The sequence below is a fragment of the Xenopus laevis genome, chromosome 1S (assembly GCF_017654675.1).
Source record: "Xenopus laevis strain J_2021 chromosome 1S, Xenopus_laevis_v10.1, whole genome shotgun sequence".
Classification (NCBI taxonomy): Eukaryota; Metazoa; Chordata; class Amphibia; order Anura; family Pipidae; genus Xenopus; species Xenopus laevis.
Genome location: NC_054372.1, coordinates 90,672,003 through 90,816,181, shown reverse-complemented (window position 1 = coordinate 90,816,181; position 144,179 = coordinate 90,672,003). Strand labels below are relative to the sequence as shown.

General features: G+C 40.0%; 5 protein-coding genes across 15 annotated transcripts; 2 read left to right on the top strand and 3 right to left on the bottom strand.

Moving 5' to 3' along the window:
* The first annotated feature begins 6,975 nt into the window (after nt 1-6,975).
* On the top strand, nt 6,976-10,231 carry LOC121398852 (protein FAM135A-like). Its single transcript, XM_041578298.1, has 5 exons — nt 6,976-7,003; nt 7,260-7,312; nt 7,657-7,809; nt 9,076-9,149; nt 9,974-10,231. The coding sequence occupies exons 1-5, from the start codon at nt 6,976-6,978 to the stop codon at nt 10,137-10,139; spliced, it is 474 nt and encodes a 157-aa protein (XP_041434232.1). The 3' UTR covers nt 10,140-10,231.
* Nucleotides 10,232-25,145: 14,914 nt separating this feature from the next.
* gpx4.S (glutathione peroxidase 4 S homeolog) lies at nt 25,146-36,333 on the bottom strand. 3 transcript variants are annotated; one of them, NR_144456.1, is made up of 8 exons: nt 36,281-36,333; nt 34,915-34,969; nt 33,913-34,007; nt 27,920-28,064; nt 27,279-27,430; nt 26,781-26,805; nt 26,638-26,697; nt 25,146-25,392 (listed from the first exon to the last, which is right to left on the bottom strand). NR_144456.1 is itself a non-coding variant. In NM_001171742.2 (7 exons), exons 1-7 carry the CDS (start codon nt 36,281-36,283, stop codon nt 25,360-25,362), a joined length of 513 nt encoding a protein of 170 aa, NP_001165213.1. In that variant the 5' UTR covers nt 36,284-36,333; the 3' UTR covers nt 25,146-25,359. The 3 variants fall into 3 exon arrangements, 1 of the variants encoding a protein (NP_001165213.1); NM_001171742.2 differs by lacking the exon at nt 34,915-34,969; NR_144457.1 differs by lacking the exons at nt 26,781-26,805; nt 34,915-34,969.
* A 12,584-nt stretch (nt 36,334-48,917) lies between these two features.
* On the bottom strand, nt 48,918-62,675 carry LOC108704674 (THAP domain-containing protein 1; the record flags this gene model as incomplete). Its single annotated transcript, XM_041578289.1, has 5 exons — nt 48,918-49,393; nt 50,418-50,749; nt 53,911-53,987; nt 61,094-61,361; nt 62,617-62,675. Coding segments are annotated over 5 exons (888 nt in total), but the record flags the coding sequence as incomplete, so codon positions are not given.
* Nucleotides 62,676-63,342: 667 nt separating this feature from the next.
* polr2e.S (polymerase (RNA) II (DNA directed) polypeptide E, 25kDa S homeolog) lies at nt 63,343-70,526 on the top strand. Of its 2 annotated transcripts, NM_001090047.1 has the most exons (7): nt 63,591-63,685; nt 64,926-65,100; nt 65,194-65,309; nt 65,972-66,052; nt 67,869-67,927; nt 68,246-68,324; nt 69,851-70,526. In NM_001090047.1, the coding sequence occupies exons 1-7, from the start codon at nt 63,629-63,631 to the stop codon at nt 69,914-69,916; spliced, it is 633 nt and encodes a 210-aa protein (NP_001083516.1). In that variant the 5' UTR covers nt 63,591-63,628; the 3' UTR covers nt 69,917-70,526. The 2 variants fall into 2 exon arrangements, with proteins under 2 accessions (XP_018090122.1, NP_001083516.1); XM_018234633.2 differs by lacking the exon at nt 64,926-65,100 and having other exon boundaries at nt 63,343-63,685.
* arhgap45.S (Rho GTPase activating protein 45 S homeolog) lies at nt 70,525-130,479 on the bottom strand. Of its 8 annotated transcripts, none has more exons than XM_041579902.1 (23): nt 130,182-130,479; nt 129,087-129,390; nt 91,569-91,712; nt 91,234-91,318; nt 91,047-91,119; nt 90,681-90,756; nt 90,426-90,563; nt 88,793-88,857; nt 85,232-85,342; nt 83,204-83,284; nt 82,907-83,074; nt 81,123-81,260; nt 80,714-80,904; nt 80,527-80,630; nt 80,346-80,426; nt 80,181-80,261; nt 77,714-77,883; nt 77,238-77,426; nt 75,168-75,305; nt 73,589-73,812; nt 71,939-72,167; nt 71,735-71,831; nt 70,525-71,270 (listed from the first exon to the last, which is right to left on the bottom strand). In XM_041579902.1, the coding sequence occupies exons 1-23, from the start codon at nt 130,263-130,265 to the stop codon at nt 70,921-70,923; spliced, it is 3,321 nt and encodes a 1,106-aa protein (XP_041435836.1). In that variant the 5' UTR covers nt 130,266-130,479; the 3' UTR covers nt 70,525-70,920. The 8 variants fall into 8 exon arrangements, with proteins under 8 accessions (XP_041435836.1, XP_041435835.1, XP_041435837.1 ...); XM_041579901.1 differs by having other exon boundaries at nt 90,681-90,759; nt 130,182-130,478; XM_041579903.1 differs by lacking the exon at nt 90,426-90,563 and having other exon boundaries at nt 90,681-90,759.
* Between the last annotated feature and the right edge of the window lie 13,700 nt (nt 130,480-144,179).

Sequence of the window (144,179 nt, the reverse complement as noted above, 5' to 3'; positions counted from 1 at the left end):
AACTTAATTTTACTGGACTGGATTTTATTGAGGTTCATAACATGAGTTTAGCAATTCCAAATGAACCTAAAAGCAATTATTCCCAACTGCCCTGGGCCTTTAATCAATATACCGCTTGAGGTGGGAAGAGGGATGTATAATGCACCTTCCCTTATATTTGTCATTGCAGCTGTGTAATCTACACACAAATACATTAAGCTAATTCATTTCACATAAACTGTATGCAGCTTGTTTCTAGCAGTGTAATTTAGTGCTGCATTTATTCCCACCAGTGGTATTGTAATATGACATACATAGTAACATAGTAAGTTAGGTTGAAAAAAGACACATGTCCATCAAGTTCAACCTTTTCACTCTTTTTTTTAACCTGCCTAACTGCTAGTTGATCCAGAGGAAGAAATGACCACAATGTTTTACTCCAATATACACCTGTGATGCTTGTATAGGTTAAAAAGCCTTTCTTGTGTAGGGATGTGAAAATCTTAGACACCCTTACACTTTACAGACAGGCACATCCCTAGTAATATGGACACCTCAGTGGGTCCTTATGGGGACCTTGTGCTTATGTAACCCCTGCAGTTCACACAGTGTACACCAGATGGCACTGTGCCAGAGTATAAAAGGTTTAGGAACCATGTGCTCTGGGTCCATTGCTTTAGCCCAACCAAGCAGGCTGGAAGGGAATGGGTAGTGCTGACCCTATGCGCCTTGGCCCTAGTAATTAGACAGCTATACTAATTTTATAGATCGCTCTAGGAGTGATAGAGAGGTTATTTAGTTGAGCAGCTCAAGGCTCCACCGAGGAGATTAGAGGGATTAAGATCCCAGGGTATTACTGACCCAGAGTAAGGAACCAAGTGTTGAGATAGGGATGTCAGGAGTTCCCCTAGTCTGCCACTGGAAGATATCCTGAAAACTGGGCAATACCCATCACATGCTGTCAATTTACTCTCGGCTGTATATTCCCTAGCCTGTGGGGATTCAGCCTATACGTGCTGTGAGTATATGTTTCCTTTATGCTGCTGTGTATGTTCTATACTCCATTGTGGATCAATGTGCTAAATGATCTATGTGCTATTGTTCAATAAATACTGTTCTTTGTTCAACTGTTAAAGAACTACTGGCGCCCATCATTGTGCTATCGCACCAGGTTACAGTAACACTACACCCTTGCCTCCACACCGTTGCGAGGGCTTACCCCTGAGAAAGAGAGCTCATCTGTGGTCTCAGCCCACAAAAGAAAGTAGCTAAAACTGCCCTAGCACAAGTCAGTTTACTATAGCGCTACATTTTGGTGCCCAACGTAGGTTAAAAAGCCTTGCTTGTGTAGCGCTATAGTAAATTGAGTGCACCTTACTCTACTATGGGCTTCACTCCTAGTACATATGCTCCGGATGAGACCTTAAATCTTAGGGAGTGAGCCTTCGCATCGAGGTGGAAGCAGGGTGTAGTGCAACTGTAACTGTAATCAGGGTGCAAAGAATTGGGCTCCAGTGGTTCTTATAACTTAACCAAATAACAGATTTATTGAGCACAGTATACAATCCTCAGTGGAGTGTACATAAATCAGAACATTGCAGGTTCATACAGTACATTGAATAGGCAGTACTCACAACACCTTTGGTCAGTATGATTCTCCTCAGAGATAGGAAAAATACATGCAGCTTTGAGGAGGTACACCCAGCTTTCAGCCTTTTCCCTAAGTGGAACCTGAGGGGAATCTATCTACCCTAGGTCTGTACACTTAGTCCCTACTTCTGGGCAATGAGTACCCTGGGATCTTAATCCCACTACAATCCTCATAGGAGCCTCAAGATGCTCAACTAAATAATCTAACTGTCTGTCACTCCTAGAGCGACCTATTAAAGATACAAACTATACTGACTAGACTCTATTTAAGTTTAGGTTCCACAGGGGTCCTGTCTGCTTACTCAGACCAGGACTAACACAAAATGGACGACTCAAAGCATGGCTTCAGAGCCTTTTATATCCCAGCACAGTGCCATCTGCTGGTCACTGTTAGAAGTAGCAGGGGCCTAGCGTAGAGCAGAAAGAGCAAACGTACCCCTCCCAACTGTATTTTAGGACCCAATTAGGTGTCCATAACATGGAGGGACTGCCTGACAATAATACTAGGGGTGGCTATTCTACACATCCCTACACTTGTATTGTAATTAATTTGTTTTTATTGTAGACAGATAAAGCAGTTTATAAGAATAATGTGTAGCTGTATCACATATACAAATAGGAAGTAATAATAATTCCATGCAATTTCCCCCTTTTAATCCAGTAATACTGCTTTCTACAAAATATCCAGGTATAATATGATATAAGAAACTAGAGGTTTCAAAAACCTCTAAAACCACTAAAATGAGACTGTTGATAAATAGGCCATCACGTTTAATTAAATTGTAGGATTGTTTATGCTAATAAGCTATCATTTGTCAAGAAAAAAGTTATACAATTATACATGCTGTTAGATTTTGTTCTTTAATTTTTTCATATTCTTATTTTTTGCTTTTAGTTACTAACATCAGTTAAAATTGTTGAAGAACAATGAAAAACATCCAAGCCACATTTGAATTTTCCTTGGAACTTCAAAAATTCCAAAGTTATTTTTATTGTCAAAAAGGGTAAGTAAGTCTTATAACTTGTTACATAGTAACATAGTAAGTTAGGTTAAAAAAAGACACGTTCATCAAGTTCAACCTTTTCACTTTTTTTTACCTGCCTAACTGCAAGTTGATCCAGAGGAAGGTAAAAAAAAAACATCTGAAGCCACCAATTTGACTCAGAGGGGGGAAAAATAACTTTCTGACTCCAAAATGACAATCGGACTAGTCCCTGGATCAACTTGTACTGTGAGCTATCTTTCATAAAACTGTATTCACTCCATTGCTTAAAAGCCATCCAACCCCTACTTAAAGCTATCTAATGTATCAGTCAGTACTAATGATTTAATTGGTATAGGTACTTTAACACACGAACACCCCAAAAATTAGCATGCTTCACAATAATTAAAATATAATGTACTGTTGCCCCACACTGGTAAAACTGTGTGTTAGCTTCAGAAAGACTACTATACTATACTGTATATACTATACTAGGAAAGCACTGACTGCATTATTTTTCTATTTGGCTTGCTCATAGCTTTAAAGTCGCATGACTTTTGCAGACCTTATTTATTAATACTCGATTTGGGGCAAAACACTAAAAGCATAAAAAAATGCACAAACTAAATAGGAAATTATAGGGATGCACCGAATCCACTATTTTTTTGCATATGCTAATTAGGGGTGGGAACGAGAAAACACTTTTTACTTCCTTGTTTTGTGACAAAAAGTCACTCGATTTCCCTCCCTGCCCCTAATTTGCATATGCAAATTAGGATTCGGATTCGGTTCGGCTGGGCAGAAGGATTCGGAATCCGAATCCTGCTGAAAAAGGCCGAATCCTGGCCGAATCCCGAACCGAATCCTGGATTCGGTGCATTCCCAGTTTTTGTAAAGTTGTAAAATAAATCAATACATTTGTTAGAGAATATTCTCATTAACTTCTATACAACCTTACTTTTACTTGGCAAGCTTTTGCTGGTGACTTTTTTCTTTGATGAATTCTGACTTTTCAAGGTTTCACATTTTTTGCCTCTGGGTTTTTTCTGCATTTTTCTTCAATTGACAAAAATACACCAACTCAACTTTTGATAAATGATGCCCTAAGGTTTTGGATAATAGTTTGGCTAAACACATCCCAGATTCATCTTAAAATAAAATCCTGCAAAGAGTGCTAACCCTGGCTTTGTTACATCCCTAATATATTCCTTTTGAGAAGTGGAAATTCTGAAAACATAGCATTTATTATTGTCATTTATCATAAGTTCTTTCGAACCATCTTCTCCAAATCCCTTTTTATCAGTAATGTTGTGCCATTAAATAAGTGTATTACATAGTCTAGAGAAAGTATATTAAATTCAGATTTATGGATACCTCAAAAATACTGTGGCAGTTGCAATTACTGGGCACTTTAGGATTAGTCAGTTTTCTACAGACAGTGACAATGTTTGTTTTAACAATAAATGTTTCTGCCGAATTGTGCAACTTGTTTGAATTTAATGGTATATTTCTAATCTAATTAATATCAAAAATTTGTTTCAGGTATTACAATATTAAGACATCTATTACAATTCCAAAAAGGATCCCACACACAGTTGAAGCAAGACTTTTCCATAGCAAAGGTATGCATTTCTAATAATAATTTGTATTTATTATTTAATACTAATACTAATTCTCCCCTATGAAATTGAATCTCTATGCACTGAAAATTCTTTATTTGGTTCTGTTATTTTTTGTGTATTGTTTGGTTTAAACTAAATTGTCTGCATCAAGAGCCTATCCCTTGCATTGTACCTGCCCTATGTCTAGTGTGTGTGTGGTCTCGTTAGAATCATGTTTACAACAAAATAATGAGTAATATTGAGTAACATTTTATGTTATATTACATTATAGCTAATTTGGAATATCCAGCTAAAGTTAATGAAAGTGTTTTCACCAGTAAGACGTTTAAAATAAGTCACAAGAAACAAGATGTCTTCCTTGATGATTTTATGATCTTCAAAATTAATATGCTCCTTAAAGAAGATGAGGTAACTATTAAAATTGAATTTATTTTATGTCTATTATATCACCTGTCTACCATGTGTTATATATGTACTTTGTAATTTTGACAGATTGAAGATACCCTTAATGCACTGGATTGCAAAATGTCCGTTGGCCTCTATTTCATTAAAAAAGTCGATGAATTGTAAGTACAATATGATCACATATCTTTAAATCATTTCATGTTAAATTATGTTTAATAGAGAAGTAACTATAACGTCTTCCTCCTCTACTGTTTATGCTTTATTGCAAGGCTGCCTTACAGGCAAATACCCAGGGGAAATCTCTTGCTGATTCAGCCATCTTAGTGATAGCTATATTAAGCCTACCAACTGATGTCTCTAAATATATATTTGGGGGAAATTATCATTTTGGAACCCTAGACGGATGCTATGCCCTTTCCATATATAATGCCCAGTTATTCTAGAAATACTAGCTTGTGTACTGGCACTTTGATAAATCCATGAAGACATATCAATATAGAATGAAATAAATACCATGTTCACCCTGTAACAAGCACCACCTATCATAGGTTTCTAGTATACAATGTAGACCCTAGGATATATTATGATGGTCATAATGTTAAGAAGACTGGTGTTAGTGAAGCCCTGGAAAATAATTTCTGAATGTTTAAGAAATTGATCAACTGTTTCTTTACTTTAACAGACAGAAAAGGTTTACGGACATGCAACTAGTAAAAAGTCATACTGTGACATTGCATTTCAACCTGCATAAAGGAATTCACGATCACCTGAATATAAATTTTAATTTATGCCACTGTTCCACATTATCCATGATAGTTCATGGGTTGTTGGTTGCATTGGATAAACCAGTGATTAGGTAAGTATAGGCAGTATTACTGGCAAATGCCGATTTCTTATAAGAGTAAATCCATTACTGTTATTTATAGCGCATTACTGGCTAGACACAATGGTGCATTGATGCTTAACTGGACAAAGTCACTGACATAGATAACACACCCTCTAGATTATTTTTTTTGGAAATAAGGTTCATGACACGCTAAGATTCCAGGGTGATTAGTCGCCCATTGATAAATCTCCTTTTCTTCCGGCGACTAATTGCTCGTGGGGCAAATTCCAAAAATGAAGCACTCCGAGTGACATCCTACCGACAAACTTTTTTGCCGGGAGGAAGGCTTTTTGGGAAGATTAGTCACCCGAAGAAGAGGAGATTTGTCGCTGGGCAACTAATCTCCCCTGAATCTTAACCTGTGTCACTACCCTAAAACTCATAGCAGCTCCTTAACAAGAGAGCAATAGGTTGCCATAGAAATTGCTAACTAATTGGCTTGGTGTCAATTAGGGCCACAGTCCACATATATATTTATATATATTGTGAGCAGGTTCAGATGAACAGACAGTTTTTTAACAGGGTAAAGTCCATTTATTGCTCACATGTACAGACTCTGAGAAAACAGGCATAAAACTAAATACAACAAAACAAAATCCTTGCCACACTTGGGCTCTGTCTACTACACAGGGTATTTCCCTCTCTACTACCAGTTCCCTACTGGGATTTCTGGCCAAAACCAAAATGTACAGCTCCACAGAGTCACAGTACATTCACAGAATCCTTTTCCTTTGGGGAAAACAAACAGCAACACTCCAAACTGTTTTCACGCAGATCCCAGGCCTCAACCCTTTCAGCATATAGCTCAATGTCTCTCTGGGCACACTCTCTCTCTCTCTCTCTCTCTCTCTGGCTGCTAGCAGATCTAGCCTGCTAACTGTACCCCAGTTGAGACTTTCTAGGAGAATTAACCCAGTATATATATAAGATTACATAAGATATTTGTTTTGAACTGAAAGTCCCACAAATGTTTGTCTTCCACATTCTTCTTTTGTCCTTATTTATTTTTATTGACAACAAAATAACTCTTATCTCTTACTGCCATTGTCTAAACAACAGAGTCTTCTACACAACAGAGTCTCCCACACTTTACCCAATGTAGTTTATGAGCGTTGCCAGCTGTCGAAAAAATTGTAATGTTTGTCATTTTAATAGCTTTCCAGACAAAAGCAAGTGGTATAAGAGAATCCTTCCAGATCGGTGGACAAAAACAAAAATACCAACACTGCAAAGTGCTGTATTTGGCAAAACATTCAAAAAGAAGTTGTCAGAAGATGTAAGTAAACTTAAACCTATCTCCTGAACTTTCAGACTGTAAAAAATAAACCCAAATGGTATGTTTGGTCCTCTATATTTGCCTGTATGTATTTGGTATAAAATCCATAAAAAAAGATTCACATATATAGGTATAAAAAATATAAATGCATTTAAAGATTTTATTTCTTGCTTCATGCCTCTATGTGCTTCTCTATTTCAGGGTAATAGGTCTGTGATAAAAGACAGCTACTTACAACATGCATACAGATTGCATTACAAGTTGTGTTCCTGCTTACTACGTTCTTTAGATGGACTGTACAGCTATTATGATAAGTCATCAAAATCACTCCCTAAATCAACTAAAGTCCAGTTTCAACTTAGTATGTGCAATTTTTTTGTTGTCAAAATATTATTTATTATAGATTTCAATACATCACATTGTTTTCTAAATACTTTCTAATTTGATTTTTCCTTCAGAAAAAATACCTGATGTCAAAGACCAACTCACTAAATTATGTGAGAAAGTTAAGGTATGTATACCCACTTTTGATAACACGTCATTCAAAAATAATGTTCTGTTTTTGTTTTGTTTTATTTCCTTCCATTGTATCAACTAGATTTGGGTAGAATTTACTGTACAAAAGGTTAAATTTAATGGATGTGTGAACTTTTATAAATGTAGTTACTATACCTATGGACTAGTTTCATAGAGTAGCTTTAAACTTCAATTAATTATACTATCATGCCCTGCCAAGTCCAACAGCAGATGCACACATTCATATATCAGTTTCAGCACGGGCTTCTATTGCACTCAGATAGCCTACACATGTATTTACAATAAAGAAACTTGACTATAAACTTTTTTTCACCATAGGAGGTAAAAGATTCTGAGTCTCTAGCAGAACAAATAGATACTGACCTAAAACAGCTATGTGCAGACCTTTCCAGTTCGTGGAAACAATTTCTCAAGTTTTGCGTAAAAAATAGACTTGAAGCCTTTGTTGAAGGAGAACATCAAAAAATAAAGGTAAGCAGTAAATTTGTTAGAACTTGCTGTTTTTATAACAATTTACTAGGGATGCACCGAATCCACTATTTTGGATTTGGCCGAACTCCCAAATCCTTTGCGAAAGATTCGGCCGAACACCGAACCAAATCCAAACCCTAATTTGCATATGCAAATTAGAGGTTGGAAGGGGAAAACATTCTTTACTTTCTTGTTTTCTGACAAAAAGTCACGCAATTTCCCTCCCCGCCCCTAATTAACATATGCAAATCAGGATTCGGTTTCGGCTGGGCAGAAGGATTCAGCCGAATCCTGCTGAAAAAGGCCAAATCCTGCTGAAAAAGGCCAAATCCTGCTGAAAAAGGCCAAATCCTGCTGAAAAAGGCCAAATCCTGCTGAAAAAGGCCGAATCCCGAACCGAATCCTGGATTCGGTGCATCCCTACAATTTAAGTGTACGCAAATAACATTATGGGCAGATTTGAACTCGAATAGTAAATTTGGATTTTCGAGTGTCAGAATTCACAAATTACAATTTAATCCCCTATGCGAATGTAAATTAGAATGTGAGATTTATCACACCTCGACCATAGACCAGTCCTAATTCAAATATTTGCCACCTAATAGCTGCCGAGTTCATTTACAAGTCAATGGCAGAGGTCCGTTGAGCCATTAGGAGATGTTAATAGCCTTCTTGACATCTTTTCGGGAGAAAAACTAGATTTGTATGAATCAAATACGATTCCAATTTTGAGGTTGGAACTATTAGATCAAATATTAGACATTCACATTTTTTTCTTAAATAACCTCCCAGTCGAATTGTGAGTATATTTGAATTTAAAAAAATCACATGAATTAGAAATTCAACCTTTTATAAATGGGCCTCCCTGTGTTATGGCACAACATGACATTCTTTTAATCCCTAATATAATCACTTGAAAACACAAGCACCAGTGCTTAAAGACAATTCTCATAACATCCAATGAATGGCAAGATTGGGTATTTTGGGATAATGCTGAAATCTTCCAGTGTCCCATTGCCCTAAAGACTTGTCATTATTTAATAACAATTCAAAATTCTATTTATTATGCTTTCTTAAAATAACATGATGGCTAAATCTATTAATTAGGGATTGCTGTGCACCGGTCCTCTGAAGACAAAGACTTTAGCATGGCAAATAAAGCAAGGTTTTAGCATTAACAAGTGGTGCCAAATATCAATGTGCAGTTCTACTTTGCATGTATTTCACATGTTTCAGTTGCCAATTCTTTTTATATTTACTTTATAGGAGCGCATTTTTGGTGAATCCTTCTTTTCTACAGAGCATCCCCAGAAGGCAGCTCTAACATATCCAGAAAATTTGTGAGTACAAACTATCACAGTATTTACTGTATACTCATATGCGCAACCGTACACAAATTAGTATTGATTAACATATTTTGACATTTAGATATGTCCAGAATAGTTTACATGAGACACATATGTAGTTATAAGTACAGGTATATGATCCATTATTTGGAGACCTAGGGGCAGATTTATCAAGAGTCGAAGTGAATTCGAGGGAATTTTCGAATTAAGAAAATTTGAAGTAATTTTTTTGGATACTTTGACCATGGAATAGGCTACTATGACTTTGACTCGAAGTAAAAATAGTTAGAATATTCGACCATTCGATAATCAAAGTACTGTCTTTTTAAAAGAACTTCAACTTCAATACTTCACCAAATTGAACCTGCCGAAGTGCTAGGTTAGCCTATGGGGACCTTCTAGAGCATTTTTCTAAGTTTTTTGAAGTCAAAGAAAAATCGTTCGATCGATGATTCGAAGGATTTCATCGTTCGATCGCGCATTTTACTTCGACCGCAAAACAGTCAAATTCAGTGAAAAAAACTTCGAATTCAATATTCGAAATCAAAGTAAAGCCATGGTCGAATTTCGAAGTATTTATCACTTCGAAAATCGACCCTTGATAAATCTGCCCCCTACTATCCAGAAAATCATTTCTTCTGTAATAAGAGAAACCCTTCTGTGGAAAACCCCAGGTCCTGACCATAAACATCCTTGAATTAATAATACTCTTTTAAAACAACACTGACACCTACTTGATCTAAGAAAGGACATGGGATAGTATATCGTTTTTCCTGTGGATACTGTGACAATACATTTAAATGATTCTTTCTTTGCAGTGCCCAAAATCGTCTGAAGATTTGTCAAGAACTACAAAAATCGAACATCATGTCTAATCCTAAACATGCTCTCGAGTGCCCTGACATGGACCGCATTATGAGTTCTTCACCTGTGATCTTTGAAGATCGATATGTCGATCCTGTCACAGAAGGTAATATATGGTAGAACAGTCACAGTCTCATGGTGATACTAATGTTTAACACTGAAATCCCAAGTGGATATATAAATGCAAACCTATGATTGTCAATCAGTCAATGCTTCCAAATCTCAAAAACTTTTTGGAGCTCACACACTAATTTGTATTGGTGAGTGATCTGTAAAAATGTTTGCAACTATAGTTGGTTTGCATTATGCATGTCAGTTTTATATGTCAGTGTGTGTAAATTATTTGTTAATGTTGTCAAGAGCCAGTCAGGCTCGAAACATGTTGTGTGGCAATAAACACTTTTTGAGCAGTTAAATTCTGCCAAGAGTACCTTTTTCTTGCATCCTCTATTTTCTGGTTCTTATGCACCCACGGCAGAGGTGTACACAAGAATATTGGCAAAAAGAAATTCCTTGTAGGAATTTAAGAATAAACAGTCAATTTTATTCTGAGTTATGGAAACAAAACATTTTGTGCAGCAAAACCTGAACCTGAAATGCCCTAGTCTATACAGTGCTTTTTACAGAAATGAACTCCTAGTTCTTCTCTTCTATAACTTAGAATCAGATATCTATTTTTCTTTTTATTATCAGTCCTGTGTATTTATTTTATAGAGGTTTGTTCAGAAGAATTAGAAGATGAATGTTTATCAGCTACAACTTGTACTAAAGGTACAAGCAAGAGACTTCTACTAAGAGACCATGGGTCATTTGACTTACCAGACGGAGCAACTTCCCAGCGTGACCGTTCTCTGAAATTTTTGATGCAAGTGTAACTGTTCTGCACCATAAATAATTTATGCAGACAGGTTGCCCAGTCTAAAAATGTATGTACTTATTATAATTTTTCTTCTAATTTTCAGGTTACATCAGGCCAAAGATGAACTGAAAAAAATGATATTTTGGTTCCTCTACAAATTTCCTCATCTGGCCTACGATAACCTGAACTTCACTGTGGTGTTAGAGGACAACACCCATAAAGGGATTACTGTGCTTTTCAACATGAAAGTTTTTGGTGGTAACTATTTTTTTTTCTTTTTTGCATTATCTTCCCCCCCCCTAAGAAATATGATTATTAGATACATTTTACTTGAACTTATTTAACCACAGTGGACTTATTTTTACCCTAGGTAACTACCTACAGATAGTAACAACTTCCTTTAAATTTGGACTTCTTGATGAAAGCACAAAGTACCTGACGTATGTCGGAAACAAGGTGTGTATTGGTACAATGCAAAATCTTCCTATTGACTTATATAGAAATTACAATTGCAATTACATTTCCCCCCACATTTTATCTTGAATCTGGCCCTTGAACATCCTGAGGTGTCCTGTATATTACTGTCTTATATACTGTATGCTTACGTACATCTGTAGTCACAGTTAAAAGCCTCTAAATGAACATATTTAGGATGAGCTATATATATTCATATAGATCTGTTGTAAAGCAGCAGCTTTCATACAAGCAAGTTTGCTGTGTACATACTTTGCTTTGCATTTCCTACAGCTTGATTTTTATACTTTACTTTTCTAATATCCTTGGGCCAGAAATTAAATTAGCAGAAGATCCAATTTCTACGTAGATATGGATCTATCTATCTATCTATCTATCTATCAATCTATCTATCTATCTATCCATGAGTATTTGAACTTCCTACTTTTTATTTTGTCTTCACATTTCTAGGTCATTCCAAGGCAAAATAAGTCGCAAGGCGATATATAAAAAACAAACACTGTTAAACCAATATTGAAAGATTATTAAGCATGCTACTATCAGTCATATATGTACAATATCCAATGTTTCAGTCTCCGACTGGAACCTATTTGCTATTGGTGTAAATATATTCTCGTTTGCTTGCAGAAAGAAACGGTTGCTGAATTTGACTCTCTGGTTGATAATCTCCTACATCAAATTGTTCAGCTCATCCAAGACAACAATCTGACAATGTCCAGGATCAGGTAAAACATTCTATACGGTTTATGTAGATACAACAGAACCCCCATTTTAAAAAAATTTCAGGGGACTGGGAAAAAAATGCTTTAAAATCTGGAAAAAAATCTGCTTACAGCCCTCCCTCCCAGCAATAATGGCAAAGTACATGCACAGAAACCCATAAATATACATAAAAAAGCAAACTCCTTATTTGATATAGCCCTGAATTTACACAGATAATTCATCATTCCCCTCAGTCTGTTACAGGATTCATTGTCAGAATATTTTTTTTGTATAATCACTTTTAGATATTGACCTGATTGTTTTTCCTTTTTTTGTGTAGGTTCTTTCAGAACAATATAAGAACCAGACAAAGGGAACTCATTGCTTTGCGACACATTGATCTTTCTGAAAGATTCCTTCAGAATAAAGCAAATACAATAACCAAGCTATGGAAACAGGATGATCTTCCTGAAGATTCCGCCAAAGTCCGCACCTGTTCTAGGAAAAATGATTTCATTCAGGTTCCCAGAAATGAACAAAAGTTCAATGGGAAGCCAAGTTCTACTTTAAATGAAGGAATTCATCTGGTTATTTTTGTGCATGGTCTTGGAGGTAAGAACATATATTTTTTTAATTAATTCAATTAGGAGGACAGTGCCATCTTAATTAATCCGATTGGTAACACCATTTTTCTTCCCTAGGATCTTCATTTGATCTTCTGAAAGCAAAACAATACATTAGCACTGGACTGCCTGACAATAATGTCGAATTTTTAAGGTCTAGCAGTAACGAGGTACGTAAGCTTTAGTGTATGTACAATACATGTAGGTTTGATGTATAAAGCAAATAAGTTATCCACAACATCACACCCATCTGAGTTTGAAATATAGTAATATGAAATGCTGGCAATTATTAGCACTTGGAAAGGCTATAAACTGAGTCTTTTTTGGGTCTAAACTGAAATGACCTTGAAAAGAATAGATTATTGATGATAAATGGTGAAACATATATTAAAATACATATCAGGGATCATTATGTGGTGTGTGTGTGTAATTTGCTTTGTGATGCAATGCAAATGTTGTGATTCAATATTTACTGGGTTTTTTTAATCATAGGACCACACCTTTGGTGATATAGACTTTATGGGCAAACGACTTCTTGAAGAAATTCTACAGTATATCAAAAATGAACATCTAAATATTTCCAGGATCAGGTAAAGGCTGCACTGCTGTGTTGAGATACATGTTCTCATAAACATTTCTCAATACTCCCAACTGAATAAGCTCATATCATTAATTGAGGTATATATTCCTAACCATGGGGATGATTCTAACAGACACGTATCAAATTTGACTAAAACATTTTTAATGAACGGACTTCATACTGGACCTTTATATAATATAGTTGAATACAGAATAGCACTGCCATTCGCATGAATCAGTAATAATAAAGTGGCAAAAAATTTGATGGCATACCATACATCAATATGTATGTATTGTAAAGGACAAAGAAAGCCTTGATACTTGGGGAGTGTCAATATTTTAGGCACCCCACCAGTGAATTGATGAATTTATTTACTGGCCCAGTGTCTGGGGAAAGTAAGCTAAACTGAGCATGAGCAAGTCTGCGAGCCTCAGCCCAGGATAAAAAGTTGACGGGACTCACTGGGTATCCTAACATATTGGCACCCAACCAGTGAATAATGATTTCTTTGTCCTTATAAAGGCTCAATTGTTCTGTATTAATGATTTCTATTTTCTTCCCACAGTTTTGTAGGATTTTCATTAGGAAATCTAATAATACGCTCAGTTCTTTGGAGACCTGAATTTCAAACCTACCTTAGCAAGCTGCACACCTATCTTTCCTTAGCTGGCCCACATTTGGGTAACCTCTACAACAGCAGCTCTCTGGTTAATATAGGTAAGGTCTTACTGATTAAACATTATCCATTTAATTTTTGATTTATACTTCAAATTCTTAGCACCAACTTTAACAGGAAAAAACATGTGCTTGCTTTCATTTTTATAATTTCCCTGGATATATATAAACTAACAACTAATTGGCTGCTTGTTACTGGATCAGGCCTAAGATTCATTATACATTATTCTATATATTTTAACTATTTCATAGATAACATATATGTCAATTAACTACGTCCATTTCCTATGTCATAGGTTTATTGTTTGAACAGAGGAGGCAAAGATCAGTCTCCCTATTACAGATTGCAGGCGGAGATCACAGTGACCCACGACAAACCTTCCTGTACAAACTTAGCAAGAAACCAGGTAAGAAATATGTTCCAGCACTCTGAAATTTGTCATGCAATCTTTTATCTATATATATTAAATCAGAGAGAGATATACAAAAGGGTAATAACACCCCAGAAAAAAATAATATAAACTTGCTAAAATTGATTTAGGGGCAGATTCACTAAGGGTCGAATTTCGAAGTAAAAAATACTTCGAAATTCGACCCTCGAATTGAAATCCTTCGACTTCGAATATCGAAGTCGAAGGATTTAGCGCTAAACGTTCGTTCGATCGATCGAAGGATTTTTCGTTCGATCGAACGATTAAATCCTTCTAATCGAACGATTCGAAGGATTTTAATCCAACGATCGAAGGAAAATCCTTCGATCAAAAAAAGTTTAGCAAGCCTATGGGGACCTTCCCCATAGGCTAACATTGACTTCGGTAGGTTTTATCTGCCGAAGTAGGGGGTCGAAGTTTTTTTTAAAGGGAAAGTACTTCGACTATCGAATGGTCGAATAGTCGAACGATTTTTACTTCGAATCGTTCGAATCGAAGGTCGTAGTCGAAGGTCGAAGTAGCCCATTCGATGGTCGAAGTACCCAAAAAATACTTCGAAATTCGAAGTATTTTTCATTCGAATCCTTCACTCGAGCTTAGTGAATCGGCCCCTTAATGTCTATGCAATACACACTGCAATCTACCTAATATACTTAATATTTGGCAGCATTTTAAGATTTATTGTGGCCTATCTGAGGACAGGACTTTCAGTAATTCAGCAACATGCAGAAATCTGACCAACTTACAACAAAACATTTTAGTAGTCCCTACAGAGAAATCCATATTCACGATATCATAAATAGTATATCCTAATTACACAGATGCCATAATGAAACCCAACTTAATCATTGTGTTACTAGCCTAAAATAAACCAGAATTCATGCTTTTATTCATTTATTTGAATGTTAAATATTGTTTTCGTGTCTTTTGCTTGAGTCCTGATGAATATCTTTCTATTACAGGTTTACAGTACTTCAAGAATGTCGTACTTGTGGGTTCATTACAGGATTACTTTACAACATATCACTCGGCACGGATTGAAATGTGCAAACCTGCTTTAAAGAAAAATGAGCCAGGTAAGTGCAGGTCTGTCATTAATAAGAATTAGGGGCAGATTTATCAAAGGTCAGAGGTGAATTTTTGAATTGAAAAAAAATAGAATTTCGAGCTATTTTTGTGTACTTCGACAAGGGAATAGTCCAAATTCAATTTGAATTTGCAGAAAATTCAAATATCGAAATTTATCATGTACTGTCTCTCCGACCATTCGCCATCTAAAACCTGCCAAATTGCTGTTTTAGCCTATGGGGGACCTCCTAGAACCCATTTGGAGTCAATTGGTGGACTTTGAAAAATTCTTTGAATCAAATTATTTTTCTTTGATTTAATTGTAGTAACCGCCTTACCAAATAATGCTTTCAAATGCTAGTGTAATTTAAAGAAATTTCTCAGCCCTTTAACTAGGTTATTAAGACGTTAGTGAATCACTGAATAGGTAGAAGCTAAACCAATCTGTTTGCTTTACTGTGTTTGACATTGTATTGTTTTCTTTTTAAGCAATTGTTTATAATGAGATGATCCAAAACATCATTTTTCCTGTTCTGGAGAATAAGGATTGCAGTTTAGTGAGATATGATGTTGCGTTTGCTCTGCCCAGAACAATAGCTTCTTTCATTGGAAGAACAGCCCATATTGCATTTATCGATTCTCATCGGTTTTTGGAGAAATTCTTTCAGAGTGCTGGTCTCAAGTATTTCCAGTAGATAAAAGCTCTAGCAGAAAAATATCATCTTCAAAGTACATTTCTAAAGGAAATGCTATCAGAGTACCAGAGAATGTTGTCTACAATGAATTACTGAAGGGTGGTGGGAGGCTTGCATTTCCACTTGTAACAGAAATAAATAAATTTAAATAAATGGACTTGCACAGAATGAATTCTTGTTTGGGCATATTCTTCAAGTTTTCAGTTTCTTAACTATTTAACTCAGTGTTCACCAAGAGCAGTAAAGCAACTTGGGGTTCACATGCTCCCGGTGATTCACACCAGTGTAAGTAATGAGGAGTGTCAGGGATGGAATATTGGGGTACAGGGATAGGGGCTACCTGAATAAAAATTCACAAATGGTACATTTAAACCTTTACTGCCAGGCAATACTTCATTTGCACAATAAGTACTGCCTTTTATTATCATGCATTTGTATGGTTTTATTTTAGGGGGCATCTGGCTGTTTTCAGGACATCAGCTTTGTATATATGCCTCAATATGCAAGTAAAATACACTTCTGTAGCAAAAGATACATGGCTTCAAGTAGCTAAAAATGATATAGGTTTTTTAATATACAGAGAATACAAATATACCTTACATGAATGGAAACCTTGATTTTGCACAATACCCAGGTGTGGCAATAACAAATGTTTAATAATGGGCATTCTTGACTGTAGATCAAAAACCCATTGCACTACAAAAACAGGATTTTTTATACTTAACATTAAATCTGTTTCTCTGTGATCAATAGGGGGACACAGGGACGATGGGGTTAAGCTCCACCCTCCAGGAGGCAGGACACTTACTAATAAAATTGTGGGCATGCCTAACCGGCTTAACCCCCACACTCCAGCTTATCCAATCAGTTTGTCACAAAAGATGCTGTAACAAGATAACGTAATAATCAAAATAACAACCCACGTAGAAGGTAAATCAGGGAATTATCCCGTAATGACCAAATGGTCAACAAAAAAAATCTTTAGGGCGGGACGCCCTGTGTCCCCCTATTGATCACAGAGAAACAGATTTAACGGTAAGTATAAAAAATCCTGTTTTCTCTGTCATCATAGGGGGACACAGGGACGATGGGGACTTAACAAAGCAGCCCCCAAAAACAGCAGGGCGGGAAAAAGAATTAAACATTACTTCAGCACGGAATGAAGCACCTTGCGCCCAAAGGATGCTTCAGCTGAAGAAAAAATATCAACTTTATAGAATTTTGTAAAAGTATGTACAGAGGACCAGGTAGCCGCCCTGCAGATCTGGTCCAATGAGGCCGAATTGCGCCAAGCCCAGGAAGCTCCGATTGCTCTTGTGGAATGAGCTCGAATTCCCTCCGGTGGAGTCTTCCCTTTGGACATGTATGCTTGTCTGATGGTCTCCTTGATCCATCTAGAAATGGTAGCTTTAGATGCAGGATGACCTTTTCTGGGCCCTGATGGTAATACAAAGAGAGTTTGAGACCGTCGAAAAGACTTTGACTTTTCAATATACCAACGTAAGGCTCTAACTACATCTATGTTGTGTAGCCGACGTTCTTTATCATTCTTCGGTTCTGGACAGAGAGAGGGAACGACAATGTCTTGGTTGATGTGAAATGACGAAACCACCTTAGGAAGGAAAGATGGAACTGTGCGTAGGACTGCCTTATCCTTGTGAAACACTAGAAAACATGGATCTGCACTCAGTTCTGACACTCTTCTAGTGGATGTAATTGCCATTAAGAACACTACTTTCCAGGTAAGCCAAGTATCTGAAATAGATCCCATCGGTTCGAACGGTGGGTCAAGAAGGGCCTCGAGAACAACGTTTAAATCCCATGCTGGAACTGGCGGCTGATATGGAGGAACTATATGTGCCACTCCTTGCAGAAATGTACGTACTGTATCATCCAAGGCTAGTTTGGACTGAAATAGGATTGACAGAGCTGATACTTGCACTTTCAGAGAGCTGAGTTTTAGACCTCGCCAGAGCCCGCGCTGCAGGAAAGACAGGACTCTCGGGATGCTAAGTTCGTGAAAGGATAGATTGAACTCCTCGCACCAACTCCGGTAGGACTGCCAGACTCTGTAGTATGACTTTGAAGATGAAGACTTACGAGCTCTCAACAATGTGGCAATAACTTCTTCTGTTAACCCTTGTTTTCGCCAGATGTCTGCCTCAACAGCCATCCCGTCAAAGCGAACAGCCCTGGGTTGTGATGAACAACTGGCCCTTGGAACAGAAGGTCCGGCCTGTTCTCGAGACGTATCGGTTGTGCTATCGACATTTCCTGAAGGTCGTAAAACCAAGTCCTTCGAGGCCAGTATGGAGCCACTACTATTACCGTGATACTGGATTGTCTGATCTTCTTGAGGACCCGTGGAAGCATGGGTAGTGGAGGGAATATGTATGCTAGGTTGAACTGCCAATTCTGTGTCATGGCATCGACCCCTGCCGCCAGACTCTCTCGGTAACGAGCAAAGAATCGAGGCACCTTTGTGTTGTTTCTTGATGCCATTAGATCGACCTGTGGTTGTCCCCATTGGAGAACTAGTCTTGCAAACACGTCTGGGTGAAGTTCCCATTCTCCTGGGTCTAGACGAATTCTGCTGAGGTAGTCTGCTTTGGTATTTAGAACTCCTGGGATATGAATCGCGGACAGCTGTACTTCGTTGGTTTCCGCCCAACTGAGAATTTGTTGAGCTTCCATCAGTGCCGCTTTGCTGCGAGTACCTCCCTGGCGATTTATGTATGCTACTGCGGTAGCATTGTCGCTCTGTAGCCGAACCGGACTTGCCTGTAACAACTCTGTCCATTCGGACAGAGCTAGCTTTATCGCCCTCAGTTCTAAGACGTTGATGGGAAGTTTGGACTCCCCTGGAGACCATTGGCCTTGGGCCGACAAGTTGTCCCAGGTTGCTCCCCAACCTCTCAGACTGGCATCTGTGGAAATTATCTTCCAATCTAGCGTCGCCCAGGATTGACCCTTGGAGAGATTGGTCGGTCGCAGCCACCACTGGATGGCTACTCTCGTTGACTGGGATAAATTGAGCTTGCGAGTGAGAGCTCCTCCTTTCCATGATGTTAGAATGTTCGCTTGCAACGGTCGTAAGTGAATCTGTGCAAATGGAACGGCTTCTATGGTAGCAACCATGAGTCCCAGCACTCTCATTCCTAGATGAACAGTTGGACTCCGATCTCGGAGGAGTAGACGGACTTGATTCCTGACCTTCATTTGCTTGTCCAACGGAAGATGCACCATTTGTGTGATGGTATTGAACTCGAGACCCAGGAATGTCATGTGATGACTGGGTCGCAAATTGGACTTCGACCAATTTATGGTCCAGCCAAAATTCTGCAGAAGATTGATTGCTTTGCTCCGATCTTCCTCTGCCTTCTCCTCTGATCTGGCTTTCAGAAGCAGATCGTCCAGATAAGGAGTGACTGAAATCCCTTGTAGACGTAATGCTGCAGCCGATACTGCCATTAGTTTTGTGAACACTCTGGGGGCTGAAGAGAGTCCGAACGGCAGAGCCACAAACTGGTAGTGTTGATTCCTGAATGCGAACCGAAGGAAGGAGTGATGTGGCGGCCAGATTGGTACATGGAGGTACGCATCTTTGATATCGATAGACATTAGCAGTTGATTTTTCTCCATCCCTCTTATCACTGATCTCAGGGTCTCCATTTTGAATCGTACTGATCTGACAAACTTGTTCAGTTGCTTGAGATCTAGAACCGGCCTGAACGAGCCGTTTTTCTTTGGCACAATGAAAATGTTGGAATAGAATCCGGAAAATCTCTCTGAACGTGGCACTGGAACAATTACTCCAGCTTGTTCTAAGTTTGTGATGCAATTTAGAAAGGCAGTAGCTTTGTCTGGGTCTGCAGGTACCCTGGACATGATGAATCTTTTGCAAGGAATGGTTGAGAAATCTATGTGGTAACCTTCGGAAATGATTTCGTTCACCCACATGTCTGACGCATGGTTGTTCCACACCTCCCGGAATCGGAGCAACTTGCCCCCAATGCGCTCCCCCGACTCCGGAGGGGGTGCCCCGTCAGGCTGAAGAAGATTTATCTGCTGCGGGCTTGATAACAGTTCGATTGGTCTTCCAATGCATGCGACTTTTGTCGTTTGTTTTGGCTCGAAAGTGTGACCGCTGTGGTGAATTGTTTCTTCGTGTGTATCGCCTACTTGAGCCACGAAAAAACCTTCCCCGTCTGGAAAATGTAGTTGTCCTACTTTTGGCCTGTGGAAGAAAAGTGCTTTTTCCTCCCGTAGCCTGAGAAATAATCTTTTCGAGCTCCTCACCAAACAGACGCTGTCCCTTGAATGGAAGAGATGTCAAGGACTTCTTAGAACTCAGATCTGCTGACCAATTTTTCAGCCACAGTGTTCTACGTGCTGCCACAGAAAGAGCGGATGTACGTGCCGTGACTTGAACTGTGTCTAGTGCGGTGTCGCACAAATAAGCCGATGCCTCTGCTATCGCATTGGCTGATGATAACAAGTCGGATCTGGAAACTGCATTCTGGATGTCCTTGACAAGTGATTCGGACCACGCTTGAATTGCTCTGGCCACCCAAGCCGAGGCCAAGCATGGGCGAAGAGCTGACCCAGACGAAGAATAAATTGACCTAAGAAAACCTTCCAATCTTCGGTCGGATGGGTCTTTAAAGGATGCCGCATCTGTGACCGGCAATGTAGTGGACTTGGCCAATCTTGATACCGGTGCATCTACTGCTGGGGGATTAGTCCATTTTTCCACCAGTTCTTTAGAAAATGGATAAGACTTAGAAAATTTTCTAGTAGTTTGAAATTTTCTTTCTGGAACACTCCACTCTTCTTGTATTATGTGAAGAAGGTGCTCATGAGAAGGAAAACAAACTTCGGATTTCTGCTTCCTCTTGAATAACCCCAAATCATTTTGGGACTTGGGCGATTGTGATATCTTTAACACATCCATAACACCTTTAATAATACCCTCCACATCATGCTGACTATCATGATCTCTTTGGTCCTCCACAGTTTCTTCCTCCTCACCCGATGATATTTCAGAAGGAAGTAATTCTCCCTCAGATTGTGAGGATGCCTGCTCAGCTGCAGACTCGTCAGATAAATAATGAGCAGAAGTAGTGGCCACTTTAGTTTCTTCAGACCGCTTACGCTTAGAGCTAGTCTTTTGGTCAAGTCTGGCTAACACTCTTCCTAAATTGTCAGCAATAGAGGGAAGACCCTGCAAGGAAGCAAGGGACTGTGTTAAATGAATGGCCCACAATGGTGCTGGAATATCAGTATCTGAGCTGGGCCCCTGACTTTGAGAAATACTCTCCCTTGAAGGATTCTCTGGCTGAGCCGCTGGTGGACTTGAAACATCTTCTGAAATGAGCGCAGTACCCTGCCCCACTAAACAGGATTTACAGAGCGGCTCCCCCTGCCCTCGAGGCAGCTTAACATTGCAATTGGAACAGGCAAAAAATTTAATCTGCGCTGTTTTGGCAGCCTTCCCCCCCGCCCTGGTGAATAACCCCTCTGGCCTACCTTCTGCCATGGATATTGAATAAGCCGAGTGTGGAGTAAGCTTATAATATCTGCCGAACGTGCAGGAGCGGAGAGAGAGAGAACCGCTCGGTGCGCAGCAGAGATGCGAGTGCGCAAAATGGCCACTGGAACGCATACGCGCCGTGCGTTCCAGCGCAGCGTGAATCAGTCTCCTCCCCCCCCTCCCCCTCACTTAGCCAGACAGCGCAACGAGCGCACTGTTCCCCTGCCACCAAACGAATGAAAGAACTCGGCAGGCTAAAGGTCAGTAAGGAGAGGGAGGAAGGGAGGACGGGGGAAGGAGGCTTCCCATTAACCAGAGTAACCTAGGGGGGGAGGCTGCCACGCCAGAAATGTGAGGAGAGTTTGTTATACCCAAGGCAGATTACTCACCTCATGCCCATCCGGCCAGACCCTCTGTCATTGACCAAGCTTAACAGGAATATGTCTGGGTGGTCGTTATAGCCTATGACGGCTAGAAATGACCCCGGTGAGCGGAGATACTGGGACTGTACTAAGAGCAAATATATGCTGCCCAGAGTAAGAACCCAAGAAGAAAATAGTCACCATTGACTAAAAATATCCATGCCGCTGGACGTCCATCCTCCTGGTAGCAGGACACTTAAAAAACTGATTGGATAAGCTGGAGTGTGGGGGTTAAGCCGGTTAGGCACGCCCACAATTTTATTAGTAAGTGTCCTGCCTCCTGGAGGGTGGAGCTTAACCCCATCGTCCCTGTGTCCCCCTATGATGACAGAGAAAAAGCGAATTTTCAAAACTATGCGCTAGAAATAAACTATACTTTGGATTGCTAGTCCAAATCACATGGAAAATTCCAACGTGTCCCTATAGCATTCTTACATGAAAGTAGAGGAATCCTTTGGAAAATGACATGCTATAAATGATTTCAAAAGATTGCAGTAAAATAAATATATTTTAAATAATTAAAAAACCTACATAAAAAAAGTCACTTGATTGCATTTTAGGTAACCTCTAGTAACACCTCTAGAAAAAAATGTAAATAGTTCATATGCAGTCTTATGGCTGACATTTCCAGTGTCGGACTAGGATGCCAGGGACCCACCAGAAAACCTTAGACTGTGGGCCAACTTTACAAACTATTATTCCTCCTCCCCTAACTCAACCTCTTTATTCCTCTAGTCTTTTATATCTATTAATATACTCTATGCTTCCATTATTACACATTTTTTCCCATAAAAAAATAGGGAATGACCATGAAATAGGCTAAATAGTTAGAAGCAAAAGGCCCGTTGACACCTGGGCCCACGGGGAGTTTTTCCAGTATTCTGATGGGCCAGTCAGATACTGGACATTTCAGTCCTTAAAACAAAACACACAGTATGTGTTTTAGGTGTCATTTAGGACATTTTGTAAATGTTGCAAAATGCAATATTTGAATTATCTTTTCATTTTAATATTGAAGATCTGGCCCAAAGCACAGTGTCAAGCACTCTCCAATACAGTACACATAGAAGCCTGTATTTACCAACTGCCCTGAGTAAATTCTAGGAGGAAATGTGCAAAAGTATGGAGCATTATGCCTGTTTTTTTGCCATTTTTAATCATTTGTAAATAATCCCTATTGAATTCTGTGGTACACATAATTAAGCCATAAATGCATGCTTTTTAGAATGTAAAATCACAGGGGCATTACACTGATTATACATATTGGCAAACCCTATGCTATTCAGAGTACAAGATGTGGTTTATATTGTACATTATATACTCTGGTTCTTACATGGAGTGCAAGACTCCATCTCAGTATGTTCTGTGCATTATATAATGAATATTACACTCTGTAATCTCAGGCCTGTATTTTTTGTTAGGTTCAGCCCTAGGCATCAGACTGTCTCCCCCCTTTAGCAAATGGTGCATGCACAGTATAATATAATATTTCTACTTTGCACATGCGGATCACAAAAGGAAAAGTTACTCTCCCTATAGCAGTAAAATACAGGCCTGGGGGGGGGGGCAAACTCACTAAAGGGCGAAGTGGCCGTCGCTAGCAACAATTCGCCAGAAATGTCACTGCAGGGACATCGCTAATTCACTAACAGGCGTAGAGGACAATTCGTTAGCGAACAAGACCATCACTAGCATACCATCGCACACTATCACCAGACGACTTTTTGCTCTGGCAAACAGTTGTTACTCCGCAAATTCACTAGGATGCGAATTTTACTGAACTTTATCTCACCACCTCAGACCAGGCGAACTGATAAAAGGAAGCTACATCTTCCTCAATCTTATGTCAGTGACATCATATCCTGTATGCTGGAAACGCATTGAAGTTGTAAAAAACGCTAGTGACTTTTCTTAAAGCAGGATTGCCTTCAGAAGTCCAAACTATTAAAAATTGTGTTAGAATTTTTTAAAATGAATTTGAGGTATATGCCACATTTGTTTAAGTTTGGGATCATGTCTAGGGCATTAGTGGATCTCTTTTGTCTATATTATGGCTCATTGGACATGTGTTTGAAAAAAGTGGCAAGCATTTTCACCTACATTACTATTAAAGACGTCCATACGACTTTTATATATCCACCCTATATAAATAAGTAAATATACAAAAATTCGCTATGAAATGCCTGCCCAGCCAAAGTAACACTAGAGTTCAGATGCAACTTCGCATATTAGTGAATTATCGTAGTGGTAACAAATTTGTGCCTGGTGAAGTGCCGTGGAGTGTGCCTAAGTGGTCACTGGCGAAGATTGGGGTTCGAATGCTTTGTGAGGAGTGAATCTATAATGCATTGGCAAAAAAATTGAAAAACTATGTGCCTTTTTATACAGCAATTTTTATTACAATGGGGCTGAAGGATCATGAAAAAAAATCACATGAAAGATAGGAAAGTCTTAGTTTAGGACTGATGTCAGTGAATACAGATACACTGGAGACTAGAGGCACAGCTAGTTTAAATAAAGGGCTGGCAAGGTGAGCATCCCAAGAGAAGAGTGTAATGGGAGAGCCAAACAACCACATCAAATACACAGGGCTTGGAGATAAATCAAGCCAATAAAATATAGGGTGTAAACTACCACAGAATATTTTTAATATATAATGTTTATATGGTTAGATTAGTGCTCAAGAAGGAATAACCATTACAGGTATGGGACTTGTTATGCAGAATGCTCAGGACCTGGGGTTTTCCAATTATTCCTGTAAGTTGGATCTTCATACCTTAAGTCTTCTAGAAAATCATGTAAACCTTAAATAAACCAATAGACTGGTTTTGCTTCCATTAAGGATTAATTATGTCTCAAGTTTGGATCAAGTACAGCTACTGTTGTATTATTACTGGGAAAAAGGAAATCATTGTTAAAATTTTCTATTATTTAGGTAAAATGGTGATCCATGGAAGACATTTCAAAACAACACTGGCCTCTGTTTCAAGCCACCAAACAACACTGTTGTGATTATCTCTAGGTTAGAGAGGTACAGTCTTTATGAGACAAAGTATAATTAGCTACACAAAGCAATATATTTTTATATTATACAGAATCTTTATTAAGGTACATGATTCCTTTTCACAGCAAGAGTCCTGGAAGTAACAGCAGTTTCCCTCCACTGGTGCACGCCATTTCACCATCCGGTCTGCCTCCTCCTCCCGGTTTTGAAGCATACCATCATTACTAGGAAAGGAAACTGCAGGATACACTTCCAGGCATTGAATGGAGCCATGCTACAGATAACTGGGTAGATCCTTCTCAATGACCTGAAGTAAAGTGAGAACAGAGAGAGAATGAGACCATCACTATTGTGATGTTTATATGGAGTCACATCACCTGATCACTGAACTGAGCAAAACAGTCATTGCCTGTCAGGAACTATAATCCCTGTCCAACTGGCCAATCCCAGTGAGAGGCTGATCTGAGGGTGGGGAAAGACAATGTGGAAGGGACATCTCCCTGAGAGAGGAAGTGGGTGGAGTTGTTGCACAGAGAGACTGAGGGAGACTCAGGGGCACGGGTGGCTTCGGTTCCGCACTGCACAGAGACTCATAAGAGCATGACAGTGGAAACTGTTGGTTATTCAGGTCAGGGATCATGTGTGGGCTTTATAGAGCAGCCCATTACTGGCACTGACCTGAATAACCAAGTTTCCACTGTCATACTCTGAGTCTGTGCAGTGCGGGACCGAAGCCACTCGTGCCCGAGTCTCCCTCAGTCTCTCTGTGCAACAACTCCACCCACTTCCTCTCTCAGGGAGATGTCACCTCCACATTGTCTTTCCCCACCCTCAGATCAGCCTCTCACTGGGATTGGCCAGTTGGACAGGGATGACAGGCAATGATTAAGTTTTGTTCAGTTCAGAGATCAGGTGATGTGACTGTTCATATAAATACCACACCTGTAACTACAGTTATTTAGTTTTCCACAGTTTCGAAAATGTATGCCAGTTGTTGGGGGTGGCAGACAAAAACAAACTGACTGTAAGGCTTTATTGTTCTATCAATATTTAGGTTTACTCATCTTCTCTGGGCTTGCAAAAAATGCTCACTAATGGTGAGTTGTGAATCTGCACTAGAGATCGCCAACTTTTTGTACCTATGATACACTCCGATGAAGATATGTGGAGCCACACCAGTGTGAAATGTACTTAATTAAATAAGTTGTATCTTTCTTTCTTAGCTCCATGTTGACTGCCATAATCAAACTATGCTTGGGTCTCTAAGGGGCAGACTTATCAAAGTATGGGATTTTTAGACAGTAAAGGAGTTCTAATTTCACTGTGCTAAATCTGCCCTTAAGACTTTCCAGGCTGAAAAAAGTTGAGCATCTGCTTTGTGGCAAGTAACATGTTGCACTGGTCTACACGATCCTACAAGTGCATAAATTTTAATGTAAAACTACCAAATCATCTGCCAAAGTCACATATAAAAAAAAAAAAAAAAAAACAAACTTTTGCCATTTGTTTTTACGATTCCCTAAAAAACATTTACAAGAAGAACCATACTTACTACTGGATCATCCATTGGGCTAAATCGCTTCACCACAGCACCCTCCCTATTAATAAGGAACTGTATAAAGAATTAAGGATTAGAACAGAAAAAATAAAAACATTTCCAAAGAGCTGGTATTCAAAATTATTAACCACACTTACCTTAGTGAAGTTCCACTTGATAGCACTAGAAGAAAAAAAAAGTTACAAACATGGAATGTTGCGTGCAATGCACTAAAATGCCTGCTGGTAATAAACAATGGAGTATGTGTTTTCTCTAGGTTAACTGGCTAAACGATTGGGATTATGGTATCAATCTGTGTTATGCTAGGGAACATACAGAGGTAACTTAAAACCTTCTTGAATGTGGTACTTTGGTCCTACTAGCACACCACCCCCACTTCAAATCTTTAAACTAAAGAAAAAGAAAAAAAATGTATGTATGCATGCATATATACACACACTTTTTATTTAGAAATCTCTCTCTCTATCTATCTTATCTATCATCCAAAATAATATCATGAAGTAAGAATGGAGGCTCCTTAATGCATTGCTGAGAGAATTATACATTCCCAGGAGCAGATTCAAAAATTAAGATAAACTAACTGCCCAACAGAGAAGAACAAGGCCTAACAATGAAACATTCATGGCTTAACCTACTTTCCAAGGGTGCCATGACCTTTAGGTTGGTCCTTCATCCACTTCCACAAAGGATGAGCACCATCGCCATTAACATCAATCTTACTAAACATGTCAAATTCCACTTTGTAAGATGCAGCAAAGTCTTTGATTTGAGCTTCATCCCCAGGTTCCTACAGAGAACATATATAAGTATAGGAAGTAACATCAGGCTGAACGAGCGATTTACCTTAGGGCTAAACACAATTCGCCATACAGTTCAATTAGCATTACTAATCTGTGATCCCTCTGTAACCATTCAATAATATGAAGAAGCACGTGGCTCCTCAACTAAATTTGAGAAAATCTGGGAGAGATGGCTTGAGGTATATCCTAACCCCAATGTTCAGTGATTGCTTTGTTTCAAACCTGTCCTTGATGACTGTACTGTTTTATTGGTTTACCTGCTGACATATAATATGTGGACTGTATATTTTTGATCACACGTGTCTACTTGATATGTACTGATATGTCAATTTGCCTTTTGCTGAATAAAAGAAAACTTTAAAAAAAATATGAAAATGAAGGACTACGGTTACAGTTTACTTCTTTGCATGTCACAGAAAGATATGGGAAACAAGACACACAATTGGAGGTATATATGAGAGAGACACTCCTCTTACCTGTTTTCCAAACTGGTTACAAGGGAACCCAAGGATGCGTAAACCTTTCTCAGCATATCTGGCGTGAAGTTCTACAAGCTGAGTGTAGTTTACGGGGGTTTTTCCTCATTTAGATGCTACGTTGACAATAATACAAACATAGCCCCTGTAGGAATTTTAAAGGGAAACTTTTAATTGGCTGAAAATTAGTATATGCATTCCAAGATTGACATACTGGGGCGTAACTTCCATTGTAAGGGCCCAACTGAGAGTTGAAGAGGCAACAGTGTCAGCCCATGAAAATACTTTGTAATAATGTAATGTAGTAATAATAATAACGTGTGTTATAAATGTTCCCCTTTTACAGAATGCTTGAGACTTTTTGTTTTCCAGATCTTTTCTTAATTTGGATCTTCATACCTTAAGTCTACTAGAAAATCATTTAAACATTAAATAAACCCAGTAGGCTGGCTTTGCTTCCAATAAGGATTAATTATATGTTGGTCTGGATTGAGTACAATGTACTGTTCTATTATTAGAGAAAAAGAAAATAATTTTTAGAAATTTGGATAAAATGGAATCTATGGGAGATGGCCTTTCCGTAATTCGGCGCTTTCTGGATAACGGGTTCCCAGATAATGGATCCCATACCTGTATTTTAAACGGGGTAAAAAAAGCATGCGTTTACTTTTAACTAAGTTAACTTGACAAATAGGGAAGATTGTAACATACTTACCGTGATCTTCCTTTCCTGTACGAACTCCATGTCAGTACTTACTGGGTTAGCCCCTCCCCCATGCTCCCATCAGAAGGACCCTCCCCAAGTCTTTAAAGACCGGCCACACCCACCTACCGGCGTCTTTGTAACAAGCTTCTAAAATCACTTGAAAAAGGGCGGGCCGTACTGACATGGAGTTCGTACAGGAAAGGAAGATCACGGTAAGTATGTTACAATCTTCCCTATTCCCTTTACGAACTCCATGTCAGTACTTACTGGGACGTAGCAAGCTAGTATTTTCCCAGTGGGAGGGTAATGGGCTCTTAACAAGAATCTGTAGCCATAGATGGCAAGACTTTGAAGAGACCAATCATGCAACTTCTATAAGTGAATGTTAAGATTCCCGGTGAAAGCTCAAGAATAAGTGACAGGGATAAGAATAGTCTTATATCATAGGCTCTATACCCCAGAAAAAGAGACATTAGCCCAGCGTCAGTGTGAGGAAAAGATGAATTCCATAACAGCTTGACTCTTCCAGAAGAAAAAGAGAGAGAGGGATGAAGACCTCCCTTCACCTGGCAAACTCAACAGTTTAAAATACTTACTCTCCTACTCACCAGAAAGCATCCATCACATGTATGCTTAGTTTCAGTGCAGATTTGTAAAGCACCTGTAAAAAACACTTGGTAGGAGTTAGAATCCCAAACAGACCCCTTTGTATGTGTGGCCTGTTTAGAATATAAACAAAAGTGCCGGGCATAAAATGCACAATGAGGCATACTTGAGGCATGTACTTGATGTACTTGAGGCATGTACTTACTCTCCTACTCACCAGAAAGCATCCATCACATGTATGCTTAATTTCAGTGCAGATTTGTAAAGCACCTGTAAAAAAAACACTTGGTAGGAGTTAGAATCCCAAACAGACCCCTATGTATGTGTGGCCTGTTTAGAATATAAACAAAAGTGCCGGGCATAAAATGCACAATGAGGCATACTTGAGGCATGTACTATAATGCCTAACTATCTGATTGGCTAGCAATTAGATCTGCTCTAACTGGAAAGCAAACCCAGAGAACAGGGACATGGGAACCTGAAACTTATCTGGGGTGAGAATTACTTACTCCGTGTGTGATCCTTACGATGGAAACACTGGTACCAACCTCTAGAAGATAATGCCAGATGGAGACAGGGCAATTACCTGAAGAATAAAACCCCAGTTGGATGGCAGAGCATAGCCTTGTGAGACATAGAACTGGTAACCCCTAGAGGATTTCGGAGTCAGAATAAAATAACCCAAGCAATACTATGATAGCCACAAGACTCACATAGGCAGGTTGTAGAGTAACCTGGAGAGATGCTCAGAGTCTCATGAGACCAATCAGATTTCCTCCTTCCAGCAAAGGAACATGTGTAGATGTAGGAAATTCAATCATCATATATCATGCGAACTTCCTCAATGTTCTGCATTATTAAAATGGCAGGGGTTAGCCCTGCAGCCATATGTCTTTTGTGTCAGTGTGTTCCTCACATTGACTATATTTGAGGTAGCTGAATCCTCTTACCTTGAGTACCAGGCTGCCCACCATTGGGCATGCAGAGGATGTGCGTAGGCATCAATTGCTCAAGTACTTAGGACTGGACTGATCATAAGGATGTTTGAGTAACATCAGAAGGCTTCCAATCCACCAGACTAGACCTACTGTGTTAGATGAATGAACCTCCTGTCAGATGACCGAGACTTGCCGGGTCAGATACTAGGTCCAGTAAACTAGACCTAATGGGATAGGTGAACCAGACCTACAAGGAAAGGTGAACCATCCTACCGAGAAAGGTGAACCATCCTACCGGGAAAGGTGAACCATCCTACCGGGAAAGGTGAAACATGCAGACTGTGAACTATGCCCACTGGGTCAGGTGAACTATACACGCTGAACTGGGACAATTTCGGTACCGATGACTTAATTTCCCCAGTTATGCACCAATGAAATAGAAGTAAGAGAAGTGCACACACCTCAAGAAATGCAAGACTGATAAATCTTTAAGACAGTCTTTAAGATGTTCTGTTGTGAGGCAATAAAATGGGTAGAACCTGTAGGTATGTAACCGTGACGATGCAGATTCCATACTGGTGGTTCAGGAGGACACCGATATAAAGAGAGGGAAGAATCAACACTCACTAGATGCTTCCATCATTTGCAGTCTAAATCAGTACCCATATGGTATGCAGAACAGCTAGCCTCAAAACATGGATACTCCATTTTTTTTTTTTTTTTTATCTAGGAGACTAGACAAACAAATGGACAACTGACTAAGTCTGTCTTCTAGACACAGAGCAGAAACCTGGCTTTTGGGCCACAGAGATGTTCTGTTTTGCTGGTAGTATGACTTAAACCACAACAGCGATGTTCAGCCTGTATCATATTTTATACCACGGCAATCTAACTGCCAGGAGAGCTTATATAGGTAAGATTTAATAACAATTAAACTTAGCGATGCAACCCTAGTGACTGAACAAAGGTCATCTCCGAGGGGTGTGATGTGTGTGTTATGACAGTAGGTTTATTAGTAGTATGTGTCAATGCATAATTCTGTGTGGCAGTCACCACCTACGGCCCTTAGGAGGGACTAAGGAGCTATCCAGCTAAGGGCACAATCGGGTCTGGACCTCCAGGTACAGACATGGACGTAACTTCTGAAGAAGCAGACCCCGCGGCTGCAGGGAGCCCAGGAGGCATAGGGGCCCCATGAGGCCAAAATAATGCTTTATCTCAACATGCATTAGCCATGCACATATATGCAGATGGCCCATACACATATACATATATGTATACATATATACACACACACACGCATGATACGCACACATGTAAGACTCTTATGCAGAACACTTACACGCTACAGTTAACCATTGGTTAAGCATTCATTCTGAAGGTATTGGCTTTCTTAGGATAAGCATACTTCTCGGATGATTAGACGACTTAGTCTTATATAAAGCCACCATAAGTGATCCTTTAGAGACCACCAACAGGGTGTAGAGCCATGGTGCTAGCATGTATTAAGCCACATGTATTGTAATGGCAGATTATTACATAGGCCTCTGTTGAGGACCTAGAGATACTGCTCTCTGAGAGTATACTGACCAACCCCAGAGCTCCAGCTATGGATATTGAATAATACTGCCTATTTGACCGGAATAAGGAGCAAACTGCCTTGGCCCTCCAGTAATGCCGACAGTGAATTGCAACACAAAACAGGGAAAAACTTGCAGAGAAGGGCCCCAAACATTGTGTTGTACAATTAATACCTGTAATCCATATAGCAGACAGGCTTAGCCGTTCCTGCTGTGTATATCAGAAACAATATGTAAACTCACCTAGCACAGGGAGAACATCAACCTGATACAATTCCATGTTTAATTGAATTAAATAATACCTTAACATAGAAGAATGCATTGTATTATAAGACATTCAGATGTAAGTATTAGATCCTGCAAAGCAAAGATACAATCACAGCAACATGTTATACATAGTTTGAATTAGCTGCTGTTTAGAGCAAGCATACAGTATATCAGAGCCTAGCCGCCAGCCCAGGGATGCATTCATAAGGGCTACTGGTTCCAGGAGAGCAATACTGGAGAGCAATACTGATTCCAGAAATAGCAAAAACCTCAGCACATCACCTCACAGAACAAATAGCAGCGTTCATTAGGGCTATTGTTGTCAGGTATGCAAATGTACAGGACTCAGTACACTGTAGTTTTGCATAGGATAGTGTTAGCCACTAGAACTATTGGAATAAAGTGAGCAATTAGCCAGAACTCAGCATACACTGCTGGTTTCAGGTGAGCAAAAGGTCAGAGCCTTGCACAGTGCAGATCAGCAAAGGATTAGCTCAGTACACTTCAGAACAGAATATGAACATGTTCCTTACCTGTGCCAGGCTGTAAGTAGGTCTCTAATGCCACATATTGCAGGACACCAGGTTCATTGTTAACAGGCCTCACAAGTTTACTGATAGCAGTACTTACCTGAGGCTGCTGGACAGAGTTTCCAGTCTGCAGAGTTAGAGAGTGGGCGGGGCCATCTCCACTTGCTATAGCTGGCAGTTGCACAGGAATCACCTGATTATACTCAGCTGGTGTCTGCACATACAGAGGAATCCCATAATTGTGTTCAATGGGGGGATCACTTTACCAGTGGAACCCGCTGATTAAACTCAGGTGCTGTCTGCAGAAGCAGGTAACCAAAAGCAACTGCTGTGGTTACACAGAGGCAAATTGGATAATTGGTATCGCCTAACAGAGCCATGCACCGTTTCTAGCTGAAACCTATAAGGCGGACATTTTTTTTTTTTAAATGACCTCCACCTTAGGAAAGTCTGCTGAGGGAGGCAGCTGGCCATGGAACCTGTCCTCCATTTAAAAGACAAGAAAAACAAAAGAAAAACAGGAGGCAGTAAGGCTCAGGCCCCTAACTAATTTTGCCTAATAATAGGCTGACCCTTTAACTGCCGCCTCCCTCGCCCATCCATAAAAATAAAGGGTGTGTAGGGGCCACATACACCACTGCCCCTGGACGCCTTTTGGGCAGGTCAGGAGGGCACACCGGATGGGGGGACAAGCACTTGCCGTCGAATGCTCTGACAGCAATACAGAAACGCAACTGAAACACAGGCAGACCAGGAGTAGCAAACATTGCACACCAGTGCCTTACCTGATCCAGAAGCTGAAGCACAGACGACTCCAGGATATGAGGCCGAGTGCTGGGGAACAAAAGGTCCCATGGACCAAAAACCCCTGTCCCTAGGACGCCTTATGGGCAGGCCTATGCTTTCCCAAGGTTAAAAGAAAACCATTTTTGCTTCCGATGAGAGCAAAATGAGAAGGAAAAAAAGACGCCGGTAGGTGGGTGTGGCCGGTCTTTAAAGACTTGGGGAGGGTCCTTCTGATGGGAGCATGGGGGAGGGGCTAACCCAGTAAGTACTGACATGGAGTTCGTAAAGGGAATATGTCATGTACTTTGTTCATCAACACCGTAATTAAGGAGTGGAAACTGCCAGCATGCTTGCACTGCCAAGTGAAAGTTACAAATCCACTGCAGTCTAAGGAAGCAGCAGAATGCCATTTGTATTTACATGACCTCACATTTACAAGAGCACTGATGTTTTACTCTGCAAAATGCCCTGTATTTAGAAAACTAGAAGATGGTGGGAAGAAAGAAAGAAGTGATTTAAAGGGGCAAGCATAATGGAAATACATCAGACATTGCTAAAAGATAAACACTGCTTTAGGTACCTGTATTTCTCCAAGGACACCTCATTGCCATCAATGTCTACTGCAGAGAATTCATAGATGCTTTTGGCTGCCTTCCAGTCTGCTGCTTGTGCACACTACTCAAGGAAAAACAAAAACATCATTAATTATTGTCAATGATTACAAAATCATGACATTTTTTACACCCTTTTGTGAATTTAGTCACATTGTCCATTCAGTGTTATAACCCACACTACAAGATTGTTACTGTTAGTTTGCTATCTGTATGAGCATACATCCAGGTAAGTTGCTCAGGAATAAGGTGTCTGAGAAAAAAAGCCACGTTAAAGGGGATCTCCGGCATCCAAAACAAAATTTAATAAAGAGGCCCACATAACACAGAAACCCCTAATATACCCATCACAGTTACCAGGTTTTTCAAAAAGTATGAATAAATATAAATGCCATTTTCTATGCTGAAATCCAGCGGTTTAAAAGTTCTTCTTTTTCTGCATCATTTGAAATCCTGGCAGGGAAGGATGATAATTCTAACAACTTCTCCACAGTTTACAGACAGCATGCAGGAACTACATAACCCACAATGCATTGCACTATGTTCCATTCCTTATTGAAATCATGTGTGTAGGGAATTGTGGGGTTTGGAGGATGCAGGCTAAGGACAGCTGGCTGTTGATACAAAGTAAGTCAGTTAGTCAGCCGCTCAGAAAAGTAGTCAGCCAGATCAACAGAAGAGCAGGGGGCTAGGCTTAGAATACTGTCAGAAACCATTAAAAAATCACGAAAAGTCTGCATATTTTTTAATTGATGTATATTGCAAAGTTGCTTGAAATAATGTTTACTTTTCAAAAAGCTATGTTTTTGTGGAGTTCCCCTTTAATAAAGGTTGAGGTCAGAGTTGAAAGGACACCAATTGGATAACTCCATAAACTTCAAGACTATGGAGGCTGAATACACAGAAGATATGATCCTAAAACAGCTGATAAGATACTCTTTGTATAACGAGCTGCTCTTTAGCTCACTTACAAAGGCTTAAAGTGGAGGGGGGCTTCTCAGTGGGTTGCCATTTGTTTCAATGTACCTTGAAAAAAAAAAGAATGTTACTACTTTATGTTTCAATTTTGCCCCATTTAGTGCAAGTAGTAACCAACGGCAGCCAACAAAATTATTATTATTATTCAGGCCCTCTCCTATTCATATGCCACTCTTTTATTGCAGCCGCTACCTGGTTGCTAAGGTAATTACGACCCCAACAACCAGACCACTACTGAAACTCTGAACTGGAGAACTGCTGAAAAAAAGTGAAATTTAAAAAATAAAATGAATGTTCAAACTATCTTAGAATATTACGTCCACATCATACTATTATTATTAACATGTATTTATATAGCGCCAACATATTGAGTAGCACTGTACTAAGGTGAACATCCCCTTTACTGGGTCTGTAGATACAAATATCAACAGTCGTCGGCTGCTTTACAGGGAAACAAACAAAGCTGCTTGAGTTGTGGGAAGGCGGGGGCTCCTCCTGCTGATTGAAAGTATGATCGTTTCCTGAAACGGTCAGAGCAAGTAAAACTATGAAAGAATTTCACTGCATACAGTCAGGTTTATTATAAAAACCGTAGACTTTTTTTAATTGTAGACTAGAGATAAGATTTCTTTTTTTATTAAAGAAAGTAAAAATGGTATTTAATTCTCTTGTCTTTACATCCCCTTTAAACACTAAATCACATTTTGAACAGATGCAATTCAGCCACATTAATTGGAAACACTAGGCCTTTAGCACAACTATAAAGGGGTTCAATTTGCAGTATGCACTTTCACCCTAAACCCAGAGAAGGCACGAGACTAAGTAAAAGGAATTATGGACTTTAGCAGGTTAATTCCACTGACACATGATTAGACCCACGGAATGAATGAGACAGTCTCCATATTTGTCCTTCACTGGGATAAATCATCACGTGACTTCAGCATCAATAACAATACAAGTTCTGTCCCGTACAATACGCCCACTCGGTCCAACTGTAGGAGACCAGGGCACCTGATCAGAGCCGTCACACAGAGCTCCAGTCAGAGTGCAGCATTAGTCCGAGCCAGTATGATTGGCAACCCCTCCACCTCAGATCCACACCCAACCACGTGTCCGTTACTTAACTCACAACTCCCACGGAATTCCCCGAACGCCAGAGCACCATTAAATGTAGGGGTGATACAGAGCTGACAACGGAAAGGCTATTCAGTCAGAAGAAATAACATGCTATCGGAGACAAGCGCACAAGTTAAAAAGCTGCAACACAAATATTGCCTTTAACAAACACGGAGTAAATAATAGCAAGAGCTATGTTTAAGCTCTATATAGAGTCTATAATATTAGCAGCCCTCCACATACCATGGCTCTGCTTCGACCGCCTCCACTCAGAACCAAGCAACACTAAGCGCTTAATGCTGCGACAGAGACTGTTTAACGTGACGCCTCCCTTCAAGACCGCCCTCCGCACCGTTGCTTGGCCAATAGTAAAGCGCAAAAAAATAAGTAGTCACGTCTTTAAAAACTGCGTTTGCAATAGAATGGAGCGTATTATATAAAGTGAAATCTTCCGCGTTCATAGTTCTACTTCCTGAACGCATGCGTTCCAAGATGCCTGTCAGTTCTTCATATGTATCAGCAATTCAATTAATGGGATAGTAAATTATTCATAATATATTTCATTATTGTCCTTCATTTAGGTAACACTACTAGTAATTCTAGAACTACTAATAGCAGCTACTTTTTGTGGCTACATAATATACCCTGCCCTGCCATACTGAGAATTGCCTCTGCTAAAACACAGGTGGTGTCTTAGTAAAGCCAATTATCAATTTTGTCTATTTTGTAGCCATGACAAGTAGCCACTACTAGTAGATGTGTGTGTTTTCACGGGCAGACGGTCAATACAGAGGAAGCAGACCCAGGCATTATAGGGACCCCATGAGGCCCTAATTCATATACCGTTTTTAATAAATATTGGTAAAACAAGTCAACCTCTAGACATTTTGGGGGCCTGAAAAATCATTTGCTGTGGGGCCCAGTAATATTTAGTTACACCACTGCGGGCTGATAAAAGCTGCCAACAGACCGAGTCGGTAGCTTATTGGCCCATTTTTGGGGCCCTCCGACAGGCTTCCCTGATAGATGATGATTGGACAGGGGTAAAAATTCCATCGGATCGCAAACCACATCTGTTCGTTGCTATCATCATGATCTGATTGTTGGGCTCTAGGGCCCACGATTGCAGTAGCATCACTAGAGGGGGGCGGCCAGGCCCGCCCCCTTCCGTGCGGCCGCATTTTCAGTGGCGCACGGGCTGCCGGGGGGGCCCTGAGGGTAGCCTGAGGACTCCCCCGGTAGTTCCGCCACTCATTGAAATGAGCGGATCTCTATGTGTATGGCCACCTTTAGACTGACCAAGCTATTAGAAATTCTCGACCCTGAGCCTATGAACTTAGGTGCCGGCAGCAGGCAGTGCTAGGTCACGGGCAGGGAAAGCAGGAGAAGAGCTCAAACAGGAGCCAGCCCCCAACCCGCCCGAAAACGCGGGTCCCATGGGTTTTCGGCCAGCCTGCACATCACTACAAGCTATTATCATTTCACAGGGTAGCCATCAGAAATCACAAGGCATCATATGAGAAAATGTTCTACCCACCACAGGCCCTGCCCCCACAATACAGCAAAAAGGCCACACGAACAGGAGCACTGAAACAGTAAAACCACTTTTGGCCAGAGGATTATTAAGCCTGCCGCCACGTCAAGGTAGACTCTTTAACCCTTTCACTGCCAGCAGATTTGGTACTTTAATAACCAGACCGTTTTTCTCACTTGGATAGGTCAAAAAAATTCAAGCAGTACACTACCAAATATCCAAAGCACCGCTCCAGAAAACTGCATTCTTCTGATTTCAAGGCCAAACATTCTACAGTGATATTTCAAATATTATTTTCCCTACTAAGGAACTACAGTACACTCAGTTCTGCAGGTCAATAATTTATTTGGCTATCATGTTTCAAAAGTCAGAACCAGGAGGGCAGAGAATGTAAAAACCAGACAGACAAAAATAATTTTGATGCGCATGAAATATTGCTGGAAAAGATTCCTGTTCCTGCAACACAATATATATATATATATATATATATATATATATATATATATATATATATATATATATATATATGTATGTATATATATATATATATGTATATACAATACAGATGATGGAATTCCCAATGCACATCACAAGTACATGCATGTTTGTGATACAGCTGTGCAGCAGTTGAGTAAGGGGGGTAGTTTTGTGCTTTTTGTAGAGAATATATCCTAATGACCTGGTTGACATCACAAAAAAACTTGTGAGTATTATGTATACCATGTTCTCCCTTTTCAATTTCTATATTGGTATACTGCTGATCTCTAAGATTTCTGTAGTCAGCAATACCCTTCATCATGAACAGGTTCATGAAGAAGTCATGCAGTGTCCATCCTATAAGTAGTAATGCAAAGCTTCTTGAGACGGTTAGAAAAAAAAATTACTGCACTAAATTTTTATAGGGTGTCAATACAATATAGCTTTTAGGGATCCCAAAATTTGCATGGAATTATCATGGCTGAAACATTTGCCCCTGCAAACAAAACACTCTGGCTGTGTTATATCCAACTATTACTATTTCTATTTATAAAGCACCAACATATTTTGCAGCACTGGACAATAAATAGGTGTGTGTGTCTATATAACAGATTTCACACAAAAACAGATGTGACTCAAAAAAATAAAGAGGGGGGGTATGAGACACAAGGTCTGGGTGTTGGTAAGATCAGAAGTCTTCCTCCTAGCCTTGCAGCAAAGGGGGCCGGAGACCCTTGCCCTCTCATTCCTTCAGTCTTCTGCCAGTGGACTCTTCCTGTTTTTCAGTAGAGTGTGTATGGCACCATGAACATTATTCGTAATTTTTTTACCTTTTTTGTGCACTTGGGTGATTAAAGCATGAAATTCAAGTTTCAATTAAATATTAAATCCTGTATTTTAGGTAGTGCGTAAAAAGGTAAAACTGTCTGTATTACCTCTCTTTCACGTTAAGGGCAATGGCAGATGGGTATTTTGTTGCCAACAATAAATTCCACAGGCAACAGAATGCCTGAATACCTTTAAATTGCTCCCTGTGTGAATCACTTTAGGTAAAACTGTAATCCACATACAGATGAAGCCACTTGGATTTGTGAGTTAAATGCGTCATGACTCAGAGTTAATTGAAGAAACTGTGTTATCTAAAGTTATCTTAACTCATTTAATGCATTTAACCTTTTCATTAGCATACCAAAGCACCATTGTTCACAATGGTGAATGCTTTAATTAGATGGGATGTTGTGTCACAGTTTTCTGTGTTAAATGAGATAAATGGGATATCTGTGTTTAGTTATTCTGTGTCAAACAGACAAACCAAAGTGGCTGCATCTGTATGTAATAAAAGTCACTAAGTTTGCCCAGGAGCAGTAACCCATAGCAACCAACAAAATGATTGCTTTTTAACAGATGACCAGTAAATTCTACCTGCTGATTGGTTGCTATGGGTTACTGCTCCTGGGCAAACTTAGTGCCTTTTATTGTAAAACCCCTTATATGTCCAGTTGCATTTGACTTAATTCTACTAGATGCTGTATATCATGACCTGGATAAATGAAAATCTTCAAAGATGTAAAACGGACTTCTCACATAATTGTGCAAAAATGTGGAAGGGAGCATTTTCATGCACTCCCCTTAACAGATGCAGATAGCCTGTTGAAAGGATAGATGCCAAGAGTCCACAATCTGCAGCACATACAATGGTTTCTGTAGATTCAGGATTGTTATGAAGCCAGAAATTGCAACATGTATGAGTCAAGTATCCTCTGTACAATGTAAAAAAACTGTTGCAAAAGATTTGAGAAAGTGATTCACTACTGTGCTGCAACAGATTAATAGACAAGATCTTGCCAGATGCATGACATGTGTAATCCATTTGGGTCTCTCCCAAAATCTGGTTGAAATATAAATTTTGTATGAACTACAATATGAACTGCACTTTCACAATAACATTATGAAGCCAGAATATTGTATAGGGACAGAGGGACCTTCATCCTGTGCAGACCTACAGATCCTTCTTTGGGCAGCACAACTTCCTTTTTGTGCCCTTTCACTTGGAGTGGTCATCCACAGGGGAGTGCCTCCACCACCTTGGGGGTTATTTACTAAAGTCCAATTGTTTCCGGTTGGAGTTTTAAAAGTTTTATTTAACCCTGAAGCTGCTAAAAGTTATAATAAGAAAATTCTCCATCTCAAGCCTGACAAGGTCATGTGAAAGTCAATGGCAGATGTTCCATTTACAATTGAAAGATTTCATGATCTGCGGTGGGCATCGTACGAGAATCTGGAAACATTTTAAGGGCGATAAACTGAAAAAGTTGGAGTTTTGAGGCATCAAATCCGAAAAAATCATAAGGATTCACAATTTTTTTTTAACAATTGCTTTTTATTGAATTTCAAATGTGCATACAGTTGTATATAATCACATTACAATAAAGTCTTAACAATATAAGCATTGTCCTTTGTATTCCTTTATACAGTAGAAACATATTGTCAAACAAGTATACATTTAAACCAGGTTGCTAGTCCCTGTGATATTTAAGAGCCCTTCATTTTATGCACATCTTTAAAATTGCCCAGTGATCTGATGTAAACTTAAATTAAATAAATAACTAAGTGATTACCCGAGAATTCTTTTAGTTTGAAGAATACTTTCTTTTATCTGCTAACCTTAGTTCACTTTGTGTACCTTATACTAATCCTTTTGCCTTAAGTACTTACATCCTGCTTTCTGGATGGTAAGAATTTATCTAACCATGTTTCACATATAGAGTCAAATTTGTTTGGGCATCCCCTTTGTAAATATGTCAGCCTGTATAGTGGAACATTGTTGTTTACCATATTAACCCACTGTCCTTTTGTTGGTGCTAGTGACGATTTCCAGCTAATTGCTATCAATTTTTTTTGCATAAATCAGTAAAGCCGTTATAAGACTTCTGATTTTACGAGAAGGAGATATAATTTCCACCTGGTTGAGAAGAATAGGTAGTGGTTCCATTGGAATATGAGTGGAGGATACATCAGAGCATTCCTCTAGGACCTCTTTCCAGAAGTTTTGTATATGCTGACAGGACCATACCATGTGTATAAAGGTAGCCGGGGTATAACTACACTTGGGACATACATCTGGAATAGTGTGTGTTATTACATGTAGCCTATGTGGGGTAAGATATGTCCTGTGAAGGTACCTGAATTGTACCATTTCATCTTGTACGCTAATTAGACACTCATAGATTGATTCTAAAACCTCCTCCCATATTTCAGGTGTTAGCAGTGGAATATCCTGAGCCCATTTGACATATTACTTGGGGAGTATCGGTGATGCAGGTAGACTAATTTGTTTGTAGAACTGAAAAAAGGGCTTTACTGTATAGATAAACTCTTCTAGTAGTGTAGGGCTCGTCTCAATACTAGCATATGGGAATTGGGCAGTAAGGGCATGCCGTAGTTGAAGGTAGCGAAATAGCATTTTGTTTGGGAGGCTAAATTTAAGCTTGAGGTCCTCGAATGTCAGGATCTTGCCCTGATCAATCACATCCCGATATATTTTATGTGGAAGTGCGTCCAGAGCTGAGGATCAGGGATAGATTGAAGATGTGGGAGTTTAGGCTTAAACCATAGAGGAGAAAAGAAGAACAGTAGTTTGGGTCTCTGATTGCATATTTCTGGGCCTTCCTCCAATCAGCCAAAATAGTGACCAATTTGGCTGACAAGTAGTATCTGTATATACTAGGGGCAGCCAACCCCCCAGCGTCCACAGGCAATTGGAGGGTATCTAGGGAAACTCTGGGTGGGGTATTCGTCCAATAGAGAGCTGTAAGTAGTGAATCTATCTTTTTAAAGAGAGTGTTCGGAATAGAAATTGGTGATTGGCAAAATATATAATTACATTTCGGAAGGAGCAACATTTTAAATAGGTTTATTTTCCCTAGGACAGTTATAATTAATACCAAGCTTTGGTTTTAGCGTCAAGATTGGTGAGGACAGGGGTTAAATTTAGCTCTATAAATTGATGTTGGTCTGAATTCTGGATTGGTCCGGGGTGAATTGATTCAGGAAAATATTAGACTTAGCCCAATTTATTTAAGACCTGAAAAGACGTTGTGTTCATTTATTGTGTCTAGGGCCTTAGGGAGAGATGTATACGGATTTTCCAGAAACAGCAGTGTATAGTCCGCGTACATTGCAATTTTTTCAACATGATGACCAACATGCAGCCCAACTATATCAACATTCTCTTTGACCCGTATTGCCAGTGGCTCCATCGCTAAAGCGAATAACAGTGATGAGAGGGGGCAGCCCTGCCGAGTGCCCCTGGCTATTTCAAAAGATGAAGACACATTTTGATTTGTTTTGACTTTAGCCCGAGGGTTGCAATAAAGGGCTTGTACCCATTTTAGAAAGTTTTGTCCAATGCCCATTTGCTTGATCACTGCCCCTAAATATTCCCACCACACAGGTGCCCGAGTCAAAGTGCTTTGCCGTGATGTTAGTATAGAGGCGTCTTAAGTTGATATCAGTGGAGTGGCCTTTATGAATCCAGTTTGATCAGGGGAGATTAGTTTATGTATCACTTGATTAAGGAGTTTAGATAAAATCTTTTCCAAGATCTTGGCATCCACATTTATAAGGGAAATGGGTCTGAACGAAGAGCATTGTAGTGAGTCTTCCCCCTGTTTAAGGAGTAGCGTGATTAATGTTTCTCCCAGGCCCCCCCCCATAGCGGGAGAGCCGCTATGGCATCTAATATTTCCTGTTCAGTAATACTTCTGGTTCAATAATTCCCTTTCCTGAGGTTCTAATTGTGATAAAGGTATACGGATTCACAATTTTAGCAAGTCTTTTCCCACACCAGATTTTTTTCGAGTTATTTTATTCAAAAAGAAAGTACAAATGTAGATGTAGATGGGTGTTTGCTCGAAGTGGTCTTACTAAAATAATGAGAAATTTTCAGATTTTAGTAAAAAAAAACCTTTTCCTTAGATTGCAAGCTCTGTTTAGCAGGGTTATCTTGACCTCCTGTATCAGTTTATATGTGTATGCAATCTGTTTAACGCAACGGAAGACGAGGATGGCTGGTCAGTAGAGGAGGTATGCAGCTCCAATGCTGCACAGAGAGACCAAACTGCAAGATGCCAAAGAGGTGACTCATGCTGCTGAAGATAGTGTCAAAACTGCATATCTGCCTGGAGAATAGTAAGGTAAGTAGAATTCCAGGAAATGAAGAAATGCATTGTGTGTGTATGTACCTGCTATGCCTGAGCTACTGCCTTTTACCAAGGAGAGATACTTCAGGGGAGGTAGGCTGTGTTAGTTAGCCAGTGTATACTGTTTTGCTAGTACGTCATACAGACCCCTACATAACCATTGCAGGTGTTGTTCTACTATATTTGTTGTATTTTTTTTTTCTTTTCTATTTAGAATTTGTTGTTGCTTTTTCTGTGTTATAATATTTTTACTGCCAAGTGGGATTTTCCGAAGTGTATATCTAAGCACCCAATAATTGGAGGCTGCAATATTAAGTCTCAGGTCTCTCCAACCAATATGGACATACCCCATCACCAGCAGGCATGTACTCTGTGTAGGGTTTAGTGTGATTAACTTGTAGAAAGGTTTTCCAGAAGTCATGGTTATAGCAATATTGGTTAAGTAACCTCTGTACAGAGTAAAAACTATTGAGAAAGAATAGGGCAGTGTTTTATGTATTCCTATTCTGCGGCAAAAATAATACTTGATGGTAACATACTAAAAAGCACAGAAATACATATTGGACTCTCAGAATATAGAGTTACATTTTTGACTTCCAAACCACTCCTGGTTGCTAGTGTAATAGAGACCCTAGCAACCAGTTAGCCACCACACACAATCCCCACTTAGACAATTTTGCACGCAAATCAGGTACAATTTGTCATAATGGAAAAAAAACACTACAATGTGTGTACAACATGCATCAGAAATTGCTCTTTGCACACTTCAATTGAGGTTTTAAATGACAAAGAAGGAAAGATAGAACAAAGAGTTATAGTCACACAAGGCTGTTTTTCCACAAATAAACACACACAGAGAAATATCTGCATTTATATGCAGCAGAAAAACAGCCTCTTGTGGGACTAGCCGAAGTGAAGCTGGGTAGGGATATTACACTTGATATACAATACACTGATCAATAAATCAAATGTTATGCAATGTTCAAATTCAATGAAAGACAGGAATTATTAGAATAGGTGCTAATACCATAATCAGTAAATTGTGTTTCATCCACAGAATTAAAAGTTAAAGAAAAATAAACTCATGTGAATCAGTGAACACATCTGGTACTGCAAAGTGCAATGCTGGGGCTTTTCTATACAAGATAATATTAAGAAGATTAACAAAGTGCTAATTTGGTCACATTGCAAAGATGGAAAGCTTTAAAGGGATTATATTGTTGCATAATACACTCAAATTAATTTAGGCAAGTTGTGTATTTACTGCTGTAGTTTTAAAAATAAATAATAATAATAATTATTACTATATTTCATAAGTTAAGCTCAAATTGTATGCGCCTGGACTATGGCAGTCAAAATGACCCAGATCTCAGACTGACCATTTCCCATAATGAAGCAAGAGATATTTGTCGCTTAAGTAGCAGTGCAGTACTTCACTAGGGCACTGCAAAGTTCACAATGCCCCAAGTGCCATATGAATTGACTTGTAAACCAGTATTTTTGTTTGTGCTGCATTTTTTATTTAAATCCAGAAAATACACCTGACAAAAAAATCAAATATAAAATCATGTGATGTTTTTTCCTTCTCTTAGTGTGGTTGGTTGGTTAAGATCCTGGAATGCCTGAAGCCATTTTTCTGCCTGAGGCAGCTAGCCTGTCACCCCTCCCTTACCTGTCAGAGAAGTGGAAAGCATGATGGTAATTATAACAATGTTCAGCTCTTAAGATAATCTTTTTGCCACCCCTGGATCTCCTCTTGCCTCGCAGAAGAAGCACATACGTTAACTTGGTGCTTCATATGACTGATGATATTTTATTTCAATGGACCCACACTCCAAAATCAGTGGGGGTTCTTTGAAAGAATATATATATATGACCAGACTCAGAGATTCTTCTGTCTTTAACTTGTCTTAATTAATCAATTGCTGGCCCTCACCCATGTGACCCTCTTGCTGTATATCAGGACATTCATTCTAGGGGAAGCATAGCAGGGGTAAGCATGGCAGGAGAGCCATGGCAGATTTAACAACTTAAGTCCATCAAGTTAAAGTACAGAAAGTTTAAGTACAATATATAGAGTTAGACAGAGTTGAACAGCAGTTGGATCGGAGTTGGACTGGAATCTCCAAGCAAACACTGGACATCACTGCTCAACAATTCTTCTATCAAGATAAGACGGATTATACTGTTCAACTATGTTTAATCTGATTGCCTTCTTTTTCTCTCTCTCCTCTATACTTCTGCATATATCCTCTGCACTCCAACATCCATCAAACTATCCTGAAATTGAAATCTCCTCTTCACTGCTCCCATCACCCTCTCTCAATCTAAGCACACTATCTTGTATTGTTAAATCTATTATCCCCTCTCATCCCATCAAACAATACACTGGTCGCACTGTCAAATCTAGGTCACACCTTGTCTCACTCTCATTATTACTGTTACTTGCAGCTGGGGATATCTCCCCAAACCCTGGTCCAACTCACTCATTTGTACCCTCACTTATTCCTACTCTCAGGCATTCAACAAGGTCTTTTACAGTCTCTCAGACTTTACGGCACTTCTAATGTTGCAAACCTAATTCACATAAAACCAGCACCCTCCCTGCCTTTTTCATGTGCCCTCTGGAATGCACGGTCAATCTGCAATAAACTAACAGCAGTCCATGACCTCTTTATAGCTAAATCCCTTCACCTTCTTGCAATCACTGAAACATGGCTCTCCCCCTCAGACACCGCTTCACCTGCTGCCCTCTGCTATGGAGGCTTCTCACTTACTCACACTCCTAGACCGGATGGCCGTCATGGTGGTGGGGTGGGATTTCTTCTCTCCCCCAAATGTAGGTTTCAAAATCTAACTACACCGACTTCTCTCTCCTTCACTTCTTTTGAAGTCCACAGCATACGTTTGTTTTCTCCAATCTCTCTGCGTGTTGCTGTCATATATCGCCCCCCAGGTCCCTACTCCACCTTCTTGGATCACTTTGCTGCCTGGCTTCCATACTTTCTCTCCAGTGAGACACCTGCTCTCATTTTAGGGGACTTCAACATCCCCATCGACAACTCTGCTTCTGCTGCCACCTCTAAACTTCTCTCTCTAACAGCTTCTTTTGGTCTCTCTCAGTGGACCGACTCACCTACCTACATCGAGGGTCATGCTCTCGACCTTATATTCTGCCACTCATGCTGCCCATCCAACTTAATTAACTCTCCCTACCCTCTGTCTGACCATCATCTACTCTCCTTTCAGATACTGCTTTCACCTGCACCTTCACAACCATCTCTCTCTACCCACACGTACAGAAACCTTAATGCCTTTGAACCACAACAATTATCAACAGTATCAGCACAATCCATATCTCATATTAATACCCTCTCCTGTCCCAATATGGCAGCTTCTCTCTACAACGATGCCCTTTCAACAGCACTTGACTCCCTTGCACCTTCTACCACCCGTCACAGCCGGCCAGCTAGACCCCAACCCTGGCACACTAGTGTAGTAGATCAGCTGAGCGACGGTGGAGAAAGTCACAAACTGACCCTGACTTCATCCACTTCAAATTCATGCTCTCCTGCTATAACCGAGCTCTATCATTAGCCAAAGAACAATACTTCTCTTATCTAATATCTACTATGTCCTCCAAACCACAGCAGCTGTTTGCCACATTTAACTCACTCCTATGCCCCCCTCCACCTATTAATGTTACCGCCCAAGACCTTGCTCATTTCTTTAATGAAAAAATCGATCTCATTAGGCTGAGCGTACCGTCCGACAACAATCTCAGACCAACGTGCAGTCCACTCACATCTACTTTGCACTCCTTCACCCCTGCAACTCTAGATGAAGTTAGCAAACTTCTAGCCAGCTCAAAACCCACCACCTGCTCCCTTGACCCCATACCCTCTCGCCTTCTCCACCCAATCTCTGATACACTCTCTCCTGCACTTACCCACCTATTCAATCTTTTACTCTCTACTGGTACCTTTCCATCATTATACAAACAAGCACTAATCACTCCTATCCTCAAAAAACCTTCCCTTGATCCCAGCTCTCCCACTAATTATCGACCGGTCTCCCTTCTTCCATTCGCATCCAAATTACTAGAAAGGCTTGTATACAAACGCCTGATCCAGCATCTCACTCACAACTCACTTCTCGACCCATTGCAATCTGACTTCCGCCCATCACACTCAACTGAAACTGCACTCACCAAAGTAACCAATGATCTTCTATTGGCAAAGTCTAAAGGTCATTATTCCATTCTAATCCTTCTAGATCTCTCTGCAGCCTTTGACACAGTTGACCACACACTCCTCCTTGACATTCGGGACACTGCTCTTTCATGGTTTACATCTTATCTGTCTGACCGTTCCTTTAAAGTTTCCTTCTCTAACTCTACTTCTACTACTTTCCCACTCTCTGTTGGAGTTCCTCAAGGCTCTGTTCTTGGCCCCCTGCTGTTCTCGCTGAACTAATTCAGTCATTTGGACTTCAGTATCACCTTTATGCTGATGACACCCAGCTCTACTTGTCTTCTCCTGATCTTTCTAATTCTGTCCTTTCCCAAGTCACAGACTGTCTCTCTGCTGTCTCCTCCTGGATGTCACAGCGCCACCTGAAACTGAACCTTTCTAAAACAGAACTCATCATATTTCCTCCAAGATCTTCCCCTGTCCCTCAGATATCACTCACCGTAAACAACACCACCTTTCATTCCACCACACATTCAAACACTTGCAAAATCTTGCCGTATTCAACTGCGCAACATTGCTCGAATACGACCCTATCTCAGTTCAGAATCAACTAAAACACTGATTCAGTCTCTCATCATCTCCCGCCTTGATTACTGCAACTTACTCCTCACAGGTATTCCAACAAGTCACCTTTCACAACTCCAATCTATTCTAAACGCGGCCTCTAGACTCATTCATCTAGCTCGCCGCTTAACATCAGCTGCTCCCATATGTATGTCCCTTCACTGGCTCCCAATCTCTTCTAGAATCAAATTCAAATTACTTACACTCACATTCAAGGCCCTTAATAATGAAACCCCTCCCTATATTTCATCTCTAATCTCCAAATACACTCCTTCACGAAACCTACGCTCTGCTTCTGATCTTCGCCTCACTTCTCCTCTGGTCACTTCTGCCCATTCTCGTCTACAAGACTTCTCTCGGGCTTCTGCTTTTCTCTGGAACTCTCTGCCACAAGCTGTCAGACTTTCTCCTTCCTTCCAAACTTTCAAGCGCTCCTTAAAGACCCATCTGTTTAAAGAGGCCTATTCGATGTACCTTAATTAATCTGTATCAAAAATGACAAAGTGTTTATACAATGCTAATGTCTCAATTGTACCCTAACCTTTTAGTTTGTAAACCCTATTGTACTCTGTAATCCTTGTCTGTTATCCACCATTTATTCCCTGTTTGCTATAACTGCAGTAAAGCACTGCGTATCTTGACAGCGCTATATAAATAAATGATGATGATGATAAAAAATAAATGATGATATATATATATATATATAAATATATATATATATATATATATATATATATATATATATATATATATATATATATATATATATAATATATATACACACACACACACACACCTTCCTATGGGCAGCACTATGCTTGTAAACTTTGCCTTGGGTGCACGGTAAACAATTTTATTATTATTGATTTTAATATTGTCATGCACACTGTCACAATTTGGTTTTATGGATATGAACATATTATGATTCAACTAGTTGATAGATTGTTGTTTTTAGTACTATATATCACTTTTTTATGCCCCCTATAAAAATCAATTTTGATTTTGGGAAAATATAAATACAGTCAACACTGTTTTAGAAGACAGAGCTAACAGAACAAAGGAACAAATACTGTTCTCCCTTAGAACAGTGTTTCAGAATCTATAACAGTAAAAAAAAAAGCAAAGATAAGACAGCTTAAAAATGATTTCCTGCTCTTTGTGAATAACCATCCTGTTCACGTAGTACTTTCAAGTGGCATTTGGCAAATGTTAGTGCTCTCCTTGTTCTTTTTTCTTAATTCTTTAATGAGCTCGTACAGGCTACTGATTCTTTGTCGCTGCCTTTGTACTTGTCTCTGCAGAGTCTTTATGGTTTTGTTAAGACATACCGTATATACTCGTGTATAAGCCGACCCGTGTATAAGCCGAGGTACCTAATTTACCTAAGAAAACTGGAAAAATGTATTGACTCGTGTATAAGCCTAGGGGCCCCATGTCAGATTTCAAAATGTGAATGTGTAAATGTGTAATCATGTTTTATGGCATAGAAATCTATCTAAAACTATTTAAAAGAGCCTCCCCATAATTCCATCAGCAGGAACATGACACTGCAAAAATATGCTTACCCTGAGAAGGATCAGTGTGGGCCAGGTTATAAATAGCCATTGAACCTCACATACTGGCACCCAGTACATTTGAATGTTGGAGTTCCCTGTGACTCCCACCATAAGTCACAAGCTTGGCATGTTTCTATCTGACAACAGCAAGAACTTGCCAGGCAGCATTGTTCTCCGCCCTCTGATGACAGAATGAAAGGGGAGTGACAAGGCAATTTATATGTACATGTACAGCTCCACAGATAGCACTCTGCTGCTGGCAAACTTGGAATCAAGCTTTAGGACCTTTTAACAATGGCCGCCAGGGGCCCTGTGAAAGAGCTGCAGGACGGTTCACTGTGTCCACTCTCCGGGCGGCGCGTCCTTCCCTGCCGGCGTAGATACCGTAGATATGCCCAGCAGTGCGACCCCCTGTGACCCGGCCCCAGCAGGACTGTCTGTGACGCCGCCCGGAGCAGGTCCAGGAGCTCCGGGCGGCGCGTCCTTCCCTGCCGGCGTTCGCTCCCAAAATGGCGGCGCCCATGGCCGCCACGTGGGTAGCGGCCGGCGCCGCTACCCACGTGGCGGCCATGGGCGCCGCCATTTTGGGAGCGAACGCCGGCAGGGAAGGACGCGCCGCCCGGAGCTCCTGGACCTGCTCCGGGCGGCGTCACAGACAGTCCTGCTGGGGCCGGGTCACAGGGGGTCGCACTGCTGGGCATATCTACGGTATGACCCGTGTATAAGCCGAGGTTGAGTTTTTCAGCACATTTTGGGTGCTGAAAAACTCGGCTTATACGCGAGTATATACGGGTATGATGATGGGATTGAAACGGTTTCTCCTTTTGACACTATTGGTTTGTGCTGATGAATATGTATGATCCTCAATGATGCATTCTTCTTTCTGACCCAGTTTGGATGCCATAAGTTCAGCCATCCGTTTCTTTCTTCTCCTTTTCCGTTTAACATGGAAAATGGAAGGCACTGCATTGCTTATGAGCTTAGGAGCCTGTGTGCCTGGACAAGCAATAATGTCTTCCTCTGTAAAATGATCGCTACAGATTCTGCAAGAAACGGTGGGTTTCCAATATTTCTTTTGAATCGCCAGCACCCATTTACCCAGTAGTTCTGGATTCTCCATTGGCATTCTAATTGCAGTGCAGAAAAACATACTGTTAAATAATATATATATATATATATATATATATATATATATATATATATATATATATATATATATATATATATATATATATATATATATATATATATATATATATATATATATATATATATATATATAACAAACAAGGGAAAGTTTGTGCTCACCACTATTTTTTAAAACCATTAGGCGGGGGTGCAATGAGGGTGTGACCACAAAATACATATAGTCAAATACAAGAGGTCCTCTGCACTCAACCCATTATCAATATATTTAAGACAGAGACATTTTGTGCATACTGCTACTAAAAAATGCCTTACCCTTTAAACAACACAGGGATTGTTTGTCCATATATTGCAATATATTTAAGCTGGCCAACTACGTCAAAGTCATCCCATATCTGGCCAGTCCTACGCTTAATTTTCATCTGATTCATTAAGAATTCAATTGCTTAATTATAAATTTTTCAAAGGGACTAAGTTTTACCTGCAACTTACTAGCTGCTTTCAAAGTAAAACTCCCAAACTTGGCTGCCCTTTTATTAGACACCAGTGGGATCACCTGACTATAGCTGGGAAGGGTGGGAGCTACAACATGGAGCTGGTCACTGCTCCTGTATAACTATAACAAACAAGGGAAAGTTGTGCTCACCACTATTTTTTAAAACCATTAGGCGGGGGTGCAATGAGGGTGTGACCACAAAATACATATAGTCAGCTACAAGAGGTCCTCTGCACTCAACCCATTATCAATATATTTAAGACAGAGACATTTTGTGCATACTGCTACTAAAAAATGCCTTACCCTTTAAACAACACAGGGATTGTTTGTCCATATATTGCAATATATTTAAGCTGGCCAACTTTGAAAGCAGCTAGTAAGTTGCAGGTAAAACTTAGTCCCTTTGTAAAATGTATAATTAAGCAATTGAATTCTTAATGAATCAGATGAAAATTAAGCGTAGGACTGGCCAGATATGGGATGACTTTGACGTAGTTGGCCAGCTTAAATATATTGCAATATATGGACAAACAATCCCTGTGTTGTTTAAAGGGTAAGGCATTTTTTAGTAGCAGTATGCACAAAATGTCTCTGTCTTAAATATATTGATAATGGGTTGAGTGCAGAGGACCTCTTGTAGCTGACTATATATACAGTACATACATATATATATATATATATATAGTCAAATACAAGAGTCCTCTGCACTCAACCCATTATCAATATATTTAAGACAGCGACATTTTGTGCATACTGCTACTAAAAAATGCCTTACCCTTTAAACAAAACAGGGATTGTTTGTCCATATATTGCAATATATTTAAGCTGGCCAACTACGTCAAAGTCATCCCATATCTGGCCAGTCCTATGCTCAATTTTATCTGATTCATTAAGAATTCTGTTGCTTCATTATACATTTTACAAAGGGACTTGGTTTTACCTGCAACTTAACTTGCTGCTTTCAAAGTAAACCTCCATACTTGGCTGCCCTTTTATTAGACACCAGTGGGATCACCTGACTATAGCTGGGAAGGGTGGGAGCTACAACATGGTTTTAAAAAATAGTGGTGAGCACAACTTTCCCTTGTTTGTTATAGTTTATACAGGAGCAGTGACCAGCTCCATGTTGTAGCTCCCACCCTTCCCAGCTATAGTCAGGTGATCCCACTGGTGTCTAATAAAAGGGCAGCCAAGTATGGAGGTTTACTTTGAAAGCAGCAAGTTAAGTTGCAGGTAAAACCAAGTCCCTTTGTAAAATGTATAATGAAGCAACAGAATTCTTAATGAATCAGATAAAATTGAGCATAGGACTGGCCAGATATGGGATGACTTTGACGTAGTTGGCCAGCTTAAATATATTGCAATATATGGACAAACAATCCCTGTTTTGTTTAAAGGGTAAGGCATTTTTTAGTAGCAGTATGCACAAAATGTCGCTGTCTTAAATATATTGATAATGGGTTGAGTGCAGAGGACTCTTGTATTTGACTATATGTATTTTGTGGTCACAGCCTCATTGCACCCCCGCCTAATGGTTTTAAAAAATAGTGGTGAGCACAACTTTCCCTTGTTTGTTATAGTTTATACAGGAGCAGTGACCAGCTCCATGTTGTAGCTCCCACCCTTCCCAGCTATAGTCAAGTGATCCCACTGGTGTCTAATAAAAGGGCAGCCAAGTATGGAGGTTTACTTTGAAAGCAGCAAGTTAAGTTGCAGGTAAAACCAAGTCCCTTTGTAAAATGTATAATGAAGCAACAGAATTCTTAATGAATCAGATAAAATTGAGCATAGGACTGGCCAGATATGGGATGACTTTGACGTAGTTGGCCATCTTAAATATATTGCAATATATGGACAAACAATCCCTGTTTTGTTTAAAGGCTAAGGCATTTTTTAGTAGCAGTATGCACAAAATGTCGCTGTCTTAAATATATTGATAATGGGTTGAGTGCAGAGGACTCTTGTAGCCGACTATATGTATTTTGTGGTCACAGCCTAATTGCACCCCCGCCTAATGGTTTTAAAAAATAGTGGTGAGCACAACTTTCCCTTGTTTGTTATATATATATATATATATATATATATATATATATATATATATATATATATATATATATATATATACACACACACACACCTAAAACGTCTAAATATTTAACGGTCTTAAAAATAATAATAAAAAAAGCAGGAGCTCTTTTGCCATTGGATTAAGTACAGCTAAAGCTCTTTTAAAAGAAAACATGATTTTATTAGCTTAGTTTGTGTTGGCTGTACTCCGTGGGACTATTCATATACCCAGGCATTTTATATACAGGTATGGGATCAGCTATCCAGAAACCCATTATCCAGAAACCTCTGAATAGACTCCATTTTATCAAAATAATCTACATTTTTTAAATTATTTTCTTTTTCTCTGTAATAATAAAACAGTACCTTATACATACATCCAAACTATCCGGAAAGCCCCAGGTCCCAAGCATTCTGGGTAACAAGCCCCATACCTGTACTGGCCCTATTAACAGTGATTTTCAAAAAACAGCCCCTCCTCTCCTGCCTGCACCCGGAACCGTTGTGTGTCTGACACCAAAAACAAACAGTAGAGAAATTGCTGACTTATTACTTTCATTTGTTTAGTAAAAATATTACCTGAAGAACACATTTTCACAGCCATCATAAAACAGATTAGTACAGCGATTGGCCACACAAAGTCTTTTTCCGTCAGTCTAGAAGTAGAAAACAGAATAGTTTATTTATAATAAGCTGTAAAGTGAAATGTGAATTTGTAAGGAATAATGTAGCAGTTGAACAGTTTGGTAGTTTATCTCTCAGGCAATCACCACTTCTGGTCCCTTGGATAATGCTCAAACTCAGTAGATAGATTTATCTGCAAGGTGCACTAAACTGAAAATTTAGCAATACAGCAAATCAGACAGGGCTGGACAGAGAACTCCGCCCTTCACGTTTTGTTATACAGTTTTTAAACCCAGATCAAAATTACATTTTTTTTTATTTTATGACCGGATTTTATTATTAAGCATCATTTGGTAGCTTGTATAGACATAACTTTTTATTGACTAAATTCTAAGGGCCTTCCATGTGCCAAGCAAAGCAATTTTCAGTTCCTATAACATTTTGTGCACTAGCTTGCGAGGACTTAAAGCACTGAAATACATTTTTCAAAAGAGCAAACAGATTTTATTCATATTTAATTTTGAAATCTGACCTGGGGCTAGACATATTGTCCATTTCCCAGGTGCCCTCAGTCATGTGACTTGCTCTGATAAACTTCAGTCACTTTTTACTGCTGCACTGCAAGTTGGAGTTATATCACCACCCTCCCTCCTTATCCCCCCCCCCCAGCATTCCATCAGCAGAACAATGGGAAGGTAACCAGATAACAGCCCTGACACAAGATAACAGCTCCCTGGTAGATATAAGAACAGCACTAAATAGTAAAATAAAAGTCCCACTGCAACTCCTCCAGTTGCAGTAGGAGAAACAACTGCCTGAAAGTGGTTCCACCATGAAGTGCTGGCTCCTTCTGAAAGCACATGACCAGGCAAAATTACCCGAGATGGCTGCCTACACACCAATATTACAAGTAAAAAAATAAACTTGTTGGTTAAGGAATAACATTTTATATGTTGGAGTGAATGATATGCAGTGTAAAAAATGTAATATAGAAATAAAATCTACACAATAAAAATCATGACAGTTTCCCTTTAATAAATGATTATTAGAAAGCGGGTTTTTGATTGATTGAGGATGCAGTGTAAATTCATATGGGCTATATGAATTAACAAAAAGTGGGGTTGTGGGAGCACTCAAAATGCTAAGTTAAAGTATATTTAAGTATAATGGAAGTGCTACTTTTCAGTGCACATTCCTAGGTCCCCCATAAGTAATTCAGTATAAATGAATGTTACTATGCAGAGAAGTAAAAGACTTTTTATACTATGACCAGAGATAAACAAGTTAGGAACCACCGTATGGGGTTTACCTTGATGTGGTATGGTGTCTTATCAACTTTATGATCATAACTTTGTAACTAAAAACCCCTGTTTTGTAAATACATGCACTTGCATTTATACTGAATTACTTATGAGACAGGGGACCAGGGAATGTGCACTGAAAAGTAGCACTTCCTTATACTTAAATATACTTTAACTTAGCTTTTTGAGTTTTGAGTGTTTTTGTCTACCTTTACTAAAGATATTGTGAACAGCTGATGGAAGGTACTTCAGTAAATCAAGTGTCAGGTTGAAATAGTGAGAATTTTGCAATCACTTCAGCAGGCTTGCATCTCAAGTTGGATCCTGGTTCATTATCTGCCTACCTGATCCTGGTCACAAATCCATGATATGTATAACTTTCTCTTGTTAAGCATTGGGACTACAGGTGGCAAGGCTGTGCTGCCTATTGGATTAAGAGAAACAAGAAGGCTTGCCTCTTTTTAAAAATAATCTTACCAGTCAGGTAACTGGGTTAGTGGGCTGGTGATGTAGGGGTGGGTCTCTGATGTAAATGGTCAGAGCAGTGATTTAACTGGGCAGATTGATGAAATAAAGGGTCAGGACGTGTAAAATAGTTTTCCCTATATACAGACAGTAACCTCTACACACACACATATATATATATATATATATATATATATATATATATATCTATATCTATATCATTGCACCCCCGCCTAATGGTTTTAAAAAATAGTGGTGAGCACAACTTTCCCTTGTTTGTTATACCTGTAGTTATTCAGGAGCAGTGACCAGCTCCATGTTGTAGCTCCCACCCTTCCCAGCTATAGTCAGGTGATCCCACTGGTGTCTAATAAAAGGGCAGCCAAGTTTGGGAGTTTTACTTTGAAAGCAGCTAGTAAGTTGCAGGTAAAACTTAGTCCCTTTGTAAAATGTATAATTAAGCAATTGAATTCTTAATGAATCAGATGAAAATTAAGCGTAGGACTGGCCAGATATTGGATGACTTTGACGTAGTTGGCCAGCTTAAATATATTGCAATATATGGACAAACAATCCCTATGTTGTTTAAAGGGTAAGGCATTTTATTGGGTGCACGTGGGTGAGGCTTGATAAACAAATTACACAAAGTTTAACCCCAGCACTCCAATATAGAACCCCAAGAGAAACCTATTTTTGCACAGCTGAACTGGAACTAGTAAAAAAGACACTTTTAGTTACAAAGTTTGTACAAAATATGCATAAGCTGACGCGCCCCGTCAAGGCAGTGTCCATGCGTCAGTCCTACCTAAGTGAAAAAAGTGTTATTTTTGGGGGGAGAAAGACCATACCTGCTTTTCTCTTTATTTAGCATGATCTCTTCCAAAAACACCATTGAATGGGGGTTGGGAGAGCAAGCATTAAAGGGATACTGTCATGGGAAAACATTTTTTTTCAAAATGAATCCGTTAATAGTGCTGCTCCAGCAGAATTCTACACTGAAATCCATTTCTCAAAAGAGCAAACAGATTTTTTTATATTCAATTTTGAAATCTGACATGGGGCTAGACATATTGTCAATTTCCCAGCTGCCCCAAGTCATGTGACTTGTGCTCTGATAAACTTCAATCACTCTTTACTGCTGTACTGCAAGTTGGAGTGATATCACCCCCTCCCTTTTCCCCCCCAGCAGCCAAACAAAAGAACAATGGGAAGGTAACCAGATAGCAGCTCCCTAACACAAGATAACAGCTGCCTGGTAGATCTAAGAACAACACTCAATAGTAAAAACCCATGTCCCACTGAGACACTTTCAGTTACATTGAGATGGAACAACAGCAGCCTGCCAGAAAGCATTTCTCTCCTAAAGTGCAGGCACAAGTCACATGACCAGGGGCAGCTGGGAAATTGACAAAATGTCTAGCCCCATGTCAGATTTCAAAATTGAATATAAAAAAATCTGTTTGCTCTTTTGAGAAATGGATTTCAGTGCAGAATTCTGCTGGAGCAGCGCTATTAACTGGTTCATTTTTTTTTTTTTTTTTTTTAAACGATTATAGATAGCTTTAATGCAGGTTACAGACTAACGTTTCGGCCCAACAAGGCCTTTCTCAAAGTGCTAACATAGTATTAAAACGAGCCCTATATCCATGCACCGGCTGGAAAAACAGCAGCCACAACCACGACGCGAGAACCAAGCGACCGCCCACCGAATACATCACATCAAGTACACAAACAGTGCAAACCAGCCTCACAGTAAGTTTAAATACCAACTTTAGCTTATATATTAAATGTGTCGTTTAACAACAGCATGGGATGTGTAGTTCAGCAACAGCATGGGATGTAGATAATTAGATGCCATAAGGTATATAACTTAAGAGTGCAGTGATGGAGCTTAATAGCTGCTGATCAAAAGCATCAATAGTTTTATTGGGGTGTATATAGGGAATTGAGTAGGAGCTGGGACATGGACAGGGAGGCTGATAATATCATATTCAAAGGAAGTCACATTAGTAACATTTGTAACACATTATGTTCACTTCGGTTAACAATCAACTACATAGTGTTACTTAATGGTTTGTTTTTAACCCTTTTATTGATAATCAAGTATGTGAGTATGCTGAAGTGTGTAAGGTGATAACACAACAGACTGACTGATGCATACATCTTAATGACATGGTTTACACTATTTATGTACCTAATGTGATGGATCCAACAGGCAGTTGCCCAGCTCCCACGTCACAGCAACTGGTTCATTTTGAAAAAAAAAAAAAAAAAAAAATTCCCATGACAGTATCCCTTTAAGGAGAGAGCCACCTCCCCATACTATAAAATAAAACACAATAAACTGCAGCTCATCCCTTTTTATTGCGTGCACGTACAAAATATGCATAAGCTGACGCGCCCCGTCAAAGCAGTGTCCATGCCTCACCCACGTGCACCCAATAAAAAGGGATGAGCTACAGTTTATTGTGTTTTATTTTATAGTATGGGGAGGTGGCTCTCTCCTTAAAGGAGCAGTAACATCAAAAAATTAAATTGTTTTAAAGTAATAAAAATATAATGCAGTGTTGCCCTGCACTAGTAAAACTGCTGTGTTTGATTCAGAAACGCTACTATTGTTTATATAAATAAGATGCTGTGTAGCCATGGGGGCAGCCATTCAAAGGAGAAAAGGCTCAAGTTACACAGCAGACAGCAGATAAGCTCTGTCTGTCTAATGGTGTTATCTGTTATCCATTATCTATCCTGTGCCATTTAGCCGTTTTTCAATTTCAGCCATTGCTACACAGCAACTTGTTTATATGAACTATAGTAGTGTTTCTGAAGCAAACACATCAGTTTTACCAGTGCAGGGCAACAGTACATGATATTTTCATTACTTTAAAACACTTTCAGTTTTTGTTGTTACTGTTCCTTTAATGCTTGCTCTCCCAATCCCCATTCAATGGTGTTTTTGGAAGAGATCATGCTAAATAAAGAGAAAAGCAGGTATGGTCTTTCTCCCCCCAAAAATAACACTTTTTTCACTTAGGTAGGACTGACGCATGGACACTGCCTGAATGATCTGTGAACAAAGTATCAGACTTAAATGAACAATGAAGACATAGTATACAGACATATTTGATTGCCATTGAAAGTGTTGTGATCAAATGTGTGGCAGCCACTTTCCATTCTGTTTTATGATATATAACTACACTTACCAAATCACTTAGAATGCACACAAACACTGGTGAATACTTAAAGGGATACTGTCATGGGAAAAAAAAATTTTTTCAAAATGAATCAGTTAATAGTGCTGCTCCAGCAGAATTCTGCACTGAAATCCATTTTTCAAAAGAGCAAACAGATTTTTTTATATTCAATTTTGAAATCTGACATGGGGCTAGACATTTTGTCAATTTCCCAGCTGCCCCATGTCATGTGACTTGTGCTCTGATAAACTTCAGTTACTCTTTACTGCTGTACTGCAAGTTGGAGTGATTATCACCCCCTCCCTTTTCCCCCCAGCAGCCAAACAAAAGAACAATGGGAAGGTAACCAGATAACAGCTCCCTAACACAAGATAACAGCTGCCTGGTAGATCTAAGAACAACACTCAATCGTAAAAACCCATGTCCCACTGAGACTCCTTCAGTTACATTGAGAAGGAGAAACAGCAGCCTGCCAAAAAGCATTACTCTCCTGAAGTGCAGGCACAAGTCACATGACATGGGGCAGCTGGGAAATTGACAAAATGTCTAGCCCCGTGTCAGATTTCAAAATTGAATATAAAAAAATCTGTTTGCTCTTTTGAGAAATGGATTTCAGTGCAGAATTCTGCTGGAGCAGCACTATTAACTGATTCATTTTGAAAAAAAAAAATTTTCCCATGACAGTATCCCTTTAATGATTCTTTTTCTTCTCATAGGCTTCATTTTTTTTAATAGTTTGAGATATACAGCTATGATCACACCAGGCTATTTCATAGCTACTGTGTTAGCTATTATTAGTTCCTGAATCTGTTATATAAGGTAGCTCTAATACATTTACTAGGAAAGAGGGCCCCAGCCGAAAGATATATTAGATCTAACCATCAATCAAAATCAGACTCCTGTATAAGGAGAGAATGAAGAGATATAGACAGATGCTGAAAGGGAATAGTGAAGAGTAACTTGCTAATTTCGGTAATTGTACAGAATTATTAATTGATTATATTTACAATGTTATTTCTATTTGCTATTATGATGAAGCTTTATTTTCAATTTCGTAATAGTTCCCCTTTAACAGTCATATTTTCTTTCATAATGTGTTCTGACTTGTATAATAAAAAACAAAAATATTACATGAATACCAATTGTCTTAAAATACCAAGTGACTGTCAAAACACAAAACAAATGACAAGCTGGACCCCTGTTAATTTTACCATGCACATACATTACAATAATAACCACTTATAGACAATATGGCATGAATGTATCATCAAGAAGTTAGGTAGGTTTCAAATGGGTAAAAGTTTTAAGGTTTGTTCACTTTAGTCACAATCTTAAAGGGGATAAACATTCAGCAAACTGGCAAATAGTATTTTTTACTTTACTTCACTTAAAGACTGCTGATGCAAGTGGATTTTCCATATTTTAAAGGAAAACTATACCCTCAGAATGAATACTTAAGCAACAGACAGTTTTTATCATATTAAGTGGCATATTAATGAATCTTACCAAACTGGTATACTGTATATACTTAAGTAAATATTGTCCTTTTACATCTCTTGCCTTGAACCACCATTTCGTGATGGTCTGTGTGCTGTCTCAGAGATCATCTGACCAGAAATTCTACAACTCTAACTGTAACAGGAAGAAGTGTTGAAGCAAAAGACAGAACTCTGTCTGTTAATTGGCTCATGTGACCTAACAAGTATAGTTTGTTTGGTATGTTTGTGTACACAGTGAATCGTATAATCCTAGGGGGCTGCCCTTATTTTTTAAAATGGCAATTTTCTATTTATGATTACCTAATGGCACATACTGCTAGAAAAGTATATTATTATGAAAATGGTTTATTTACATGAAGCAGGGTTTTACATATGAGCTGTTTAATGCAATATCTTTTTATAGAGACCTACATTGCTTGGGGGGTATAGTTTTCCTTTAATATGTAAATGAGAGTTAAGATTCAGCATACTGACAAAAATTAAGGTACTTGAAAACGCTCCTACACATGGCTGCCAATATCTCCATCTTGCCTCGTCTGATAAATGCTGGCAATTGAAGCCGGGAAACCATGGAGCTACACTCATCCTTAACATAACACAGGGCAGCGTCAATATTTGCATTAGACTTGCCGACACTGAAAATACTGAACACAACTAGCAAACTTGAAAATGATTCTGTTACCTGAACCTCTGTTTTATTGTGCACTTCTTTTCGTTCCTTATCCTCTTTTTCTCTTTTAAGCCGCTCTTTCAGATCATCTGGAAAGCCATCAAAAACAGAAGGTACAGCATCTAGTCTCAGCCGAGGAATCTGAGTACCTGGACGCAACATATAATCATCATGTGTAAAGTGATCACTGCAGATTCTACTTGTATCTGAAGGCATCCAGTTCTTTCGTCGAATTGCGGCGATCCAGTCATAGAGCCGTTTACGATCTTTCAAAGGAAACCTGACAATCCATAAAAATCAATAGGCACACTTAATCTTTCTGCCAACAGAAAAATACCAATCTGCTCTCATCTGGACCCTGATTAGAATGCACCGACAGGCACACCAGCCACCTGTTAGTGTTCATTTGGGGTGGATATTGGCAGATTTGTGCCATGTATATACTGAACAGTAATAACATAATGAATGCCAGTGACTAAAGGCAAAGCAACATACACCAGATTGTCTTCATTCTTCCAATGGTTTTGTATGCAGGCAGAGGAAAGCAGATTGGCTTTTATGCTCTCCTTCCTATAGGTCCACTGACAGACACAACGTTGGCCTGGATGGAGCTACATGGAGTGGATATTGCACTGGGAATGTAAAAATAGGCGTTTCTGCACCAATATCAGTTAAGTGTGGCTTTAAACAGGCCAGTGCCGTGCCTGTCAATAGAGTTACAGTAAGGAGTGAGTGAAAGTGGATCCGCTTTCCTCAACCTGTGTATACAATGCAGGCAGAGGAAAGCAGATACCCTGCACAATGTGCCCCTGGCTGTAAAGACAAAACAGTAAACATAAGGGCATTAATCCTCTAAAAAATGTAGAAAAAAAACAGGTAGCCAGAAATCCCAGATTTATGTTGTGCTATCGTTGTCTATAGAGGTAATTTCATTTTTGTTTTTTATGAGAATCTTAGGCAAAGATTTCTGAAGAGTGGTTGGACACTGGTTTCAAATTAGAGCAAATCATTTATTTTAATGAATTATCTATGTTGGTTTATCCCTTCTAGTTATTCCAAATGCAATTGTTTCCATTGTATCTTTCCTTGTTACATTTTTGACAGCTGCACATATCTATTCCAGAAAACCTTATTCATAATGAAAAAATAAACTACCCAAATATAAGGGCATTAAAAGTCACCCTGAAGTTCTGTGGCATATATAAAAGCACTGCTCATGCAGGTAAATTAACTCCTTGGTGGCTTCTAATATTCATGCATTTATGAGTAGACATATGTTATTTTTTATATATTTTTTAAAAGCATCCTAGTCACAAAGAGATAAAGTGCCCTATTCTAGTGGTGTAACTACTGGATTAAAAATTGAATGCTTTGGAAAACTATACTATAGTTTATATAACCAAGCTGCTGTGTAGCCATGGGGCAGCCATTCAAAGCTAAAAAATGTGAAAGGACACAGGATACATAGCCGATAACAGATAAGTTCTATAGTAATGGGATTCTTCATTATGTCAATTGACCGAGTGACCACTCACCTGAAAAACTGCTTTTTACATCCTTTGTAAAACCGGTTATTACAGCCATATGCAACACGTCATTGGCATGTTCTCTGTTCCAAAGGATACTTAATCGGATAGAAAATTAAGTGACAAGTTACAATGATAAGTGCAAATCTTAAATAAATACAATGTATTGTTCCCCTGCACTGGTAGAAAAAAAAATGTTTTCTTCAGAAACATTATCACAGATTTTATGAATAAATTGCTGTGCAACCAAATTGGAGAAAAAAGCACAGGTTATATAGCAAGTGGTGGGAGTGACCGTGTCAAAATTTGGTAACGCCTAAAAAAATATAGGGAGGGGGTTGACAGCTAATTCATTAAAGGGTGGCACTGGCTAAATATAATCAATCAAAAAAAGGGCTTGGGGCAAAAAATGTTTAAGAAACACTACTTAAAATAGCTTATCAAGAGGAATATTTAATATATATAATTATATAGTCAGCCTTTCATTTTACCACAGTTTATTTGCCCCAAGTTGCCCATAATTATAGATGGTAAACGCTAGTAAACACGGCTATTTATACTATCTTTGTAAAGCGCTCTGTAAGTTTGTATGCCAACTATAAATACATACTATAAGTGATTATTAATGTAGAAAAAGAACTAGTACCCACCAACAATATGGTGATCCTCAAAACAACATGTACGCAGGTTTTTTGCCTACCACAAACATGGCCGATGCCTTCAATCCGCGACGATCCAAACAATATTTTTGGGTTTCCTTAGCGAGATGCCAAAACTTCAACCAAATATAGAACCAAATTATTATGCACAACTTTATGCCCAACTACAGTGCAGTATTCAACTAGTTACAGCGTTCTCGCAAAAACAAAACAGGCACTACTCAGACACCCCAAAGCACTGCAGTATTCCCTTGTGGCCATCAGGCAGTGCGTGGATAGCTTCAACAAGTGTCCTCCTACTGCCCTAGGAAGCAAGCTCCGGAAATCGTGTTCTTGTTACTATTTGAACTCGTGCTGAAAACATGGATGATGAGGAGGAAACTTACAGGTTATGGAAGATCCGGAAAACTATTATGCAGGTGAGAAAGCGGAGTTTATTTTTTTTCTTCTATTGTGATTTCATAATCGTTTTCTTCTCCCTTTGTCAGCAAGCAACTCTATCTCCTGTGCACCAGCCACGTTGTGCTGAATATGCCATTCTGTTCTGATTTCTGCATTCACCTTCCCTGCCTGCTTCATCACAGTTTTCTCTTTGTGCTTTATAGGGATGGTTCACCTTTAGTATGTTATAGACTGGCCAATTCTATGAAACTTTTCAATTGGTCTATTTTTTTAATAGATTTTAAATTATTTGCCTGTTTTTTTAAAATGTGCTTTCTTCTGTCTCCAGCTTTTAAACAAATGCTCTGCAAGGCTACACATGTAGTATTTTTTCATTACTCATCTTTCTATTTAGGCCCTCTACTATTTATATTCCAGTCTCTTATTCAAATCACTGCATGGTTGCTAGGGTAATTTGCTGAAAGTGCAAACTTAGCTGCTGAGTAAAAAGCTAAATAACTGAAAAACCACAAAGAATAAAACATGAAAAGCAATTGCACATTTTCTCAGGTTATTATTCTCTACATCATACGAGCAGTTAATTTAAAGGGGTGGTTTACCATCAAGTTAACTTTTAATATGTTATAGAATAGCTAATTCTAAGCAATTTTAAAGTGATCTTCATTTTCTGATTTTTTCCCAATTAAAAACAAATGCTCTGTAAAGCTGCACATTTATTGTTATTGCTACTCATATTATTCATCTTTCTGATCAGGATCTCTCCTATTCATAGTCCAGGCTCTAATTAAAATTAATGCATGGTTGCTAGGTTAAATTGGGTCCTACCCTGGCCAATTCTTTAAAACTTTTCAGTTGGTCTTCATTATTTCTTTTTTTTTTTTTATAGATTTTAAATTATTTGCCTTCTAACTCTCTTCGTCTTTCAAACAGAGGGTCACTGACCCCATCTAAAACAAATGCTCTCTAAGGCTACATATTTATTGCTCTTGCTACTTTTTATTACTCTATTCGGGTCCTCTCCTATTCATATCCCAGTCTCTTATTTAAATCAATTGCTGAAACTGCAGACTGGAGAGCCGCTGAATAAAAAGTGAAATAACTCAAAAACTACAAGTGATAAAAAATGAAGACCAATTCCAAATTGTCTCAGAATATCACTCTCTACATCATACTAAAAGTTAACTTAAAGGCGAATCTCCCCATTAACTTCTCAGTCCCTGTATTTCTTGCCTAACTAGCATCCTTCTCCTTCACCAGCTGTGTCATGATCGTGGTTACTTGGTAACGCAGGATGAGTTGGATCAGACACTGGATGAATTCAAAGCCCAGTTTGGTGACAAACCTAGTGAAGGGCGCCCTCGCCGAACTGATCTTACTGTATTAGTGGCTCATAATGATGACCCCACAGACCAAATGTTTGTTTTCTTCCCAGGTGCGTAGGTGCAAAAACCTTGTAGACCATGACTGAAGGGGTTTATATGTGCAGAAAAAAGGAATATGACATGTTTGTGTTTCTTGTTTATAGAGGAGCCCAAAGTTGGTATAAAGACAATTAAGATGTATTGCCAGAGAATGCAAGAGGAAAATATAACAAGGGCTTTAATCGTGGTGCAGCAGGGAATGACCCCATCTGCCAAACAGGTAATTCTGCCAGCTATCTTGCATTTAACAGTGTCAAAGAAGGGTCACTTTGTGAGCTGCACTTTGATTTAAACTTTTTATAAATCATAATTAGGGATGGGTGAATTTGACTCGTTTCGACAAAAATTCGCCACCGGCAAAATGTCACCGACGCCCATTAAAGTAAAAAAAAAATGTTGTCACACGGTGACATTTTTTGGACGCGCATCTTTTTTTCTTTTATTTTTGACGCGCGACACCATACAAGTCTATGGGCGTCATTTTTGCGGTGAGACAAAGCGAAAAAAATCACCCATCCCTAATTATAATGCACAGATAATACACAATGTGCCCAATTGATTAGTTTTATTTTTCATTTATTGGTTTTCTGGGAAAAGCCCTAAGCTTTTTTTTATATTTTTAATGTATTGTAAACACGAACCTGTCAAAATTTTCAGGCTGGGACTATTTGATCGAATATTAGACATTCAAATTTTTTCTTAACCTCCCATTCAGGTTGTGAGTATATTGAATTTATTAGAGAAAAAAAAAATTCACATAAATTCGAAATTAGACATTTGATAAATCTGACAATGTGGTAAAACATGGTTACATTTAGTTAGCCCATAACATGTTTTTGCAGGCTTTTCTTGCATTTATAGCAATCTTTCTCTATTTTGCAGTCCCTGGTAGATATGGCACCCAAATACATTCTGGAACAGTTTCTACAACAGGAGCTTCTGATTAATATCACGGAGCATGAGGTAAGTTTTAATATAGGGGAGTCAATATGTTTTCACACATACTGTAAATTTTAAAATTTGCAACTGTCATTAATACACACTGATTTTTTAATAAGTGGATGCACAAAGGTACGTCATGTGCCTTTTTGATAAATGCATAAAGTATAGAAGTTAATCTTCAAATATGTAGTATTAATTTCTACTAGCTTAGGGATTTTACATTTGCAGAGTTGAGTTTTGGCGTGTGATACCTTTTATAATAGGCAGGAATCTGAATATAATAATTAAGGCCCCACTACATTTGTACTTTTTTGTTAAAATAATATTTATAGTTGGCCATACATACTGTATAACCACAGCCTTCCTAGTTCCCTACATTAGAACTCCTTTCCTGTTGTGCTTTAATCTCCTTTAGAAAAAAAAATCCAGTACTGTTTGGTAGATAAAGTGATTAAGGCTAGGGACAGACGATTGCGAATCTTCCCCCCTGCTGCCCCTCCATTCCTACTCTGCATCCACCCAGAAGCATTGTGCAGGCAGATTCAGCGGATTTCAAAATGTGACATTTTTTGCTAAAATCCACCCTGTCTGAAGAAACGAAGGGGAACAGCAGGGTAGCAGATTCTCTGCCTGTGGAGATTCTGAAATCGTCTGGCCTAAGCCTAAAGGACTCCCCACCCACAACAAGAATGTTTACTCTTAATTGCATAACTGGTGCACCTAAAACAACTTCTTTGCTACTGAGGGCCGGAATTATTCTGGCCAAGGTGGTGGAGGGCCGATAATGGAAGCCAGTGTTGACCACTCCCTGTATTTAAAACCACACCCATTTAAACCACACGAACTTTTAAGACCATGTCCACATTAATGGTGGTAACACACCAAAAAAAACAAACAAATGGTTGGTGCTCATTGTAAGGGTATCTCTCATATGTGAAACAAGTTTATTAAGTCATGTTAAGACATACCCTTACATACATATGGCTCTTCCAACCCCTGTGGATAATGCAGTAATCCCCAGCACATGATTACACCCCTTATGGAGCCCTAACAACCCCCCACCAAGTTTACCTCCCACAGGCAGAGTATGGCACACACACAGGGAGCATAGGGCAGGAAACGGGGAAACCTATCAGGACAAGATGAACAGTTCATTCTGTGTACATGCAGTGAAACCTTGCTGGTGCCTCTTCAGCAGTTTGTCTGAGGTGTGAACAATGTGGGCACTTTTAGTCTGAGTCTGAGGTACAGTACAGGGCTTAACAGGTGTGAATAATGCAGGGGGCATTACAGGTTTGATCAGTGCAGGGTCTGAATTTGAGTTATAAACAATGCAGGGGCCGGTTAATCTCATTAATGATACTTTTTAAATCTTCCACAAGGTAAGTAGCCACAGCAGGCAGAGTTTCTGGGGGGGGGGGGAATGTCGGCCCCTGGGCTGGCAGTTGCACAGCACTGACCTAAAAGATCCCATGGTGCATTCACAATAAAATAGTTGGCAGTACAGATTTAGGAAGTATCAATACAATACTGGTTTTACAGTTGTATCTAGATGAGCATCCTCCCTAAATGTACCCTAACTGCTGCCATTCAGCCCCCCCCCCTCCACTGCTCCAAAACTGCATGGTTGCCAGCCCCACAATCTGGGCTCCTTCCCTACACTTTGTAAAGAATTTCATATTAAACAGCATATCATGATAATTTATTTACTTAACCTGTAGTATATTTTATCTTTTTGATGGAACAAATTATAACATCTTTTGGTGAATGTGGTTGTAAAAGAGACAGACCAGTTTTGGATTTCCTTTTGTACACAATTTCTCTATTTTATTTCCAGTTGGTGCCAGAACACGTGGTAATGACGAAGGATGAGGTGACGGAATTGCTTGCTCGATAGTATCCTTTTTGTGAACTTCTCTTTTCTTGGAGAGTAATGGGTTTTGCACACTATGATGGAACATGGATCAGTGATTATTATTATTCTAATATTGTATTTCTATGTTCATGGATGATGAGGGTAAGAGTGCAGTAGAAGTACCCCCACCCCTCTTATCACTTTTGGACTTAGCAATCAGGAGCTACAAGAAACCGTGTTTAAATCATCTTTTTAAACACAGAATATGGAACTTTTAGACAAGCATATTCTTTTGCATAATATTTTAAAATATATGAATTTATTTAAGTGATATAATTTCGCCTTAATCACATCTACAGCAAATTGAGGGAGTCTCAGCTTCCCCGTATTCAGGCTGGAGACCCTGTGGCCAGATACTTTGGGTTGAAGCGTGGTCAGGTAAGCAACAAGCCTGTCTATTGGCTTTTTATTCTTTTGCTGGGGCTAGAGGGACAGCTATTTGTCTAATGAAGGAAAATCTAGCTTCATTTTTTTTAATCCCTTATCAATATTTCTCTGTATGAAATAATTCCTGCCCTGAATAGTTTCAGCCCATCCCCCCAGTATGAAGATCTTTAAAACCATCTTTTGTATATATTTATAGAATTGCTACTGAAATCCACTTTCAATAAATATACAGCTGCAAGAAAAGGTTTAACCCCATTAGCTGGATTTATGATTTTAGCATAAAACAAATATGGATCTTCATTCAAAATTGAGATATCTGATATGAACTAAGTAAGGTTTATGTTGAACAGGTGCAAGAACACTATCTAAAATTAAAAATAAGTAAATCAGACAGATTGAAAGGAAGCAATGATAGTCTGATTATTGGCACTAGTTTCCCACCTGCTTTATCTTAAACTGCCCATACACTCAGAAGATCCGCTTGTTTGGCAAGGCCCTAGGGCCCAAAGATTGGATCTCTGAGAGGAATGCAGGTGGTTGGAGCGAGGACCACATCAACGACTTAGTGCTGTCCTCGCTTTATTAACATTTTTAAACCTGTCAGATTAATATGTGCCTGTTTTTCAGCCAGATGTCGATTGGGAAACCCATAAAAGGGCCCCATACAATGGCCAATAAGCTTTCGACATAGTCTGTTGGCAGCTTTTATTGGTTTGTGTACGGCCGCAGTATAATTCAGTACTTCCCTCAACTTGCTCTATTGTGAATTCTGGAAATTGAAGTCCCTCTCTTTTTCATAGTGGGTAGTACCCAGATTATCTGGAAATCAGAGGGGATTCAAGTTCCAGAATTAATCACACAGTGAGGTGAGGGGGTTGCATAACACTATGCATAGGGGAGCTGGGAAACTGGTCCCAGCAATCATATAGATAGACTAGCATGTTTTTTGTTTTCCTTCAATCTGAGGAATCCGGTATGTCTTAAAAAATATATTTCAAAAGTATCCCGAAGAAAACTGCAAGTACAGGGACAACCTACAAACTCCTTGAAGCTTGTGCCCTGATGGGAATTGAACAGAGGACTACCACTCTCTAATGCAGCAGTGCTAACCAATGCAAAGATTTGCAATCTTTATAGCAGCTTGTAAATGTGTTCATATTAAATAAATGATAGTTAATTGTTTAGGCCCTGTGCTGGAAAACATCCCCAAATGAAGATTCTCCCTACATCACGTCCTCTGTGGGCAGTTCTTCTTCAAATCCTGCTATTTAACTAATGGAACAATAGAAAAGTGTCCATGACACCAGTATGGGCCCCTTCTATGATATTCATCTCTTTGGCCCACAGGCCTCGATCAGAGTAGTGTGCAGGACACCTTAAATGTGGATTAGGGAACACCCTGAGCTGTATCTTGAATAATAGGGCAATCCAGGTAGTGGTTTTTATATATAATGTCACATAGCTAGAGTAGAGTTTATAGTAGCACTCACAGATCCTATATTTGCTTCTTTTCATAGGTGGTTAAAATCATTCGTCCTAGTGAGACTGCTGGCCGTTACATAACTTATCGCTTGGTTCAGTGAAAAGAACACACATTGACTGAAGAGACTTTTCAATCCTGGATAATATTTGTCTGTGAGGTGATGCCTGGATTTATTCTCCAGACTGCAGTTCCTTTATCAAAGTGCATAAAGAATAATTACTTACTGTACGTTCCGGTCCATGGTTATATAGCCAATTAAGCATGGAGTGGTGTAGTCTTGATGCAAAATATATTCTGGATCTCAGCTCATTAAAATAAGAGGCCTGGAATTGCTGTGAAGAGGAAACCTAGCATTCCATGCATTATATTAAATGCAGTTCTAGCCAATGGTGGCTCTTCTATTGCTGCCTATAGAAGTTTTTTATTTTTTTTGATAAAACCTAACCTTAATCGAAGCAATTTGGAAACTGCAATACCTGCAAAACAAATGACAAACCTTTAGTTAGACAAACGTGTTAAATGTATCCGAATGAGGCAGATCTGCTGTGATGCATTACCAGTGTTAAGTCTAATGTCCTCATAACTATTTTTTTCTTTGCTTTGATAGAGAAAAAAAAGTTAACTATTTTTAATGTGATTATATATTTAGCAGTTTCCTCCCTCTGTAATATGATGGAATGAATAAAGCTGCACTGTTTTATATCAAAAAAGTGTCCATAAAAAGCTTTTATTTTAAGCTAATGCACAAATATTAATTTATATCACCCAGCCAGCAAAGAAATGTAGTCCTTTTTAGTTCCTTATGGTTAATTATTTCCTGCAGGCATATTTGACAATGTTCGTTAATACTTCCTGGCCTCAAAATACACATCAGATTGTCTTTAAAACCTAAAGATTGACTTAGGCAAGTACTTTTCAACATCCCAAAGAATGAACGCCTTTGTCTGAACAAGGCTTTCAGCACCACATTGTTGCAGTACTAATTGGCAGAGACATTTGAAGGAGGTACTTGTCTGTTCCTTTAGACAAAATGAGGACCGCAGTAATTAGAAATCACAATTTTTTTTCAGAGCAGTATTCGAAGGCGGTGCTAATCTGTTCACTTTAGACAAAACGAGGACAACGGTCCACAGAAGCCATGTACATTTTTCCGCGCCGCATGCGAATTGCTGGGAGTTGAGTGTGGCAGTGCAAGTGGGGCACTAGGCAGTGACCATTTAGTACAACATTGTTAGATTGGTTTGTATTGTTATCAGCCAGATTCATTTGACTTTGGTCTCTGTCTTCTTCTGACTCAGACTGGGCCTCTCCCTCAATATAGGGGATGTCTTCTGCACTTGTAACACTTTCCTCTTTAGTGAGATGGCCCCGCGTAGACTGGTGTTCCCATGTCCCTGGAATATCTTCTGCAACATCTGGTTCAGAGTCAGATTCCACTGGTGATGCACCTGGTTCTGTAATGGCATGGTCATAGGGGACAAAAAAAAAATCACAATGCTGTACGAAAGGCATATATAATACCTTACCTTCTAGGAAAACGTTTTTGTTGGCTGTACATTGTATAAATGAGGGCTCAAAAGCTAAATTGTTTCTTTGGAAGAGATCATGCCAATAAAGAAAAAAAGACAGGTATGGTCTTTCTGAGGCTAGGACACTGCCTTGACAGGGTGCATTATCTTATTCATGCTGAAAACCTGTAAATAAACATCTCTTTCCACTAAATGCAGACATTTTTGTGCATTTAAAGTGTGCAATTATCTAGTGTCCTGGGGTAATGTGTAAAGTATGTATATCTGGGGAGGATGCAGATTGTTTGCTAAGGCGAAGTAATTGACCGGAAACTATTATTATTACTGCACTACAACCTCTTATTATTTTCATGGCATCCAATGATCCCTTTTAAAAATTGTTTCCTCACCTTTGAACACTGATAGTTGGTATTCTGATGTTAGCTCTGACAACTCCTCCTTAGCAGTCACTTGAAGTCTTGCTCTGTCTTGCATTGGAGCTGTGTCCTGCAGAAAATAATGATATATCAGGGGCTTAATACTTTTAAGAGAAACATTTGCAGCAAAACACATGCAAACAGCAGCAAACATATCCATGTTCTCCCTTTTCTTACATCGCTAGAAGTATTCCCTGTGCTCGTGTCTGAATTACTGGCTGGTTCCTGAAAAATAGTGCTATAGAAGATGATTAGGCTCTCCACAATTCGTGCCTGGTGAGGATAGTCCACAAGTGAAGACAATGATACAGTTGCATCTGTAGGTCGTGGGCGCATTAGAGCAGGGCCAAAAACAATCCCAAGGTTACTAGGACTCATCTTGTTCAACTGCTCTTGCTCAGAGACCCTGTAAAAAGAGAGAGAGTGTTTTTTCAAATTGCCAGCCAGTTTTAACTTTCTCACCTACAAACTTTTTTTTTGGGGGGGGGGATGATTAAATTGAAAATCAAATTAAATACCAAGTACCGTATATACTCGAGTATAAGACGAGTTTTTCAGCACCCAAAATGTGCTGAAAAAGTCTACCTCGGCTTATACTCGAGTCAGCTAAAAAGTTCCTGCTTACTCACTGATTGTAGCGTGCAGTGACTCCTTCGTGCTGCCCATACTTCTCCCCCCTCGTGGCTTGATTCTGTTTCCTTATCCCTCAGCCCCTCCCCTCTCAGCTCTCGTCACTCAGTACTCGCAGGGCCGGATTACCCACAACCACCTTGTTTTAGGGGCCCAGTTTCCAGAAACTTTGCGTGCTCCTCCCGCAAGTAAGAGAACCTTGGCACACGTGGATGGTAAGTGAGATATAGGGCGGCGTTGAGTTTCTTAAACGTAATGTGTTTAAGACTAGGACAGGCAGGGCCAGAACGAGTGGATGACTGGGGGTGTAGCTTTGCAAATGAGTAATGTGGTAAGTCTTTTACCTTCCGTTTGCCTTCTTTTTCAACAAACCACTTCAGTGCAATCATTTTGGCTTGTAATCCTCTACTGAACTCTGGCCGCAGTCGGACACTGTTGGAGTCACGGAGCAGATCGGTACGGAGTTTCTGCTGTCGTGCAGTGACTGATCAGTGTCAGTGCCAGAGTTCAGCTAGAAGCAACTGATCCACGTAGCTTAGTGATTGATAATTTGGCTGGGGCCAGAGTTTATCTCTTTTGTACAATGTGCTCCTCCAGGTTTGTTGTACTACATAGGTCACACCATGACTGTAAATTACAAGCATGTCAAGTCTGAAGAAGAAAGGCACAGTGGAAAAAGTACTAGACTCTAGCCACAAGCTATTTGTGGATGGTGGGGAGGGGGCAAAGGTACAGGGAAAGCAGATATATATGGCATCTTAGGCATAAAAGGAAATAGAAGCAGGTGGTTTAGATAACATTAAAATAAAAAAAGTGGGTGGTGGAAGAATTGTACATTTGACATAATGAGGGAGAACTGTTCATGTACTGTGTAAAAGAGAATGACACATGGAAATACAAACAGGGCAAATTGCATAGAAAATGAAGGCAGAGAAATAATGTTAAAAATAATTAAAAAGGATCAGTGAAGGAGAAAAAAATATAGTAAGAAAAAAATTTAAATTGGCCATGTCCTAAAATTAATTTCTCACCCTAGGCTTATACTAGAGTCAATAAATTTTCCCAGTTTTCTTAGGTAAATTAGGTACCTCGGCTTATACTCGGGTCGGCTTATACTCGAGTATATACGGTAATGGAAAATAATGTACCTATAATAAAAATATTATGACTTCACTGGTTTTCCCCCAGATCATATACCTGCAAAGGTGCTTCACCAAGTACTGCAGAGTAGTCCTGTTCTCAGAAGGCAGGTCCTGCAAAAGTTCCTTCAACTGCAGAACTATGGATAAAACTTCTGGTTCTGTATTAGGGCCCTTGTCTTGCAGACGAGGGCCTTTCCCTTTCTCAGTTCCTCTCAAACTTTCTTTTGCTAGACCCATGAGTCCATTGTAGAGACGGAATGGTATCAGGGGTTCTGGAAGCTGTGATAAGACAAATATCTGAACTTGTACAGTTAAATATTATATATATATATATATATATATATATATATATATATATATATATATATAAATTGTATATATACACACAAATTATGCACCCCTTGCTGTCAAATTTAGATAGTAGGAATCACAGGTACACAGTACAAGGCTGCAGGCACAGTCATTTTTACATAGGTCATGGAACTTAATAGTGATTTCTAATAGTCTATCAGGGCTGGGCCTATTTTTATATTTGCTGAGTGGTCATTTTATGTATTTGATAAATTGTTCCAGAACTGCCCTTCATGTCAACGGCAAGACCAACTTTTGGGTTAATGCCAATTTTCAAGAAAATGTATTGCCTGGGCGTATAATGGCAAGTGACAAATGCTTAGATGTGCTTACCATTGATTTGAGCCGGAATCACGGGTGCACTTGGGTATCAGGCGATTGTTGTTCAGAAATATCGACTGCTGCATTTCCAATAGACAATTGGTTGACACACCAGTGCACCCATGTCCAGATGATTACCATTCAACTAATGATTCCAATCCAATGATGCCATCACACACCCTGGAAAAGGGAAGATTGTATCATACTTACCGTGATCTTCCTTTCCTGGACAACTCCATGTCATACTTACCGGGATAGCCCCGACCCAGTGCTCCCATCAGAAGGACCCTCCCCAAAGCTTTAAAAAACCCAACCCCACCCTCCAGTCCGGTGTCTCGTAATAAGCTTCTAGAAACTACCGAAAAAGGGATGGGAAAACTTGACATGGAGTTGTCCAGGAAAGGAAGATCATGGTTAGTATGATACAATCTTCCCTTTTCCTGGACAACTCCATGTCATACTTACCGGGATTTAGCAAGCTAATATCCCAATGGGAGTGAATTTGTTCCACATAAGGAAGTGGCCGAGTATAATCTATACCAGATAAAAACTCAGAAGAATGAAACACCGGACTGGGGGGTGGGGTTGGGCTTTTAAAGTTTTGGGGATGGTCCTTCTGATGGGAGCACTGGGGCGGGGCTATCCCGGTAAGTATGACATGGAGTTGTCCAGGAAAGAAAGTCTGTCTACCTTATACTCCTTAGCAAAACCGCTACATGCAAGACTTCAATGCACATGACGCCACATTTTTGACCAACTGATGTGCCCATGAAAGTAAGGTAAGTTCAGGTATTCTCAATAGTGATGTTTTCAGGGAAATACATTTTATACATGTAGGCAGCAACTACAGATACATTTCAATGTATTTATGGAGGCCTTATTTATAAAAATGTATTTACACAGTAAGATAGCTTGGCACATTCAGTTAGCTAAAAAAGTTATGTTATACACATATCTTTTACCTGACGGAGGTAAAGTTTCAGGACATTGCTCAGATCATGGGGTGAGGCCTGTGAAAGTTCAACCAATTCCTTCCCATTCTCAAAAGTCTGGCATAGCTTCTCCACTCGAGTTTTTACACCATTTACTCTATATATGCCCTGTTTGTAAAATATGAACATTTCAGTGTTGGTTAATTTTAAGTTAGAGAATTGCAAAGTGCTTCCTTTTTAAATCAGATTTCTATGCATTTAACTCAATGGGGTCGTTTATGAAAACTGAGGAGTTACCAATCGCAACCAATCAGAGTGTTGCATTAATTGTTCTTCTTGCAGCTGCTTGAAAAAAAAAAAAAGCTATAGGTTACTGACCACAGGCAAATTTGGCCAGTGTTGATAGATGAGCCCCAATGTGTACAGAAGACAAAATGCAAACATTCCAAGATGACTTGTATAACACACAACAGGTACAGTTGTGTTCAGAATAATAGCAATGTGTTAAAAAAAAGTGAATAGCTCAAAATCCTTATAATAGTTTTTATTTCCATACACACAAATGTATTGGGAACACCGCACATTCTATTCCAAATCAAAACATAAAGAAAAAATGTATCACATTTGTATTATTACTTTACATAAAGGGAATATTCGTCTGTTCAAAAATATAGCAGTGTCTACATTCTTTACAAACATTCACTATATAAACTGAAAAAAGTTTCAAGATTTTGCTTTCCTTTGAATCACTGAACTAATATTTAGTTGTATAACCAGTGTTTCTGAGAACTGCTGCACATCTTTCCCAAAAAGAACAATCTTGCTTTTATCAGTCCAAATAATGTTGCATCGAATCTATTCAGGCTAAGGTGTTCTTTGGCAAATGGTAATTTTGCCAAATTCATGAATGCAATTAATGACTGAATTATACAGAATCAGCAGCATGCATGTCATGACTGTTCGGTTGGTTTTCTATTTCTCTACTACAAGTACAATGTCAATTATTTGCAAGGTAGAAATATAGAATTGTTAGGCAGGGGGGCTGAATCTACAAAGAATCTTTGGGCTACCGCTTCACAGCAGAAACGGGTGGGAAGCTCTGTGGGTGAAGGGGTGGGTTCTCGACTGTGATTTTGTGGTTGGGATAGAATCTTAACCTCCATTTAAATCTAAAACTAATTGAATACGGCTACTTTGGTTTTTCTTTGGGCTACCGCTTCACAGCAGAAACGGGTGGGAAGCTCTGTGGGTGAAGGGGTGGGTTCTCGACGGTGATTTTGTGGCTGGGATAGAATCTTTACCTCCATTCAAATCTGAAACTAATTGAATACGGCTACTTTGGTTGCTTACTTTGGAAAAGGGGAGGGGGCGCTTGAGGGTGAAGGGGTGGTGCACCAGACCTGATTGCGCTTTGTGTTAATCCCTATCTCAGTCTATGGCTTATTAACTGAACTCTGCTGCCTACCAGCACTCGCATTCCAGGGTTGGCAGTTTATGTATTTAATTTACCTGATTTAATTCAGGGTTAATCGACATACAGCCATAATACACTGGCTTCTCTCTCTTTGGCTATGGGAGGGTGTGCTTGAGGGTGAAGGGGTGGTGGATATTTAAAGGCCTAAAATCCATCATACAAGGTTTACCCCGACTTATGGCTGTTAAATGATTGTATGTGACTTACCAGTATTTACATTTGTAGGCTCGTGGGTTACTCTTTGACATCCCAAACACCCACTGTATGCTGTGTACTTTTTTGCCCATTTGAATTCGGGTTCTTTGCCTCCCTGTCCCTAACCTTATTTTAAACGCTCCTCTGGACTTACGGTTTTAATTTATTTATTAAAAGTTAAGTTTTATTGTTCCTTGAGTCCTCGGATTTAAAGATGGGGTGGTGCAACTTTAAGGGTTAATCTTTTTCTCTTTTGTGCTAAGAAATATAAATTCTACCAAAGAGTGATTGATCAGGTTAGTGATGTCAAACTCCTACTATTCTGTACACAACTGTAAATATTGTGAAAAAAGTGTAACGTGTTTTGTGAAAAAATATTTTTCACGAAACTGATCTGATCCCAACATTGTCATTCCCATGCAATGTATCACCTTCATGGTTAGAGCACGTTCTTCAATCTCTGACACACACTTGCGAATGAGGAAAGGCATGTGATCCGGAGACCTGAGTGCCACCTCTGAGAAGTCTCTGCCAAACAGTAAAAGTCGACCCTGAAGCTTCTTGTGACCACATTGAATTGCCAGGGTTTCCAGGCATTTCCTGTGACAAGCAAGGGAACACTAGGGAAGAAAGCAAGAGAGGATAAAGAGGGCAAAAGCTGCTTACCAAAGGCATTGCTTGCTTAGTGGCATAAACATTGTAGCAATTGCAAAATTACATTCAGTTTGTTACTGCCTCTATTCACATAATGCCCACTCTCGTCTCACAATCTCCTTTGACCATCTACAGTATCTGCCTCACGCATATACAAACCACGATTATTACATTATTATTACATATTATCCCTATCATTTATCCAACTTTGACTTATATTTGCCCCTTTTTTTATCTTCTACTAGCATCTTACCTCCTCACACTCGGCTCCTTGGAAGTACACATAGCTATTGCATTCTCTACACTTGCTTGGTGTCCGCAATTTGCGCAAACGGTGAGTCAGTGCTGCCCTTGACAGGCCAATGTTGCGGAATGGCCCAGTAGAATGTTGCACCTCCAAACTGCCAGAAAGCCCATTTATACCTAATTGTCAGGGGAAACAGGTAATGAGTGATATATGCACAGGGTTTGGAAACTAAGCTGGTATAATCTATAGTACATCTATCTACATATCTACTGGCCTCAATAAACTATCATGGTAGATGAGAGAGTACTGTTCCTGTGACTGATGTAAAATAGGACAAAAAGGAAACACAATAATGTATATCCTAATATAATATATGTGGCTACTAAAGCAAATACTGTTGTAACTAAAAAGGGCATTAATTCAAGATATGAAAACATAATTGTGTCTCTTTATATGTCCCTGGTAAGGTCTCACCTGGAGTATGCAGTACAGTTTTGGGCTCTGGTCCTTAAGAGGGATATAAATGAGCTGGAGATAGTGCAGAGATGTGCAACTAAACTGGTTAAGGGGATGGACGATTTAAAGTATGAGAGTAGACTGAGACAGTTGGGGTTGTTTTTGCTAGAAAAGAGAAGCTTATAAGGGGACATGATAACTCTTTACAAGTACATTAGAGGGCATAAAAGACAGACTTTTTTTGTGCCCCACAAAAAAGATCAGTGCACCAGAGGCCACCCCTTTAGACTATAGTAAAAGAACTTTCATTTGAAGGTGGTTCTTCACAGTGAGGGCAGTGAGGTTGTGGAATGCTCTATGAGATGAGGTTGTGATAGCTGATTCTGTTCATGCCATTAAAGCTGGCTATATACATGCACATTTTATTCTTTGTGTGACTTATTCTTTGCTTATTCGTTTCAGTCTAACAATCTACCATTAACTATTCAGAATTAGATAAGTAGGAAAAATAACAAATCAGACAATGTTCTGCCCATGAACTGACAGACCACAATAAACAAAAGTTATGTCCGACACATAGTAGTGACAGTTACCCACTGATATAGTCGGAGAGGCAATACATGCAGATATACTGTATTATTGGAAGCTGATATTACATAGTTACATAGTTAAATCGGGTTGAAAAAAGACAAAGTCTATCAAGTTCAACCGCTCCAAATGAAAACCCAGCATCCATACACACTCCCTACTTTCACATAAATTCTATATACCCATACTAACTATAGAGTTTAGTATCACAATAGCCTTTGATATTCTGTCTGTCCAGGAAATCATCCAAGCCATTCTTAAAGGCATTAACTGTATCAGCCATCACAACATCACCCAGCAGTGCATTCCGCAACCTCACTGACCGCACTGTAAAGAACCACCTGTTGCTTCAAATAAAAGTTCTTTTCTTCTAGTCTGAAGAGGTGGCCTCTGGTACGGTGATCCTCTTTATGGGTAAAAAGGTCTCCAGCTATTTGTCTATAATGTCCTCTAATGTACTTGTAAAGTGTAATCATGTCCCCTCGCAACCCCAACCTTGACAGTTTACCCTCATAATTTAAGTCTTCCATCCCTCTAACCAATTTAGTTGCTCGTCTCTGCACTCTCTCCAGCTCATTTATATCCCTCTTAAGGACTGGAGTCCAAAACTGCACTGCATACTGCAGATGAGGCCTCACCAGGGACCTATAAAGAGGCATAATTATGTTTTCATCCCTTGAGTTAATGCTCTTTTTTATGCCATGACTTTATTTGCTTTAGTAGCCACAGAATGACACTGCCCAGAATTAGACAACTTGTTATCTACAAAAACCCCAAGATCCTTCTTATTTAAGGAAACTCCCACACTGCCATTTAGTATATAAGTTGCATTTATATTATTTTTGCCAAAGTGCATAACCTTGCATTTAAATCTTTTAACCTGTCCGATCGACTGGAAACTCCACACACGATACGAAAATCGTATGAATCTGTACGACTGTATCTGTGTGTCTATGGCCAGCTTAAGAGGGTCCTGGATGATTTCTTGGACAAACAGAATATCCAAGGCTATTGTGATTCTAAAATCTACAATTAATGTAGATATTGGTATATATATTTGTATATATATTTTTATGTGAGTTTATGCATATATTTTCACTGGGTTTCATTTGGAGAAGGTGAACTTGATGGACTCTGGTCTTTTTTCAACCCAACCTAACAATGTAACTATGTAAGTGTTTTACTTAGAAATGGATTCCTTTATGTGACAATTTGCACAGTTCAGCGGTGTGTAATTTTAACCAATATACATTGGTTAAAATTAAGCCTGTCAAACCAATAGCTCCCTTTAGCCATTGTTGAAATTTGATTCCCAGCATCCCGCAACAGTTAAAGCCTGTTTCAGAATAATATGACATTTAACAGCTGCTAGGACCTATGGTGGACGTGGAGGGAGGGAGGGAGGGAGAGAGAGAGAGAGAGTCCTTACTTTGCTCAAATGATGCACTCAGCCTCTTCTGATCAACATTCTCAATGGGAGAAGAAGGTTGATGCAGTTTTTCTATAAATTCTGGAATAGAGAGAGATCAAATAAGTACTGTAGCTTTACCTTTTCCACTGAAGCATTGTTATTGTTTCTTTGTAACATTTTTACCTGTTGCACTGTTGCCAACAGCTGGGTCTCCTTCAGTCACAGCAGTTGGCCATGACTTATGCACTTGATGACCTCTTCCTCCTACCGAAATAAAATGGAGTCATCCCAAAATATACAAACAGATTACCTAAATTGGTTCTATCACTTTTAATACATTGCATGAATGTCTCCCCAGTCTTACCTCTCCTTTCTACAACTCGCTCTTCTCCACTTATCTCCTTATTTTCTGTGGATGGTATATCTTGAGAATTAAAACTGGATATGCGAGCACGAATGCAGGGAGACCTAAATCATAAAATTTGGAACTGATGAGGGGAATGTGCATGATACAAATAAAGTTTGCTTTACCATCTTAAGAAGTGCAGTACCATGTGATCTGAGGAGTGTAAGGCTGGAAGTCATATGAAGTCTCTTGCTCATTCACAGCCCCTAGCTGGCGCACATAGGATGCATACTGCTGGCCAAGGTCATACAGCTTGCTGCTTTCACAGAGTGTCTGGAACCCTACTGGCAGGGGAGCAGTCTGCATGTGCATACTCTGATAATAGGAAATGGTGGCCTGGGATGAGAGAATTTAAAGGATAAGCAAGAGAACAAAGAGAATGCAGACAAGTAAAGGAAATAAAACAGGATAGTCTAAACCCAGTGAGGAATGTTGGTAATGTGAAGGATGATGATAACTTATGGACATATGAAAGACTGAAAAAAGCCTTAATTAACAGAAGGAAATTCCAAGGTATGCTTAACACAGAACAGCAGGGTGTGTTGTAACAGTACCGAGCGCAAAATCTGATCACTCTGTTTGATCAGCTCCTGCAGCTGCCGTAAGACATTCACTTTCACATCCTCTAGTTCCTGCTTCTGGGTTTTGGCATCTGCTATGCAAGTCCGGTAAGTTGCCATTGCCTCTTCTGCCTGCAGGAATATAATAATGGATAACTGGATAATGTAATATTAGAACTGATGTTGGTAATGAGAGGTATATTTTCTATAGCAGTGCTGTCCAACTTCTGTGGTACAGAGGGCCAAAATTTTACTGGCCTATGTGGTGGAGGGCCGATAATGGAAGTCAGTGTTGGCCACTCCAACTTTAAAACCACACACACACACACACACTGAAATCACACCCATGTTATCACAAGAACTTATAAGATCATATGCACATTAACGGTGGTAGCACACCAAAAAACCAAATGGTTGGTGCGCACTACAGGGAAATCCCTTATCACTCATATGTGAAAAATTGCCTCATCCTCCCCTGTGGATAATAAAACAACCCCCCCAACACACGATTAAACACCTTAGGGGCCTTTAACAACAATTTCCAAATGCTAACAAACCCCTAACAGGCTTACATTCCACAGGTAGCGTAGGGCAAGCAGAAAATGGCACACACAAGCAGCACTGGGCAGCAGAGAATGGCACACACAAGCAGCACTGGGCAAGCAGAGAATGTCAAACACAAGCAGCACTGATTAAGCAGAGAATGGCGCACACACAAGCAGCACTGAGTAAGCAGAGAATGGCACACCCAAGCAGCACTGGGCAAGCAGAGAATGGCACACCCAAGCAGCACTGGGCAAGCTGAGAATGGCACACCCAAGCAGCACTGGGCAAGCTGAGAATGGCACACACAAGCAGCACTCAGTAAGCAGAGAATGGCACACACAAGCAGAGAATGGCACACACAAGCAGCACTCAGTAAGCAGAGAATGGCACACACAAGCAGCACCGAGTAAGCAGAGAATAGCACACACAAGCAGCACAGAGTAAGCAGAGAATGGCACACACAAGCAGCACAGAGTAAGCAGAGAATGGCACACACAAGCAGCACAGAGTAAGCAGAGAATGGCACACCCAAGCAGCACTGGGCAAGCAGAGAATGGCACACCCAAGCAGTACTGGGCAAGCAGAGAATGGCACACCCAAGCAGTACTGGGCAAGCAGAGAATGGCACACCCAAGCAGTACTGGGCAAGCAGAGAATGGCACACACAAGCAGCACTGAGCAAGCAGAGAATGGCACACACAAGCAGCACTGAGTAAGCAGAGAATGGCACACACAAGCAGCACTGAGTTATCCGAGAATGGCACACATAGGGAGGGAAGGCAGAACAGAGCAGGAGACAGGGAAACCTATCATTCTGATATATACTACATACACAGTGCTGGTGCCCCATTAGCATTTTGAAAAAGGTGTGAACAGGTGAACAATGTGGGCAGTTTCAGTCTGGGTCTCAGGTGTGAACAGTACAGGCCTTTAGGATATAAACAATAGAGGTGTCACAAGTGTGAACAATATAGGGGGATCACAGGTGTGAACAATACAGGGGATTGCAGTCTGAATTTGAGGTCTAAACAATGCAGGGGCCAGTTTATCTCTGTAGTGGTACCTTTGTGGGGGGCCACAGAAGGGGGGACAGTTGGACAGCCCTGCTCTATAGCAAAGTACTTGTCTGTTGATGAACTTTATGCAGGTGGTAAAGTGATACTTTCCACCCATGTTTTTGGTTTTCAAATTTAAGAACATACCAAAATGATTTAATGTTTTTTTCAACTCACCCTGTTCTTAGCTTCTTCCTCTGCCCTTCTTTTCTTATCAAGTGATCGGATACCACTATGACTCTGTTCTTCTTCTGCACGTGTTGCATTGTATAGTGCTCTTTCATGATCCTCACTACGCTGCATATATGCTTGACGTGCCTTACGGAGATTGGTTTCAGCTTCCATCTATATGAATATCAATGGGTATCAGTTAAAGAATTGAAGGGAAAGCTATACAAACTCATGCGAATGGCCAAAAGTGCACAGTGCTGAGAGATTACCAAAGGCCAACAAATAAATGTGCAGTATACATACCAACTTGCGCTGGGCTCTCTGCCACTGCTCCTTCACCTCTTTTCTTCGCTTTTCATGTTCTTGACGTCGTATGTTGATTGGCTGCAAAAAATATTGTCAATATCATAACTTTGTAGTGTAGAAATAATAATCAAAGGCTTTGTTATTATTTATTTGTGTTTTGTTTAGCAGTCCTTAAGATGGCCACACATGGACATCTGTTCAGCCAGCAGATGGGGAAGCTCTTTTTTAATTTCCCTAATTTCTGAAGCTAAAATGTCTTGTCTTTGGGAAGCAAAGGCAAGAACATATCAGTGGGAGATCTTCCAAAGCTCCCAGGAAATGCTACATCTTTGTTTTTGTTTATTTCCATTGATGGAACAATTCATGGTAAATATTTCATTCCATACCAGCATAAAGAAATGTGAAATTTATTTAAGTTATTGTAGGACAGTAAAGATTTATGCACAGTAATATTATAAACCCCCCTCTTTAAAGCAGTTGGTATTTGTCAATTCTGACCCATGGGGATGGCAGTTACTGGGGTTTCAGTCTGAAGGATGGTTAGGGTGGTATTTAGGATGAATGACTATTTTCCTAATAGATATTTCTAGAATTCTAGCATAAAGGTTACCTGTCACCCTAAGAAATATTTCCCAATTCTTTTCTATTGTGTTTGTCAAGCAATATAAATGTTATTTGCACTATATAGTATAAATTATTTAAATCTGGTATCCTTAAATCTTGGAATGACACAATCACAACAAGCAGGTAGAAGCCATTTTGTGGACACTTATTAAGGCAAGCTTTGCATCATGCCAAATATTGTTTATGTGCCAGAACGGGGGACCTTATACACATACACATGCACTGGCTTCACAATTAGATGGTGAAAGTGAGAAGTGCAGCAATATCTAGGAAGTACAGAATGGAAAATTTAAGTATTTGCTCTATGCTCTAAGACATACTGGCGGGGTAGGCAATATATGATTGACCATGGAGATTTTTAAATACCTTTATATTGGATGTGAATTTATTAAGCTCTAATCTTACATAAATCTACCCCAAATGTCAGAAAAACAATATTTTCTAATAATTCCCACAAACATTATCAAATGTAAGAAATAAATTGCCTTCTGCACCAGGAGAGGAGGATGAACTTTGTGTTTGGAGAGACTACCAATAGAAGGCTTTCCATTTCACTTTGTAATTTTATATAAATTTATAGCAATTTATCTCTTTTTGGGAATGCTACAGATAAGGCTCCCTAAATCTTCACTATTCTCTGCCTATGCTCTGAACAAAACAACATTTATGGCTATGTCCTGGTCATGCAACTTTATGCTATCAAGGATCTATTTTTACCAGATTTGTATGAACTTGCTTTTGGATATCGGAACTCCCAGATATATGCATAACTCACACATATAGACACTCAGGGCAGCAATTAGTGCATACTATAAGAAAACGTTGCCATTTCTGGGGCATTCAATTCAATACTGTACTTAGTATGATTTAATATGTCATATTGGGCCCCACACTTTGCACTTGTACTAAGCTGTAGTGGGAAAAATGTGTCTCTAAAGGTAGCTCTGCATATGCCTATATAACTTACTGTCTGTGTAAGGAAACAGATATAGAAGGAAATAGATATAGATAAAAAAAAATCCTTGTCGTTTAGGAGACAAGAAAACCTTTCACAATGTCTACCTCTACAAACATCTATTGCTCATACCATAAGTCTGGACATTCCTAAATCAAGTCATAGATTAGATGATGGCTCATTGCAGTATTAGTTGAAGATTATGTAGGATTTGCAAATCCACACAGAGGGCCATATTGCACAAATACAATTGTTTAGCCGATGGCCTGAATGAGTAGACCTGTATTAAACTGGGAGGTACCTTTAGCGGCTCTCACTTCTACATCCTAATTTCAGAATGGATCTTTATCTTTAACTGTATCTTCCTATGGCATTTTTATTTTCTCCCAACATCCAACATAAATGCATTTATTGCAGATGTGTATGTTTTCATTATATTCACATACCTGTAAGAATGTCTGATGCTGAAGAGTTAGTGCTGTGTGAAGTATACCATGCCCATGCTCTAAATCCTGCTCCAGAGCTACAGAATAAATGGACTGGAAGGGCATGTGAGTCTGAGGGTGGAAACAAATGACACATACAAGGTGAAAAGCACACCTATTATTCTGAAATGTAGTTATTTCATTCCAGTCGGCCTTCTCCATAAATGTTATCCATGCTTAAAATCTTACTCCATCTACAGTAAGGTCCAGCACAAAGAGTCAATAAAAATTATAGAAAACAAATACAATTAATGGGATGATTCACCTTTAAATGAACTTCAAGTATGGTGTACATATTGACATTCTAAGACAATTTGCAATAAGTTTTCATGTTTTATGTTTTGCAATTATTTTAATTATTTGACCTTTTGTTCAGCAGCTCTCTAGTTTGGAATTTAAATAGCTATCTGGTTGCTAGGGTGTAGTGTAACTTTGCAACCAGGCAGGGGTTTAAATGAGAGATGGAACTATTAATAAGAGAGGGCATAAACAAAGTTAAGTTATAAAAAGTAGCAATAACTATAAAATAATAGCAACAGATTTTTAGTTTAGTTTAGTTAAAGCAAAATTTTTCTTATAAGAGAGAGAAGAACCATCCTAGCACCAAATTGCAGGTAATCTGAAAGTGCTTAAAGTGGTATTACAACCCATACTGGAATCATTTTGGACACATTTTCAAAAAAGGAATTTTCATTAAAAAAACCAAGACTGGGCAAGCCTACATCTGAAACCAATACATCAAGCTAACTTAATTTGATCATCTGCAACCAAGGTTCAAAGGCAGTATAAGAAAGAATGGCCAATGCAGTTTGAAAGTTCAAAAGATGATGGCAAAATGTGGCTTCATGGGAGACATTTTTAAATCACTTCTTCAACAAACAAATGAGTAAATATGTAGCAAGTACCAAATAGCTCCTTACAGTTCAGTGATTAGAAGTTGGGGGACAGCCTTGCTTACAGATCAAATTTTAATGTTAAAGACCTCAGAAAATGATTTGAAATAAACTCAGGGTGCTTCTTTGAGCACTTTTATATTTTGCATTCATTTATTTTTAGTGTCTGAAATATTAGAAGCTTTAGTCAGTTTGCGTCTGTGTCTATGTACTTTCTACATTCAGTAAACTCTATGTTTACATAGCATTCCACAACCTCACTGTCCTGACTGTGAAGAACCCCCTACGTTGCTTCAAATGAGAGTTCTTTTCTTGTAGTCTAAATGGGTGGCCTCTGGTACGGCGATCCTCTTTTTGGGTAAAAATGTCCCCTCCTATTTGTCTATAATGTCCTCTAATGTAAAGTGTAATCATGTCCCCTCGCAAGCGCCTTTTTTCCAGAGAAAACAACCCCAAAACAGTCTACCCTAATAATTTAAGTCTTCCATCCCTCTAACCAGTTTAGTTGCACGTCTCTGCACTCTCTCCAGCTCATTTATATCCCTCTTAAGGACTGGAATCCAAAACTGCACTGCATACTCCAGATGAGGCCTTACCAGGGACCTATAAAGAGGCATAATTATGTTTTCATCCCTTGAGTTAATGCCCTTTTTTATGCAAGGCAGAACTTTATTTGCTTTAGTAGCCACAGAATGACACTGCCCAGTTTTAGACAACTTGTTATCTACAAAAACCCCTAGATCCTTCTCATTTAAGGAAACTCCCACCACACTGCCATTTAGTGTATAACTTGCATTTATCAGTGCATCTAATATACAGACACATAATGGTAGAAATATTCAGGTTTGGGGATATTTTGCTTGTTCTGGAGAGGGTGGTTTCTACAGAATTAAAGAGAATTCAAGTGACAGCACTTCAACGTTTAAACATTGTTATTCTGTCCCCAAAAACTGCTAAATAAAGGCATTTTCATTATACAGGTATAGGACCTGTTATCCAGAATGCTCGGGACCTGTGGTTTTCCAGATAACAGATAGTTCTGTAATTTGGATCTTCATACCTTACGTCTACAAGAAAATCATGTAAGCATGGTAGGCTGGTTTTGCCTCCAATAAGGACTAATTATATCTTAGTCTGAATTAAATACAAGGAACAGTTTTATTATTACAGAGAAAAAGAAAATCATTTTTAAAAATTTGCATTATTTGGATAAAATGGAGACTTTAGGAAACAGGCATTCCGTAATTTGGAGCTTTCTGGATAACAGTTTTCCGGATAACTGATCCCATACCTGTACAATGAAGTTCTGAGGCTTGGATTGTGTGGATCATGGTTAATTGGAACACTGGTACACTGGCACCAGTCTTGAAGTTTTAAAGGAATACTAAAGCTAAAGAAGAAGGGTAAGGAAGAAAGCACCACGCAGGGGAGTGTAGGTAAAAACGCTCGCCCTTAGACTGGTGCATTAAGCTTAGTATATAAAATATAGCATTTTTAGCCATATTAATTTTATGGTTTAGTTCTCCTTTATAGAGGATTAATTCTTCAGCAGGACAGAGTCTAAAATTGCTAGGGCTATTTAAAGTCCAAAAAGAAGCAAGGAGTGCAGACTTTCCCTCTACAGTCACCAGCACTCACTGGGGAACAACTAAAAATAAAAAAAATACATATATAATGTACACTCTATGGGACTCTAATATGGAATATCAAATTCTGCAAATGTCGGACATATCAGTTATTGAGACTGAGACAGCAAATACTAACAAGCTTTTCTTAAACTGAATTCATGAATATTATGTATTTTTAAGAAAGATATCATATGAGTAAAAAACATGTGTAAGTTTTGTCTACCTAATGAAAAATACTTTTTTCTTGGTAGTGGACATTTGAACCCAATTATATATGTTAGTAGCGGTCTGAAGCACACACATATATATATATATATATATATATATATATATATATATATATATATATATATATATATATATATATATATATATATATATATATATATATATATATATATATATATATATATATATATATATATATATATATATATATATATATATATAATCCAAAAAATGAAGGAAGCACTCACGGCAAATTTTTCTTGAAAAAACTTTTTACTGGATCATGCAAACATCAACGCGTTTCGGTACCTCAAGGGACCGTCATCCTGATGACGGTCCCTTGAGGTACCGAAAACGCGTTGATGTTTGCATGATCCAGTAAAAAGTTTTTTCAAGAAAAATTTGCCGTGAGTGCTTCCTTCATTTTTTGGATTGTATGCTTTACTTGGCTAGCACCCGGCCTCAATGACTATTGGCGAAGGTGAGTGCCGGCTTCACATGCTTTTATATATATATATATATATATATATATATATATATATATATATATATATATATATATATATATATATATATATATATATTTATATATATTTTATGATTCATGTGAGCCTGAGGTACATACCCACAATTTATTTCACCTGCCTGACCAGAGCAGATTTTTGCCGAAATGCACCACACGGCAACGTCAAGAACGAATGCCCTTTATGTGTGCTAAATACATATATTGGACACTATTTATTTTTAATTGAGAATTAAAAGTGGGCTCTTACCTCCTGGTTCAGTGCTCCTTTGTAAGCATTAACCAGTTTCTGGAGTCCTTTGGCATACTCCATCTCTAAAATAAAAATAAATCATTGAGGGAACACACCTAACTATGTGCAGAGAGAGAGGGAGGGAATTAGTAAAGCAATCTCAAACCTGCAGGGGAGAAGCTGAAAATGGTAGAGGGGAGCTAATAAGAATGTACCCCTGGCTGGTGTGGTTTTTAGTGTACACGAGCAGTGACCCTAGGTTTAAGGTTACTAATTTGAATCATTGGGGAGTGCCTGACAATTTGGTATTGCCCAATGGATTACACCTTTCTTTCTCAAGCTCTTAAAAAAATAAAAATTGCCATTACATACACATTCTGGATGCTAATCACTGACCAGTAACCGGAAGCAACCCTAGGCCGAATAGAAAAGATCCACTCCCCCAAATAATGATTTAATATTGAACTGAATAATATATTTAAATTTGCATAGTTAGCACAAGGTCTAATAACTCATAGGAACCAATGAGTGTTTCCATCCAGACGATATAGTAAATAGTGCCCGATGATACAAACTATGCAACTCTGCACCTGTCACTGCACTCAGAGGGGTATATTTATCAAAGAGTGAAGTTAGAGCTCTCCAGCGCCACAGTCCGCTAGAGTGAAAGTCCGCCACTCTCCATTCATTTTTATGGCATTTTGAAAGGCATATTTATCAAAAAGTGAACTTTCACTTTCACCCATTGATAAATAGTCTTTGAAAAATGCCATAGAAATTAATGGAGAGAGGTGGAATTGCACTCTAGCGGACTGTGGAGATCTCCAACTTCACTTTTTGATAAATATACCCCATAGTGTAAATTTTTGCCCAAAAAGGTTAAATGTGCAGCCTAAAATCCACCCCATGTGCATGGTGACAGCTGGATTCCATTCCTGTCAGTGGGAGAATTGGGGGCTCAAATCCCCACTGAGACAGACAACTGTGTGTGAGACAAAAGCCTAAGGCAGAGAAAACAAAATATTCTGCCCAGTATTTAGAATGTACTGACAGATACAATGCTTTTTTCTGTGGGTTAAACAGGTACAAACTGAAGGATGGAAATCAGCAGCAGCAGCAGCACTCAGGCCTGGACTGGCAATTGGTAGATTTTGACAAATGTAATGGTGCTGCTGTAATATGCCATAGACAGTTACCATACTGTTTTGTTTTTTTTGTACTTGAAGTGGCATGACATTTTTAAATCTCATTCTGCTTGGCAGCACTTCATCGCCAAATAAAGATGTATTTGTTTGTCTCAGCTGTCTGGACTGACTCATCAAAATAAGGGAATATTCATAAGTTGTTCAGCATGGCTCAAGGTTAATGGTTAAAGGCTTCAATCATAGATAAAAATATTTTTTTATAATTTTAAAAAATATATATTTCTATTTATCGCTCAGTCTATAAAACATGTGTACTGTATACTGCCAGATTGGTTACCTATTAAGTTTGCCTATAAGATAGTAGAATATAACACTTAATGATTTCATATTGATAGATTCTAAGCAGTACAGAAATAGTTAGTAGCTAAAACTAAGAAGGGAGCTTGGAAGAGCATGAAGAATGAAAGAAATTAATTTGGGAAAATGCCAGTTACCCATCAACTCACCCAAAATGGTTCTCTTCTCTATATAGCTGCTCAGATCTTTCAAGTATTTTGCCATATTTTTTGCATACAGAAGAGCAGCTTGGACACCCCCGTCACTACGCTGTAAGATCACATCCACATCTTCTCCTAAAGGGCTCCCTATAATAATAATGAACTTAAAATACCTAATGTATTATTCGATTTAGTCTTCAGCACAATCTCTCTGCGCACACCAAAATATCCTCCTAATATGGAAGGCACCCTCGCATTTCGTACCTGTTTCCACATACTCAGAAGCATTAGGCAATGCTCCCTCACCCCCAGACAGACCACCACACAGACTTTCCATTGACTGCTGGGATAAAGAACAACACTAATATCAGTTATACATAGAAAAATACATAAGTGGGAATATGTGACATCTGGATGTATTTATTTTATAGAATATTGTTATCAGTTTAATGGAAGAAAAAGTTTTACTAAAGAAATTCAGGTTTATAAAACAATTTATAATTTCAAAGCCATGGTTCAGTGTAGAACCTAGCTTTGTAGAGGCCAAAACAGAGGAAAACAAAGAGCTGGTAGGTGTATTTCAGATAGTTTCAGGTAGTGTCCAGTAGAACTGAAGATATGACTAATTACCTGACTCTGGTCTCCAGGGGGCAAGGATAATAATGTGCTGCTGTCCACTTCCCCCATAAGGAATTCTGAGATCCTGGAAGAGAAAGAAGAAATTAACAACATATACCCTTAGACCTTCAATCTAAATGTTTGCCCTTTCTATCTAATATCCCTCACAAGAACCATGAAACCAAAGTCCTCCTCTTACGTGCTGCTGAAGCATACAGCCATGCTTTCCAGTGCTTTTTCAAAGTCACGTTTATCATTTTCAATGCTGGATTCATAGTGGAAACCTGTGGAAAACAGAGCATACAAGTGAGGAAATCAATTGCATGAGGTGTACAGAAGATAATGCAGAAAGAGGTAAGAAAGTAGTGCCTTTTGGATCAGTAGGGGGATTTGGTCTTAAACAGAATATAAGATTTAATGAAATTCCTCAGACCAGATTTTACCCCGGAATTCTGGTAAAATTTTTTCTGTCTGCTTTCCTTAAGTAGAGGTTGTGTTAAAATGAAGCACTATTTGTTTAACATTCCTACTGACCTTTCACCTTTGAGATGAGGGTACCAGCTGCAGTCAGAGTCTCTACAGTGTTGAGCAGTGGGTACTTGTTAATCACTTGGCGAAGAAGTCTCAGTGCTTCCCCAAGACACTCATGTGCCAGAGGCCGTCTTGTCTCTTTAAGATCTGTTGGTCACAAGGTGAGAATTATAGGATTAGTCTCTCAATTAGTTAAGCTATGTACCCACAGCAATTAACTTATTTATTGAGAGCCAGAAGTCTATCTTAAGAACACATTTACATGTGAGCATTCTATGTACTGGATATCATATAAAGTTATCAAATGTAAAATATAACCTAGTTTGTGCTGCCCAATGTTTTTAATGTACTGGGTAGATCATATAATATATTACATACATGTCTGAGGGCTGTATTATTTTTAAATGTTGATACCTTAGGGGGCACCTTTTTCTGGCTAAACTAATTAATTCCAACTCCTAAATACATTGTGTCCTTGTTAATAACCAGCAGTACAAAGCCTGCTTTTTGCAGAAGGTTTGATACTTACACTTACCAATACCCAACTTACTTCTTTGAAGTACATAATGACTTTATTAGACCAATTTGCTTAAATTTTTGAAGCTCTAAATATAAATTATAAATATTAATATATTAGAATAAGAATCAGAATTTTCTACTGGTTTAAACCCAGCTTCTATTAAATGGTGGCTTGAGAACCATATTAGTTATATCAGTAAAGTTAAATTAATGGGGTAATCAGAATGTTCTCCTGTTTTAAACTCAGCTTCTTTTAAATGGTGGCTTGTGAACCATATTAATTATTTCAGTGGTCTGGTAACCAGATCAAATGGGATACATTAAAAAAAAATCTCCTTCTGAGGAGAAACTTTACTACCAAATAAGCATTACGTTCAATCTGTTTATATAGACACTTCTTTACCTTCTAGTTCAAATATCGAAATGTTATGTCTTAAACTTTGGCTCCTCCTACCAACTGGATTTTTAAACCTGCCCAACTGATATCTGCTGTGACAATATACAGTATTCTTGAGTACTGCACTATAGAAGGATTTATACAAAAAACGAATTACCTCCCGTTTACCTTAGTATTTGTATCTAAAGAGGGCCAAGCCTATTAGAGCTTACAATCTAAGAGAAGAAAGGTTTATAGGAAACAAGGTATGGGGATGGACAAGATCAGGAGTAAAGTGAGATATTTTGCCTTGAGCATAATGCTTAGTAGGTGGCAGTGGCATATATTATATCATGAGGGAAAGCTGGTCTAGATGTGGGTAAGGATCTCCAAAAAATGCGATTGATTAAAGGCAGAGAGATTGGGAGAAAGTTACATTGCGGGAGAAAGTTCCACAGAAAGGGTTCAGTGCTAGCAAAGTCTTGAATGGGTATGTGTGAAGACGTAACAACAGAGATATTGAGGAGTAGATCAGTAGCAGAACGTAACAAATGGTTTGGGGACCACTTGGAGATTCAGAGTTCAGAGAGTAATGTAAATTTAATCCTGAAAGGTAGCAGAAGCCATTGCAGAGACGGGCAGAGAAAGATCTGTTAGTGAGGTGCCTGAGCCTGACAGCTTCGGTTATTATGGACTGGAGTGGTTCAAGCCTCTGGCAGGGAAGATTAATCAATAAACTGTTGCAGTACACAATATGTGTGAATACGGATGACATTTAGTGCAATAAATATAAAAAGGTATGTTATAAATATACCAAAAAGCATTGCTTTATGCATAGTAAAAATGTTACTGCTACAGAACAGGAAAGAGCAAACATCTTCTAGAGGAAATAGCACTCAATATGCTGCTATAAGATAAGGCTCTTAAAATACACTGTGCACTTATTCTTTCTTAATGTGTGTAAGGGCCCGAAGGCTCAGTTGAAGTGCGGACCAAGGAGGAGGCAGGTAGTCAGCGAGTTCGTGGTACAAAGGGATCAGGCAGAAGAATAGTCGAGGTACAGGCAAAGGTTTCAATCCAGGCAGCAAGGGGTCAATCCGAATAACAGGCAAGGTTGGTACACAAGAATCAGTCAATAATATAACACCCAGGAATCACGAAGATGAACCTATACTTGGGCAATGTTAGCAATGTCCAGGGGGTTTAAATAGGCGAGTTTTGGCGCCAAGATTTGGACGCGATGACGTCATGACGCTGACGCCGGCGTCAAGACGCTAACGTCGTGACGCCGGCAAACGTTCTGACGCCGGCGAACGTTCCGTCGCCGGCGACCAATCGGAGAGCGGGAGGCAGCCGACGTCATCACACAGGGACCAGCAGGATCCACATGGAGGAAGGAGTCGCCATCTTGGACGCCGTCGCCATCTTGGACGCCATGGCCAACAGGAGGGTGAGAGACTTCAGCTTCCATTACAGTACCCCCTTCCTTAGGGGGGGCCTCAGGACCACCGAAACCGGGACTGGAAGGAAATTGCTTGTGGAATCTTCGAATAAGAAGAGGAGCATGGACGTCAGAGTCCTTCACCCAGGAGCATTCCTCTGGACCAAAACCCTTCCATTCGATTAAATACTGTAACCCACCCCTGGAAATTCGAGAGTCCAGAATTCTTTTGACTTCAAATTCTTGGTGTCCATCAATAAGAACAGGAGTAGGAGAAGACGAGGAAGAAGAATCCTTTGCCGGTTTGAGAAGAGATACATGGAAGACATTGGGAATCCGCATCTCGGGGGAAAGCTGAAGACGAACTGCCACGGGATTGATGATTTCAATAATGGGGAAAGGACCGATGAACTTGGGGCCGAGTTTAGGAGTAGGAACTTTAAGATGAATGTTCCGTGTAGACAGCCAAACCTTATCACCGAGGCAATATTGTGGGGAAGAAATTCTTCTCTTGTCCGCGAATTTCTTCTGAGACAGAGAACTCTTTTCCAAATTAGCTTTAGTGGCAACCCAGATAGCAAGCATATGAGCGGCCTGATCATTGGCAGCAGGGACGTTTGTGAGAAGAAGGTCTTGCGGAAAAGCTAGAGGATTCTGACCATAGACACAAAAGAACGGAGACTTTTCAGAAGAAGCGTGCATAGCATTGTTGTGAGCAAATTCTGCCCAAGGAAGAAGGTCTGCCCAGTCGTCTTGGCACAAGGAGACATGGCAACGAAGAAATTGCTCCAATGCTTGGTTGACTCTCTCAGCAGCTCCGTTAGATTGAGGGTGATAGGCAGAGGAAAACTGGAGAGAGATATGAAGTGCCTTGCATAACGATCTCCAAAATGTGGAAACGAATTGGGAACCTCTGTCCGACACCACTTCAGCCGGGAATCCGTGAAGACGAAAGATGTGTTGGATGAATAATTTGGAGAGTTCCTGAGCAGAAGGTAGCTTACGCAGGGGAATGAAATGGGCCATCTTGCTGAATCGGTCAACCACAACCCAGATAACCGTATGACCGAGGGAAACAGGCAAATCCACAATGAAATCCATCGCCAGGTGAGTCCATGGACGAGAGGGAATAGGTAAAGGTAGAAGTAATCCTTTGGGAGGGGAGTGGCCAGACTTGGAAGCTGCACAAACAGAACAGGAGGAGACGAAATCCTTGACGTCCTTTCGGAGAGAAGGCCACCACACTAGGCGAGACAGGAGTTCAGTAGTTTTCTTGATACCCGGATGGCCGGCTTGTCTGGAATTATGAGACTGAGCAAGGATAGAATAACGAAGATCTGGAGGAACAAAAGCAACCCCCAAAGGAGTACTGTCAGGAGCAGAGGACTGTGCGGACAATAACTGAGAGGCCATGGTGGGGAATAAGGCTGCAATAATTTTAACAGGAGGCACAATGGGTTCTGGGTCTTCGGAACACGAATCCTCGGGAATGAAGCTTCTGGAAAGAGCGTCGGCTTTCTTGTTTCTGGACCCCGGGCGGAATGTGATCACGAAATTGAATTTGGAGAAGAAAAGTGCCCATCTAGCTTGTCTGGGATTGAGGCGTTTAAGGGACTGGATGAATTCAAGGTTCTTGTGATCCGTAAAAATATATACTGGCAGCGAGGAACCTTCCAACAGATGGAGAGTCTCCACTCTTCAAGAGCTAGTTTAACTGCCAATAGCTCACGATTTCCCACGTCATAGTTCGGCTCAGAAGAAGAAAACTTTTTAGAAAAGAAAGCACAAGGATGAAGTTTGCCGTCATTAGAGGACCTTTGGGACAACACCGCACCAGCTCCTACGTCGGAGGCATCCACCTCAATGAAGAATGGAAGGAGAGGTTCTGGGTGCCTAAGGATTGGGGCAGATGAAAAAGAGTCCTTGAGGTTCTTGAAAGCTTATAAAGCCTGAGTTGTCCAACATTGGGGCTTCCCACCCTTCCGAATGAGAGACAGGATAGGGGAAATTTTGGAGGAGAAGCCTTTGATGAACTGTCTGTAGTAATTGGCAAAGCCAATAAACCTCTGGATAGCCTTAGTGCTGGTGGGGAGGGGCCAATCCTGGATCGCTGAGACTTTGGCCGGATCCATCTTGAAGCCTTGTTGGGAAATAATGTACCCCAAAAAAGGAATAGAAGAAACTTCGAAGGAACACTTTTCCAACTTGGCAAACAGATTATTTTTCCTTAAACGAGACAAAACTTCCCGTACCTGGATTCGATGCTCGGAAAGGTTTGAAGAAAAAATTAGAATGTCGTCTAGGTATACGACCACACTTATGCCAAGTAAGTCCCGGAAAACATCATTTACCAGCTCTTGGAAAACCGCAGGGGCGTTACAGAGTCCAAAGGGCATCACGAGATACTCGTAGTGCCCATCACGAGTATTAAATGCGGTTTTCCATTCGTCCCCTTCTCTGATCCGAATGAGATTGTAGGCTCCCCGAAGATCAAGCTTGGTAAAGATGCTGGCGCCTTTGAGCTGGTCAAATAACTCGGAAATAAGGGGGAGCGGATAGCGGTTTTTCACAGTAATCTTGTTCAATCCGCGATAATCAACGCAGGGACTGCCATCTTTCTTTTCGACGAAGAAGAAGCCTGCTCCTGCAGGAGACGAAGAAGGACGAATGAAGCCCCTAAGCAGGTTTTCCTGGATGTACTCTTTCATCGCCGCAGTTTCAGAGGGGGAGAGCGGGTAAGTACGTCCTCTTGGAGGCATGGTTCCAGGTAGAAGCTCAATGGGACAATCATAGGGCCGGTGGGGTGGCAGGACTTCAGCAGATTTCTTGTTGAACACATCGGAGAAATCTTGATAAACAGGAGGAATTGAAGAATTAGAAACAACAGAGGATACCTTGACCAAGGACTGGGCTGGAAGACAGTTCTGTTGACAAAAGAAACCCCAACGAGAAATTTGAGTTGCGGACCAGTCAATGACTGGATTATGGGTGCGCAACCAAGGGAGTCCAAGGACTACAGGAGTCGAGGGGCAATCAATAATCAAGAATGAAAGTCTCTCGGTATGCAGGGTGCCCACTTTGAAGGATAATTCTTGCGAAGACTTGGAGATGAAGGCAGAAGAAAGAGGCCGATCATCAATGGCAAGAACAAGTGGAACAGCCAGACTTTGGAGAGGAATAGAATGTTGTTCTGCGAAGGCTTTATCCAAGAAGTTCCCAGCTGCGCCGGAGTCAAGGAAAGCTTGGGTAGAGATGGTCTTGGAAGCCAACTGGAACTGTACAGGGAGAAGGAAACGATGAGTAGAAGCCTGGGGAAGTTGATTAATCCCGCCCAGGTAAGTTTCCCCAAACTTACCTAGGCACTGGCGTTTCCCGACTTCGCAGGGCATTCATGGGCAAAGTGGGATTTGCCCCCACAGTATAAACAGAGTCCAGCAGCCCTTCTCCTTAACTTTTCCTGTTCGGAAAGACGGGCACGACCAATCTGCATAGGCTCTTCTGAGGTGGAGGGAGAAGAAGCCGGAGTAGAAGAAGAAGAAGAAGAAGTGCTGGGAAGAACAGGTCTCTGGAAACGAGGAGCCAGGGGAGGTTGAAACTTCCTCACACGTTCCTTTACGGCAAGGTGCTCTCTTTGGCGGGTGTCCACTTTGACTGCCAGCGCCACCAAATATTCCCAACGAGTAGGCAATTCACGTGAAACCAAATCGTCCTTCAGACGCATGGACAACCCGTTGTAGAAGGCAGCGTGATAACTATCATTGTTCCAGCTGGTCTCGGCCACCAGAGTACGGAATTCGATGGCATATTCTGGCACCGAACGTGTACCTTGGCGGATCTGGAACAAGCGAGAGGAGGCAGATGCAGACCGGCCGGGAGCATCGAACACTGTGCGTAGCTCACGAATAAAGGCCTTCGAATCATCAATCAGGGGGTCCTCTTTCTCCCACAACGGTGATGCCCATTCCACAGCTTTCCCAGTCAGGCGGGTAATGATGTATCCCACCTTGGCACGCTCTGAGACATATTGATGAGGTAGCAGAGTGAACTGGATCTCACACTGGTTGATGAATCCTCTACAAGCCTCAGAATCACCACTGAAGAGCGGAGGTGCCGGAATCCGGGGTCCGGAGACATGGAACGGCGCCACAGGAATAGTGGCCGGAGCAGGTGCAGGAACCTGAGCCGAAGGAGAGAGAGCCGATAACTTGTCCAAAATGGCCTCAAGAGCTTGGCCAAAATGCGACTGCTGAGCTTCATAGGCCTCCATGCGTGAGGCAATCCCACGAAAGGCTCTTCCGAAATCTGGTTGAGCCGCAGCCTCCTCAGATGGGTCCATGGCCCAAGTATAATGTAAGGGCCCGAAGGCTCAGTTGAAGTGCGGACCAAGGAGGAGGCAGGTAGTCAGCGAGTTCGTGGTACAAAGGGATCAGGCAGAAGAATAGTCGAGGTACAGGCAAAGGTTTCAATCCAGGCAGCAAGGGGTCAATCCGAATAACAGGCAAGGTTGGTACACAAGAATCAGTCAATAATATAACACCCAGGAATCACGAAGATGAACCTATACTTGGGCAATGTTAGCAATGTCCAGGGGGTTTAAATAGGCGAGTTTTGGCGCCAAGATTTGGACGCGATGACGTCATGACGCTGACGCCGGCGTCGTGACGCCGGCGAACGTTCTGACGCCGGCGAACGTTCCGTCGCCGGCGACCAATCGGAGAGCGGGAGGCAGCCGACGTCATCACACAGGGACCAGCAGGATCCACATGGAGGAAGGAGTCGCCATCTTGGACGCAGTCGCCATCTTGGACGCCATGGCCAACACGAGGGTGAGAGACTTCAGCTTCCATTACAATGTGCAGAATATAAGCCAAAATGAAACTGATTCTTAGTTGGCCAAGGTGTAAGAGGTGTCAGTTTCTAAGATCATGTGTGAGGCAAGCTTTATTTTCCCACCGGGGTGAGGACCATATGCATTGATGTGGTCCTCTTCCTGATGGCCTGCAGTGGCGGCAATCATTACGCAACTGGCAACCACAATAAAATAGTGAAACTTTACACATATGGCCAGATTAAATCTTTTACAGTCTGTTTAGTGAACTGGAGCTCATTTATCAAATCAATCAATCAAGTACTGGGGAGTGCTGGATACCATATAATGGTAAATAATATCCTATGACGTTGCCAGTCAATCAGCTAATGAGGAGGAGCATATAAAATGCCTTTTAGAACAACAAGGGGGGGGGAGGGTCATTTATTAATGCTGGGTAAATTTGCACCTAGGCAGAAACCCACAGCAAACCAATCAGTGATTACTCTTCTTTATCTAGCTAAAGGTAAAAATACAAAAGCAAAACTAGTTGCCATGCATTATATCCCAAGTGCAAATTTGCCCAGTGTTACTAAATAACCTTGTGGTACTAATAGGCATTTTATATCTTCTCCTCGCTAGCTGTTTGATTTGTAACTTCATAGGCTACTATTTACCATGTAATGCTATCCAATACTCCCCAATAATTTATTTTCCTATATGCATTAATTAACTGGTAATTCTGGTTAACCCTTGAACCCAGGTAGGATTTTGACATGAACTCTCATTCTTTTGCAGGTGAAGGACAAACTGGTTCTGAAAAGTGTTGACTAAACAAGATAATGGCAGTGAACAACTGGGGCAGGTTATGTCATGCCTTGTTATCTGGTAATATTTAGTCACACTATGGATAAACACCTCTAGATATTTGATCTCAATTGTGTTGTTTTTCAGCACATGTAACATGTAGGCTGCAAGTGAAAAAACTTGTCAACATTAACAGCCCTCCATTTCTCACCTTCAGTGAATTTCAACTTTGACTTTGAGTCACGTAATTATTTGTTGGTTACAGTAATATACTGTATGTACAAGAGAATATTCAGTGAAAGAATATCAATACAATTAAAGGAAACTAACAGAATCACAGTAATGTATAAACTTTATTATTAAAAAAAAAAAAAAAAATCTTGCCATATTGGTATATTGCATGCAAGTTGTGATGCACATTTTCTTTAGCAGGCACCAGCAATAACGCTTTAGCACTATGCATATTGATCTTGCATTGGTAAATGAGCCATTAATTCTAAGAAATTATTCCAGAAAAAATGTTTTCCACATTACTGAACATGATAAATTTATGTATATGAATTTATGTGAATTAAATATTGAATTAGTGGAATTTTTAGATTTGTTTATTTGAACCATAAAGAATTTAATGTCATAAATAAATAAAAACAAGTTAAAAAAAATTACTGGAATTTTTTTTATAGGTTAGGTTAGACATTTTCAGTCAAAACACATTGCAAATACTGGGTTCCTTGCTCAATGTCTCAAAACTGTTTTGAAAACAATCACAACTGCATGACTTCATGTGATTTTTATGCAGCTTTCTTCAATACATTGCTGGAATCATGGAAGAAGTGGACGTCAAATCAAGGGTGGTGCAGAAAAAATTACAGTTTGGACAAAAACAGTGTTGTCTGGTTGGATCAGGAGCATGGACACACATGACATTTTACTAAGCTTTTTTTGTTTTATTTAAAAAAAAAAAAAAAAACAACAACCCACAATACCCTATTTTATCCACTACCTAATATCTCAGGTCCCCTTGGGGTTGGGGGCTCAGCCAGCAAGGTAATATCGGGAACTGCAATTACTAAAGTAGGCCAAAATCTCTGCATACAAACTGCATGAAATGTACTTGCATGGAATCACATAAAATTCAGTTGTGCAATGAAAAGCCTATGTTTTTTCAGTATAAAGCACCTTTATTATTGCATTATTATTATTACATTATTGCAGCTGGTATGTGCAAATATATAGATACTATATATTTTTACTGACACCTCTCTCTGATAAGCATTCCCCGTCAACCTATACAACAACTTCACTTTAGCAGACTGGCTTCTCACAGAAGGAATTTGTTGGTCTGCCCTCTTACCATGTGCAGGCCCCAGCTTCAAACAGTCTGTCTTAAGCCAGCTGGTTAAAGATCTTATCAAACAACCATTTGGCTCAGTATCGGACTGGGACACCAGGGGCCCACCCAAAAACCTTTGACCAGGGGCCCACCAATTAATCTTAGACCAGGGGCCCACTCTTAGTACTATTATTCTTCCTCTCCTCACTCAACCTCTATTCTCCTAGTCTCTTTTCTTTACATACTATACTCTATTTTTCCAACTTTTTAGCCTTTGTTCTCATAAAAATAGGGAATGGCTATGAAATAGGCCAAATGTTTAGCTGCATGGGGCCCACTGACACCTGGGCCCACCAGGACTTTTCCTGGTATCCCGGTGGGCCAGTCTGACACTGATTGGGCTGAATGGCCAGATTTGTCTGTGTTCATTTATTTTCTAGAAATCAAAAAACATACGCCAAAATGCAATATAGTAATGTTATACACTGCTCAGACAATACTGTTATTAACAAAACCCTTTGAAAATATGAACAGACATGTGTATCTATGGTGCTACATCCAGTGTGCAAAGGGAAGTCAGCACTCACAATCTTATTTACGATCATCTAAACAAATTATTTGCCTATCCTGAATGTTCGGAGGAGGCATTAGTAGGTTAAATTATCGTTCCCTACACCAAAGTGCTTAAATATTGACTATACATACGAGGGTCAAACAGAGCTGACCGCTGCTAATTGAGGTTAATCAGCTTTCGCTCACCCTCCTTCCTGAAAGATCTCCTGCTGACTTTTTTTGTTTCTATTAGTTTCTGCAACAGAGAAAGAGTTCTATAATAAACTGTACACAAGGATGTTGCCCCAGTCTAGTGCTACAGACCTATGCTGAATTCTAGTTTACTGAGCGAAAGGGGGTATTGTCAAGTGTGGTCTGAATACAGCACAGTTGCAGTTGCAGTTGCCTAAGGCATAGAATAAGGGCTATTCCACACGGGGAGATAGCCTTGCGGTTGCGGCGACAAAGCGCCGCGCCAGTCGCCGCGAAAATGCGCTTTTCAACAGTCGCCTGAAAATGCCTCGCCAGGCTTTTTCAGGCGACTGTTGAAAAGCGCATCGCCTCGTGTGGTTAGCACAGGCGTTTTTACATAGGCGCCCATACAAAACTGTCGCCTGCGCCGGTCGCGGCGACTGGCGCGGCGCTTTGTCGCCGCGACCGCAAACGCAGGGCTATCTCCCCGTGTGGACTAGCCCTAGGGGCAGACAATATTAATTAACAGCTATGCATGCTTTGAAAAAATATAAATTGGATTTCATGTTTAATTTTATTATACAGATTTTTGTGTCTGGATGACAGGTCCACTTTAATGTGATCTGAAACTTTAAGGGGATTGAGGGTACTGCTGTCTACCACAAGACACCCTGCAAGCCTGACATCTCTGAAAAGTAAAAATAACCTTTACCAACGTGCACAAATATTCTATTGTGCTACTGTATGACCTTGTTATACTCTCCAACTAAAATGCCTATTTCACAGTGATTTGGCTAGCATTGTAGGTTCCGAAATAAAACTAGAGATTTTTTTCAGATCATGTTACAGTCTAACCGCTTAGCTGTTCAAGCACATTTCAGGGCGGATTTTGATGGATGGCTTTTATTTGTCTCAGAAGCAGCAACTTAATGTAGAATGGGTAGAAAGTAGTTTAGATTTTACTCTACTTAGTTCTAGTTGTTGCAGTGTATATAATTGTTTAGCTGCAACACAGAAAGCTGCAACCCTTTCTATGTAAGTAAGGATCGGCTGAGAAAGTACAAAACTGCATAAATAATTTAATCACCAATCATTACAAGACTATATCCACCTATGACGATTGTCATTGTGCCTATCATGAAATCAACCAGGTGATAATTAATAGGAGCTACATTATTCGTTATATGCCCTCCACTTAAACAGATGCAAACTGTGACAACATAAATCTCTATTGCCTCAAAAAAGTTAACCACAGAATGAAAAACACACATTGATAAGCCTATGAATTTGTCATTATTTAGGGTGGATTTTAGCATTCCAGTTAGATCACAGCATTTATTTATCAGGCCACTCAAATTTGGCATAATTGCATCACAGTCTATTTTATTCATCCCATGAAACCTAATCATTTTCTAAAATTCTAAGGAATACATTTTGAAGATTGCATAAATTCACAGTTTGTGTCAGTCTCATGCACTCTTCACAAGTGTGTATATTTGTATCCCAACAACAACACCACAAAATAGGTCTGTAACGTTATCAATTTAAAACCACAAATTATATGCATATCCTGCAGGAGTAATTAACAGTTGGTTTAGGTGTGTGCTGCAGACTGCACTGGCGTCTATATGGCTATGCTCTATGAATCCATATTGGTAATTGTAAACTGTAGCCCCCTAAAATAAGTTTTATACTCACCTTCAAGAGGCTGCAGAATTTCAGGGGCTGCATTGCTGGGATCTCCCAGAATATATTCTATTCTGGAACACAGACACATTGCAAAAGGTGTAGAAGTCACCCAGTCATAACTTTAAGTCTTGTAAACCCTTCTTTACTCCCTAATTTATCGACACCACAAGAAAAGAATATTCCCTCTTACATGAAACTCTGCCTCTCCTTTTATTCTTTTTTAATTTTGTCCTCCTCCCATGCCCTGCAGGCTGCAGGGTGCTTTTGGGATGGGGGAGGAGAGGTCTCCACCTATTCAAAGCAGCATACTGTCAAGCTGTATAAATACAGCATACAATCAACCAGAAGAGTATATGGGAGGGGACTTGATGACAGAGATATTCAGGGGATTACACTACCTCACATACCAGAAGTGCCAGATCCCTCAGAACAAAAGAATTACATATTTAATGAGAACAACAGCTTTGGCTGCCCATTCCTGTCCTGGTGGGTACGATGTGGAAATTACCTTTTTAATAAAGACCAACCACAGAGTTAGTAAAACTGTCCTTATAATTTTATCAGGGTGAAGGTAGAATGACATCCACTTGTCCTAATAATCTTCAGTCAAATAAGCAAAGTGAGTTTTGCCTGCCATAGAAATCTCAAGTTATGGGGTCATTTTGCATTACATTACAAAGAAAGCAATTACTGTCTAAACGTGTTCTAATGACCTGCAGTTAGAAGGTCACAAGCCAGAAGCTCTCCTAATCATTTCCAGTCTAGAAATCCTGCATATTTTAGCATACCACCCTGAATGTGCAATACTGCTCCGGTCAGGAGATCAGCATCCATACACATTAAAAACAATATATCTCAATAACCCGCAACAAGCATTTACATTTCAAAAAAACAGAAAACAAAGAAAGTTTTAGTCTGCCCGATGATTTACTATTATTTTTTATAGAGTGTCAACAAATTCCACCTCAATTTAAAGAGATAACACATCATTCATATCAGTCCCTGCCTCAGAGGAGCTTAAGGGTGGCGGCAGACGGGGAGTTTAGTCGCCCAGCGACAAATCTTCTCTACTGTGGGCGGATAATCTCCCCAAATGCCTTCCCGCTGGCAAGAATACGAATCATCGGCGGGATGGCATACAAAACGCTTCGGATTTCCGAAGTTGCCCAAAGTTGCCTCACGAAGAAACTTCGGGCAACTTCGGAAATTCGAAGCTATTTGTATGCCATACCGTCTGCCACCAACCTCAAATCTAAGGTTCCTAACACATTCACACACAGTGGTCAATTATATCTCGAACCAATTAACCTGCCCGTAAGTTTTTGGGTGTGGAGGTTAAGTGTGTCTTTTATCTCAAAATAAGAGACCAGCTACCAAAGCATGTGATTAACATTATCACAGGAAGCAGCTTACTACATAAACCATGCTGCAGTCAGACAAGCAAGTGTCATATTAACCTATCTGTAATAATTAGTCTTCCATTCCCATTGCACTAGAGCAGTGATCCCCAACCAGTAGCTCGTGAGCAACATGTTGCTCTCCAACCCCTTGGATGTTGCTCCCAGTGGCCTCAAAGCAGGAGCTTATTTTTAAATTCCAGGCTTGGAGGCAAGTTTTGGTTGTATAAAACCAGGTGTGCTGCCAAACAGAGCTTCAATGTAGGTTGAAAATCCACATAGGGGCTACCAAATGGCCAATCACAGCCCTTATTTGGCACCACAGGAACATTTTTCATGCTTGTGTTGCTCCCCAACTCCTTTTACTTCTGAATGTTGCTCACGGGTTTAAAAGGTTGGGGATCCCTGCACTAGAGCATATATATTAACCATGTTTAGGCATGTATTTGGAAGTCTCAGCCCTAGTGCTTCCTACACTGAACAAATACATAGGGAAGAATACCTGTCAAATGATCCCTTTCTCCTGGGACACTCCCAAATTACTTTGCAAAAAAGGGGCAGTGTTTTCTGAAAATGGTAGACATAATGGTGAATTAAGAATGGACTGGGCAGATCAAGGCATAGCTAAATAGGCTAAATGAAAAGAATTCATACAATGTGTATACAGAATAACTAGCTTAATCTCGCCAAAAGATACATGGGGGCAAATTCACTAACCTCCGGAAATTCGCCAGCAACGGCTTCGTCACATTGCCACACTTCGTCAGACGAAAATTCGCCAGGACAACTCGAATTCACTAAAATGCGAAGTTGCGTCCAGGGCACCGAACGATGGCGAAGTTTCGCTAGTGTTAATTCAGCAAGCAAAGCGAAGTTGCGCTAGCATTGGCTAATTTGCATACGGCAGGAAGTTAAAGTTCAATGGACATATATGTTGCAGCAAATACATTACATTACACAAGCCCGGAAAAAACATAATAAAAAAAAATAGAGTTGTTATATTGCTCTGCACATGAGCCCAATGTATAGTTTATGTGCCATATGTTAGGAAATGTAGGGGGGAAGCCGGGTACCCTAAAAAATTACGATCTTTTGCAGCCTATCACCCTGAAAAACTGAAAAGTCACCAGGGCTACTCTGTTGCACTTTGCCTGGTCTGAGGAGGTGAAGGCAAGTCTGTGCAAGAGGTAACGTTCATTAAAATCTGCATCTTAGTGAATTCGCGTAGTTATGTCCATTCGCCAGAGCGAAAATTCGTCTGGCGTTAGAGTGCGAAGTACCACTATATATCTCCTTCGCTAGCGAATTTATGCCAGCACCCATTACTAAATTGGGGAAGTCCCGAAATGATGTTTCGCCAGCGCTAGTCACGTCGCCCTTTAGTAAATTTGCCCCATGGTGTCCATGCAGAGGTGATTCTGTGAGGGAAAAATATACAAAGTGCACTACTGAGAACTGTGGGCCATCACCTCAATAAATGTACCCCAGAGCACAATGTCAGGCTTTAGAAATACCAGCCTTAGGCCAGAGGATCAGTGTATATCTAATATCTACACACAGGGGCTGGCATCTTACCCCCAACTGATGAACAGGTACTGCACTTTATCTAAGCCAAATGACTAAGAAGTAACAAGCATGCTTTATGTTTACATACATTTGTTAACTTGCACCAATAATAATATATAATATATTTGCAATTTAAATGTCTCTCTGCCTTAGCCTATATCTGTTCCATGCATGTCCATGCCCGTGGACAAATATTCAGTCTGTATTGGTTCAAACTATACATTGCTTGACTTTGTCCTGATAACCAGCAATAAAGATGTAAGCCTACAGAGATGTCCAGCTGAGGGCCAGATGCTGCCCTACAACAGTTTACACTGTACTATATTCCCCATTACACCCCAGCTTCCTGATGAGCTATCTATTTAAAGTGGATATGACCAGTGAACATGTGGGTAAATCAGATAATCACGCCACTACACAGAGGGCAGCAAAAGTCTGTGGACACCCCTAGTGGCTCCCCATCTTCTTTTCTGCTGATTCACTGCACATGCTCTGTGTCTTACTGAGCTTAGGGACCTACTCACAATATACTGTATAAACAGAATATAAATATCATAATATCAGGCTGACTAGTAAATAATTTAGATAATAAGTACATGGAAACGCTGAAACCCCTAAGCTTAGCTTCTCAACAACTCAAACTCAAATCACACTGAGCATGTGCGTGTCACTGACACAAAATTCAAGATGGGGAGCTCCTGTGACAATATTACGGAATACGTTCAGTATATAAAATACTGCATTTCTAAATATGGCATATTTATAAATGGCTCCCTTTTACTAACATTCAGATATATATAAAAAATTAAACATGTAGTATTCTGGTTTGGTTGTGGAATAATGCAGAAGAAGGTATTTCCCACAATAAGTCCATACTGCTGTCTATAAAACCCGTCCGCTTAAATAAATGTAAATTGGCAGCGAGATGGCACTCAGAGCGATTCATTTTCCAAAGTCGTCTGAAGTTTCCTTGTGAAAAGAGTGCTAAGTGTTCCAAAAATACTTTTAGTAGCGTCTCGACCTTTTTGCTAAGATCAAGTGTAGCATCTGTTCTTATTAGTGAGGCAGAGAGGCACTTCATCCTCTGGCCATGGGCTGGCAGCTAAATTTAGCCCAAGATGTACCCCCAAGATTTGGACTCCTGGGGAGCTGGACACAGTGATGAAAGGACACTGCTGCACTGGCACTTTGCACTAGGCACTTTTTACTGCAACTGCTCCTAAATCCCCAAGCCTTTTGGCAGAAATTTTTAAAATCTGGCTGGGGCAGTACACTGCTGCACTCTTTTATGAATTTTTACTGCTATTTACTTTTATAAAGCACTTATTTTGCACTTTTTGGATTCAGTGCACTGGCCTCCTGGGTTAAAGCATGGATGTAAGGGGGGGTGGCCATTAGGCTCTTTCCCCCCCTGAACTCTGGCTTACGAAGCCACAACCTGACATTGGGACTTCTTTGGATGTCCACTGGTTATCCTGCAATTTAGAAGCCTTTTGGTTGGAGGGGAAAAGATAAAGGGACCCCCTTAGGCTTGGGGCGAAGGGGGTTTGAAGACTCTTCAGGGGATTGGGGATAAAGGGGCTCCCCCTACCCTCGGCGAATGGGAGTCCAAAGACTCACTTGGTTTATTGCCTGCTTGTACATATGTGTGTTTGTGCATACACATTGCCTTGTACCTGCCTGTCCAAAAGCTGTATTTGAAACCAGCGGTATTAATAGAAACTTGGTCCATTCTTTGCAGCAATAACAGCTTCTATTTCAGTGAAGCTTTGTATGCTGTAGCATTAAAGTTTTCTTTCATTGGAGCTAGGGTCCTTTTCCCGAACCATAAAAAATGTTATTCCTTTACCAATCTTTACAACTGGTATCACACATTCAGGTAGCTAGGCATTGGCAAACACATAGACTTGTCCATCAGACTGCCAGATGGTTCATCACTCCAGGCAATGCATTTCTACTGTTCCAGATGCCAGCGCTACTGTAAGGGAAAAAACTCACCAACGCCATTCCACAATCCAAGATGGCAGCGCCCTGTCCTCCCACATAGTTCTTTCTGGTCGCAGCACTGTGACGCCAGCTCCTTCTCGCCAGCCGATTGGACGCCAGCGCTGGAATGTAAACATGCCAGTGTCAACGTCATAACGTCATCACGTCCAATTTTGGCGCCAAAGGAGCCTGAAGACTGCAACATTGCCCAAATATAGGTTTTGCTTTGTGCATTCCTGGATGTGATTCTAGTATTGTTATATTGATTCCTGTGTACCGACCTTTGCCTGTTTAACAGTTTTGACCCTATTCTGCCTGGATTGACCACTTTGCCTGGACTCTGACCATTCTATTTCCAAACCCTTTTGTACCTTGAACTTTGTTTGTTGAACTGCCTCCTCCTTGGTCCGCACTCCATACTGAGCCTTCGGGCCCTTACAGCTACAGACTTAATTGATAAACTGGCTTTAGGCAGCACCCCCACAGCAGGGCTAGCAAAAAAGGAACAGTGATCCCTGCCAGGCTCAGATTTGTAGGCAGGCAACAAATCCAGGATTGCACGGTAGTCGGTGCGAGTCGAAGTGTGATTGGGGCTGGGTGGGTTCAAGGGAGAACTAGGGACATAGGCATCTTGAATTCTGGCCCTGCTCCCTGCACTAGAAGTAGCCTCCACTCGGCTGATCACTGAAATGCCCCAGTTCCAGCAAATAATTGGCATTTCAGGATACTTTGAGCCAAAAAGGTTTAGGATTCAACATGGTGCAGCAGTTTACTAGCTTTACCACTGTCCCCCTAATAAGCAACCAGTCTCTCTCACATCATACAGACCTGGCAAAATCACAGGCCTTTTAACATATTTACTTGCATTCAATTGAACCAAGAACAAAAGTGATTTGTACTCTCTGACCCCAGAAATATTTAAAATATTTTCTTCCATGGATAACCAGCACAGGGGATTCTAGCTTAGTCCTAACTTCCACCAGCAGAAAAATGTCTAGTGACAGCTGGAAACACAGGTTTTCTATTCCTGACTTGTACTGTTGGCTGCTCTATAATATAGACAACAAGATTTTGAGATTAGATGTACTGTATGTCCTTACACTGAAATAAAACTTCTGCATAACTAAAAGGCATTATAAGATTTTCCTCCGTAACTTTGTGTCAAAGTGCTGTGTCTTCCTGCAAATTGTACCCTGCATTTTAAATCAACAGTGTTCAGAAATCTGCTTTTCCATGCTGAATACAGTGTTAGCTGCATTCCAGGGTCATTCCAGGGTCAGACTGGTCTGGCTGGACAACAAGGTTACCCCAGTGGACTCCAGCCCCCGCTCACCCAGGCCCAGGTATAAGTTGTGCATGCAGGGGGGAAAGGGCTGGCAGTAGGTGAGAAAGCAGGTGGCGGGGCCCCTGAGGTGGTGTGGGGGCCTCTGGGGTAGCAGCGCTGGTGGGCCTTGTACACCTAGTCTGACGCTGCCATCCCCTAACTTACATGTCATAACAGACATGAAAGTTACAGGCAAGGATGGTATTTCCTTCTGCCTGGTGATGCTGCATTATGCATCTTCTACCAGATTTTTTATCTGTCATAAAGTGCAGAGTGCAGCCAGACACCGCACAAAATGAGTATTAAGGGGGTGAGCCCATACTTGCATTACTAAAACTGTCCAGAAACTTGCTTGTCAAAAATCAAGGATAAAAGTTGCTCATTCCTTTCATGCTATAATAACCTATAACCTTTTTTAAAGGCTTTCAACAAAAGTTTGCAACATCACTGGTTGGATTTGCTTCCAATAAGCTATAAGATCATTACTGATGTTCAGCACTGCTTATGGTTGATCTGGTGTGGTTTGCAATCAGTGATTCACTTCATCCCACACAGTTGGGATGAGATCAGGGCTCTGTACAGGCCAGTTGCAGGGCAGCTCCAGTCTCAGCAAACCCATTCTGTACAGAGGCATTGTTTTGCATGTTAGAGGAGATTAAAGGGATTTTGTGATTTTACCGTGTAGTTTATTTATTTCTAAATTGCACTGTCTACACTGCAAATAATTCACTCTACCATGTAAAATGTCATTCCTAATCCAACAAGTGTATTTTTTTGTCTTTGTAATATTAGTGTGTAGGCAGCCAGCTCAGGTCATTTTGCCTGGTCGTGTGCTTTCAGAAAGAGCCAGCATGGACCTGCTTTCAGGCAGGCTATTGTTTCTCCTACTCAATGTAACTGAAGGAGTCACAGTGGGACATGGATTTTTAGGAGTGTTGTTCTTATATCTACCAGGGAGCTGTTATCTGGTTATCTTCCCATTGCTCTGCTCATGGGCTGCTGTGGGGGGGGGGGAGTGAGGGAGGTGATATCACTCCAACTTGCAGTGCAGCAGTAAAGAGTGACTGAAGTTTATCAGAGCACAAATCACATGACTAGGGGCACCTTGGAAACTGACATTATGTCTAGCCCCATGTCAGATTTCAAAATTAAATATTAAAAAATAATTTTGCTCTTTTGCAAAATGGATTTCAGTGCAGTCCTGTTCTTTCCCTTTGGAATTTTCCAGAACTTTTGACGCATGCGCAGTTGCCAATAACGGGAAGACTGCTCCAACTGCACATGCGCCAATACAACGCTGACTTTCAGAAGAAGACTGGAGATCCAGATGGTGGCGCCCATGAGCTCCGCTGCGCTTACTCTGCACTGATACGTAAGCAAACTCTTAGGAGCAATTTCAGAGGTAACTAACTATGCGGGGAGGGGGACTAACTAGGTTAGTAGGTAGGGGCTTTTCTTATTGGGGGGTTTAGTTCTCCTTTAAAGTGATATATTCCTAAAGCTGTTATTGTGCTCGAAAATCTCTATTATCAGTCTATGGCTAGCTACTGAACATGGATGTTTCCTGCAACATATGCATCCAAAGAAACAGTATTTATTAGTGAGTCGTGAAGAGCAAAAAATTTTACCAGCTTTTAAAGTGAAAAAACGCCCATAGACTCAAATGTATTGTAAAAAAAAATAAATAAACATTGCTCGGCTTGGAAAAAGCTGCTGCAAAAAAAGTCCATTGACTTTAATGCTTTATGCAAATTATCATCTTATTGCAAATTTCTCAGCAAAGCAAAACAGGACAGATTCGCCCATTATTATTAGTGAGTGTTAGTGAGCACAACCACAAGTGACTCCAGCAGTTCATTAGCCAAAACCTTCTTGTGTCTTTTAAAAGCCAAGAGAAACTTAACTGTCTGGCGCAGGTATACAATTTTTGTTTAAGACTCAAAGAAGTATAACAGTCACCCCTGAATTCTAGTTTCAGCATTAGCAGGATACTGGTTAAAAGCAAATAGGAGAATCAGAAAGATCATATTCAAAGCAGAACTTCCCTATAGTTTCTTACTTCTGCTAAAACCAGCAACATGTTTACAGTTTTTTCATGGGCTGCAAAATGTAACATTTACCAGAAGCTTTTGGAGGTCAAAACAATGGTCAATGTATGTGTTAAACTTCTATGTATCTGACACTGCTTGCTACGTAGAGGGTGTACCATACTCTGAAAAAGCCTGAAAAGCACATATATGTATCCTTAGCAATCTTGTACAACTGGTTACCAGCAATGCAGAAACAAGATGCTGTGCATGCCCCCAAAGATGTTTACCAATGAATTTATACAAACAGCACCTCTAAAACAAGATATAACATTGTTTCCTAATGCATAGAAACCAGGGTTCTATTTTTACATGTCCCCTAACAATTTAGGGTCTACACAATAACATTGACATAAGATTACCAAACTGAGACTGATTTATAGGAACTTCCTAACCTACTACTAATTTTATCTAATTATTGTTTTCCCAAGTCTCGATCCCATGGTGCTAAAGAAAGGGATACATTTAACTGGAGATCTGTGAGACCTCTTCCCATTGTCCTGTGACCTGTCCTTTACCTCAGCTTCTTCGAACCAAGAAGGTTACATTACATACTAAACAGTTCAACAAAGAAGTACATACAGACCTTCACTCCATAAAGAAGTGGTGACAACAGTTGTGGGATAAATCCTTTAGCCCCTGTCAGCGGGCTTTGGGGTAGAAGGTTATATAAACCTGCCTTGATTGCCTTCAGTTTAACAGGGAGTACAGCTAAACAGACAATGAAAGGCAATAATAAATTCAGCCTCTAGAATTACATACCAAACAGTGTATAGTTCCTTGTCTGGTCCAGAACTAGCTAATATGTTTTTGTTGGGCCAGACTTGTGTGAACAGAAAACTTTTGTATGCCACAAACCTAACATGCACAGGCAGATAGGCAAACATTGACTGGTAATTTGGTCACTAGGCTTTTAAATTGGTCAAAAATTACCAAAACCCAACTTTTGCCTGTGCATGGTAGATTGGTGGCATACAAAGATTTTCTCCTCACTGTCTGGCCCAACAAAAGCATATTGACATATTTTACTGGGTATTTCACTCGTATTGGGTATTTAAATCTATTAATATCTAGCCTAAAATCTATGAATCTATCTGTATTTTTATGCTACTTTTTCTGTAGTTTTCTGTGCCAATCTTTTTTTACTGTTATATAACGATGATACAGATTCACAAAAGATTACATTTCATTTTGTAATTTTGAGCAAAGAAGAACCAACCAAAACCACAAGCTTTGGCAGATCACTTTTGCACCTGCTAAAGCTTAATTTAAAATGCAAATCAAAAATGTTTTCACTCAAAAATACAAGGAAAGCCCCTCAATTACACCTGCAACTATATTTACGTTACGAAGAACATAACAAATCATGCTGAGCACAACTAAAAAACAAGTAAAAGAAATATGCTCAGTTAGAAAATGGCTGAATAAATTATTTATTTATAACTTTTAATATGTAGATTAAAAGGAAAAATCCAGGAAAAACATTAAAATCAGGGAAGGAACATGGAGACGAAAGACCGAAAGTAGGGGGTAGGCAGTCAGTGTCAATGCGCTACAGAGCCTAATTGGCTTGCAGCCAGCTGCTGAAGTCACCTTAAGGATACCCCTTCAGTAGACCATTGATCAGCCACCCCTTCACCCGCAAACAGCCCTTCCCCATTGCACAGACAAAGAAAGGTTGATTCTGCGCCATGTGAACATGAACAAATAGCAAGCCTGCCTGGCTGAATTACTTTTCCGCACTGAAGGCGTAAATAACAACATTGAAGAGTTCTACCTCTTGATGCTCTGCCGATATCACCAACCTCTTCACCTACAGAGCACCCCTCCCAGTTCAGTGGGTAGAGAATAAGCTGTAGTAATAAGCTGTAGTATCAGTCATGTTCAGCCCCCCGCCTAATGCGCCTAAATGACCTGATTTGTATTTTTATTGAAGGTCCACGTTAAACTTCCCTTAATACTTCAGTTTTTGAGATGGTTGTGATTATATGGATTTCTGCCTAGCTTGTTTTTCTTACTGCCAACTAAAGGATAATGCATATCTAAATGTCTTGCCTTGTTGTAATAAGGGAGAATTCATATCATACTTACTGTTATTCTTTTTTCCTGGAGTTCCTCCATGGCAGCAACTAATGGGTTAACTGCTTTCCTCATGAAATGGGCAGGCATAGCAAGTGACCGATTACCAAAAGTTTAAATACCACCTCCCCCAACCCTCATCACATTGTCTTAATTAAAGTGTCTCAGGGTAGAATCATTTGCTTCTATGGAGGAACTCCAGGAAAAGAGAATTACAGTAAGTATGATAAGAATTCTCAATTTTCCTGATTTCACCAAGGCAGCAACTAAAGGGATTTAAAAAGCTTCTAACATAGGGGAGGAAGAGAGACACACACACATAATATTTGCATTCAAGATCATTTTACTGAGTTGTAGAAGCCTCCAAAACTTTACGGTCAAATGCCTTAAATGAACGCTTCAGTGTAAAAATAACTGGGTAAATAGATCTCAATAAAAAATGTTTCTAATATAGTTATTTAGCCAAAAATGTAATGTATAAAGGCTGGAGTGACTGGATGTCTAACATAACAGAACTGACTACTTCCTGTTTTACAGCTGTCTAACTCTGAGTTGGTCAGTGACTTGAAGGGGGGCCACATGGGACATAACTGTGAGTTTGCAATTGATACTCAGCATGCAGCTCAGATTCAAAAGCAACAGTTATGACCCATGTGCCCCTCCCTCAAGTCACTAATTAGTTACTGCCTGCTAACCAGTCAGTGGAAACCAAGAGAGCTGAAAAGCAGGAAGTAGTGTCCTGGCTATTATATTAGACATCCAGTCACTCCAGCCTTTATACATTACATTTTTGGCTAACTATATTGAATATTTTTTGTATATTTTTTTTTTTATTTTGCACTGCCTATCTATTTACCCAGTTTTTATTTTTACACTGAACAGTTCTGCAAATTCTCTCTGTTGAAGCAACCTTTTCTGCTGCCCATGATGCTGCCACTGCCTTTACAGAATGTGCTGTAATTCCTGACGGCACCTCCTGATTTGCTCTATGTAGTCTCTCTTAATCACTGAGACAAGTCATTTAGATTTGGTGACTTTTGTAGCTGGAAGACCCCTTGTTATTCCTGATGGAATGACAAATAGGTTAGTCGCTTTTCTCCACAAACTTGGTTTCTGAATATACAGTAAATCTTCAAACTCCTCACTGGATCTAGAGGATGAGATGAGTCTGTTTGTTTAACTTCAGAGTCTGAGAAGGTAGGCAAAGACAATCTCTCTCTTCAAATGAAAGTGAGATACCAACATAGGTAATGATGATGGAACCGGCCTCAAAACGGCTGTTTCTGAGTTGCATACAGTAAATGGAGGTTCCAAAGATCTGAAACTCGGCTTGCCGGGGCCAAGGCTATAAGGAGAGCTGTTTTTAGCATCACAAAATAATCAGAGACCTCTTTTAGAAGTTGAAATGGAGGAGCCAAGATTCCTTGCAACACCAATGACATCAGGGGGCTGAAAATCTCTTGATTGGAAGTCTTAACTTCATGATTGCTTGAAAGAATTAGGTGTTTTACTGTGGCTGGATAGTTATAAATGTGTCTAGAACGAGGATGTTTACATTTTATGTCTGGTGCTTTGTATTGTTTCCCCTCCCCCAACCCCCCCAATCCAGTCTTTCTATACCCCTTCTGCCCCTATACCCTCTTCTCTTTTGCCCAGCTATGATTTATGAGAGCTGTCAAAGCCGAAACATGCACTATTAGTGCACTCAAGCTCAGCTAAAGCATGTCTGAATAAAACTGATTAATCGATTCTTTCTTTGCAAAGAAAATATACTTCTCCCAATGTGAAAGTACGTAGCATTAGTTGACCTCTTTCTTGCTTTCAACAAGAAACAACTGGCTAGGAAATCACTCTCTGTAAAAGTCTTGTCTGTTCAATCTCCACTCCATTAAATTAAGGAGAGATGGGTCTAAATTTAGAACTGTGCCCTGTCTCAGGAGCCCATCTTGGCAACTTCAAAGGTGGCCTCCTCGCCAAACTCTTCAATAGAGGGAACCATGGTCGTCATGGTTAGTAGGGTATTTTTGCAATAACCCTCACTCACAAATCTTCATCAGCACTGCTTGGATCACTGAAATTGGGGCAAAAACATATCCTTGACTAAAGTTCCATGTAATTGACAAGGCATCCACCCCCAATGCTCTGTGATCTGGTACCATGAAAAAAAGTGACACAGTTTGGTATTCCAGGCTCTTGCCATGACAACCACTTGTGGACTTGTTATCTAGCAAAACATTTATTTCTTGGTCCAGCACCCACTTGTTGTGATTGACAAATTTACTGCTGAGAAGATCTACTCTTCTTGTTGAATCGCTAATGCTTTGACTGAATCGGGGTAATGTTGGACTGAATAAAAGAGTTTAAGGCATCTTGCTGAAGTTTATAAGATATCCCTTTTTCATGATGGAACAACCACTGATCTGAAAATTTCTTCTGCCCATACCCCTGCAAACCTCAAAAGATGAGCACCTACTCCCTGGGGGTGGGCAGGATGAATCTCAGAATAGTTTGGAGTTTTTCTACCCTCAAAAGGAAGAAGGGAGTCTCTCCTCTGTCTTTACTGATGATTGGTCCACCTCCCATGATCCTGATGCTACAAATTCTCACCCCGTTCTATAGCCCCTTTGATATGCTACAAACAGGTTATCCCTATAAGATTGTCTACTCGAGAATGAAAAGGAGCGTCTTGGCTGCCTGTCTTGGCTGCTCTTTCCACAGAAAACTTACTTTATCACTTCAACTAACTAACTTGTCACCTTGAAATGGGAATTCACACCAATTGTGCTTAGAATTATTGTCCGCCTGTCATGACCGAAGCCAAAGAGCTATTCTGGCCAAAACCAAAAGTGAATAATAAAGCTAATTTCTTGCCGATAAATAAATCAGATTCAAAGAAGCTTCTGACACAAAGTCTGACCCCAACTTCAACTCTCCTAAGGCTTCAATGGTTCTGTCTCGACTGATCCAGGATTATAAGGCTTCCTCAATATCCAGTATTTGAAAGCTCTAGATAAGGAGGACAGAGCTATTTCTGGCTTAGTGGCTGAACCTGCCACCATGTACACCTTCTTTACATCATTTTCTATTCTTCTCTCCATGGTGTCATTCAATTTTGCTGCATCTTCGACTGGCAGCCTGATTTGATAAGCTCAATGAGACAATGAAGCATCTACTGCTGATGAGAGTCGCCAAGACTAATGGGTATAATTTTGAAAGCCTATTCTTTATGGAAGGCTTCTTTTCCATCTTCTTCCAGCAAATTATCTGTTTTACCTCCTCAAATATAGGAAAAAAAATATTTTTATTTGGTCTTGACATGAATAACTTTGAAGAAGAGGCAGCTTCCTCCTTCTCCTCGCCACATTTCAAAGTCTCTTTGATTGCTCTTACCAAGGAATCTACCATTTTAAAATAAAAAAAAGATGCAGTGAATTCTCATCTTCAGACTCCGCTTCCGATAAAATTGCCTCTGGATTAGAACCCTCCGATTCTAACTCCTCCTAGCTGACCAATTACTCCTTAGGACCTACTCTTGATCCTTTTCTTAATTTTTTTAGATGCTACATTTGCCGACTTTATGCCTTCTACCACTACCTTTTTATCATTTCTAGCACTTCAGAAGAGTTTTTTGCTATATCTCCAGCAACATTCTTTAGGCTTCCCAGACATAGCTGCTTTCCTGCTAAAGCCCTATTATGGCATGCTCTGCAGTTGCCAACTACAGATATTTCAACTGTAAGCCTTCTAAGCTGTTTCTCGAACTGCTTTGTTCTTTTCCCATCCTTCCTTTCTGCTTCCTTGAAGAGAGCCTACTGAATGAGAAGGCATATTTGAATATAACACAATATGAACCCTTTCACAATTTACTCCTGGTCTCACCTAGAGCCTGAGCGAAAAGAACACTGGGCAGTGGAGGAATCCTCTATATCTAAACAAAAATAAGAAGAGTTGGTGTGCCATAATAAAAGATCGAATAATTAGTGCACATAATAAAAGATCAAAATCTCCCAACGTGCCATCTGCTACCAATGCAACTACCTCCTCCAGATCAGCGAGACTAGTTGATATTTAAATTTTGGTAATTGGTCACTTGATATGCCTGTCTAACACCAGGTCAATAAACAGATAACGAGCTTGTCCTGTACGTTTAAACACCTTTTTCCACTTTAAAGTTTATTGGAAACACCAAAGTATGGTATAAGATTGATTTAATGGCATTGAATGCGCAATACGTCATTGTTAATAGAAAATTAAAAGCAGAGTCATGTTGGTATTGTGAACTGTTTGAAGGGATGTATATTTCACTAGCTTAATTCCTGATGTACAGCAGTTTTAAAATAAAGGGTAACGGTCAGGTCAGTGCTCATCTGAGATTTAATTAGCTAGCTAGTAGCCTGTTTACTGGTTCATTTTGGGGAGAAATGATGCAGTAGTGTAGAGACCTGCTTGCTACTGAAAAGGCACTAGAAAAAGAGAGGTTTTCCCTAGAGACATACATGACCCATGGTTTTTATCAGAAACCCAATAGTCAGCGAACTGTTTGACCTTGTGTTTAGTTAGAGCCCAAAAAGCACACGGGTTTAGTTTGTTTTATTTTGTTGAACTGCATGGTCATGTTTGCTTGATCTTTTCAATAAAGACCAACATTCTTTTCACAAAACTGTCTGTCTGGTTCCACTCAGTATATTTAATATGGTTTGTAACCCAGTATAAAGAAAAAAGTTGTAGTGAGAATTTGTTTTGAGGCTATATGCAGAATTTTACGGATTGTTAGGCAACATACAAGCAAATGGTAGTAGTATGATAAAGATCATTCATATAAACAAGACTGCAAGTTTGGAGCAAGCCTTAAAACCCAGGTTTTTAGGCAAATATTGCATGAAATAGCAACTGAAGTGAAATCTGATGTATGTTCATCATAAATATTATAAAAGAGCAAATAATAGAATAATTAGACTATGATAACTGCAAAAACAAATCCCAAAACATACAAAGATGTAGATTGAGGGAGTGTATCCATTAGAAATAAAAATATGTTGCTTACAGAGCATTCTGAAATAACAAATACAGGCATAAGGTCTGTTCTCTGGAAACCCATTATCCAGAAAGCTTAATTTTACTTTATCTCAGCCAGTGCCTGACTAGGCGTTCCAGGCAACCCGGCCAGAAATGGCACCCATGCCCAAGTTCGCATGAGCAGTCACTTTATGATGGTGGGGGCTAAGAGATTGGCAAGTGGAGAAAAGCAGGCAGGACTGGGGGACTCAAGGGCCAGGACTAGGGATATGCAGACAAGAAGTACACATGCCCCCCCAAACATTGAACTCTAGGCATGTACATCTTCTGCCTACCCCTAGTTCTGACCCTAATTGATTTTCATATTTTATATTAGGCATTGGCAAGTCCTGAGCACTTTGGATACCATTTATCGTACAGGTATGGGACCTGTTATCTAGAATGCTTTCAAGGTTAAACTGCCAAACATGGTTGCCCTTTTATTGGCCACCACTGGGATCACCTGACTATAGCTGGGAAGGGTGGGAGCTACAACATGGAGCTGGTCACTGCTCCTGTATAACTATAACAAACAAGGGAAAGTTGTGCTCACCACTAATTTTTAAAACCATTAAGCGGGGGTGCAATGAGGCTGTGACCACAAAATACATATAGTCAAATACAAGAGGTCCTCTGCACTCAACCCATTATCAATATATTTAGGACTAGGGTTGCCACCTGGCCAGTATTTTACCGACTTGGGCGGTAAAAATGATGCTTGATGCCAATGTTATTAATAGGAAAAACCCTATTTAGGACATTGAGACATTTCGTGCATTAAGATACTAAAAATGCCGTACCCTTTAAGCAAAACAGGGAAAGTCATCCCTGGTACAGCCAGTCCTTCACTAAACTTGTATCTGATTAAGAATTCTTAATAAATGTTATTCTTAATGAATGAATGTTGTAGCTTCCACCCTTTCCAGCAAAAGTCAGGTGATCCCACTGGTGGCCAATATAAGGGCAACCATGTTTGGGAGTTTTAATCTACAAAGCACCAAGTAAGTTGCAGTCCCTTTGTAAAATGTATAATGAAGTAATTGAATTCTTAATGAATCAGATGCAAGTTGAGTGTAGGACTGGCCAGATATGGGATGACTTTGATGTAGTTGGCCAGCTTAAATATATTGCAATATATGGACAAACAATCCCTGTTTTGCTTACAGGGTAAGGCAGTTTTTAGTAGCTTAAGGCACAAAATGTCTCAATGTCCTTAATATATTGATAATGGGTTGAGTTGAGAGGACCTCTTTTATTTGTCTATATGTATTTTGTTGCTAGGGTAATTTGGACCATAGCAACCAGATTACTAAAATTACAAAATGGAGAGCTGCAGAGCAAAATTGTAAAATTGATTTTTTTTATAAATTAGGAGAATTCTCTCCCTGCCAGATGCATTCTTAATTATAATATGTACATTTTTTTTAAGTTTCTGCTCACTAAATAAGGCAACAACTTAAACTGAAATTAAAGTCTCAATCTATTTCCTTTCATACAAGCACAGTTAAAACAAATCACCAATCCTATGCAATGTAGGATTTACTAAGGAAAAATGTTTAACTTGATGGACATATGTCTTCTTTTACCTCATTTAAATAGGATATGGCTTTTCAAAATGAGGACTGGATCACTCACAGTTGACCTGGAGATTGATGAGAGTGACGTACTCTATAAACAAATATGAATAGAACTTTTTCCTTTCAAAAGTGTCCGCTCTTAAACTGGCTGTAGACATGCAGATTTTATTTTTTGTGTGGCAAATGCTCATTCGTTTCATTCTAACGACCTACAATTAACCATTCAGATTCAAATAAGTAGTAAAACTAACAAATCAGACGATGTTCAGGCCATTCATTTACAGACTGCAATTGTACAAAAGTTATGTCTGACAAATAGTAGTGACAACCATTGATATTGTCAGATAGGCAATACATACAGAGTTCTTATCTGTAGCCGATACAGATCTTTTAAACTGTCTGATCGACTAAACGACCAATCGCCATGGCAGAAAAAATGTCGGGACACTCCATACAAGATACAAAAATCGTACGAATCTTAATTTCGCACGACTGTATCTTTGCATCTTTGGCTAGCTTTAGGATGGCCATGGAAGGCTGTATTAATGCAACGATCAGATTACAGGCAGAAGTGCAAGCTTGCTTAAAACTAAACAGCAATACAATATTAAGGCAGCAAGACTGGTTTCTGATCAGTTTTGATGGTTATTTGCATAGAAACCAAAGCACGCTCTACCTGAACAATTAAAACAAGCAATGCAATGTGCTATGAGTAGGTGTCACAACTGCTATTTACTGTGCTTTGGATTCTAGTGAAAAGCTAAGCTATCCTTTTTCTCTAATCAGGGACCATGAGTAGAAAAAAGTGATAGGGGGAAATTTACTAAAGGGCGAAGTGGCTAATGCTGGCGAAAATTCGTGATGTCATTTCGGCACTTCGCCGATTTACTAACGGTCCCTGGCGTGATTTCTCTAGCGAAGGAGATAGACTCTGCCGCAACTTCGCACTCTAACGCCAGGTGAATTTTCGCTCTGGCGAAAGAGCGTTACTATGCAAATTCACTTCGTTTTTGATTTTACTGACCGTTACCTCTATTGCCAGACTTGCCTTCGCCACCTCTGACCAGGCGAAGCGCAATGGAAACACTGGCGTCTTTTCCTTTTTTCAGGGTGATAGCCTGCAAAAGTGCGAACATTTTGTTTAGGGTACCTGGCTTCCCACCTACATTTCCTTACATATGGCACATAAACTATACAGTGGGCACAGGTGTAGGGTAATATAACACCTCTATTTTATTTTATTAAGGTTCCCTGGCCTTGTTTAGTGTATTGTATTTGCTGCAACATATACGTCCATTGTACTTTAACTGCACGCCGTATGCAAATTAGCCAATGCTAGCGTAACTTAGAATTGCTGATCGTATTATCGATAGCGCAAATTTGCAAGCGTTCGGTACCCTGTGCGCAACTTCAGATTTTCATGAATTAGCGTTGTCCAGGCGAATTTACACCTGTGTTGCGATGTGTGCGAAGCCAACGCTGGCGGATTTTCGGAGGTAAGTAAATTTGCCTCATAGAGAGGATCTAAGGTTTGTTCTAATCTTAAAGTGATCCAGGAATTCACCAAGTAGGTACATTATCAGTTATGTCCCTCAGCTTAACCTTGCAAATGTCTATACCTCATCTACTATGTAACTATGTAGAATATGGCATTCCACTAGAATTTCATTCTGCATCTCTAATTGTTTGCAATTTGTTCAAATATATGCAAATAAATGTTCGCAAAGTGCCAAAATTTGCTTTTGCAAACACTCACACGACAGTCAGATAGTTTGCGATAGTGTGCAGTGTATGTAATAACACTTCTATATTTGGTACCAAGTGCTTTCAGGGTCCACACACACAGGGCTTAGGTGAGAAAGAAAAAATGTCGTTTATTAATAAATATGAATAAACGACATTTTTTCTTTCTCACCTAAGCCCTGTGTGTGCGGACCCTTTTTGATACTTGCATACTATTGTTTTTTAAGTTCCAGCACCTAGGCATCCATTTTGTGTTCTGGGTACACCGACCCCACGCTGTTTATATATATATATGTACACATATATATATATATATATTCTGTTCAGATTTTTTTGTAATGTTTCTCAAAAGCTTGCACTTACATATATCAGTTAGCCAATAAACAGTATCTAGTTACCACAATACTTTTTTTTTCTAAACTATGGCTAACACTGTACATAACTCTACTACTTTGTGTTTGGGGCCCTAACATTCCAAGCAGACTCATATATTAGAGGCAACTTGGGAATTATTTAATAACATAAGTGCTAAACTGCATCATTGTGGTTGCACATGGAAAGCAATACGATCTTTGCTTTAATTCTTTTTTTTTCCAGTAGACATTTTAAAAGTAATTGCTGATTAGTTTGCATTGGCAGCTGCACCCCAATTTAGCACCTATGTTAGTATATTAGCGCAAAATACTTTTTCAGTGGTTGTAATATACACAAATATATACCTATTGTCAACCAAAAGCAATGTACACACTTTGCAGAGACATACTTTGCTATTTCGGTAGATTAGTCGCCCAGCGACAAAATCGATTCTTCTTCGGGCGACTAATATCCACAAACTGCCTTCCCGCCGGCTTGAATGTAAATTCCTCTTGAGGCAACTTTGGGTGACTTCGGAAAACAAAGCATTCCTAGTGCCATCCCATTGCTGGAGACACTGGGATGATGGTAAATGGAGACAAAAGTCATAGGGAGAGGCAGGGTAATTGTTGAACTCACTGGTGTGTGCAAAGATCATGCAGACAGCTAAGGCCAGACATATGATATCTCATGTTATGACTGGGCTCTACAAATTGTTTATTGTGCTGCGCTGAAACTGAACAATATCACATTACTTCATTCATTCATCAAATGACTATGCTGGAGATTTCACGGGACATTTACTTAAACCACCTGTGGTGCAACTTCACCCTTTGCGAAGATCACATGGTTATGATTTTTACACAATCCCAGAAACTGAATGTCACATGCTGTATGTGTGCGTATACATGTTATATGCATTAACCCCTACCTGCCTGAAATAAACTGAATATTTTTCTCTCCACCTCCCCCTTTTAAGTCAGTCAGAAATTGAGTAAACAGGAAAGTCAGATGAGAATCTGTCTTCCTCAGGAAGCTGCCCCCCGCAACAAATCAGCCTCCTTCAGTCTGCACTCCCCACCCAGATCTGCACCTTTCTTTGTTATTTGCAGTATTTCTACGTTTGAAACTGTCATGTTTTCTCAAATATACACCACCTTAGTATTATCAAGCTGACAAAATGACCCATTCACCTAGGGATATTCCTAAAGATATGATATAGCATCAATCTTTCAAAATAAATGGTGTAAGATGTGATTTTATAAGAAAGAGAGATATTATCTCATCCTATTCTTTATTTATTATATTTTTGATGGGCAATAGTCTTCTAGTACTTTTAGTTCTATTATTGCCAAATGAAAAATAATTCCAGGGTAAAAACCTGTCTGCCTAGCACTGAAAACATTTTTGGGGTAATAAAATGGTCTTAAGTTTGCTACTTGTCAAGTGACCCATATCAACCAATCAGCAAGTATCATTACTGGTCAGCTATTTTAAAACAAATGTCTGATTGGATGTTCTCAGTTACTAGATGTTGCAAACTATTATCACATTATTTATTACATTATTTCACAGCTTGCAGGTATCTGTGTTCTCTGCATTTATCAGCAAAATTTGTAAATGTTTTCAACCGCACACTGTACTGTGTTTTTGAAGCTATGATTTAAAAACTGCAGTGAAATAGGGTTTATTAATAAAGGAAAATACATATGCAAAATATATATATATCGATATATGTATATACCCCTTTTACAATATATACAGAATATGACTTTTTCACAATTTATTTCTAGATTAAAAATAACCTTTTCCCTTGGTCAGAAAGTTTGGGTCAAACAGTGTGCTATGGGTATTTTGCCACTGATGGCAAAAGGATGCACAGTAAGAAACCCCTGACCATCACATGTCACATAACAATTATCGGTTGCAAATTTGATTGCCACTCTGAAATTGCTATATATATTCCCAGGGCCAGGATGAAAACATTGCCTCAGGCATCAGCGAGCGGCCACTTACAAGGGGTGGCAAAAAGCCGCCTCTTGTAACTTTAAGAGCTGAATTTCTGGGCTTTAACCATAAGATTGGTTGTGCTAGTGCAGCGAGTGCTATTGTGCTCATTACACTAGCGATGCAGCCCCCTTTGACCTGTCCCTACACTGATGTTTTAAGTATGGAGTGGGAGGAGGGGGTAGCGGCATTGACGCTGCTCCCTTAGGAGGCAGCAGCCCTAGGATCACACCTGTATATCTCATTTTTGCTCATTTTTTACACCAACCACTGTATTAGCATGCAATTCATTAGGTGCAAGTCAATTGAGTGTGGAAGCACAACATGCACAATTAAAGGGATTGTTTACCTTTAAACTAACTTTTTACATGATGTATAAAGGGTGATAATATAAATAATTATTTATTGTTTGTGATTATAGTTTCATTATTTAGCTTTTTGTTCAGCAGCTCTCTGATTTGGAATTTCAGCAGCGGTCTGGTTGCTAGGGTCCAAATCATCCTAACAACCATTAAATTAATGAAACACTGAAAAAATGAATAGGAAAGGGTATGGTATAAATAGAAAGATAAATGATAAAATTGAGCCTTAACAACAAAACTGTAGCTTCACATAGCAGTTGTTTATTGGCTGCTGGGGTCAGTGACCCCCATTTCAGACATGGAAAGAGTCAGACAAATACTTGAAAACCTATAAAAAATTAAGAACAAAGTTGCTCTGATTCTATTAAATCAACACTAAAAGTTAACTTAAAGGTAAACCACCCCTTTAACCCTAGAAGTATCACCTAAAGGATAGTGTTATTTCAGGGGCTCCCTGGAATCTGCACCCTGTACTTTGCACAACTGCGTGCAGTTCATCAAAGCACCTTTGTGAATAGCAGTTAAATCACACTGGAATCCTGGCAATAACTATATACACACATACAAATATACAGTATGTGTATAATATGTGTATATAAGTCCAACATAAAAGGCATATTTAGGAAATGTAGCCAACCAGAACATAATATAAATGGTAAAATGTACCAGGGATAAAAGTGTATAATCAGAGAAAAGTGTTAAAGCAACTTTTTCTTCACTCTACTTAAAAGATATAAGCAAAAGAGCCAGTGTTACTGTAAAATATAATGCATTGTAATACATTAATGCATTACATTTGGGGCACCTCCCTGACATGCACGACTTAAGTGCCATGGCACATCGAGCATTGGCTCTGCTGCTTTCAGGCTGAGAGAAGCAGATTTGCTCCCGTCCCCAGATCTGCTGAATTACACTGAAAAGTACAGCTTCTGCTTTAGTGCACGTGGAAAATAGCCCTAACATTTTTGGGCTGATCTCTGCTCTGTGTACCTGCACTTCAGCAGAATCTATATTTTTCAGTGCAGATAATAAGAGCTGGGTTAGGGTGAGGATCTACTATTCTTAGCCTGCAAACACAGCCTGAATACAGCAGAGCCAACATTTGTGGAAAGGCCAGCTAGGCCCAGGCCTAGGGTGGCATGATTTTAGGGGCGCGGCATGCTGCCCAACCACACCCACATTGATTCAAAAATACTGGGTATGCGCTGGAGATGCAATCATTTTTTAAATTTCCTGTGAGCAATTCCCATTGCTCCAGTCCAGATGATGAAAATTGACATAAATAAAGGGGAGGGGACAGGGGCGATGAACGGCAGTGGGCCTAGGGGCGCCATCTATGTAAATCCGGCCCTGAGAGCCAAAGCTCTGAGTGCCATCAGCCTAAAGCAATAAATTATTTGTGTATGACTGTATGAAGTGCAGACTAATTGGACTTGACTATTTACAGACAGAACCAGGGCAAAATATGCACCTGGATAGGGTTTTAAACCACTTAGTTTAACAAATAATAACATTCACAGAGTCCGAATCCAAAAGACTCAAAAAATATAAATAAATAAAATCCGAATTATTAGTGGAAAAAAACTCAAATTTTTTGAGATTTATTATACCCTCAGGATGGAAAAAGTCCAAATACTAAAATCTGCCAACTCAGACCTACCAAGGATGTATATAAATACATATAGCAGCCAGTAGGAAGTGGAATTCATGGCCGGTGCAAGGCAACAACAAACACTTGTTTTTGACATTTTAGTACATTAGAACTATGTAGACCTATGGCAAAAAACACATTGCCTAGCAACCTCTGGTTTTGGCCGCCATGACAACTTTTAAATGTGTTTTGGTAACAGTGCACAAAAACATTTGTGGAGGATACATAAAATAATGTGTATATACAGAAGTATAATCAAATAGTTACATTGGCTTAAAAGTTCATTCTATGGGCAATGAGTGTTTTCCTCCCCACTAAGAAACATAATTCAGTACCAGAAATCCATTATCCAGAAAGCTTCGAAGTACAGAAAGGCCATCTCCAAGAGACTCTATTATAATGAAATAATCCAAATGTTTTAAAAATTATTTCCTTTTTGTCTGTAATAATAAAACAGTAGCTTGTACTTGATCTTTAAGATAAAATGAATCCTTCTGGGTAGCAAAAACAGCCTGTTGTGTTTCTTTAATGTTTACATGATTTTCTAGTAGACAAGATATGAAGCTTCAAATTATGGAAAACCCCAGATTCTGAGCATTCAGGAAAAAACGTCCCATACCTTTATATGAAGGAAATCCCCGACCCCAAGAATCACAGGCTGAAATACCATGCTAAGAACAAACATTTTAGACTCATCAACATATAAAAATAAATAATTTTCACACACTGAAGAGGAAGAGGAAGAAGAGCAACTATGAAAATAAAATACTTGGTTATGAATATACATGTGACAATATACTCTGCATCTCTTGGCAACAAATGGAATTTGCTCTTTAACATGGTGCTCTAACTAAAGGGGAAGCGCACTTTTGTCATGGGAAAAAAACCAAAATTCACTTGTTGGTTCAGGAATTAAATTTTATATTGTATTCATATTTGCAGTGTAAACATTTAGATTTTATTTAGAAATAAAAACAACATCATAAAAATCATGACAGACTCCATTTAAATTAATATGCTGTATACAGAACATATGCTGTACAGAGAAACAGGGTAGGATTGGGGGGCCCTACTGTGAGGCGCCTCTCGTCGCCACACGGCCTACACGCATGAAGGAGCGCTCGTCGTGCATGTGTGAACGGCGGTGCGCATGCACAGACTGTGCTGCACGGCGTCGAGAAATTTTTTTCCCTGTCATTTCCAGTATCGGAAGAGGGGTCTGGCCAGACGAGGGCCCATGTGGTTCGGGGCCCTCCGGGTTTTTACCGGTATCCTTGGGGCCAGTTCGACCATGCACAGAAATATTCTAAGAGATGGCCTTCCCATAATTTGGAGCTTTCAGGATAATGGGTTTCCGAATGACAGATTCCATACCTGTATTCGTTTGTGATCAGGACCGCCATCAGAAATCGCAGGGCCCCATACGACAAAATTTCCTGAGCCCCCTGGGCTGCACCCACCACAAGCCCCACCCACCGCAAGCCCCACAGGTCCGCCCCCAACCACACAGTAAAAAAACAAAAAAAATATTGGTGGCTAGTGTTCCCACATGTTAATAAAAAATAAAAAGATATTGGTGGTTAGGGCCCCCCATAAAAAAACATGTGTGGCTAGGGCCCCCCCATTAAAAAATATTGATGGCTAGGACCCCACATGAGAAAAAAAAATGGTGGCCAGGGCCCCCCCCCACATTATGAGAAAAAACGTCCATGCCTTCCCGAAGTCAGCAGCTCTCAGAAAGATGGGGGCCCGGCTAATCAAATAAGTGTGGCGTGGCTGGGCCCCCCTTACCCTCGGGGCCCCCTACAACTCTCCCCCCTGTCCCCCCTGATGGCTGCCCTGTTTGTGATACTCTGTAATATGTGTTTTGATGGCATCTTCCAGTAACGTAACTAGAGGGGGGTGGGCCCTGGTGCGGGACGTGCAACCGGGCCCTCCGTACGCCCAGAAACTGCCACAATTACTGAAGAAGTCAGTGGCGCGTGAGCTGCCGGGGGGCCCTGAGGGGGTGCGGGCCCTGGCCCAATTGCACCCCCTGCTCCCCCGGTATTTACGCCACTGGCATCTTCAATTGTCATACACACTCTAGCTCTTTCAGTGCATTGCTTGCTATCAGGCACAACACTTCTATCTATAAATACCCTTCTTTTAGGACTGCAATATTGGAGTATATCTGAGGCAATTTCTTCTCTTTCTACACTTCTCTTTTCCTCTTCTACTATAAAAGTAGCTTTTTGGAGAAATATCTGGTCATTATGTCAGTGTTTTGTTTTGTTTTTTTAAAATTCAAGCTCCATTTTGAGGTCAAACATTTGGTCAGGACCCCCTTAGCTCACAACAGGTTACAGTTACAAAATGAATGCATAAGCCACACAGCAATAGGCCAAATTATACTCAGAACAGCAAATAAGTGACTTGATCTTCAAGTCAGGAATCTAAAAAGTAGCAGAGTAAAGTTAGTCTTCCAAAAACTCACCTTTACTGGCATTAAGGCTGGGTCTCCAAAACTCTGTTCCTACCACCCCAACACTGCCATGCCCCCCCCCCATTGCACTGCTCTATTCTAGTAGTCCTATCTTGCTTTCCATTGGCATGCTCATTCTCCTGAGTTACCTACCTTCATCCTGTACAACATCCCGAAGTTTCTCTAGTCTTTCTGCAAATCTGGCTACATCCCCCAAAAGTTGTGAGATGTCCTCTACTTCTATAAAAGGACCTTCCCCACTCTGTGGAGGACTTGGGGTACTTGCTGGCTTAGTGGCCTTTCCTCTTGGAGACGAGAGAGGGATGCCTGCAGCACTAGCATGACGACTCAGACTTGAAGGCCTCTTTAATGTCCCTGAGGAAATTGGGCTGCTGTTTGATGGAGGGCTAGATGCCAAATCGTTGGATGAGTCTGTAACATCTTTTTGAGTAAGGTCCTAATAACAAAAAAAATGTTTTATAGGTGTAAGAAAATGGCATAAACGCAGTAGCGTTTCGAATTCCTGTGAGTTTTTTTAAACTCTATTAAATTTGAATATACTCGAAATTCAACTGGGGGGGTTATTTATAAAAAAAATAGAATATCTCAAACTCGGACTAATCTTACTTGAAAACTCAAATTGAATATGAATTGAATTCGACCAAATTCTATTTGAGTTTTTTGGAATGTCAGGAATGCTACTAAGATGCCAAATTGGTCCCTTGACCTCTCCCATTGAGCATGGTATAACTGTATGTAATGTAAAAATGTTTAGTGAGCTGATTTAAGAGTTTGGTGTAATTAGCTTAATGTTTCACCGTACTGGCCACAAAATTGTTATACAGGTATGGGATTTCTTATTTGGAAACCCAATATCCAGAAAGCCCTCGAATAACTGGATGTCCATCTCCAACATAGTATACTATAAGATATATATTTATAATTTTTTTTAAATTTGATGTTAACTAAGCTACATAACTTCATATTGTTGGCAAAAAATACTATTGGGTTTTATTTAAAGTTTTTTTATTAGATAGAATGTATGATGAATCATATTACAGAATAGTCCAGAAAACCATAGGTCCCAAGCATTCTGTATAATAGATCCCATACCTGTACTGTATTTTTGGCAGTGAAAAAGAATGTAAGTGTGCTCGGAGCCCATATAAATTTTGCTGTGTAGGGAGATGTATTATGTGAAGAGCTTAATGCTATGCTGTATTTAAAGTTAGATACAACAAAACTTACATTCTGCAGTGCTGGGCTTCCTGCTCTGCTTTTCTTTGATAAGGACGGTGTTTTCATCAGTTCCCGCTTCTTCCTTGAAAACATCCTGGATTAGATATCTCCTGGTTTTATCACAAATATTTCCCTTAGCATGAACGATACTCGATTTCAGACCACTTTTTCCAGGTCCCTCACCCCTCCTTGGGGGTGTCAGGTTTTAGGGTTTTTTTCAGAGAGCTGGTGCTTAGTGCTCAGAACTGTTACTGTCAGATGCCATGTGATGTCAGGCAGTTTCCTAATTGGATGACCACTACCCCAAAACTGGCAGACAGGAAGAGTAGAGGGTGTTTACTCAGTGAGTGCTGGGACCACAGCAGCATCCTGTCTCCTCCTACAGCTGCATGCTTGTCATGTGTCTATGTGTACCCGTTAATGTATGTTTAAATGGTAACAATAGAGGAAGTTATACAGAAAGTTCACATAAAGCAGCTAATGTAGAGGTAGCATGGAGAAACAAGCCAACAAAACAAAAGGGTTATCTGTTATTAAACAAGAGATCTGAGCAGATGGAGGGCAGTATTTGTATGGAGAGCAGTATGTATAATCACTATGTTAACTCACCCAAGTGGTGGCTTCAGATGTATGTTCATCTCTGAGCACTATTATAGTTTCCACACATGCAAACAACACTGAAGGACTAGAGTTTCCAAAATTGAAAGTCTGAAGAAGCAAAACAGTACTGAGAAGTCAGCATTAAGTTCTGTAGCTTTTATAAAAGAACTGCACTTCTAACATGGTCCTTTTATGTTGTCAATGCCTTAAAGGTTAAGAAAACCTTTAAAATAAGTGAATGTAAAATTAATGAGAGTGCTATTCTAAACAGTTTTGTCATTTACCCTCTTTCTTTCTCTTGACAACTTCATTGACTACTTGGTGGTCAGAATGGTCAGAAACTGACCAGTGGGTGGGGCTGTTGTAACAAAATATATTCATATTAAAATTACATGTATACATTAATATCTTAAAATAAAAAAGAAATAAATAATGAATGTGCATTGCTAAATTTCTTAAAATAGCACCCTCATCAATTGTACATTCACTTAATTTAAATGTTTACTTATCCTTTAAAATACTTATAATGTGTTTATGAAAAGTCCACAGGCATACGGCACTTCTGGACAATATTTATTTTGGTAAGCTGCTACAAACGGCCTAACACGTTTCGGGATTGAATCCCTTAATCATAGGCTAACAGTCCATTCCAAACAGCTGTTACTTTATACAAAAAAGCTCTAGTGACCCCTTGTGGGCTTTCATAAAATCACTGCTTTTTATTAAATCACTTAAAACCATTTTACTGAGGGGACTTGAATAGTCTAGTGAGTACTCTAATATAAGTAATTTATGTCTTGTCTGTAATAGAGCCCACTCAGTATCCTGGTTTCTAACTTCAAGATCCAAAAAGCCTCTATGAGGTTCAATCTATGGATCACATCACCACCCCTGGGAGGAACCCTTACTTGTTCTATTACTTTCACTTTAAGGTCCTTATTGCCATTTGGAGAACATGTCATGAAGTGTTTGCCTACAGGGGTAGTTTCATCTTCATTTGTGATGGTCCTTATATGCTCCCTTATCCTGTCTTTCAATGTTTGATTGGTGCGGCCTACATATTATTTACTACAGTATCCATACTCCAATAAATAAACTACGTTCTTGGTGTTACAATTATAAAACCCTCTATTCTGGAAAGATCTCCCAGAAACATTTGATTTGAACTCTGTGCCCGTAGAAATTACTTTGCACGTTTTGCAAACCGTAGCCCCACATCTGTATGTGCCCTTCACTGACAGCCAGTTTCCTATAGGATTGAGAGGAACTGATGACACTTGACTCGGGGCTAATATTTTCCTTAGAGTGGGTGTTTTTCTTGAGACAAATGTTATGTCTGTTTGAGACAGGATCTCTGCAATTTTGCTATCTCCATTTAATACAGGTAAGTATTTCTTGATGATGCTGCAGATTTTCCTGTACTCCTCACTGTACTCTGTAACAAAGAACATTTTCTGTTTTTCATTCTCAAGTTTTTCAATTCCCTTCTTGTTGGTCTTGATGTTTCCTTTCTCAGATGTGGATATATTGCTCGCTTTCTCGTATGAGCTTCTAATCAATTCTCTAGAATATCCACGATTGCATAATCTGTTTTCTAATTGTTTCGACTGGGTGTCGCCTCGGCTACAATTCCGACGATACCTCACGAATTTACTGTAAGGAATGCTGTTTAATTTATGTTTGGGATGACAGCTATTGTACTTAAGGATCGTATTGCCTGCTGTGGGCTTTCTGAAAATTTCCGTGTCAACAGTCCCCGTGTGGGTATTCCCTTTCAAAGCCAAATCTAAAAAATGTATTTCTTCCTTGTGATATTCATGTGAAAAATGAAGATTACAGTGATTTTTATTCAAATATTCGTGAAATTTATCAATGGTCTTCAGTGAGCCATCCCATATAAACAGCAAGTCTTCGATGTATCATCCATACCAGACGATATATTCACGGTAGGGGTTATAACATCCATAGACGCGGCGCTGCTCCCACCAACCCATGTAGAGGTTGGCATAGGAGGGGGCAAAGGACGCCCCCCATGGCAGTGCCGCGTCTCTAGAGGTAGTAACCCCCATCAAAGTGAAAAAAATTGTGTGTTAGTAAAAATTCTAAAATTAATAAATTATAGTGAAAGAAATCTTGGGTGTACTGGTGTGAATTATTCAGTGTGTCAAAAATAGCTTGTGTGCCCATGTTGTGTGGGATCATGGAGTATAAAGATTTTACATCCATGGATATCCAATAGTATGTGTCCAACCATTTTAGTGTGGATAGTTTCTCAATCAGATGCCCTGAGTCTCTTATATACGATCCAAGCTGTGGAACTAGGTTTTAGATTCAAATCAAGCCAATCAGAAAGTCCTTCATTGGCTGATCCAATGTATCTTCGTGAGATGGTGGAAAATCGGGATGGTCGGGGTGGCCCTGACCAAATAATCCCAGTCAAATAATCCCACCACTCCCGAAGATATACCATATGAGACTTATCTCTCAATGGCTTTCAAAAAATCGCTTTAGGGATTGGAGGACAGATGTATGTTTCTGTGTTGTTTAGTTGCTGTTTTGCTTCTGCTATGTAGTCAGTAGTGTTCATGAGCACCACACTGCCTCCCTTGTCTGCCTTGCATATAGTGATATTTGTAGCTTCCTTTAATGACTTTAAAGGAATTGTGCAGTGTGAAAATAAAAACTGTGTAAATAGATAGGCTGTGCAAAATAAAAAATGTTTCTTATATAGTTAGTTAGCCAAAAATGTAATGTATAAAGGCTGGAGTGACTGGGTGTCTAATTAAACAGCCAGAATCCAACTTCCTGCTTTTCAGCTCTATAACTCTGAGTTAGTCAGCGACTTGAAGGGGGAGCACATGGTACATTTCTGTTCAGTGAGTTTGTAATTGATCCTCAGCATTCAGCTCAGATTCAAAAGCAACAGATATGACCCATATGGCCCCCCTCAAGTCTCTGATTGGTTACTGCCTGGTAGCCAGGGTAACCAGTCAGTGTAAACCAAGAGAGCTGAAAAGCAGGAAGTAGTGTTCTGACTGACATGTTATACATCAAATCACTCCAGCCTTTATACATTACATTTTTGGCTAACTAACTATATTAGAAACATTTTTTATTTTGCACAGCCTATCTATTTACCCAGTTTTTATTTTTACACTGAACAATTCCTTTAAGGGCTTGTCGTTCCTCAAGGGATATGTTCCAAGGACTACTCGTGTTCAATTTCTAGGTCTTGTTCCACTAGGTCCTGGAACATATCCATTGAGGAGCATCTAGACTGCAAGGGGTAAAAGTTAGAATTTAATTTCTTATTGAGTACTGATCTACCCACTAAAATGTTCACTTTAAAGAAAGATAAACTATGCAATATATTATGATTGATAAAACCTTCCACAAATTTAGAAGTATGAGAGCATACAATACTGTTTGGTTTTTAGTGATTATATGTTGTTTTAATGTCCCCTCAGTATAATGTTTTTAAGTGATTTAATAAAAAGCAGTGATTTTATGAAAGCCCACTAGGGGTCACTAGAGCTTTTTTGTATAAAGTAACAGCTGTTTGGAATGGACTGTTCGCCTATGATTAAGGGATTCAATCCCGAAACGCATTAGGCCGTTTGTAGCAGCTTACCCAAATAAATATTGTCCAGAAGTGCCGTCTGCCTGTGGAGTTTTTGATGCACATACAGTAGGGACACTGATGACAGAGCACCTGGCGGAAAGGAAAAAGCGGTGAGCTGGAGCAGTCTCTTTTTTGATTTTTACACTAACTGTTTATGAAAAGGATACTGTACATTGTTCATTTTATAATAATGAGGAAAAAAACGATCATTTATACAGCACTTTTCTTCTATGGGAGTGCTTTTACAGCAGTGAAGGCAGTCATTATAGAGGGCCAGAACTAGGGGTAGGCAGAAGAGGCATGTACTGTACCTCTTCTGCTGCCTTAACCTAATTTGCATCCTTATGTTCCCCAACTGCGGTGCATCTTCGGTGTACAAGCATGCACGCTTGTACATGGGCACACGATAGAAACACTACCCGTATGCCAAGTTACGGTCGGTTGGACTCTCTGCATCTTTTTATAGCCAATACCAGCTGCTACACTCTAATGGATAGAAGAGAATAACATACTCTCAAATACAACATATAAGCAAAATATTTTTCCAGTTTCTTCTGAATTCCATCTTCCAGAATTCCTGATAGATAATACCTATCAGGGGATCTGGGTGTTGTAGTCCAATTCTATACTCAACGGCATAAGGCATGTTTGGCTTAAAAAGTCACCTCAGAGTCCTGTGACCTAATTTGAAACATGAGCTTATATTAGATAAAGGCTGTGTTCCTTATTCATAATTACCACTGGTGTTATAGGAGATATCATATATCCTCTTCTGAAACTTACAAAAGATTTTAGACATTACCTCAGAGTTCAGTGAAACAGCTTGTGTTTTTTTTTTACTCTACACTGGGTTTGGGTTTGCCGTGCACCAGTGACATCACTGGACCTGCAGCATCCAGGTGCAGACACACATACTGTATGATTTGTCTCCCAGCAGGTGCACCCGACCAGACCCAGCAGTGAAAATAAAATTGAATATTAAAAATAGGAATGGGCTCCTGATTGCACAGGGCCCCTAGGCTATAGCCTAGGGTAGATTGTGCATTAATCCTTGTCCTTATCTATCATTCCTTTCAAGTATTTTCTTAATAAAGAACTAAAACCTAAAAAAGATGTCTCAAAATGCTGTACTATATACTGAACTTAGTTTTAAAGTTTGTGTAGTTTTAGAGGTTATCAAACAAGACTAAGCTCACATTTCAAAAAAGCATGAATATATACCTACTTATTACATCACAAATGAATAAAAATGCAGAAGGAATCTAAATAAGAATACAACAATTCATTGTGCAAAAAATTCAAAAACCTCAAAGTAACTAAATATTTTAAAATGTGCTACGGACAGCTCCCACTGATTTCTACATGACCTCCACAGCTTTTAGGTGGCATACTTTTACATGAGGGTTTTACGTGGTTGTAATACTCTTATTAAACAGTGACAATTTGTTATAAACACAAGATTTTTATTGCTTAAAAAGTTCAAGTTGTGAAAAAATTAAGGATGCACCGAATCTAGGATTGGGTTTGGGATTCGGCCAAGATTCTGCCTTTTTCAGCAGGATTCGGATTCGGCTGAATCCTTGTGCCTGGCTGAACCGAATCGAATCCTAATTTGCATATGCAAATTGTGGGGTGGGCGGGATTTCACATGACTTTTTGTTACAAAACAAGGAAGTAAACAATTTTTTTTCCACTTTTTCCTTTCCTGCCCCTAATTTGCGTACGCAAATTAGGATTCGGATTCAGTATAGTATTCGGCCAAATCTTCCAAGATGGATACAGGGATTTCGCCGATTCCAAAATAGTGGATTCAGTGCATCCCTAGAAAAAATATATGAATGTTACCAGCAGAGAGATGTGGAGCTGTCAAGTAAAGTGAGCCTTGTATTGTACATATTCATATATACAGTATATTGTGAATCAGTTCCATAGTTCAGATCACTGACAGCAGCCCAGAGCATGTTTAGCAGAAAAGAATATGAGACCCTACCGGGGGCATCTTCAGAAACAAGCAGGGTCAGACTGGACTGGCGGGACAGCGGGAAAAAACTCAGTGGGACCCCGGCTCTTGTGGGCCCTGCTAGCACAGATCCGAACCCTACTCTACTTCCTGCTGCCACCAGCCGGTTGCGGCAAAATCAGTGTGCGTGTGCATGCATGGTGCAGAGACAGGGGGAACTGGAGGGGGCCCTGAGGCAGAAGCCCTGGTGGGCCCCCCAGTCCAACCCTGGAAACAAGGATCTCCAGTGGCCTTGGATTAATAAAGAATCCCAAAATATAGTAGGGGTGATATAGAAGCACAAATGCAGTGTGCAAAGTGCAATTTTAATGTAGTAAAGCACCTGATGTGCTGAGTTGTTCTAAAACACATGCAATTGCATATGTGCTTTGATGCATATCAGATGCAATTTAACTGATAATCTTCAGCGTTTGGGTCATAATTTTCATTGATCTGCATCAAAATGATGCCTGTGCTTTATTTTTCAGTTGACAGTGGTCACTGTGGGAACACTGCAGTTAGTGCCACTTTCAAAGTGCTGGTAGCTCCATTGTTTCCCTGTTTTCCCAATAGAAGCACTGTTGCACAACCACAACTGTGGCTACACTAATGTGCAACATTTCTGTCCTTTTTTGTTAGCTTTAGATCTTGAGAATTTGAGATTTTCCATACACTTCCATTGCAGCACAATCTTGATCTTAGAATGCCTGCTCAAAGCTGTCAAATGTTTGTGTTTTGGGAAAAAAGAATCTGAGAAGGAAGTGTGGCGAAGCCTTGAAATGAGCCAGATCAGTAATCTTTTTCTTTTATTTTTTTTGGTGTGACAAAAATTCAGCTGTAGTGAAGTTTTTTTTCCACATTTTAATAAATGTAAGAAAGATTCAACGTGCAGAAAAAACTGAAAACTTTCAATGAGTTGATATTTGATAAATTTGCCCCGTAAATGTATATATTAAATAAATGTTTATTACTGTAATAGATATGGATGGGGTCCAAGATGGCGACGGCGTCCAAAATGGCGACCCCATGCCTCACCATGTGGATCCTGCTGGTCGCGACCTGATGACGCCCGCTTCTTCCCGTCTGCCGATCGATCGCCGGCGACGGAATGGTCGCCGGCGTCAGAACATGCGTCGGCGTCAAAACGTCATGACGCCGGAACCAACGTGATGACGCCATTGCGCCCAATTGGCGCCAAAATAGGCCTATATTAAGCCACAGGACATTGCTATCACTGCCCAAGTATAGGTCTTACTTTGTATATTCCTGGGTGTGATTACTGCTTACTGACTTCTCGTGTACCGACTTCTGCCTGTCTTTTGGATTGAATCTTCGCTGCCTGAACTGAACCTTGCCTGGACTTCGACCATTCTCTCGTCTCATCCCTTTGTACTTCGTTATCGGCTGGCTACCTGCCTCCTCCTTGGTCCACACTCCTACTGTGCCTTCGGGCCCTGACAGTATACTTGGGCCATGGACCCGTCTGAGGAGGCCTCTGCTCAGCCTGACTTCGGGAGAGCTTTCCGAGGAATCGCCTCTCGCATGGAGGCCTACGAAGCCCAGCAGTCTCACTTTGGTCAGGCCCTAGAAGCCATTTTGGAGAAGCTGTCGGCTCTATCCCCCACGATCCAGGCTCCTGCTGATGCCTCGGCTATGATTCCTGTGGCTCCGATCCATGTCTCTGAACCTCGCATTCCGGCTCCACCTCTCTTCAGGTGACTCTGAGGCCTGTAGAGGTTTTATAAATCAGTGCGAGATCTAATTTACTTTGCTTCCCCATCAATTTATCTCTGAACGTGCAAAGGTGGGGTACATCATTACTCGCCTCACGGGTAAAGCATTGGAGTGGGCATCACCGCTATGGGAGAAGGAGGATCTCTTAATTGACGACTCCAAAGCCTTTCTCCGTGAATTACGCACGGTTTTTGATGTTCCTGGTCGGGCCGCGTCTGCCTCCTCACGCCTATTTCAGATTCGCCAGGGGACACGTTCCGTTCCTGAATATGCGATTGAATTCCGCACATTGGTCGCTGAAACCAGCTGGAATAATGACAGTTACCATGCCGCCTTCTATAATGGGCTGTCTATGCGCATTAAGGACGATCTAGTTTCCCGTGAAATGCCTACACGTTGGGAAGATCTCGTCGCCCTGGCAGTTAAAGTTGATACCCGACAGAGGGAACACCAAACTATCAAAGAACGCGTGAGGAAGGCTCAACCTCCTTTGGCTCCTCGTTTCCAGAGGCCATTTCTTCCAAACTCTGTGGCGTCCTCTTCTTCGACTATGGTCCCCTCTCCTGCTCCCACTGAAGAGCCCATGCAGATTGGTCGTGCTCGTCTTTCCGAACAGGAAAAGTTGCGGAGAAGGGCTGCAGGACTTTGTTTATATTGCGGAGGCAAAGCCCATTTCGCCCATGAATGTCCTGTGAAGTCAGGAAACGCCAACGCCTAGGTAAGTTTGGGGAAACTTACCTGGGCGGAATTGTTCATTCTCACCAATCCTCTGCTTATCGATTCCTTCTTCCTGTCCAGATCCAGCTTGCTTCCAAAATCATCTCTACCCACGCCTTCCTTGATTCCGGCGCAGCTGGGAATTTCCTGGATAAAGTCTTTGCGGAACGTCATTCCATCCCTCTGCAAACCCTGGCTGTACCTCTCCGAGTCCTAGCCATTGATGATCAACCCCTCTCTTCTGCAATCATTTTCAAATCTTCGCAAGAACTATCCTTCAAGGTGGGCACTCTACACTCTGAGAGACTTTCATTTCTACTGATTGACTGCCCGTCTACTCCAGTGGTCCTAGGACTTCCCTGGTTGCGTATTCATAATCCGGTCATTGACTGGTCTGCAACTCAAATCTGTCGTTGGAGCTCCTTTTGTCAACAAAACTGTCTGCCGGCTCAGCCTCTCGTCAAGATTTCATCTGTAGTTCCTAACCCCTTCATCCCTCCTGCTTACCAAGACTTCACTGATGTTTTCAATAAGAAATCTGCTGAGACACTTCCTCCTCATCGGTCGTATGACTGCCCTATCGACCTCCTTCCTGGCACCATGCCCCCTCGGGGACGTACATATCTGCTCTCTCCATCCGAAACTGCAGTGATGAAAGAATACATCCAGGAAAATCTCCTACGAGGCTTTATTCGTCCTTCTTCTTCCCCGGCTGGTGCAGGATTCTTCTTTGTTGAAAAGAAAGATGGCAGTCTGCGACCCTGCATTGATTACCGGGGGTTGAACAAAATCACTATAAAGAATCGCTACCCTTTACCTCTTATATCCGAATTGTTTGATCAACTGAAGGGAGCTAGCATCTTCACCAAATTAGATCTTCGTGGGGCTTACAATCTTATTCGGATACGAGAAGGGGATGAATGGAAGACTGCATTTAATACTCGCGATGGGCACTACGAGTATCTCGTGATGCCGTTTGGACTTTGTAACGCTCCTGCAGTCTTCCAAGAGCTGGTCAACGACATCTTCCGGGACTTGTTGGGCCTTAGTGTTGTCGTTTACCTGGACGATATTCTCGTCTTTTCTTCAAACCTCTTCGAACATCGGCTCCAGGTGCGGGAAGTCTTATCTCGATTGAGAAAGAATAACCTTTTTGCTAAGCTTGAAAAGTGCTCCTTCGAAGTTTCCTCTATCCCCTTCTTGGGGTATATAATCTCTCAACAAGGTTTCAAGATGGATCCAGCAAAGGTTTCTGCAATTCAAGACTGGCCTCTCCCCACCTGCACTAAAGCAATCCAGAGGTTTATTGGTTTCGCCAATTATTATAGGAAATTTATCAGAGGAATCTCTTCCAAGATCTCCCCCATTCTGTCCCTTATTCGGAAAGGAGGGAAGCCGCGATGTTGGTCCCCTGAAGCCTTAGAAGCATTCAAAACCCTCAAGGACTCTTTTTCTTCTGCCCCTATCCTCAGACATCCAGACCCTCTGCTACCCTTCTTCATCGAGGTTGATGCTTCCGACATCGGAGCCGGGGCTGTTTTATCTCAGAGATCCTCTCATGATGGAAAATTACATCCCTGTGCCTTCTTTTCTAAAAAGTTTTCTTCTTCTGAACAAAACTATGATGTGGGAAATCGAGAGCTGTTGGCCGTTAAATTGGCATTAGAAGAATGGAGGCATCTGTTGGAAGGCTCTACTATTCCAGTCTCTATCTTCACTGACCACAAGAACCTGGAATACATCCAGTCCCTCAAACGCCTTAATCCCAGGCAAGCTAGGTGGGCTCTCTTCTTCTCCAGGTTCAACTTCGTTATTACTTTCCGCCCGGGTTCCTGGAACAAGAAGGCCGACGCCCTGTCTAGAAGCTTCCTTCCCGAAGGTATGTGTTCTGAAGATCCTGAACCCATTGTGCCTTCTACTAAAATTGTTGCTGCCTTGCTTCCCACCACAGCTTCCCAGCTATTATCAGCTCAAACCTCTGCTCCTGACGATACCCCTTTGGGACTCGCATTCGTTCCTCCAGAACTTCGTCACTCCATCTTGTCTCAATCCCATAGCTCCAAACAGGCTGGTCATCCTGGGATCAAGAAAACCACAGAACTTCTGTCTCGTTTGGTTTGGTGGCCTTCTCTCCGGCAAGATGTCAAGAACTTCGTTTCTACTTGCTCCACTTGTGCTACCTCCAAATCCAGTCGCTCCCCTCCTAAAGGTCTTCTGCTGCCATTACCCATTCCATCTCGACCCTGGACTCATCTGGCGATGGATTTCATTGTGGATCTTCCTGTTTCCCTTGGGCATACGGTCATCTGGGTCGTGATCGACAGGTTCAGTAAAATGGCTCATTTCATTCCTCTACGCAAATTGCCTACTGCTCAAGAACTCTCAAAACTTTTTATCCAACATATCTTTCGTCTTCATGGACTTCCGGCTGAAATAGTGTCCGACAGAGGTTCCCAATTCGTCTCTAAGTTCTGGAGATCATTATGCAAGGCTCTGCACATTTCTCTTCAATTTTCTTCCGCCTACCACCCCCAATCCAATGGAGCTGCAGAAAGGGTGAATCAAGCATTGGAACAATTTCTCCGTTGCCATATATCTTTATGTCAAGATGACTGGGCAGATTTACTCCCATGGGCTGAATTCGCTCATAATAACTCCATGCATGCTTCCTCTGAGAAGTCCCCATTCTTTTGTGTATACGGCCTGAATCCCCTTGCATTCCCTCAGGACCTTCTTCTTACTAACGTTCCTGCTGCCAACGATCAAGCTGCCCACATGCTCGCTATTTGGCTCTCCACCAAAGCCAACTTGGAGAAAAGTTCCCTGTCACAAAAAAGATTTGCCGATAGAAGAAGGATCTCATCTCCTCAGTATAACATTGGTGATAAAGTCTGGTTGTCTACACGGAACATTCATCTCAAAGTACCCACTCCCAAACTTGGTCCAAAATTCATCGGTCCCTTTCCAGTTATCGAAAATATTAATCCTGTGGCAGTGCATCTTCAACTTCCTCCTGAGATGCGGGTTCCCAATGTATTTCATGTTTCCCTTCTCAAACCGGCAACTTCTTCTTCTTCTTCTCCTCCTCCAGTTCTGGTGGACGGTCAGCAGGAGTTCGAAGTCAAGAGAATTCTGAATTCCCGGGTTTCCAGGGGCGTGTTACAGTATCTCATAGAGTGGAAAGGTTTCGGTCCGGAGGAGTGCTCCTGGGTGAAGGATTCCGATGTTCATGCTCCTTATCTTATCCGGAAGTTTCATAAGCAATTTCCTTCCAGTCCCAGTCATGGCGGTCCTGAGGCCCCCCCTAAGGAAGGGGGTACTGTAAAAGATATGGATGGGGTCCAAGATGGCGACGGCGTCCAAGATGGCGACGGCGTCCAAAATGGCGACCCCATGCCTCACCATGTGGATCCTGCTGGTCGCGACCTGATGACGCCCGCTTCTTCCCGTCTGCCGATTGGTCGCCGGCGACGGAATGGTCGCCGGCGTCAGAACATGCGTCGGCGTCAAAACGTCATGACGCCGGAACCAACGTGATGACGCCATTGCGCCCAATTGGTGCCAAAATAGGCCTATATTAAGCCACAGGACATTGCTATCACTGCCCAAGTATAGGTCTTACTTTGTATATTCCTGGGTGTGATTACTGCTTACTGACTTCTCGTGTACCGACTTCTGCCTGTCTTTTGGATTGAATCTTCGCTGCCTGAACTGAACCTTGCCTGGACTTCGACCATTCTCTCGTCTCATCCCTTTGTACTTTGTTATCGGCTGGCTACCTGCCTCCTCCTTGGTCCACACTCCTACTGTGCCTTCGGGCCCTGACAATTACTAATATTATGTCATTGTGAACCTTGTCATTTAGCCAGTGCCAACTTATTAATGAAACAGTTTGACTGTTAATAAACAAATTATCACTGTAAAAGACTATGTTTCTAAAAGGTTCCCATACTTTGCAATGCAATTCAATGTGCTAAATGTGAAAGGATGTGTTTGCCTGCTATACAGAATGCTCTATTGTACCTAATTCAATTCATTGCGATATGGAATTTAGGTTAATGCGAGAAATGTTCAATTTAGCTGTACTGCATTAACGCAATTTCTGTTTACGTCATTTTGTGCGTAAATTGCAAAAATACAACATATGTCAAGTTTATAACCTTAACTAAAACTCCACTTTGCCTAAGCTTTCGATCAAAATCTTCTTTTGGCTCATCACAAACAAGCAAAGGTTATCACTTAAATATCACACCCATGCATTTCCAGAATTGCTGTTCTGGAAAATTCATGGGGCTGCCTATACCCTCCATGCTGAAGGTGCTTGCATGTGTCAAGTCCGCTATTTCAGGTACGTTTGGCCTTGCAAACCATACACTCATGTGCATTCTGACAACCCACAAGACAACCACGTTAACTTCACTGTGTAAAAAACTACTTCAGCCTCACATTTTATAAAAGGACTTTTCACATTAAACTTGTACTCTAAACTATATCCTCTATATCATCTTATAGTGTACACCACAGCATGTATCTTTCATTTTCAGCAAGTGTTTTCTCTTATGTGTTTTTAATATTTTAGGTTTAATATTTGAGTGCCAAAATAACCCACATGCAGCTAATCATTGTAACATCCATCCATCTCCAACAATCCAAACCAACAACTACTTATTTATTTACAACCATTTACTGGCCATGTCAAATTTTTTCAATTATTTTAAGTTTAAATATAATTAGGCTTCTTCGGAATGTGCATTTAAATTGTAAAATCACCCTGTTTAATGAAAAATATGTCATAATTATTTCAACATAATGTAATGTTTACACGACCGGTGATTGATCCTACCATCACACAATTTTATGGTGTGAATGAATTTCATAGCAGACACGTGAAAAGTTGAATTTATCACACAAAATATACTGTAACATATCACATTGAATAAATGCCTTTATTTTAAATAAAGCTCCCGAATGTCCTTAATTTACCAATAATTATTCTTTTTAAAATCAGTGCAACAAAATTGAGCGTCAATTAGAATTGTGTGACTTTTTGAAAAATGTGAGGCTTGTTAAATAGGCCCCTAAAAGAGCAACTCACAAGACAACATAGTGGTAATGTATGAGCATGGGGTCATAAGTGCATGAGCACTTAGGGGCACAAAATGTGCCAACCATGGAGGATTTTCACCATACCTCTACAACCCGCAATTCCCTACACAATAGGGCAATCCAGGTATTTCAAAGAGAATATATATATATATATATATATATATATATATATATATATATAAAACAAAACTTGGGTGCTAGTACAAAAAATATACAAGAACAAGTACAG

Excerpts from the sequence above, each read along its gene's own strand:
- polr2e.S (NM_001090047.1), top strand. The coding sequence starts at position 63,629 with ATGGATGATGAGGAGGAAACTTACAGGTTATGGAAGATCCGGAAAACT. Across the intron at positions 65,310-65,971 it reads TGACCCCATCTGCCAAACAG|TCCCTGGTAGATATGGCACC; the intron begins GTAATTCTGCCA and ends TCTATTTTGCAG. Across the intron at positions 68,325-69,850 it reads TTGGGTTGAAGCGTGGTCAG|GTGGTTAAAATCATTCGTCC; the intron begins GTAAGCAACAAG and ends TTCTTTTCATAG.
- LOC121398852 (XM_041578298.1), top strand. The coding sequence starts at position 6,976 with ATGCCTCTATGTGCTTCTCTATTTCAGG. Across the intron at positions 7,004-7,259 it reads ATGTGCTTCTCTATTTCAGG|AAAAAATACCTGATGTCAAA; the intron begins GTAATAGGTCTG and ends TTTTTCCTTCAG. Across the intron at positions 9,150-9,973 it reads CTAACATATCCAGAAAATTT|TGCCCAAAATCGTCTGAAGA; the intron begins GTGAGTACAAAC and ends CTTTCTTTGCAG.
- arhgap45.S (XM_041579901.1), bottom strand. The coding sequence starts at position 130,265 with ATGTTTTCAAGGAAGAAGCGGGAACTGATGAAAACACCGTCCTTATCA. Across the intron at positions 83,285-85,231 it reads AGCATCAGACATTCTTACAG|CCAATCAACATACGACGTCA; the intron begins GTATGTGAATAT and ends TATTTTTTGCAG. Across the intron at positions 73,813-75,167 it reads TGAAACTTTACCTCCGTCAG|CTTCCAGAACCCCTGATACC; the intron begins GTAAAAGATATG and ends GTCTTATCACAG.